The sequence below is a fragment of the Macaca fascicularis genome, chromosome 1, assembly GCF_037993035.2.
Source record: "Macaca fascicularis isolate 582-1 chromosome 1, T2T-MFA8v1.1".
NCBI classification, from domain to species: Eukaryota; Metazoa; Chordata; class Mammalia; order Primates; family Cercopithecidae; genus Macaca; species Macaca fascicularis.
The window spans coordinates 53,347,949-53,492,127 of record NC_088375.1 but is presented as its reverse complement, the minus strand read 5'-3'; the positions used below and the strand labels follow the sequence as shown (position 1 = coordinate 53,492,127).

Here is a 144,179-nt window from a genome sequence, read left to right as displayed (position 1 = left end):
AAAATCACAAGCATTCCTATACACCAATAATAGACAAGCAGAGAGCCAAATAATGAGTGAACTCCCATTCACAATTGCTACAAAAAGAATAAAATACCTAGGAATAAAACTTACAAGGGATATGAAGGACCTCTCCAAGGAGAACTACAAACCACTGCTCAAGGAAATAAGAGAGAACACAAACAAATGGAAAAATATTCCATGCTCATGGATAGGAAGAATCAATATTGTGAAAATGGCCATATTATCCAAAGTAATTTATAGACTCAATGCTATTCCCATCAAACTACCACTGACTTTCTTCACAGAATTAGAAAAAACTACTTTATTTTTTTAATTTTTTTTTTTAATTATACTTTAAGTTCTAGGGTACATGTGCACAACGTGCAGGTTTGTTACATATATATACACGTGCCATATTGGTATGCTGCACCCATCAACTCATCATTTACATTAGGTATATATCCTAATGCTATCCATCCCCCCTTCCCCCTCCCCACAATAGGATGCGGTGTGTGATGCTCCCCTTCCTGTGTCCAAGTGATCTCATTGTTTAATTCCCACCCATGAGTGAGAACATGCGGTATTTGGTTTTCTGTTCCTGTGATAGTTTGCTGAGAATGATGTTTTCCAGCTGCATCCATGTCCCTACAAAGGACACGACCTCATCCTTTTTTATGGCTGCATAGTATTCCACGGTATATATGTGCCACCTTTTCTTAATCCAGTCTGTCACTGATGGACATTTGGATTGATTCCAAGCCTTTGCTATTGTGAATAGAGATGCAATAAACATACATGTGCATGTGTCTTTATAGCAGCTTGACTTATAATCCTTTGGGTATATCCCCAGTAATGGGATGGCTGGGTCAAATGGTATTTCTAGTTCTAGATCCTTGAGGAATCGCCACACTGTTTTCCACAACGGTTGAACTAGTTTACAGTCCCACCTACAGTATAAAACTGTTCCCATTTTCTCCACATCCTCTCCAGCACCTGTTGTTTCCTGATTTTTTAATAATTGCCATTCTAACTGGTGTGTGGTGGTATCTCATTGTGGTTTTGATTTCCTTTTCTCTGAAGGCGAGTGATGATGAGCATTTTTTCATGTGTCTGTTGGCTGTATGAATGTCTTCTTTTGAGAAGTGTCTGTTCATATCCTTTGCCCACTTTTTGATGGGGTTGTTTGCTTTTTTCTTGTAAATTTGTCTGAGTTCTTTGTAGGTTCTGGATATTAGCTTATTGAGCAAGAATCAGACAGCAACACTTGCTCTTCAGCTATAATCTATCTTCTGCAGCCTCCACTGCTGATAACCAGGCAAACAGAGTCTGGAGTGCACCTCAAGCAAACTCCAACAGACCTGCAGTTGAAGGTCCTGACCGCTAGAAGGAAAACTAACAAACAGAAAGGACACCCACACCAAAACCCCATCAGTACGTCACCATCATCAAAGACCAGAGGCAGATAAAACCACAAAGATGGGGAAAAAGCAGTGCAGAAAAGCTGGAAATTCAAAAAATCAGAGCGCATCTCCCCCTCCAAAGGAACACAGCTCATTGCCAGTGACAGAACAAACCTGGATGGAGAATGACTTTGACGAGTTGAGAGAAGGCTTCAGTCAATCATACTTCTCAGAGCTAAAGGAGGAACTATGTAACCAGCGCAAAGAAACTAAAAACCTTGAAAAAAGAATGGATGAATGGATAACTAGAATAATCAATGCAGAGAAGACCTTAAAAGAACTGATAGAGATGAAAACCATAACACGAGAAATACGTGACAAATGCACAAGCTTCAGTAACCGATTCAATCAACTGGAAGAAAGAGTATCAAAGATTGAAGATCAAATAAATGACATGAAGTGAGAAGAGAAGTGTGGAGAAAAAAGAGTAAAAAGAAATGAACAAAGACTCCAAGAAGTATGGGATTATGTGAAAAGACCAAATCTATATCTGATTGGGGTGCCTGAAAGTGACAGGGAAAATGGAATCAAGTTGGAAAACACTCTGCGGGATATCATCCAGGAGAATTTCTCCAACCTAGTAAGGCAGGCCAATAGACTGCTGTGCTAGCAAGGAGGGAGGCTCCGTGGGCGTGGGACCCTCCAGACCAGGTGTGGGACCAGGTGTGGGATATAATCTCTTGGTGTGCTGTTTGCTAAGACCCTTGATAAAGTGCAGTATTAGGGTGGGAGTTACCCGATTTTCCAGGTGTTGCCTGTCTCAGTTTCCCTTGGCTAGAGAGTTTAATAGCAGGAAGGGATTAACCAGATAGTAGAACATAGTGTAAGGCATTGGGAATCAAATCAATGTGGTGTTCTCATTACTAAATAGACAAATTTATCAAATTTAATAAAAATAAAATCTAGGAATAGACTTCAGTATGTAAGAATTTTATGTATGTGAAAGTTGCTATCATCAACTTGGGCAAAGAGTAAGTTATATGAAACAGTATTACAAAACTTACCTATCTAGATAATAACATAAATGAGCCCCAGGAATTTGAGACCAGGCTGGGAGACACAGTGAGATCCTGTCTGTACAAAAAATAAAATATTAGCTGGTGTACTATAACTGGCTCACACAAACTGGTGAAAGACAATTTTTTTTTTTTTTTTTTTTTTTTTTGAGACGGAGTCTCGCTCTGTCGCCCAGGCTGGAGTGCAGTGGCGCGATCTCGGCTCACTGCAAGCGCCGCCTCCCGGATTCCGGCCAATCTCCTGCCTCAGCCTCCTGAGTAGCTGGGACTACAGGCGCCCGCCGCCACGCCGGGATAGTTTTTTGTATTTTTAGTAGAGACGGGGTTTCACCGTGTTAGCCAGCATGGTCTCCATCTCCTGATCTCGTGATCCGCCCACTTCGGCCTCCCAAAGTGCTGGGACTACAGGCTTGAGTCACCGCGCCCGGCCTGAAAGACAATTTTTAAATGATCAGTAATTTACCAAGGAACTTGTAAAACAAATGAATAAAAATTAAATTTTGTAAAATTATGATTAAATAATTTTTAAAGGAAAGGTAACATGCTAAATATAAACTCTGCATTTTATATTATTTCACTACATTTTATATTATCTATGCTCTTTAAGGTTATTTGTATTTGTTGAAAGAATGTTGTGGAAACAGTAATATCCTGGTATTCTACCGAAAATCTTGTTCAACTTTGCTTTCAGTGACATCACATGGGTAGTTTGAAATCAGTTATTGGGAGCACTTACAACATGGAAACTGGCATATGATATAAACCAGGCTCTTAATTATCATTCATTCAATTGTTCTTCTCATCAAATATTTCATTTTATTTCTTCTTTCTTTGTAGTTGATGACATAAGATAAATGAGAGGTAATGCACTTGTATATAATTTGTATTTTAAAACATCAGTGATTTTAAGGCTGTATCTTTCAAAACCAAATTACTATGGGCAAATGAATCTATTCAAAATATGAAATTTCCTTTGCATTTTATACATCTACCTAGATTTCTACTATGTGTAGAATTTTGAAATTGTAAATTACTTAGCATTATCATAGTGGAATAATCACTAAATCCCATAACAATTATGACCCACATTACTTGGTAGATCAGTGGAGGTGATCTCACAAAGGGTATGACATGGTTATTGGTAATATATAATTTATCTGTGTGGTTATGTCAAGTAGTTTCAAAGTATTTTGACAGTCATATTTAGACCAGAGAATTTACAAGATACTTGAGTCTGTGATTAAGAACAATTATTCAATAATACAGTAGGGTTTCAACTTGACTCATTGTTTTCCCTACCTACAGAGCAGAGATCCATTTTATTATCTAGCATTAGAATAGCAACTATTTAGGTGCCGATAACACTTACAGGGACCACTCAGATCAAACCTGAGACAGTATGAATTCACTGGCAAATGTGAGAAGGAAGGTAATCAGCAGGTGCTTGTCATAGTATATTAGAACCTTCTCAAGTTGTTGATGCCCAGACCTTCTTCTGGAAACAGACAATGTAATAGTGGTTTTATTTTTAAACATTATTATTTATTTGTTTCTGTTTTGTTGTTAGAAGATATTTATCAGAATCAACTGGGATATTTTGTTGTTGAAAGGTGATATTTGTCAGAATCACCTGGGATATTTGTCCAAAAGGATGTTTCCTGAAAACCTACCCCAAATGTAATGAATTATAGCTCTGAAGAAAGGATGCAGAAATCTGAATTTTAAATAAGCATCTCTGATGATATCTATGTATACTGAATATTAAAGACAATTGTTCTAATAATTTGATTTCTCTCATCTATCAAAATATAGAGATTAGTTATAGACCCAGTCACTGAAAATGTGAGAAATCCATGGCTACTGACTTTTTGATTATTTTAGAAAGGCTTCTGACAATCTTTGACCAAAGTAGGAAAGTTCTACATATTCCAGTGATCAGGTCCACATCTTATATCCAAATTCTGTTAAGTAGGTCCTTGGTCTGATCCCAGTGACCAAACTCCTAGCATATTCTTTTTGTTCTTTCTGGGGAGTAAAGGTAGCCACTAACCTTATGAATATAGTTTAATGTGACTCATTTTTGTAACTAATGCTTCATTGTTTATTTTTGATCAGCTGAAATCAAACTCTTACATAGTCATTATTTCATGATTCTTCACAATTTTATTTCAGAATTTGTTTAGACTACCTCATTGTAAATTCTTGCAGAATCTTCATTTTACTAAACACATATTGTCGATTGTGCAACCTGTTTCCACTTGCTCATATATTCTAGGGATAGTAAGTTCCACATCTCTAGTCTTCCACTGATTACAGTAGACTCTTCCTCATCCTGTGTGCATATTATGCCTTGTGAAGTTTTTTTTGTTTCTTTGTTTGTTTTTTTAAAGATTTAGACTCCCTATTCCAAACATACAAATCCTCTAGCACACAAAGACAGTACTTTGAACCATAAAGGACCCTGCCGAGATATTATTTTATACATTGGGTGATCCTTCTTTCAATACTTCTATGAAATTTATTGCTTCTGCATTTCAACATTCACCTATGATACACCTTCTTCCTGGATTAATGCGATCTTGGCCTCCTGCATGTGTCCTATTTCCATCTGTGCTTTTCTGCCTTTGCACAGGTTGATCTGCATGACTGGAATGTTTCTGTCTGCAGAACACTCGTCCTCTTTAAAAAGAAAATAAGAAGACACTTGAGAAGCTGCAAAATCAATTATGACTGTATAGAACATCTGAGACCAAAAGAATATGTCTACATACTTTCTTCAATTGGAATTTATTCTGATGTTAGTTATTTATGTAACTTTCTTCTACCAAACTCCAAGAAACTGGAAATAGGGATTGTTTTTCACTCATGTTTATTTTATTGATTGATTGATTTTTTGAGACAGAGTCTTGCTCTGTCGTCAGAGTTGGAGTGCAGTGGCACAATCTCGGCTTACTGCAACCTCTGCTTCCTAGGTTCAAGCAATTCTCCTGCCTCAGCCTCCTGAGTAACTGGGATTACAGGTGTGCTCCACCACTCCCAGATAATTTTTGTATTTTTTGTAGGGACAGGTTTTCACCATGTTGGCTAGGCTGATGTTGAACTCCTGACCTCAGGTAATCAGCTCGCCTCAGTCTCCCAAAGTGCTAGGATTACAGGCATGAGCCACCAGGCCTGGTCTGACTACATTCTGGAATAAATTCACTTTAATATGTAATGTTCAGTAAAACAGTTATCATCCATTAGTTTTAAGAACAACTGTATAAAAGCAATGAAATATGTTAACATTTTCTTTGGATCTTTAATTTTCATTCATCCTGAAATCCTAGGTTGTGTTAATGATCTGATAATTTTTCTTTTTTTTTTTTCTTTTTTATTTATTTATTTATTTATTATTATTATACTTTAAGTTGTAGGGTACATGTGCATAACGTGCAGGTTTGTTACATATGTATACTTGTGCCATATTGGTGTGCTGCACCCATCAACTCGTCATTTACATCAGGTATAACTCCCAATGCAATCCCTCCCCCCTCCCCCCTCCCCATGATAGGCCCCTGTGTGTGATGTTCCCCTTCCTGAGTCCAAGTGATCTCATTGTTCAGTTCCCACCTATGAGTGAGAACATGCGGTGTTTGGTTTTAATGATCTGATAATTTTTCTTTGCAGAATTAATATACTATACAAACATACTTAATTTGATTTGGATAGAAATTTCTACCATGAGCATGCCACTTTGTTATTTCTCTAATCTTTGCTGATACACAATTATTTGGATATCACATTTTCTATTGCAAACTTCTCTCCAAGTTTCTTTCTGATTTGTTATTTAGATTTCTTAGATTTCGTTGTAACAAAAACTTTTATATTTTCAGTCTTTTTTTTCTACCCTTGTTTCCTGATTTATCATTCTAGGATTCTATGATCTATAACTTTCCCGGAAAGAATCATCTTTAACCATTAAATTCTAAATATGTAAGTTAAAACGCACCTTTTCGAAATAGAATAGGGTGATAAATTTCTCACCTCTTCCAAAAATAGTATTCAAAACCTGCCAGCATAATGTTAATTTCTAATTTGAATAATTACATCATCCTTAAAAAAGAAAGTAAAACACAACTCTCTTTAATTGGATCTGTTTATTGTTAAAATGCATTTCGAAAGAACAGAAGGAGAAAATGTGTCACAGATTACGAAATTAAAACCTTCTGCAATCAAATGTTAAAGTTAGTTTTGAACAACTCTGGAAAATACCATCTAGGAAATATAAATTTTAAACAAAATGTTATTAAAAATTCCATGTGTTGCATGTCCTCAACATCCAAATGGCTACGACCTTCGTGCTAATGGACATTCTCTTTCCCTGATAAGTTCACCTGAGCTGCGCCTTTATCACTTGACAGTCACTGAAGTTCCACATCCTCAGCTTCCTATGTTGATTCTTTCTTTCCTACAGGTCTTTTGGGTTGGTGCTATGCTCCTTCAGGTCAGAGCATGGTCCTTCCTGAGTCTCTCCTTCTTTTACAGGGTACAGCTTCACAATATCAGATCATACTACAAACTGTGTCCTCATTATTTAAAGTGATTCATTCTTTTCGTAGTTCAGCCCCTTTCCATGAAGAAACTGGAAATTCCTTTTGATTTCTCTTATGAATAGATCAGGGAAGATGCTAACTAAGTGGACCACAAAACCGATTTTCCTCTTTACAGATGGAATCCAGTTTATCTGGAAAATTTTCAATCGCTTTTTCTTTATATTTATTAATGTGAGATTTTATTGATTCAGGAAGTTGCCTGACAGGTCTAGTGGCAGTTTTTATGACCCAAACTTGTTGCTGAAGCTCAATCCCTGGTATTTCTGCCAACCTGCCTTTGTCCATGATATAGCTTCTCCTAGAGACACTTTGAGGACGTAGGTAAATAGAAAATCTCACAGGGGTCAGTGGCTCACACATGTACTCCCAGCAATTTGGAAGACAGAGGTGGGTGGATCACTTGAGGTTAGGAGTTTGAGAACAGCCTGGCCAACATAGTGAAACCTCATCTCTACTAAAAATACCCAAAAAATTAGCTGGGCGTGGTTGGTAATGGGCAACTGTGATCTCAGCTACTTGGGAGGCTGAGGCAGGAGAATTGCTTGGACCCTGGAGGTGCGCGTTGCAATGAGCCGAGATGGCGCCACTGCACTCCAGCCCAGGTGACAGAGTGAGACACTATCTCAGAAAACAAACAAACAAACAAACAAAATATATATATATATATATATATATATATATATATATGTATATATATAGCAGCAGCACGTCTCCAAAGTATTGCTCATTCTGTTACACTATTAATAAAATTTGAGACTTTTTTTTTTTCAAAGACAGGGTCTGCTCTCTCACCAAGGCTGGAATACAGTGGTGTGATCACAGATCACTGCAACCTCCAACTCCTGGGCTCAAGTGATCCTCCCTCGTCAGCCTCTTGAGTAGCTGGGACTGATGGCACATACTACTATGCCTGGCTAATTTTGTTATTTTATTATATTATTTGTAGATGGTGGGCCTTGCTATGTTGCCCAGGCTGGTCTTGAACACCTGGCCTCAAATGATCTTCCTGCCTTGGCTTCCCCAGGCACTGGGATTACAAGGTATAAACCACTACACCTAGCCAAGTTCGAGACTTCAGCTACCACAGAACAGAAATTGAAATAATAAAAACATAAGATTTGATAATATGTCAGCTTGAACTGAAAGCTGCAATTCGCTTTAGTATGACTTAGGCTCTCTGCATCCCTACCTTATGGCAATGGATTTTTAAATGTTTTCCTTCAATTATTCATTCAAGAAAAAAATAATACTGAATACTTCTTGTGGCTAGTTATTGTTCTATGCACTGGGAATACATTAGTGAACAAAAGAGATAAAAATCGTCTCCCTCAAGAAGGTAACACAGTAGAAGAGGCAAAAAGTTGATATGAAATAAACATAGCAGTTAAGTAAATTACATAACATTTTAGAGATTGAAAAGAGATTTAGAAAATAAAGCAGAACAAGCAGGGTACAATTAGTCTGTTATACTGCGTGGGAAAGGAGGTTGCAATGTTGAAAAGAATATAATTGGCTCTCAGTCCCTCCATATGAGTGGGATTTCATATCCAGGTATTTCATCAATCATGGATTAAAAATATGCAGAAAAAACAAAAATATAGTAATAAAATAATACAAATTTTAAAATTCACAGTATAAAAGCTACATAATATTTATATTGCATTAAGTATTATAAGTAATCTAGAGACTATTTTAAATATACAGGATACTTTGTGTAGATTAAATGTAAATACAATGGCCTTTTCTATCAGAGACTTGAGCATCCACAGAGTTTGGTATCCTCAAGGGTCCTGGACCCAATCTCCTAGGGGATAGTGAGGCACAACTGTAGCTGAAATATAAATGGTAAAAAGGAATAATTTGATCTAAGACTTGAAGAAGGCAAAATAGTTCATCATTATGATGTCTGAGGTAAAAGTACTCCAATCAGAAGAAACAGCCAGTGCCCAGGTCTGAAATACTCTTGCCCATTAAGGGATCTGGTATAGTTGGAATAGAGGGAGCAGGGAGGAGAACAGTATGATTTAACAGGAAAACAGATACAAGGATTAGAGAGCTCTTTTGCAGAAGTTATAGCATGGTGCTGATAACACCAACTATATTAAAGTTATATAAAATTATGAAAGAGAATCCTGCATTATAGAAAGAGAAAGTCACCCGGAATGTATTAGTTTCCTGTGGCTGCTATAACAAATTACCTACCACAAAATCAGTGGCTTAAAACAACAGGAATTTATTCTTTCACATTTCTGGAGGCCACAAGTCTGAAGTCAGTATCACTGGGTCAAAATCAAAGTATTGGCCTCCTACAAATCCTGCAGGCATCCCTTGGCTTGTGGTTACATTACTCCAATACTTAAGGCCAGCATCTTTTACTCTCTCTTGCTCTGTCTTCACATGGTCTTCTCTTTTGTCTGTGTCACACCTCCCTCTGCCTCCCTCTTTTAAGAACAATTGTGATCATATTTAGGATGCACCCAGATAAATCAGGTTAATCTCTTCATTTCAAACTCCATAATTTAATCACAAAATGATATATTTTCCATATAAGCTAGCATTTACACTTTCCAGGGATTACGACCTGATATTTTTAGGAGCCATTACTCAGCCTACCACAGGAAATTAGTGAATGTGGGTATCATTTCAATTTTAAAAGGAATAAAATTAATTATAAATATCCCATATAAAATAAACCTATTGGCACTACATTTTTGCAGCTTACCTGAATCCTAGATGCATTAAAATAGACTATATCAGTCTATAAACTTTCTAGCAATTTCATGTTTGTCTACATAGCATCATTGCCTTATAGAGGGGATTGAACAATGCTCCAGTAAAAGTCTGCTTATCATCATTTCTAATCAGTTTCTTACCAGTTCCTCTCCTTCACATCACAAAAGTGCATGTGAAGTGCAAGTTTATATTGGGAAAATTTTCACTACTGCATGTAGGTGTGAATTTTGCCTACCTTGTTCTTGCATTTGCCTACAATTGTATTACCTTCTGCATCCAAGCATGTGCACTGAAGGACTTAAGGTTTTCCTATACTAGTTGGCCTTGGGTTTAGAGCATACATCTCATATACCATATATTTTTCCTGATGGTCCCTAGGTCTGGAGGCAGGTAGTGTTTTACTTTTTATTTCTAAGCAAGATTATTCCAACTCCAGTAAAATACAGCATTATGCAGATGAGAAATCATGATTTGATGCACTTCAGGATATGAGTGAACAAAGGAATATATTCAGAATTTACTTCTATTCTATTTTGGTAGCATTTCACATGTTTCCTTCTTACTAAGAGGAGTTCAAGCAGTGCTGAAGAAAAGGTCTTATTCTGGAGGAGAGTCCAGGACATAGAGTTGTCACCAGATATGGCAAATATCTTGTACTTTGACCAACCTTTAGTCCTAGTGCCATGAAGTGGTAGTTGTAGACACATAAGGAAAATAAGGTAAAGGATAATAGATTCAGCATGCCCCACCTGGACCCCTGAGGCATGGCAATAGGCCTGAAAGGAGTCTTCTGGAGACTACACCCCTCTGGTCCCATGTCCCTGGCTCTGGAGCCATTTTATGCCTCTACACCCTACAAGTCTGCATTGTGAGCACAGGCCTGCACTTCTGTGTCCTGATTTCAAGAAATTTGCAATGTAGCTAGTGAGCCATATGAGGAAATTTTGTCCCTGCACTTTAAAATTATTGAATCCTACTTAAATGCAGTGTATAATGCTATTCTCAAATTACTGTTTTGATTGCCCACAATGATCTTTAATGCTGCTTTCTCTGTAAAATCACTTGTAGATTAAAAGGTGATGGAAGCTAACTCTAATTCTACTTACTGTATCCATTTTAAAGTATACAGTTTCACCTTTATTAGTAAGTTGCATCAATGCTTGCATTTCTTTAATAATTTGACCAGGCTTTTTCCTATCTTTTTCATTTTTCCTCTTGTTTAGTGTCATTATCCTTACATTTCTGCAGCTCTGAGTCATGTGTGCGTATTGTGTTTGGAAAGGATGCAAGCATTATTTTTTCTTTTTTTTTTTGACCTCACGTACTTCTTAGCACAAAGAACCACTTAGAAAATTGCTTCCTGATGACAGTGGTTTTGTAAAGTGGCAACATTTGATTTAAGTACATGTAAATTCCACTCCAGTTAGCGGAACTAGAAATTTAACTGTGATTATTTGAAATAAATAAAGATTCTTGGAAATTTTAGAATATCAAATAAATGACTATTGCACTATCACACTGAAAAATAATGTTTATGGCAACTTTCATAATAGAATTTTGTGACAGTAGATGGCACTATTTGTTTTATTAATAGTCACTGACCACTCCCTTTACTTTTCTGAAAGATAACATAGTTTATATTTAACTATTTTAACAAAATTCCAAAATTGCTTATATCTAGCTTACCAGATGAATCACTTTGATTATGTGTGATAGGGACATAGGGACATTTTTGCTTTTATTTTATATAAAAATTTTGGATGAAAGTATACTTTTTTTTTTCTTTCTAATGTCACTTTTAACTTAAGCAAGTATTCAAGGTGAGGCATACCAAGGAAAGGTTATTATAAACATATTTCTTTTATTAAAGGGGCTAATTTTTTAACCCCTATAAAAGATTGTAAGATGGGAATTTGAGACAGGTTGTCTAACCTGGTCTGATTTGACAGAATTCATTTCTACCTCCAAATCCAGACATTGACATAACTTTCTGTTGATTAAAAACAAAACACAAGCAACAATTTGGGCAAGCAAAATGATGGTGCATTTCATAAAAATATAACCACTTGAAGGAATTAGAATAAATGCTTTTATAAAGAGTAGAATAGAACAAGAAATAAGAGAACCAAGAATATCCCAAGTAAATATGATATGATACATGAATATAATATTTTATATATATGTATAGTAACTCATGTCAATTATACTGCATGATGGCCAGTTTACTTGGTTAGGCTCTGGTGCTCACTTGCTTGGTCGAACACTAATCTAGATGTCACTGTGGAGATATTGTGCATAGTGATTAACATTTACAATCAGTTGACTTTAAGTAAAGAAGAGTCCCATCAATAATGGGAAGCGGCCTCATTCAATCACGTGAAGACATTATAAGTGGAAATTGAGGATTCCCAAAGAAGGAGTTCTGCCTGAAGACTGTAACATGGAAATCCTGCCTCAGTTTCCAGCTGCTAGCGGTCTTGCAAACCCCCACAATTGCACGAGCTAATTTCTTACAATCAATCTCTCTCTCTCTCTCTTTTGTTAGCTATTACTATTGTTAAGAGGACACTGTGTCTATGAAATGAGAGTTGGTAGTAATGAAAAGGGAACGATCACATGCTGGTAAAGAAAGCAATTGCTAAATTAGAAGAATAATGAGAAGGAAAACCACTGAGTTTTTACTAAAACAGAAAATCAAATAAGGGGAGAATAACAGGCATAAAACTTTCTCTTAGAATTTGTTAGAAGTGAAAAAATGAGGTTATAAAGTTATCAGAAAAGATGAAATATGAAGAACAGATGCAAGGCTTCCAATGCATGTTTGGTAAGGATTATAATAGTTGACAATAGAATGATAAAGGGATTAGCAATAATAAAAATGAACAATGAATTGACAGGATTCATTGACTATTTGGAAAAATAATGTTGAGAAAACAAAATCCAAATGTAGCCTTATCTTCACTGAATTAGAAAATTTAGTTTACCTGAAGTGGAACAAACACCAGACAATTTTAGAAGTCTCAACAACACTAAGCATCAAACAACAATGAACACAAATGCAGAATGTTAGAGGGGAAAGATCAGTGAGCCAAGAATTCTACACCTGGACAAAGTATCCTTTATGTTCAAGAGCAAAATAAAGACAGTCTCACTTATGCACTCTCAAGTATCCTTACTTCCTTCTTCTTTTATCACACCAGCTCACTACCTATTCTTTCTGGCTCTGTTGAACTATTTTCAGTTCTCCAAATGAGCCACTCTCTTTCTCATCTGTTCCTTGAATCTGTGTGGATGGCTTCCTCTGTCTGGAATATTCTTTCTTCCTCCACTTTTACCAGCTCAGTCTTGCTCTTTTCATAGATCTCACTTTAAAAAGAATAAAATGCTCTGGTTCCTCTGCACGGAAAAGCTTGTTATTAGCTTCTAAAACCAAATTAGCTATTCCTTGTATGTACTCTAATGACATTTTTTTGTTTTACTTTTTCCATCTTTTTATGTACTGGGATATAATTTTTATACAATAAAAAGCACCCATTTTGTTGCACATTTCAATGAGCTTTGACAAATCAGTATATCCAAATAATCATGACAAAAATCAAAACACAGAACATTTAGATCATCCCACAAAATCCCCTTGTGCCTGTACCCAGCAAATATTTTCTCACATTCCAGGCAATTACCATGAATTAGATAGTTGTCTTTCTGGAATTTCAAATAAATTAATTCATACTATATTATGAATATATTCTTATATGCCCCCTTTCTTTTGATCAACTTAATGGCTTTGCAATTCAACCATGTTTTCTTATAAGTAGTTTATTCCTTTTTATTGCCGAGTAGTATTCCATTGTATGCATGTTCCACTGTTTGTTTATTGATTTACCTGTTTATGGATGTTTAAGTTTTTAATTTTTGTCTATTACCAATAGGAAATACAAACATCAGTGTACAAATCTCTATGGAAACATGTGTTTTCATCTCTCTAGGGTAGATACTTAGGAGTGGAATTGTTGGATTGTATGGTAGGTATATATTCTTTTCTTTTCTGTATTTCCAGGATATTTAAGTTATTTCGATGTGTTCTGTTTCAGATGTGTCTTGCAAATACCATAAAGTTATATGATTTTAAAAAAGTATCAAACGTGAGCATTTGTTTTATAAGAAGACAATTTAATCTAGTCATACTAATCAAGACTACTACATATTTGGACTTAGTTCTAATCATTTTTATGTTTTTTGTTTACCATTATTTTTTCTTCTCTTCCTCTTTTTGATTTCCATTTCTTTATATTGTTTAAATTTACATACAGTGAAATATATATATATGATATGGTTTGGCTTTGTGTATCCACCCAAATCTCATCTTGAATTGTACTCCAATAATTCCCACATGTTGTGGGAGGGACCCGGTGTAAGAATCACAGGGGTGGTTTCCCACGTAGTGTTCTCATGGTAGTGAATAAGTCTCAGGAAATCTGATGGGTTTATCGGGGTTTCTGCAGTAGATTTCAGATTTCTGCAGCAGGTTTGAATTTCTCCCCAGAAATGGGTCTTTCTTTTCTACCCGGTGATCAGGATGCAAATTTCCAAACTTATACGCTCTGCTTTCCTTTTAAACATAAGTTTCAATTTCAAATTATCTCCTTGTGAATGCATATAACTCTATGCTTTCAGAAGAAACCAGGTCACCTGTTGAATGTTTTGCTGCTTAGAAATTTCCTTTGCCAGATACCCTAAATAGTCTCTTTCAAGTTCAAAGTTTCACAGATCCCTAAAGCAGGGGGAGAATGCCACCAGTCTCTTTGTTAAAGCATAGCAAGAGTGCTTTTGCTGAGGTTCCCAATAAGTCCTCATCTTCATCTGAAACCACTTCAGTCTGGACTTCATTGTGCACATCACTATCAGCATTTTGGTTAAAACCATTTAACAAGTCTCTAGGAAGTTCCAAACTTTCTCTCATCTTCCTGTCTTCTTGTGAGCCTCCAAACTGTTCCAACCTCTGCCAGATACTCAGTTCCAAAGTCACTTCCATGTTTTCAGGTTATCTTTATAACAGTACCAATTCTCTGTATTAGTTCATCTGCACATTGCTATAAATATACTAACTGAGACTGGGTAATTTCTAAACGAAAGAGGTTTAATTGACTCACAGTTTCTCATGGCTGAGGAGGCCTTAGGAAACTTATGATCGATGGTGGCAGAAGGAGAAGCACAAAGCAGCAGGAGAGTTGGGGAGTGCAGGGGAAACTGCCACTTTTAAACCATCAGATCTCATGAGAACTTTCTCCCTATCATGAGAACAGCATGGGAGAAACTGCCCTGATGATCCAGTAACCTCCCATCAGGTCCCTCCCTCAACACTTGAGGATTACAATTCAAGATGAGATTTGGGTAGTGAAAGGCTAATTGGTAACTCAAAAGAATGCAACCGTTTGTCACTTATCTGCCTATGACCTGGAAGCCCCCTCCCACTTCTAGTTGTCCTGCCTTTCTGGACTGAACCGATGTACCAATGTACATCTTACATATATTGATTGATATCTCATGTCTTCTTGAAATGTATAAAACCAAGCTGTGTCCTGAACACCTTGGGCACATGTCAGGACCTCCTGAGGCTGTTTCACAGGTGTGTCCTTAATGTTGGCAAAATAAACTTTCTAAATTGAAAAAAAAAAAAAAAGATTTTGGTTGGGACACAGAGCAAACCATATCAGGATTCATTCAGTCATCAGGTGAGCTCAGAAAGTAAATTTAAAATAGTTTACTGAAAAGAATTTTTAAAAGCAATATCGTCTCATGATCACCAGTTAGCTTCCCAGAAGATTCTAGGCCTTGCCAGCATTATGAGGCTTTATGAATCACTTGTTCAGGTTCGGGAGGCCAAGGGCAAAGCTGGACATGGGGAGTTGTAGTGTAAATTGTGTAGCCTAATGAAGAGAAAACAAGCAAACAAGCCAACAAATAAAAAAGCTATGAACTTAAGTATAGAAAAAAAAGGGGTAAAACTTTTTTTTCACCCTTTCATAAAACCTCTGAGTTTCAGGAGTTAAGAGCAAAAATAACCTTGTCTAGTGTTAAAACAGTCCTTATAACAATTGTTAACTTGGTTATTCCTGTGCATGAGGTGTTATGAACTATTTGATTTGTCATCATGGTCAACCCATGAAATAAGGGCTGACAGTACTCTCATTTTACATGTGAGAAAACTGAAGACAGGCAGCAACTAAGCAAGTTAGCTCAAGAACACATAACCAGTATGAGTGGGTGCTATTATTCCAGGCACTTTCAGCCCTGAGATCACAATATTAATAACTATGCAATATTGTTTTTCAAAAAAAGAAAATATGTCATGTAGAATCAATATTAACACACAAGAAAATATATGTAAAATTAAAGATTGTCCCTAAAAATAGAAAATGACTAATTAAAAGGTAGGAAAACTATATAGAATGACTAGAAAAGGAAATTGAAGGGCTGTTAGTTTTATATTTAAAAATTCTCCAAACAGATGTAGTTTGAGCAGAAGTTACTTTAAAATATTCAGTTTGAAATATTCAAGGTACAATTAATTTACATGCAATTGAAGCTCTTTCAAGACATAAAAGACAACTGAGAACTTCTAATTGCTTTTCATAAAGTCAGCAAAACATATCTTAAAATGTCAGTGATAGAATATAAAAAGAGAAAAATAACAAATAACATTTCATATGGAGAAAGATAATGGCATAAGCTTTTAGACATAATATTAAAAATTCAGAACAAAATCTAGTTCATGGTCTTCCTTTATTTCTTAAAGATTTATCTCTTACTTACCTCTTTCCAACATTACTCCTCACATAATTGGGAGGATTTCAATATCTGGGCTAAATTGTCTATTGAAAAATGAGCACCACGGTCTCCCTTCTATTATCTTCCTCCAAGGACTGGAAGTCTGATTATTGCATTTCTGCCAGTGAAATGCAAGACTGAAAGGGCAAAAGAAGTAGGAACCATAATTGCTCCACTGGCAACAATAACTAGATCCCTGGATTTAAAAAATTGGCTGAGACTTCTGTATGTTCTCTTATGAATCACTTCGTTAGGACTGCAGAAGCTGAGATTGTTTTAAAAGTCACCTGTGAATTCTACACTTAAAAATTTATTTCATGGTAGTAGCCCTCCTAGAAATGTTGTATGTCTCCAAATATCTGAATTAAATCTCTTCCAGTCTGAAATATCTTGAACAATTGACATTTCTCTGTTAAACTCTCGTGAGTAATACTTTTAAGTAAAAAGTGATCCATGCAAAATAGATGATAAATGCAATCTGAGAAGAATATCTGACATGTTTGGATTTGAAAGTCATAATGATCTCATCATCAGTCAGGAGTGATACGGACAATCTATTATATATTATGGAAAAAGAGTTTATTAAATTACTGGCTGTATTGTCCTGAGGTAAAGTGTCTACTGAAGGTAAGGAATTGGGGAGCAATAGTTTCTATGCTGTAATATGGTAGAAATGACTATACAGAACTGTTTGGTTTGCTGACACTTCTCATTACACGAGAGAATTTACAGAAATAAACTATGCTCCTGCTTTTCTATTCTTAGCTCGAGACGGGGTTAGAAAACTAGAGGGATTCCATAATTGCTGAGACACATTTTGACAGCATTTTTTTAGTCAAAAAATTTAGGTAATCCAGATCCAAATTTTGATTTTAAGAATTTAAAATTATAATATATATTACATTTACAACCTCTTTATAATTTGCGTATAAAAGGTAAGGTGTTTATTGGCAAATATTGGAACTTTGAGAATGGGAATGGGAATAATTGTATGGATTGCAGTAAGTTTATATACCTTGAACATATCGAGCTGGCTTTTTGTTCTTCTTGTACTAATTAGCAAGTTTGACCGAGGAAATTTTCTTTGGCATTTGCAGCAGTACGCAATTTGTATTTTATCTCAGGGCTTCAGTAACCCTAATCTGGGCTGCTGCTTGCTTTCTTGCCTCCTGTTACTATGAATGGACTGTTTGCATTTCTACCAAAGGCAAAACCTTTTACTTGTGCTCCAGGTGTGATCTCTCCCACCTGCTCTTAAACATTGCTCCAGAAATTAACTATGTCTGTTCTGTGTCATTTTTTTCTCTACTAGGAATGTTTCCTAAAGATCATGCTCAACAGCATCAAACATGATGCAATTTCTCCCATCTTAAAAATGCTCCTGACTTTACCCGATATCCATCTTACAGATACTGCCACATTACAACAAAACTCCTTGACAGTCATCTGTACTTTCTGCCTCCCAGTACTCTCCTCCATTCCCTCTTAAATCCTTTCTAATTAGACTCTCAGCTCCTCTATGTTTAAAAAAAAAAGGTCTCACACAACTTCTATGTTTCTAAACCCAGTGTTATTTCTCAGTCCTAATTTTACTTGTCCTATCAGCTGCATATGCTGCAAACTGATGCATCTCTGCTCCTTGAAACACTGACTGTACTTGCTTCCTTGAAAACATTCAGCTCCCTTTACTAGTCTCTCCTACTAGGTCTCTTCTCCTTGTTTCACTTCATCTATTAAACTTTAAACATTCATACCTCTTACTACCTACACTCACACCAAGGATGATGTCTTCACATTTAAATACTGTTTATATGGCAATCACTTTCATATTTCTATCTCTTAGTTAGATCTCTTCAAGTTAAGTATCCAGCAGCCTACAACACATCTCCACTTAAATTAGAATCTTCTCAAACTTAATCTGTCCAAAACCAAATGCCAGATTTTCCCTCCCTGCTGACACAGGAATAATATCGGGTGGTTGCAGGAAAATAGGAAATTCTAGGCAGCGATTTCATAAGACTAAGCAAAAGGAAAATGCTGAAAGAGCTGCAGAAATGAGGGATGGATGAGACCCTGAAAAACGGGTGTGAACCAAGCTGTCTAAGACTGACTGGACCCAACACGGTGCTGAATTTGGCCTAGGTTTCTCCCGGAACCTCATTATCCACTCTTACTACGTATGAGGTGCTATGAACTATCTGATTTGTCATCACAGTCAACCCATGAGATAAATGTGGATAGTACTCTTAGTTTACATGTGATAGAACTGAGGGCACACAGCAACTAAGTAAGCTGCTAAATCACACACATGACCACCACTGCCATGACAGTTCTGAGAACACCCATATTTGGTGTAAAATTGGGTGGCACCAGGGTTTCAAAAAATCTTTGCCGTTTTTCCAGGAATTTTCATGAATGCTCCACCCTGAGGTTAAAGAAATCCATAAAGATAGAAACCCCAAACCCCGTTGCATGATTCTATCTTGAGTAAACCCCCACTCCACTTTCTTGAGTGTGTACTTTCTGCTTTGCAATAAATCTCTGAACTTGCACTATTTCCTGACTCCTTCTTGAATTCCTTTTTAAGATGGTGTCAAGAACTTGGACGCCAACTCCTGCTAGCATTTTGGGACCTCCCCCAGCCCATGAGTATCACTACCACACATGCTCTTTCCTTGTTATTTTTTTCTCATTATGGTAAGTGTAATCTATACTCTATCTATATGGCATGCAAAAACTTTTGGAATTTTATTTGATTCCTTATTTTTTACATATGTATGTATGTATTTTTTTTCTCTTGCCACACCATATGATCTCCTGTGTTTTATTTACCAAATGTATTTCTATTTTGGCCACTTCTCAGCCTCCGGAGCTCTACCATCTCAACCAAGTTTCTGCTATCTCATACTTGGATTATTGTAATGGCTTCCTAAGTTTTCCTGCTTCTGCCTTTGCATCCCTATGTTCCCTCCCATGGTAATCTTCTAAAGTTAGAATTCAAATAAACTCCTCTGCCAACCAGAACTTTATCAATGGTTTTGGGACATACAGTTTCCTAATGGATTGTAGGGGATATACCCTCTTTCCCCCATTTTAATGATTCTTTTGACTCAACATTGAGTCCTCTCTTCTAACTCGTTGATCCCTTTGCTTTTCTCAGAACAAACCAGGTAAGTGGTCTTTCCTTTGTGTTGTCTCTGTCTGAAACACTTCTCCCAACTTGTTGCATGGCTCACTTTAACACATCTTTTAGGGTGTCATGCAAACGTTTCCTTCTCAGCCACATCCTCTCCGTCAAGTCTGTTTGAAACAATGCACTGCATACAACTGTTAACACCTGGAATTCTTTTCTTTTTTATTTTTCTCTGCATTATTTATTACCAAATGACCTATTAATCATTTAACTTTATTATTATTCTCGTCCTCCTAAAACAGAGCAACATGAAGGTAGACATTTTCATATATTTTTTCACTATTATATTCTTATTACATAGAATATTTTCTTAATTCATAAATCCTCAATAAATATTTATTTCATAAATGAATAAATAAATGAGTTTGTGAAATAAATATATCAAAAGGAAAAATGATTTGATAATGTCAATTAATTACAGAGCTATTTTATGATATTCACAATATACTTTGACTTAAATAAAAACATTTCTAAGTAAACTAGAAAAAAGATTATCTATATCTTGACTGATATTACCTATTTCAAACTGATAAACAATACAAAAAGGTATAAACAGATAAAGGTGTTGCTAAAGCAAACTAAATATGGCCTGTGAAGGACTCTGTACATTTATATTTGAGTCCTTGTGGATGAACTGTAACCTAGCTTAATAGACAAAATTGAAAACCTGACTTAATAGTATTTACCTGTAACAATGGCTGAGTGTTGGCCAATCCCAGCGGCCATACTTCAACCACTCATAGACTGCTGAATGTTCAAACTGCATTCAAATAAGGCAACCTACGAGCTGTAACTAATCCCACTGTTTCTGTACCTCACTTCTGTTTACTGTACATCACTTTATCTTTTTTGTCTGTAAATTGGTTTCTACCATGAGGCACCCCTGGAGTCTGTGAATCTGCTGTAACTCTGTGGGCTGCTCAACTCACAAATTGTTTATTGCTCAATTAAACAATTTTATATTTAATTCAGCCAAAGTTTTTCTTTTAGCAGTGTTTCTATATAAATTAACAGTTTATCACTTCTATTAACATTGCTCTAAAGATTCTCTCCATTTCAAAATAAGAAAAATACATGAAAGTAAATACAAATAATCAAATAAAAAATGTCAGCATATGAAAGGAGATGATGTTATTAACTTTATAATAATTTACTTAGAAAAACTGAGATGGCAAAATGAATATTTAATCAATAACAGAAAACAAAATACAGAAATGGAATTTAAACATGAGATTTTTGCTTTTAAAGACCAAACTTGTAACCACCACAAGATATTCCCTTGTCCTTAAAAAATTTTTCAGGAAACCTTAGTATTAAATAATAGAACCTTAATTAAATATAATAGTTACCTTTATTAGTAAATAATATGATAGTATTAAAATCATTCAGTCAAATAAAAGCGTGTATAAAAACATAAAAAGTGGACATGGGTTAGAAAACAATGTTCTATATGATCAATTTGTTCTCATAAAAGAAAATAGTTGCTTAAGATGAAGGAAATATATACAGTATTGACAACACTCTCTTCTGGTTAGTGATGCTACTGTTAAATATTGTATTTTTTTCCTTAACCATTTTGAATTTTATAATTTCATAAAGTGAACAGTCAATATTTTAAATTTCAGAAGTAGTATAAAGCAGTACATTATATTAACCAACATTTAACTAAATTTGCTTTATTTTTTCCCTGAGCTGCCAATATACTTAGAGAAATATCAATGACCTTATTCTGTAATCTGTTCATCTCTAGTGACTGCTAGAGTTTTGTTTCTGTTTGAGTAATAAATATAAGATTTTACAATATGCTTCCACATGTAAGTTATTTTAAGTTCTCCTAAATATGATTAAGGGAAGATGAAATATAGACCATAATAATAGAGGAATATAACACTCTGTAACCTGCAATCATAGCAACAGATTTATGTATTGCCAATTGTGTGTTAAGTACATACAGATTGGCTGCTCTGTGTGTTATTTATTAAAAGGGCTATTGCTAACCATCCTTCATACTTTCTAGACTTGTTCCCTTATCACCTAGACACTGTGTATATAGGGAATGCAAACTAATTTTAATGTTCACTGAAGCAAAATATTACCAAGAAGGTGATGCTTCTAAAACATATAGCATATAAATTGTTTGCAGCCATTCAGGACTTTATGATGATCAGGCATTCTGGATGTTCCACACTACTGCTTCTCCATATTAGTATAGATAACTGAGAGATGAGCATGACGTCAGTAGGAAAAAAAAAACCCAAAAGCTTATTTTTACACCTGTCTGATCAGAGTAACAGCTATATTGACTTAGAGGTATTCAGAGGGAAAAACAAGTCAACTTTTTGGAATGCATTATTCCACTATTGACAGGATTCTCAAGGTATTGCTTCGCAAGCCAGAAACCTCTATGACTGGTGCCACCTTCTGCCTGAGTTTTGCTCATGCTTGTTGGGCTCGTTCTGCCCACTCAGCCTAACAGACTTCACTCAGCTCACTCTACCGGCCCAGATCCCATACCTGCAAAGCGCAAGGCAGGCATGGGGCAGCAGGGGTGTGTTGACCAGCGAGTATGGGGTCCAGCCACTGTGCACAGCCAGACATGCTGGACGCTGCAGCGGGCAGGGCAGGCAGCTCCAGGCACAGGTGGTGGCTCCATGCGAGGCTGCTACTGAAAAAGATGTACTGTACACGGCTTCTGCTGTGGGCATCCACGTCTGGATGAGGAGAACACAGTGTGTCCAGAATCTTGGAGTAGTGAGGAACTTCACAACCACAATGAGGGTGTTACAGCCCTGGTTCAGGAAGCCCCTACCTCTTGGCTTCCCAAAGGGCCGCAGCTAATCTCTTCTTCACACCACTCGAAACATGGCAAATAGCGGGGTGTGTTTCAGCCCTGTTTGTGTCACAGCTCTTTTAGTCCTGCCATTTGGCGAACCTTGGGTCCTTGTCCCATACCAGGAAGATTGGGGTACAAGGACAACTGGAGGGTGAATGAGGCAGAGAGGAGCTTCACTGAGCGTCAGAACAGTTCTCAGAGGACCCGAAGTGGGTAGCTCCTTTCTGTAGGTAGGTTGTCCCGACCAGTGTACAACTCTCAGTGGAATGGGGACCCACAGTAGGTAGCTCCTCTCCACAGGCAGGTCATTCCAGCCACTGCCTGAATCTGGCTGAGTCTGGGATTTATATGGGCTTCAGAGGAGAGGAAGTGTGTGCTGATTGGCCCATGGGTGGCCATGACAGCTCTATAAATGCATCGTAAGTTCTCATTTTGGTCTGCAGAACTGACAGCCCAGTCCCCAGGCTTCAAGCAGTCTCACCAGTGACTCAGCCCTTTCTTCCCCAGGAGTCTGCCTCCTGCCGCCACCAACCTCCTGTCCATGGTCCACACGGCGACCAAGCTATTTGTGCCAAGGGGCTCTTGCAGGCTCACAATAAGCTGCCCTCAGCTCCCCCTCAGCCTCGCTCCCATGCTCTTTGGTGCCCAACCAGAGGGGCCCAAGGCAGCTGGGGGCTGGAGTGTCAGTGCTGCCCTGAGAGCATGCACACCCAGCTGGGTTGCAACAGCGCCCAGGCTGGGCCTCACCTTTGCTCCGCAATTGGAGTGGGCACTGGGAGCAGGGAGATTCCAGGCAGTGATAGCAAAGCACTTCTGTGCCTGCCAGGGCAGGGAGGCTTCCAAGGTCCCCAAGAGCGCAGGAATGCCAGGGTCCACAGCCGCGGCTGGGTAGCTGTAGCTGTGCCCACGAGGGCAGGGCTCCCACCCCTCCAACTGAGAAGAGGACTGGGAACCCAACTGTTCCCAGCTCCTGCCAGCTCCATGGAGCTCTTGGCCCCAGTCTTGCTGCTTCCACCGCAGCCGGTGTCATAGCAGTGCCAGCTCCAGATGGGCTCCCACTGCCATCACCACCACACATCTTCTATTGTCTTTGACCATGACTATGCCCTAAATTATATGAGTGTTTCTAAAGTGTCCAAGAATTCCCCTCTAATTTCTTAGGGATTTAGCTGATGTGTGTACCGAGGTACCCAGAATAGATGTCTCAGTCCCTGGCACAAAGGATATATCATAAATACTTGTTTTTAAAAAAAAAAAAAAAATCACATATTCATCTGACTGCATTATTTTCTATTCTTGCCTACATAAAAGTTAGTAAGTGAGGTAACTATTGACTATCTTGGCAATCATATTTCTAAGTCAATACTCCACAATCAACTGGGAACAGGATGGACAAAGCATAACTTCTAACTTATTGTTTTATTTAAATAACTAATTTGTTTTACGATTAAATTTACCAGTTTAAAAAAATAGAACATATTTCTCTCTAAATTGGAATGCCATACTATTTTATACTACACTGTCTTCCAGTTGTGCAATTTTATATATTTATATATTTAAGTTATTCAGAATTTATTTTGATGTATGATATGAATTAAAGATGAATATTGTTTTAGTTCCAAGTTTCTTATAAGTTGTCTCATTGACATTGACTGAACCAGAATTAGTGAGACTTCTTGCATGAATTTTAATTCTCAAAGATGTATCGTATATTTCAAAGTCTGTATTTATACAATATTCTGTGATGATCTCCTTCTATTGTATTTTATTTTGTTTTCTCCTATCAGTAACATTTGTACTGTCTTTGCTTTTTTCCATATGCCCAATTATCTTTTTATTGCATGTCAGATTTTGTCAGCTTCAAATTTGGACTTCAGCCACTGGGTTTACTTCTCTTGCTAGAGTGAAGACTTTCAGACTTGAACCACAAGCAACGTTTTTGCCAGCCTCTGCCACTTTCTCTAAACCCTCACCATTTAGCAGGTTCTGCATTCCAATTTCCTTTCCTTCGATCAGTGAGATGATTACACAGCAGCGAAGCTCAAACTCTCCAACATTCAATTGACTGCTCCAGAATTGGCTAAGTTGCAGAGGAAAAGCTGTTCTTGCTTCTGGGCTCTCTTCCTTGAGATGCCTTTCTTCTTTGGATTGTGTCCTAGAAAAATTTCTAACTCTACTGTCCTCAATTATAGTTTTTTAAAAAAATCTTTTACCTGGTTTTTCTTGTCTTCAGCAGAAAGGTAATTCTGAATTACTTAATTCTTCATTAATGGATACTGGAATAAATAACCATTTTTAATAAATGTTTTAACACCACTTGCCTAGAATTATTCACTCATTTTATTTTCTTCATTAACATTTTAGACATTTTATTATTTTTAATGTTAAATAAGTTTAATATAACTTATTTATATTAAAATGAAGCTGTACCATCTGATTTTTGACAAAGCTGACAAAGCAAGCAATGGAAAAGGACTCCCTGTCGAACACATGGTGCTGGGATAATTGGCTAGCCATATGCGAACGATCGAAACTGGACCTCTTTTTTATACCATATACATAAATTAATTCAAGACAGATTAGACTTAACTGTAAAACCCAAAATTATAAAAACCCTGAAAGACAACTTAGGCAATGCCCATACTGGACAGAGGAACCGCCAAAGATTTCATGACAAAGATGTAAAAAGCAATAGCAACAAAAGCAAAAATAGACAAATGGGATCTAACTAAACTTAAAAGCTTTTGCACAGCAAAAAAAATAAATAAATAAATTGAAAAAATAAAAACTATCAACAGAGTAAACAGACAACCTACAGAATGGGAGAAAATTTTTGCAAACTATACATCTCATAAAGTTCTAATATCCAGCATCTACAAAGAACTTAAACAAATGTACAAGAAAAAAACATTAAAACGTTGGCAAATGACACAAACAGACACTTTTCAAAAGAAGACATACATGCAGCCAACAAACATATGATAAAAAGGTCAGTATCACAAATCATTAGAGAAATGCAAACCAAAACCAAAATGAGATGCCATCTCACACAAGTCAGAATGGCTATTATTAAAAAGTAATAAATAAATAAATAAATAATCAATGCTGGTGAGGTTGTGGTGAAAAGGCAAGCTTACAAAGTGTTGGTGGGAGGGTAAATCAATCATTGTGTAAAGCAATGTGGTGATTCCTCAAAGACCTAAAGACAGAAATATCATTTGAACCAGAAAACCCATTACTGGGTATATATCCAAAGGAATATACCCAAAGGAATATAAATCATTCTACTATAAAGACACATGCACACATATGTTCATTGCAAAACTATTTACAATAGCAAAGGCATAGAATCAATCTAAGTGCCCATTAATGGCAGATTGGGTAAAGAATACTTGATGCATATATCCCACGGAATACTAAAAAAGAATGAGCCATAAAAAAGAATAAGATCATCTTCTTTGCAGGAACATGGATGGAGCTTGAGGCCACTATCTGTAGCAAACAAACACAGAAACCAAATACCACATGTATTCAGTTACAAGTGGGAGTTAAATGGTAAGAACACATAGACGTGTAGAAGGGAACAACACACACTGGGGCTTATTGGAGGGTGCAGGGTGTTAGGAGGGAGAAGATTAGAAAAAATGACTATTAGGTAATAGAAAAAATAACTATTGGGTACTAGGCTTAGTACCTGGGTGATAAAATAATCTGTACAACAAACCCCTGTGACAAGAGTTTATCTATATAATAAAACTGCATATGTACTCCTGAAACTAAAGTAAAAGTTAAAAAATGAAGTTGTTTAATGTTTCATAATTTGCATTAAATATACAAATTATTTTGACAAAAAAGGGATATGTATATCTTAATATATATGTTTTCATTTCTTAGAGAGCAATTTAATATCTCTAAGAAAAGTTATTGCAGTATTTTTCATACAATAAACCAATTTATTTGTTCACAAGTTTCTTTAGATCTTTCCTAGTTATTTTATATATTTGCAGCAAATGTGAATGGAGATATATTTTATTATGTGGCATTCTATAAGATACTTTAAGAAGAAATAACCAAATGTGTTTAATGTCAACTATATTTCTACATTATTGGGTTTGATATTGATCTATAAATATGCTATATGTAACCAGTGTGCTAAATAATTGTGATATTTAGAAAATTGATTTATCTACTATAAAGACACATACGCGTGTATGTTTATTGCAGCACTATTTACAATAGCAAAGACTTAGAACCAACCCAAATGCCCATCAATGATAGACTGGATAAAGAAAATGTGGCACATACGCTACCATGGAATACTATGCAGCCATAAAAATTAATGAGTTCATGTCCTTTGCAAGGACACGGATGAAGCTGGAGCCATCATTCTCAGCAAATCAACACAGGAACAGAAAACCAAACACCACATGTTCTCACTCGTAAGTATGAGTTGAACAATGAGAACGCATGGACACAGGGAAGGGAACATCACACACTGGAGCCTGTTGGGGAGTTGGGGAAAAGGGAGGGAGAGCATTAGGACAAATATCTAATGCATGCGGGGCTTAAAACCTAGATGACGGTTGATGGGTGCAGCAAACCACCATGGCACATATGTACCTACGCAACAAACCCACACGTTCTGCACATGTGTCCCAGAACTTAAAGTAAAATTAAAAATAATAAATAATAAAATAAGAATAATTTTAAAAAGAAAACTGATTTGAATATATCAAGACATGGTTTTTAAGTAATTTGGGGGACATTCTTTTCTCTTTTCTTTTTTTTCTCCAGATTTATTTTTAGGTAAAATTTCCCAGGAATAATTTCTCTGTTAGTTTATAAATAAGTTCACCATTTGCATAAAATCACGACAGGGACCTGTAAGCATTGTTCCAGTGGAGTTTCAGTATTTTTATTGACTACTTATTCCTAAAGACCTCTGGTTCTTCTCTTTCTCAAATGGAACTCTCTGTCTTCTTCACTGCTGAATGTTGGTTTGATAAGGATAGAGATAACATTTCAAAATTTGTTTGTAGCTCTCCGAATCAAGAGGATCTATATCTAACCTTTGGTGTCACATTAAAATTCCTAGGTATTGAGGCTGATCCCATGATTAAATGAGACTTGGGGAGTTGAGCATGTTTGCGCATTAAAAGGATTTGAATAAATGCGTGTATGAAAGTGGGCAACGTTGGATTATATTACAGGTTTACATATTTTACTTTACACTGGCCTCTCATCATGGACATGCAGATTTGCCCCATTGTGTCACCTGGAGCTTGGCCATAGTACTTGATTTGGTCAGGTGATGTCAACAAGTATGACATAGACACAGGCCTAACATGGCATTGTATATTGGAACACTCTCTCTTACTCTGCTATTACCACATTACATGCCAGCACCAGGCAAATATTTGTCAGACAAGAGACAAAGGGAGCCAAACTACGTTACGCCAGCTGAAGCCATCCTAGGTGAGCTGACAATCACCTGAACCTTAAAACTGAGAGTAAACCCAGCCCAAGATCAGCAAACTTTCCTATCTTAGTTCCAGTTAACTCAAGATGCATGAGCAAAAGATTTATTATTCTATGTTAGTAATGTTTGTTGCCTGCTTATTATGCAACATTATTTTGGCAATAGCTAACTGAAACACTAACTTGTGCAAATGTTATTGACCTGCCATTAAGCAAAATGAGAAATTATTCTGATGGAAATTTGAAACATTTATTCTGTTGAAATCAATATATGTTTATATTTTACTTACTGACAGGTCAATAACATTTGTACGAGTTACTACAACTATGATGGATCCTCCTGATTCAAACATACAAATATGTTTATATTTATTTCTAAATTTTTGTTCCACTGTATGTAATCGTATTAGTCTGCTCTCATGCTGCTAATAAAGACATACCCAAGACTGGGTAATTATAATTTATAAATGAGAGGTTTAATGTTCTCACAGTTTCACATGGCTGGGGAAGCCTCACAATCATGGTGGAAGGTGAATGAAGAGCAAAGTCATGTCTTATATGGCATCAGGCAAAGAGAGCATGTGCAGGGGAACTTCACTTTATAAAACCATCAGATTTCATGAGACTTACATCCAGGAGAACAGTCTGGGAAAGACCCACCCCCATGATTCAATTACCTCCCAGTGGGGCCCTCCCCAAAAAGTGGGAATTATGGGAGCTATCATTCACAAAGAGATTTGGGTGGAGTCACATCCAAACCATATCAATAATGTAAAAGCAAATCCAGGCCGGGAGTGGTGGCTAACTACTGTAATCCCAGCACTTTGGGAAGCCAAGGTGGGTGGATCACTTGAGGTCAGGGGTTCGAGACCAGTCTGCCCAACATGGTGAAACCCCATCCCTACTAAAAATGCAAAAATTAGCTGGGTGTGGTGGAAGGCGCCTGGTACCTGTAATCCCAGCTACTCGGGAGACTAAGGCAGGAGAATCACTTGAACCTGGGAGGTGAAGGCTACAGTGAGTTGAGATCACACCACTGCACTCCAGCCTGGGCGAGTGCATCGAATATGCCCTAGAACAGTCATGGCAATTATTGACAGTTTGTGTTCATTCTGATTGTTTCATGCCTGTAATTTAGAATGGCTGAGGTACATATTCGACTAAATATTTAAAATGCCATCACCTTCCAACATTAGATTTTTATTGGTATTATAGTTGAGCATTTAATTCACAATTGTGTGATGAAGAGAGTTTTATTTATATTTCCAACCATACATCGTTCCTTTATATCATCTACTATAAGAATATATATATATATATATAAAACGTTTAAACATTCTAACTATTCCACTTCATAAAATAAGTTTAAGTAAGTTAATAAAGTCAAGTGGATCACTAATAAGATAGCATTCAGAAAGCGTGTCATTATTTAGTTCTTTGGTAGGCCTGGCAATTTATTTGTTTCCGGTGAAACATGAGAATAGCTATTTTAAAAATGATTAATATGAGTTATGTAAAGAGATTGTTTTCAACAGAGTTTTATACAATTAAAAATGGATATGTAATGCTTTTCATTGTAAAGGATTAGATAATGTACATTTATACAAATTTTAATAGAATACCACAGTATACTAAATGACATTATGGAAAATGTCATTTATGGTCTATTGTATTTGTTTAAAGATAATATGTCTAGTGCTTTAATGTTTGTTTGCTTTTTTGTTTTAACAGTGCTAAAGTATTTTGACTTTAACCTATGGGTATATAGTTACGGCATGACAGAATAATTTCGCATGAAAACTGTTTTAAAATATATGTTATGAATTTCATGTAAGTATTATTTTATATAAGGGTAGACATTGAAAGGTTGTAGTAAAGATTCCATGGCCCATTAGTATGTATTTGAAAATATATATATATATATAAAAGAGCATTATGTTGTTTACTGCATTTTTTCAGATAAAATTTTGAGCATAGAAATTCAATTTTTTAAACTGGATTTCCCATTTAACTTATTAAATCTGCCAGTTCTTCTGCCATTATATACATCTTTTCTTACAATTTCTTTAGCATATTTATATATAACTATGTAGCATATTTATATGCTATACAGTTATTTTATAGTCTTTTGTCTACAAAACCCGTCATATACATCAAATATAGATCTCCTTCTATTTACTGTCTTTTTTCCTCAAACGTGTTATATTTTCCTTTTTCTTCACCTGATTCATAATTTATTATAATCCAGACATTCCATATGAAAATATAATGGACAGGAATATATAACTTATTTTGCTTTTTTTTTTTTTTTTTTTTTTTTTTCCAGAGAGTGTAGATCCTTTACTATGAGCCTTGAAATGATCATTCAGATTCCTTTAAGAATCTAAGTGTCCTAAGATAGGGCTGCAGCATTAATTAAATTCAGTTCTCCTTTGTTGAGGTGCAAAGGTCTTTGATCTTCTCAATATTTTATCTAAGAAGAGGTTGAAATGCAGTTTCAGGGCCAGGCACGGTGGCTCATGCCTGTAATCCCAGCACTTTGGGAGTCCAAGGCGGGTGGATCACGAGGTCAGGAGATCAAGACCACCCTGGCTAACACAGTGAAACCCCGTCTCTACTAAGAAAGACAAAAAAATTAGCCGGGTGAGTTGGCGGGCGCCTGTAGTCCCAGTTACTCGGGAGGCTGAGGCAGGGGAATGACCTGAACCGAGGAGGTGGAGCTTGCAGTGAGCTGAGATCGCGCCACTGCACTCCAGCCTGGGTGACAGAGCGAGACCCCGTCTCAAAAAAAAAAAAAAAAAAAAAAAAGAAAAAAGAAATGCAGTTTCAGATAGATTGGGCATATTTCAGATTCACTTGTTTTAGGTTTCTGAAATCCAAGCATTACAGCATGTGGCTGAATGAATTCTCTCTCTTCCTCCCTAGAAATTACCATTTATTTAAATTTAAATTTAAACAAATATTTAAATTTAAAAATATATTTTCTTATTACTATGTGAGCAAAAGCCTACCATGTCCTAAATTTTGACTGGAGGTGACTATTCTTACTGTTCGATGTGAATATATTTTTTAATTCCAACATCTCTCTTCCATGTATATTAAAGGTTTCTTAAAAATTGTATTGTAAATTTTTAACTTTCAAGAGCAATATTTATTTTACCTGTTTTATATAGTCCTTAATGTCATTCCATAGTCTAATGGGCACTGGTAAATATTAGTTCATTCTTGCATTTTTTAAAGAAACATATTATACCAAGTACCTTAAAATGAATAGGATTAAGTGTTTCCTCTTTTTGTATGAAACAAAATACGGCGCAAACGGGCATAAAGTTTCTGAAATCATCAAATGTATAGGAATAAAAGAGTATTTTAACTGCTACCATAAGCAGGTTCATTAAATAAAAATATTAGTCAAAATTTAAGATGCATTTGAAAATGTGGGAGTTTTAGAGTTAATTTCACAACAATAATACCAACTTGTTATTAATTGAACTTTCATATTTTGCTATAGGATATTTGCTTCTATGATACTCTCTACCTGTTGTTTGTGTATCCATCTATATCTATGTATCTATCACCTAGCTATCTCTATAAGTCATCGTGTAGATTTCTTAATGTAGTGTGTTTCCTTTGAAATATTTAGTCATTTGAACTACATCTTTTTTTTTTTTTTTTTTTTTTTTTTTTTTTTTTTTTTTTTTTTTTTTGAGACGGAGACTGGCTCTGTCGCCCGGGCTGGAGTGCAGTGGCCGGATCTCAGCTCACTGCAAGCTCCGCCTCCCGGGTTTACGCTGCCTCAGCCTCCGGAGTAGCTGGGACTACAGGCGCCCGCCTAATTTTTTGTATTTTTTTAGTAGAGACGGGGTTTCACCGTGTTAGCCAGGATGGTCTCGATCTCCTGACCTCGTGATCCGCCCGTCTCGGCCTCCCAAAGTGCTGGGATTACAGGCTTGAGCCACCGCGCCCAGCCTGAACTACATCTTAATAGTTGCTTCCCTTAGTAGAATATAGAACAGAATAAAATGCTTTGCACTGAAATTATCGTTCTCTGTGGACAGAACATTTTTCATGTACTTCTAATAAGACAACAGTATGAGATGCATATAATGACTTTGTAATGGAAATAATCTGTATCTCATAACAACTAAGCAAGCAGAACCATCAATATCATCCCCAAAATAGAGATAAACATTTCTTTCTTTCAAATATACTACATGAATTAACATGTTTCAGTTGCCTAGCATTGAATCTAATATACAAACTTCCTTGGATACAAGTACCTTTATATCTTGGCCTGAGAATGCTGAATCAGGCAAAATGAGTTTTTTGATGCAGAAAAGATTTATACTTATGTAATTGCATTTTATTCCACCCGCTAATTTCTACTTTCTAATCCTAGAAGACTACTCAGTTGAACATCCATTTTAGTTTCCCTTATATTCAATTTTAGGATGCATTTGTTTAGTCTTAGCTTATTTAACACTTTTTTTTTGAGTAAGATGGTTTTAATTGCCTATTTGAATTTTAAATAAGATCACTGTTCCAAGAGTAATAAAGAATATGGCTTGAGTAGGTAAGACTATTTTTTCTTGCCAATTTCTGTAGGTTGGTGGCAGCAAAATGCATATTTTGATCAGAAGATGCATATAAAGGGGTCCCTAATCGATAAGGAATTTACTTGTCCAAACTTGTCAGTGTCGGTTACTTCTGTTATGGAATACATTAGCTAAAGTAGAATAGATATCAAAATTGTTTTATGTCCTCCTAAGGGTGCTAGCCGTGGTCAAATGAGCCAGTTGTGCTCCAGTCCTTATCCTTAGGGAATTTTACTTACAGCCACCTTCATAGGATTCATTTCCCATTGTCATTGGGTACAATTTGGTTTTGTCACATTAATCATTGTATCAGTTCACAGGGAAAGTGGTATCTCTCAGCACTTTGATGCATGGCCTGAACACCTACACGCTTGTTCATTTTATGAACTCAGGAAGTTCGCTATAGAGAGAAAATATATGCTTTATGACTATAGCCTTCATCTGACCTGGCACCTGGAGGCTGTTGCTCCTGCTGCCTTTCTTACTTCTCCTTCCCCTCCACTCCTTCATCTGCTTCCTTTTCCCTCTCCCTTCCCTTTCCATACCTCTTTCTTTTCTGCCTCCCTTTTTTTTTTGGTAGAAAGAACTACATCATTCACTTTAATTCTTCTTCTAAATTTCCAAAATGTTTCTGTAACTAGATGCCCCATTCAGTGATGTTTCTCACCATACATGACTATTCCAAACAAGAATATTCTTTACCACAAAGATTGATCTATTCTAGGGTATTCTTTATTGTTCAGTCATATAGAGCCAATTTGCCTGATCATACAGTAAGGCTGTTGGCTAACAGAACAAGAATGTGAATATCCAAATACCTCCCCGAGTCTGCGAGCTTCAATTCTACTCCTAAATAGACAGCTCTCATCTCTTGACTTGCCTTCTCCCACCAAGCATTAACTATATGGAGTTCATGTTCTTGCTAGTTTTCAAATAGCACTGCAGCCAAATGTATTCCGTAGAATATTAGACAGCAGTAAAAAGTTGTGAGTTAAAGCAATATACAAAAATATGATTAGATTTCAGAATCCTAATGTTAAGTAAAAACAAATGTGGTCAATACTCCTTACAGTATGATAACATTTTCATAATGTTAAAAATGGAAAGCAATTAATACATTTATGAGAGATTCATATATATAGGTAGTAAAACTACTTCTTAAAGGCATGGGGTTAATATTCAAAAAATGTCTTATCCATTTATACAGCCAACAGACACATGAAAAAATGCTCATCATAACTCGCCATCAGAGAAATGCAAATCAAACCCACAATGAGATACCATCTCACAGCAGTTAGAATGGCAATCATTAAAAAGTCAGAAAACAATAGGTGCTGGAGAAGATGTGGAGAAACAGGAACACTTTTACACTGTTGGTGGGACTGTAAACTAGTTCAACCATTGTGGAAAACAGTGTGGCGATTCCTCAAGGATCTAGAACTAGAAATACCATTTGACCTAGCCATCCCATTACTGGATACATACCCAAAGGATTATAAATCATGCTGCTATAAAGACACATGCACACATATGTTTATTGTGGCACTATTCACAATAGCAAAGACTTGGAATCAACCCAAATGTCCATCAGTGACAGACTGGATTAAGAAAATGTGGCACATATACACCATGAAATACTATGCAGCCAAAAAAAAGGATAAGTTTGTGTCCTTTGTAGGGACGTGGATGCAGCTGGAAACTATCATTCTCAGCAAACTATCGCAAGAACAGAAAACGAAACACTGCATGTTCTCACTCATAGGTTGGAATTGAACAATGAGATCACTTGGACACAGGAAGGGGAACATCACACATCAGGGCCTATTGTGGGGAAGGGTGAGGGGGGAGGGATAGCATTAGGGGATATACCTAATGTAAATGATGAGTTAATGGGTGCAGCACAGCAACATGGTATATGTATACATATGTAACAAACCTGCCCGTTGTGCACATGTAACCTAGAACTTAAAGTATAATTAAAATAATAATAATAATAATAAAAGTTAAAAGAAAAAATGTCTTATCTAGTGGAAGAAAAGGTAGTAAATTTTTTTAATGCACAATTTTAAATGCAATGTTACAAGTAATACTGTAGTTCACAAGATGAGTAGTGGTTCATAGTTGTTCATTGTACTATTTTTCTGGATAATTTATATATATAGTATTTAATCTATATACATTAACTTTTAAGAAGGCTATTTTATGGCAACTATGAGGTGTTTTGTCTGGTTAGAATCCTTAGGTTTTACAATAATCTAACACATAACTAGGAAAATATAAATGTTTGGAAAAACTTTTTGTTCTGCTAGATCTTTTGGACCTGGATCTTATTTTACCTTGGAAACTAATGATTTTAACAGGAACCAAAAGTAATAGAATGACTGAGATTACTCCCAGCATAACCAATTAATAACATGAGACTGCATTCAAATACGATTCCAATTATTGCATTAAAATCTGTACTAGGAGTGCAAATAAGTAATAGTTATATTTTATCAAGAAAATAAAAGTAAATATTTCTGTACCTGTGCAAATGATGTCTTTTGGTAAAGAGATGAGCTATTATTGGTGGGGGCAGATAATGTATAGAACTTGATTCATAGTCTGGGGGAATTGTGCTGGGCCAGGATCATACATGCAGATAGGAAAATTTTAAAATCTATATTATTAGTCTTTGCTGCTTCAGAAACATTAATTATTAAATTTATTAAACTTAGAAAGCTATTGATCATTACTTAATCAACCTGATATTGGTGGTGAAATAATTGCAGAGTAAAATCTCTGAGTGTTGCATCTGAGGTAGGAGGTGAAACTCGACTCCAAAGGTGGATCTTGGACAGCAGACCAGACTGAGGACTAGTAGAAGCTAGGGACAGGCAGAAGCAGCTTTCCAGAAGATGTGCCATGTCAGTTTACTATTGCCATGGCAACCTTTGGGAGTTACCGCTCCATCCTTTACAATAGAAAGTCACAACGGACAATTTACCATCCTTTTCCTATACATTTCTGCATAAACCACCCCTTAATCTGCATGACACTAAAGGTTAGTATAACTATGACTGAAAACTTGCCCCTGAGTCTCTGCTCTTAGAACACAGCCTATGAGGCACCCCTGGTCTACAGGAGCAGTCACAGAGCTGTAACCCTGCCTAAGCTGTAGCACCACTGGAGCTGTAACATTGCCATTTCAGTAAAATCCTCCTTGGCTAAGCCCACTTTGGTTCTTGCCAGCCCTTTTTCACATCCAATGTTAATAACACTCTAATCTGGGAAGAAACATGGTAAGAGAGAATCTTTTTACTTCAAGCCTAGGCTGGTTGGTGCTTCCCATAACAACAGCAAAGAAAATGGCTTATATAATCACGTCCATCATCACCAGATCATCACACAAAAGGCAAACAGAGTATACCAAAAGAAACAGATTTAACAGAACTTATAACTTAGTGCACAGTGTAATATTAAATGCATATTTTCCTCTCTTCCTCCCAACCTATGTATCTAAATATGTTATACTTATAGTGGACATTCAATACATCTTTGGAAATAAAATAAAATTGTTTCTGGATCCTATCTTATATAAAAATGCCAGAATTAAATAGAATAGTTCTCAGTTCTTCATGACGCAGCTTAATTTGATGGAAAAAATATAACGTAGTCACACACCTAGATTTAAATCCCCATTCTGAAGTATAGTAGTCCTGTTATCTACTTTCTCCGGATAGCTATAACTTTATTTGTAAACTAAATTCATTTACAGTGAAGGGTTGGCTAGAGGGAAAATGCCTGGCAAACAATAACTCAACAAATGATGGCTAGCACAAACATTTGTAAAAATCAGGAAATAAAGACTCTATCACATAGTAGATGCTGAGTTTTGCTTTTTTTTCTTCATTTAACCTGTATTATATATAGGCCATCCAGACTCAAAAAAACCTTTAATATGATCCACTGTGTTAGTGCATTACATTTGGGTCATCAAATGTAATTTTGTTTCTGTTTTTTAGTTTCCCACCATTATGCTGTCTATGATGTTAGAATACTTTTGGTTTGCTTTAGTGTTCATGTTATAATAAAATAAAAAGCAAATTCATTAATGGCTGCTACACTGGAAGTGCTCAGTTAATGTTAGCTAATATTATTATTACATTTATGTGTATGTGATTCATTTCTAAGACTTGCTATTAAGATAGACAATCAATTATTGAAGTTGAAATTACAGAATATGAAAAATATATTAACTGAGATATTCAACAGTCTCTGTTAACTAATATAATCAAAGGACTATTAAAACATTTTCCCAAGGTTACATTTCAACAAGTTATTGATGTATTTTAAGATGAAACTTACCAGATAAATGAGACTTTGAAACATGAAACAGCATGTCATTAGAAAAATAGTTAATGACTTACCATCAGAAGTTTTGCATCATAATTTATTCTAATAACTAAATAACAAGTTCTGTTTTGAGTTTATCTAACAATATATTTAAAAGAATTTTTAAAACAATATATTCAAATATTTTAAATATTGAAATAAAATATTTAAAATATTTAAATATATTTAAATATATTTAATTTAAATATATTTAATATAAATAAATATATTAAAAATATTTAAATATATTTAAAGCAATATATTTAAAAGAAAATTATATTTTAAGGTCTCAGAATGAATATAAACATATGGGATAGTGTTATAAGTTATATTACATGTATATTTTATACCATACAGAGTATTAATGGCATTTTTATAAAACATAAAAAGAAAAAATCACATGAGGCTATACTTTAAATGGTATACAGGTAGAATTTAGAAATACAATGAAGTAGTTTAAAATGCATGCAGCTATTGGAGCTGCATAACTACTGTTTGAATCTTGATTCTACTCCTTAAAGCTCTGTGTATTTGTGCAAATTCTTCCCATTTGGATATGGTGAAATAATAGCTCTGGAGAATATGTTTTAACATAATGCTTATATATAAATTCATATATCTATATCACCATTTATCTGTGGCTAATATAACTGGCTTGATAGTTTGACAGAACAATTCTCTCTCTCTGTCTCTCTAAATATATATATGTATGTATATATATTTATATTTATATATGTAATACTTATATAAATTTATCTATATATCATGAACCAAATTATATATTTTTATAATAACTGATATTTCTAGCTTTTTGACAATATCTTGACACATTACACATTGAAATACAGTTCTCTGTGGATATAATGAGTAATAGCTCAGGGAAACATGTATCATGTTATACACATGAGATATATATATATTTTTTTCATGCTCTTATACTTAAAATTAATTAGAAAATAAGCATACACATTCGTTTCTTTCTTTTGGGTACTCCCGTAAAATTGTTGTCAGTATTTCAGAAAAAAATCAGCTCCTTCCTCTTATTTATGAAAGAGTTTATCAGAGCATAAAAATATGTGTTGTTTATATTGCTATAGAATATATGATGATATCTTTCATACACCATTGAGAAGTGGTTTCAACCACTTGCATTCTGAGTTTATTCATGAAACACACAAAGTTCCTGCACTATATTTTATCCTTCTTTCTTCTCCATAGGGGCAAAAAGACTATAAATTTACCATCTGCTCTAAGACTTTCATGCCATAAAGACTGCAGTTAAAACTATGTTAATAGCTCAGTTCAGACAAGAATGATTCCTTAATTTTCATTTCTTATTGGGTAAGTTAATTAAATCCATTAAAACCATTTTATCCCTCCATAAGGCTACTCAGGTTCTTGCTTGCTACCATTTCAAAATTCCAGTCTAAGTTCTGCATATTTGTTATCTACATAATTTCATTCTTACACAAAGTCTATTTTTATGGTGTCTTGGCTCGCATATTTAGCAGTTAAAATAAGTTTTAAATAGTATATTTTATACAGATTGTTACTAAGGTTAAAATTTTATTGAATACAAATACATCTATTGAGTAAAATAAATCACCTAGGCGTTCATTTCTGTCCAGTATCATGCTGAAAGCATGCACACAAAGGAGTATAATATACAGGAACCCAAAGATGAAAACTCAATTATGAAGCTGCTCATTCTATGTCAGGCTAAAATGAATAAAATTCATAAAATACAATGCAATAAGGATATTATGGGGCACAGTTTTAAATACCTACAATTTAAAAATTATCAGGACTTTTTGTCTTCTGTTTCTAGCCTAGTGTTGGGTACCACGTACGATGTTCATGGATTTGGGTTTGTTTTATCTGTTTTTCAAAAAAGCATTTTGAGAAAATAGAAGAGAGACAAAATACATTTGGTAGCATTTGTGAAGACATGTTGGAGGATTCTCTAGTGATTAAAAAACTTGTCAAGGTGAGAAATAGAGGAATGAAAATAGATCAAAAGAAACAGCTCGGTATTCATCTAGTGATTCCCTACATTCATGAGTGACTCAAAATTTGGTAAGCAATTCTGTAGAATTCTCTAACATTTTAAACTAAAAGTTCATTCATTTATTCAGCTGACAAGTATTTATTGATTGACAATTATATGCCTGGGGATGCAATGATATTTAAGACATGCTGAGCTTATATTCTACTGAGAAAGAATAAATTCAGGCATAGTGTGTGATGTAGGCTAGAATAAGGGAAGGAGAAGGTGGTCTGGGATCACATAAAAGGTTAAAGCATTTAACTCCTAACATTTAGGAAAACATCTTAGTCTCAGTAAAACAGATGTTTAAATTAAAGCATATTATAATTGTTACAGAAGTATGTTGCTTAACAAAAACTTAGTTTTATAGGCAAAGAAGCTGCAGATAACTTCTTCTCTAAAAACATTATATTAATTTCCTTTGAAAATTTTGCTATTGCTAACTAAAAGACTTGATTTAATTAAAATATGCATTAACTATTACTTATTTTTAACTTTAATTTCGTGAAAATCCACTCCAGAGTACTTCGAAAACTTTAGCTGTGCTTGACACATTTCTTTCAAGAATGGAAAATTATGATTCTTAGATACTGTTTCTTGGAGTCTATGATTGACTACTAATTAAATAACTCTTTTTGAAATGTATTTGATGTATTTTCTGCCAATTGTCTATCTAAAATATTCTATTAAAAACGCTAAAACTCTCAACTTTTTAAAACCACTGCACTCTCTTTTCTGCCTAGATATAGAAGCATTCAATGTTTTTATATTGATCCTCACTTAGATTAATGCAACTTTGCCTTTAGTTTTTAAGAACTGCCAATGAATACATATTATAATGTTCTACCCTATCTGAGTTATTCCTTTACCACTTTCTTATGAAAACATCTATTGTCTGCTTTATAATTTATTTCTTTTCATAAACATTTGCACATGCAAAATTAATAAAAGCAGAATTGTATAATGCATTCATATTAAAGAACTTTAAAAAGGCACATGTTATAAAATTCAAGATGTTTAACTCAATGAAATCTGACTTTAAATTAGCATTACTCTGGAAAATACTGATTATTTTTTAATTCTGAGATGAAAGTCAAGAACCCTTGGGAAATAGAAACCACTGAAGTTTTTATTACCACCACACACATCAAAACAAAATTCTATGTTCCACAAATATTTTTGAGCATCTACATTGAGCACCAGGAACTCTTACAAATGATAATGAAGATAAGGAATGAGTGAAACCGATAAGTTAGCATAACCAGAATTCTGGAAGTCATCTGGGGACTCTGGCTTTCTTCACTAATCCATGTACTCATTCATACTTTTATTTTTTCCATGACATTTTGAAGACAATATCTTTTCCTGTTTGACTACTACAGTACCAGGTACTGTGAATTCAACAGTGAACAAAATAAGCTTAGATTTGTTTTCTTATAACATAGTGCAATAGAGAGAATTTTCACAAAAGATAGAAAAATTAACATATAAATACAATTACATTAATATAATGCAAGAAAATTAAATGCAATATGTAATTGGAAGGTATAAAATGGCTTTTTCTGAAGAACTGACATTTAATATAAAATTAAAGGCTGTTTAGAAAGTAGTAATATTAACTGTAGGGAAGGGATATTCTAGGCAGAGCACTTACTGCTTAAAGTTTCTAAAACATAAAGGAGTGAGGCACGTTCAAGGAACTGAGAAAATATCTATTAATGTGGCATGCAAGGAGCAAGGGGAGCTGATGTTATATGAAGAAATAAATAGGAACAGACTATGCAGGGCATTGCAAGCTATGTTGACAGTTTTCTATTTAAATAAATCTTAAAAACCATTTTAAATGCTTACGGCATTAAAAAGTTAGTAAAAAATGACTTCTAGACAGTAGAATTGCTGTGTGAATGGTTATTTTTAAAAAGTATCTTTTGAAGAATAGACAATGACTAAGTCATTTTATAACAAAATCTAAATCTGACCTTTCTTATTCTCAGCGTAATTTCTTTACAAATTTGCTAAATTTAACAGATATTTAAGGTGAAATTGTATATTCATGACTTTTGTTTTTATACTCTAAGGATAATATATAAACATAATGTTTGAAAAGGATTATTTTCTTGAAAAACTCTTTGTTAAATAATCAATAATCTTAAAATACAATTTTCTATGTTAAATGTGTTAGATATTTTAGTTAAAGATTAAATAATATTACCTTTGACTCTTTATGCTACCTAAAATTGACTTCCTAAGCTTTGTAAAGTACAGCGTTAGGGCCTGCAACATGAAATAGCAGAATCACATTTTCTGCCAGTTTTAGTGAGTCATCTTTAGTGTTATTTGTTCCTTCTGTAGTTATACTCCTTTGTATCATGGAGAGAAAATAAAATACACTGATAAAATGTGGGTTTAACTAATCATACTTTTAAACATTGCACACTGTAGGATTTATGGACAATGGTCTCACTTTCATAGTTAGATGGTTATAAGTAAATATGTAAGCTTAGGCTCAGAAATAGCACACATTTTGGCCACATTCTACTGGCCCAGAAAAATGCTAAATTTAATTTAGATTAAATATCAGCAAATAGAGTCTACCTCTTAAAGGGAAGGCTGCAAAATTACATTGTAAAGGGCTTAGACCATGGGGAAAGAAAGAATGGAAGCTATTTTCATCAATCTGTCTACTACTGTTTATCTCAGGAGATGCTGCTTACCAATCATCAAAAGTGGTTAACAATCCCACCAGTAGTTTATACAAGTTTTAGTTGATCCACATCCTTACCAGCAGTTGTATTTTCATTTATTCTCCCCCATTCTAGTGTGTTTGTGTGGTGATAGCAATTTGTGGTAATCTGGATATTCTGAAGGTACTTGCCACAGAAATGTTAAGTATATCTTGTATAAACTACAATAAATATAATTGTTACTCTCTGACAATACCAAGCGTTTTTAGTGAATGAACCCTTGCCCATTGTTGATGGGTACTTGACTGCTTTTGTAAAACTATTTTAGGAAATAATTGGGTCATATCTAGTTAATCTGAAGTCATATATAAACATGGATCCTTCTATTGCACCCCTAGGAAGAGATGCTACAAAAATAAACGTTTATGTGCACTGGAATATATGCAGAAGAATATTCTCTATACTATTATTCACAGTGAACCCGTACTGAAAACAATTCAAATGCTGATCAGCAGTAGAAGGGAGAAATAAACTAGTTCTATTAATAGAATGGAACCCTACAATATGATAAAAAATGAATGAACTACATCTGCTCACACATTAGGATGAATCTTAAAGTATGTTAGGAAAAATCTAAATGCAAAATAATACTATAGTTTTTATTCCATTTTCATAAAGTTCAAAAGAGGTGAAACAAATTGTATTTTTAAGGACGCATGCTTTGGTAGTAAAATTAGAAAACATATCCAGGAAATGATTATTACAAAATTCAGAATACAGGTTATATGTGGCCTTGAGGGAGAGGTCTGTGACAGAATAGGAAACATACACAAACTAAAGACACAAACACCTGGAGGAAACTTAAAGAGTGTTCGCTAGGCACAGTGGCTCACACATGTAATCCTAGGAGTTTGGGAGGCCAAGGCGGGCAGATCACCTGAGGTCAGGAGATCGAGACCAGCCTCGCCAACACGGCAAAACCCTGTCTCTAGTAAAAATACAAAAAATACAAAATTAGCCGGGTGTGGTGGTGCATGCCTGTAATACCAGCTACTCGGGAGGCTGAGGCAGGGGAATTGCTTGAACCCAGGAGTCAGACTCCTCTCAAAAAAAAAAGTTGGCAATATTCTGTTTCTCAATTTGGATAGTGTTATGCAGATTTGGATTAATAGTAACTGATTAAATTTCACATCTATGTCGTATGCACATTTATGTATATACTCTATTTTTAAATTTGAAAATGAAAAAATACATATAGAAGGGAGAAGATAAAATGATACAAACAAATTCAGTTATATCAGTAATCTCAAATTAATGGTACTAAAATCTCTACATAAAAAATCCAACTGTGTACATTTTCTCCAAGAGATATCCAATATATACAGACATCAATGGTTTAAATTTATAATGTTGGGGAAAGATGAAGTTTGAAAATTGTAACAAAAATTTGGAATAGATATATTATATAAAATACACTTTTCAAAAACAGAAAGGTATCAGTGATAAAGATTGTGACTACACATTTTATAAAATAGTTAACTCTACAGAAAAATATAATAACCCCAAGAAGGTGTGAACATAAAAAGCAAAGCCACAAATAAAAGATACCAAAACTAACTCAACCGTTAAAAAAAAAACAGAAAATTACTACAATATAGTAAAGTATTTCTAGAAACTTCTCTCAAGTAATAATTCGTGCAAAAAATATGAATTAAAAATAGGCCTAATTAATTATCCCTGTTGAAAATAAAAGGAGACCCCTCATATACCCACTATTTGTCTTAGAGCATTTACTTTAAAACATAGCAATTGTAAAACTTTTCTTAGTGTAATATAAATATATATAATAATATTATATATTATTATTATTATTATTATTATTATTATTATTATTGAGATGGAGTCTCACTCTGTAGCCCAGGCTGGAGTGCAGTGGTGCAATCTCAGCTCACTGCAAGCTCTGCCTCCCGGATTCACGCCATTCTCCTGCCTCAGCCTCCCAAGTAGCTGGGACTACAGGAGCCTGCCACCTCGCCCGGCTAGTTTTTTGTATTTTTTTTAGTAGAGACAGGGTTTCACCGTGTTAGCCAGGATGGTCTCCATCTCCTGACCTCGTGATCCGCCCGTCTCGGCCTCCCAAAGTGTTGGGATTACAGGCGTGAGCCACTGCGCCCTGCCATGCAGTTCTATTTTTACTTTTTTGAGGAATCTCTATACTGTTTTTTATAATGGCCAAGCACATTTAAATTCCCACTAACAGTGTCCAAAAGTCTCAATTTTTCCAAATCCTCACCAGCACTTGTTATTTTTATGTTTTTGATACTAGCCATTTTAACAGATTCCTGAGCTGGTAACTCACATCTTCATAAATTCATATCTTCCACTTTGCATGTTTTTTTCTGTTCCGATTTTAGTAAATTTTGTAAAGTAATTTTTATAAACTTGTATTAACAAATTTTTACTTATGAACGTTTATTAATTTTTTCCCCATAACCCTTTAAAAACTGTGATTTATAATATTACCAAAAATCATTTTAATTTTCTAATTAAGTTCAAGCCAGAAAACATAGTTCATGGTTTAGAGTTTTTAAAATTTTTACTGTGTTAGTTTTTTGAATTTAAACATTGTCTTCAGAATATTTTCACATACTTTTAAAAGTAAACAAATTTTGATTTGATTTGTTAATTACAATGCAGCAGTCATTGTAAATATATGTATATAAGTAAAGATATATATCTTTATTTTTCTTACATAACTTATAATCTTTATCTTAATATAAAACATTAAGATATATACATATATCTTTATTTTTCTCTGGAAGATGTTACTGACTGATCTTTTACAATTTGCTTTTGATAAGATGGAAATCCAGGTAAAGCTGAAGATTTTTATTTATTATTTCATTTCTCTGTAAGAAAGTCATTTCATGGGTTAGGTGGTATTTTTGTTTTTTGTTAATATCTCACTATCATGGACAATGCAGACTTTAATGCTGCTGTGAGTTATTCTAAAACAAAATTGTTACTTAAACACCATTAATTTGCATCTGAAATAGTAGTGAGGTATTAATAAGCAATTTGTCTCTAGATCTCTCTGCTAAAATTATAAGAGGACAACAAATGTACCGTGCACTCTATAGAATAATTCAACAATTTAAAAAGTATAAAAATACAAATTTTTTGAATAAATTGAACAAAATTAAGATAATCACCAATAGGAAAATTTTTAATGCTTTTCCAATAGAAAAATATATGAGTTCAACCTAAAAATTTGATATTGAAATGAAAATTTCAAATGTTTTTAGTTTTAGTAGTTTCACTTTTCAATAGCAATAACAATTTCTTTACTATTAAGCGCTTGGAGTGTTTTTTGTAGTCATCAGCGTGCTTTGTGTCTGCTTCACAGTGTTTTGTGAATATAACTGTACCTTCTCTTGCAGATCATAAAAACTGTGGGCAAGGGACTTATCTATTTCTTTTACTTTTCTCAAATCAACAGCACACAGCACATAGAGTTTATTTGAAGAGCTTTGCGTTTAGGTAGGTTAACTTATTTTAGGGACCAACTTGGAATCTATCACTCTGAATAATTAATCTACCTATTTGTTATTTCAGTTATGTACATTCATTAGAATTTGGACATAAAATAAAAATGTAAGCTAATAAATATTTCTCATGTGTTCATATGTTGTTAAAACATTGAATGCTTTGTTACATATTCTTTGTGTCAGAATCATAAAATATGACAAGAAAATTATAAGAAATATTTATGCTTTCAACATTAAATTAAAACAATAGATGTTTTAGAATTTTCTTTTCAAATGTTTTAGTTTTTTAATGTAAATGTCATTTTGCCAAACAGAGCAGTTATCACTGTATTACAATCTATTGCTTTGGTAGAGGGAGAAAAACATTTAACATTAAACAACTATCAAGTAACTGCATCAGATGCTATACTATACTAGCTGATAATTGAGAATATAGTATGTGAAATGAAGTGGCATCTAAAAACCTGGAAAAGTGACAAAACTTGCCTCAGATAGTTGGTAATTTTATCAGTGTTTACTAAAATAAACATCCCTTTGCATTTTATGTTTTTTTCCCCAAAAGTAAGCATTTTATTTGTTTTCTGATTGCAAATTAAAATATAAAAAATAGAATAGTGCTATATATATACATACAACTTTGTGTACACTGTGCATGTTGTACTACAATTTTAACTTTTTTTTTTCCTTGAAGTATGTTAGCCAAGAATGTGTCTATTTTACTGAAGATGAATTGGCTTTACCTCATTTTTTCTTGAGCCTTTTATAGAATTGGAAGGATTTAAAACTGTGAATTTATCTAGTCACCAAAGTTAAATTTGGTCATTTTTTAAAAACTCAATCCTTATGCTAATAAAGAGCTAAATAAATTACCTTAAAGTTTGAACAAATGAACTGAATTATTGATCAATATTAGGAAAGTGGGAAAAAATCAGTGTCCTAGGATATTTACTTTATTTATAAATAAATTGGTTTTTAAAAAAGTGACCCCTTATAGGTCTTATTTATAGCAAATGAAAGCAAATCAGTCTCCCCAACTACTAAGGCCAGAGACTTGTTTGCCTGTTAAATATCAAAATGGAGCTAATATTTGTTACTAGCAAAAATATTGGTATCCTTATAAGTGTCCTATTTGTAAGAGTTGCTATGTGCTCAACAATTTTGTAAAACAAGCATGTTTATTCCTAAGTCGGGGTGAGAAAAGTGTATCTTAGAATATTTATATAACTTTAAAAATGTGTAGTCTTATAAGGTAGCAGATCTTGGATACATTCCAATGCTTCTTGACTCCCAAGCTGGCTTTATTATCCTCAACATGTGTACAGTCTCTCTGATGGATGCCAACCACTCTCATCACTAGTCTGCTGCAATTGTTCCCAATAGATTAATAGAGTACATTTTGTAAACCTGTAAATCTACAAACTCTTGCAGTCTCCTTGCCTGTCAGGTTTTTAAAAACTTTCTCAGCTCTAAGCTATCGGGATATGCCTTTGGGAAAATCAGAATGATTCAGTGGGGAAATACTGAAAACTAAAGGCTATTTAATGCTCTACCTTTCTATACCTCTCTTGGCATGCACATACACACATACACAGAAAAACACAAACACATACACATGTGTGTATATGTGATTTTGTACAGTACTAATTTTCACAGCTAACATTGTGAAAATCAATATGCTACAATTTAACTCTGAAATACATATAATGTTAACCATATACAAAATGTAGCATGAGTCCTACTGACCACTATTATTTTAGTACATATATTGTGCTAAGCACTGTGCTAAATATTACACATACCTTATTCTCACTTAATTCTCATACAAATACTTTGAGAGACATACTATTCATTATAAAGATAATACCACAGTGATAATTTCCTAGGGCTTCCATAACAGAATACCACAGTTTGGGTGGCTCAAATAACAGAAATGTACTTTCTCACATTTCTTGAGGCTATCAGTGAGAAGTCAAGATATTGACAGCTTTGGTTTCTTCTGAGACCTCTCTCCTTTGTTTGCAGATGGCCACATTTCTGCTGTTTGTTCACATGGTACTCTCTCTCTCTGTGCATGAATCTGGTGTCTCTTTGTTTGAGTCTCAACCTCTGCTTATACCAGACACTGGTTATATAGATTAGCTCCCACCCTAACAGCCCTGTGTTAACTTGATTATCCCTTTAACGGGCCTGTCTCCAAATACAATCTTTCTGAGGTACTGAGGTTTACGGCTTCAATGTATGAGTTTTGAGAAGACACAATTTATTCCGCAATAAGCAATAATAGAAAAACATTGGGTAACTTGGTTGGAGTTTCACAATTCTGAAGTGTGAGAGCCAGGATTTGGGCTTAGGTGTGTCTTAATTCCAAAGTTCATGATCTTAATCACTTTAACCCTATTTTGTAGAAAGGAGAAACAAGGCATAAAATTTACATTATGTGCCTAAAATGTTAAACAGTCAGTAAGTAATAGTTAACCAAATTTCTATTGCCAATTTATATTGAACTTCATGTTCTTAAATTGTGTTATATACCCTCTATAGATTAAAGGCAGGGTAACTTCATCTGCGGTATATTCCATAAATATGACTGACTGACAAACATAGCTTACACTTTGACCTATTAGGCGATTACAGAAAACAACATGAATTACTAACGTTTAAAACACATTCTTAAATAATGCCAACTAAGGTGACTGCAAAGGAGAGCAAGATATTCAGCCCCTCATCCCTCTCCAGAAAGCAAATAAATTAACTAGTGCTTAAAAGGGTCTGATGCTTAGGAAGCAATGACTAGATGTTTGTTGAGTGATAAACAATGCATAGTATGAAAAAGAACGCAAGACAGAGAAACTGAATTAATATTGGAATTTAGAGGAGGGAAGAACATCTTTTAAATAGAGTGCACATTATTCTAGAATGCAAAAGGACTTGGGGGATTCAAATAACAGCCTTCCTGAGAAAGTAGCGGGCATATTGAGGTAAAAAGAAGTGGTCATACTCATAGAAAACTATTAGGACTCTCTATAAATTAAGAGTGCAAAAAATAGAACTAAGGGTGGAGTTAGGGGCAGATGGGTTACATCTTGCTAGTGCAGACCCAGAGCTCACATAACTAGTAATGCAAAAACGGTACAAGAGCAACTGCCATTGCAAAATTCAGGCACCCCCTAGGAACCTGGGTCACCGCTAACACTGAGTATCTCAATGCTAATGAGGCATTCAGCAATTAACAAATGTCATGGTATAGACTTTGAGTACTAATAAGAAGAAAAAATGTAGAGATATATGAAGATAATTCTTGAGATGTCAGTTTGACCACAGTGACTACATTGTTTAGGTATTAATATCCCACAGCACACATTTTCTCCTGAGATTCCACAGTCTGATACATTCCTGAATGAATAACTTGCATCAGCTAATTCTAGAATTTACTATAGTTTTGAGATAAACATTACAATAGTGGTCCAAAAAACAGGACTTTTTTCCCCATAAGATGTTTTGCTTTTATATATACAAGTGATTGAAAACATCCTGAGAAGTATCCATCGAAAGATAATAACTTTAAACAAGATTCTAAACAACTCGAAAAAGAAGAAAACACTTTGAATAGAGCAATCATTGGAAACATGATTTTGTTTGTATCTACATTATGACATCAAGAAAAGATAAATTCTGTAAAATACAAGATTAAATTAGATTATGAAGTAAAAATTTGAGATGAAATACCTACTGTAGAGGATATAATCACAAAAATGGAAAATAACAGATGTTATCAAGGACTTGGAGAAATAGGAACACTTGGACATGCTAGTGGAAATATAAAACAGTTCTGCTGATGTGAAAAACAGTTCAGCAGCTCCTGAGAAAGTTAACATCAAATAACTATATGACTTAGCAATTCACTCCTATACAACTCAAATAATTGAGAACAGGTACCAAAACAAATAATAGTATAGGACCATTTGGGCAGCATTATTCAAAATAGCCAAAAGTTGAACCAACCCAAATTTCCTTCCATAGTTCAGTGGATGAATAGCTAACCAATATGTGAAATATACATGCAATGGAATATTATACAATCACAAAAATAGTGAAATACTGATACATGCTGTGGCATGGATAAATCTGGGAAACATTATTCTAACTGAAAAAATCAAGACAAGAAAGATCACATATTGTACGATTCCATTTGAACAAAACACCAAGGAAAGGTAAATCCATAGAGACAGAAAATAAATTGGTGGCTGTCCAGGACTCAGGAAAGAAGTAAATTGGGGAGAAACTGCTTAATGGATGTATTAGTCCATTTTTGCACTGTTATAAAAAATACTACCTCAGACCGGGTAATTTATAGAGAAAAAAAGTTTAATTGATTCACAGTTCCACATGGCTGGGGAGGCCTCAGGAAACTTACAATCATGGTGGAAGGTGAAGGGGAAGCAAGCACCATCTTCACAAGGCAGTAGGAGAGAGAAAAAGGATGCAGGAGGAATTTCCAAACATTTATACAACCATTAGATCTTGTGAGAACTCATTCACTATCATGAGAACAGCATGGGGGAAAGTGCCCCCATGATTCAATCACTTCCTTCCCTCAACACGTGGGGACCACAGTGTCCCCCCTTAACACATTGGACATGTGGGTATTACAATTCAAGATGAGATGTGGGTGAAGACACAGAGGAAAACTGTACCAAGGAATATAGGGTTTTATTTTTGGGTGATGAAAAATTTTTGGACATAGACATGGTAGTTGTACAACATCGTGAATGAACCAAAGTTACTAATTTCTCACTTTAGAATGGTTAATTGGATGTTATATAAATTTCAGCTCTATAAAAACAAAAAAGTTGGGGTGAATATGAATTAAGATGAGTGAAGGCAAGAATAATTAATGGTTTGGAAAATAAGAAAGGAAAGCAGGTAGATTGCCAAGGAAAATGAGTAACTGAGAATATTGCAGAGAAAAAAAAAAAAAAAAGAGCAAAGCCATGTATGTTAATCATGTCCAAAGATATCAGAAAAATTAAGACAGAAAAAGATATTCAGTGCTATGATAGAAGTCTACTTTCCTGATCTTATGAAAAATCTAAATGTGCATATGAAAATACCTCCTCAAGTATCAAACAATAAGGTGAAAGTCCTTCAAAAAATTTAGACATAAAAATAAATCCTGCTCACATTGATATATAGATGTTTTGCAAATATACATGTGTAGAAAAAACATCTACATACCAATTTTCCTTCATACATTGCATCAAACATAATGTAAAATCATCACATATGATGTTGAGAGCATTAAAATGTATTTGTTACCAAGACAAACAAATGGCATACAATGCACGATTCGATTTATATATGATTGTCATAGACATTGTGTCAGCATTCTAAAAGTGAAACAAAACTCTACAAAACTGAACAAAGGGACTGAACACTTTATTTCCACCAAATGAAATATTTAAAAGTTCATAAACATATAAAAATGCAAATGCAGCATGATTAGGGAAAACAAATTAAACATTTACAGTATAGATTATCTAATAGGTTTTTTCTGAATTTTTAAGTGTCCTCAACCTATGACTCAGCACTGAACATTAAGTTGTGATTGCTGTGAATCCGATTCACCACAAGCTTTCTGGTTGCCAATTAAGCAGTAGCTATATAAAATTAATATGTACATACATTAAGGCAAACTTTTAATATTTAAGGTTTTATTTTGTAGAATCCTTCCTACAAATGCATAGAACTATGTGCACAGGACCAGGCGCGGTGGCTCACACCTCTTATCCCAGCACTTTGGGAGGCTGAGGTGGGTGGATCACGAGGTCAGGAGATTGAGACCATCCTGGCCAACGTGGTGAAACCCTTTCTCTACTGAAAATACAAAAATTAGCTGGGCATGGTGGCACATGCCTATAATCCCAGCTACTTGGGAGGCTGACGCAGGAGAATCGCTTGAACCCGGCAGTTGGAGGCTGCAGTGAGCCGAGATTGCGCCACTGCACTCAGGCCTGGCAACAGAACAAGACTCCATCTCAAAAAAAAAAAAAGAAAGAAAGAAAAAGAAATATATGCACAGATATGTTTATTAAAACATTATTTATAATGGATAAATGATAACCCTGACAAAAGGAGAGTAACTTTCAACATCTAAGGTATCTGGACAGACTTTGACACATTCAGTAACAGAATACTATTCAACAATTAAAAATTTGTAAACAATGTATGTGCAGTGAATACATAAATTTCAATATAATATATGTGTAACAAATCAAATTTTATAGCAAATTGTTCATTATGACTTATTTTGTAATAATATACATTAGGCATATATTACCCATTTTATTTTCAAAAAATGGTACAATAAAATGTATGTTATTCTGCAATTTACACTTTGTTAGGTAAACATAGCAAAGCATCTGAAACACTATTCCCATATTTTATCAGAGGTCAATTTTAGAAAGTAGTACTGAGGATAGAGATATTTATGTTTTATTATTATATTATATATGCCTATAGCTTCATTTTGAAAGCATTAATATTTTAATTAAAAGTATGTAATAAGTTATGTGTTTAAATATAAATTATTAGTACATAATTTCATAAGGTAGTTTTAGTGTCCAAAAGAGTTTTTGAGAAAGAATACACAAGTTGTAAAGCCGTTTAATAATGGAAAATGTGCGGAAATACTACATTATATTTTATGAACACAATGTTATTGAGTTCAAAAGAGAAAATATGAAGATGCAAGAATGGTGATTTCCAAACTTTCCTAGGTGTAATCAACTTTTTCATGTTGATAATTAAATGTTTTGAATGAAAACAGTACAAACATGTCAAAATATAATTATTATCGAAAGTTACTGTATCTAGAAAACTTTAGGGATCATTTTTCATTATTATTCTGGAAAAAAAAGCTTATTTCCAATTTAGATTAAGCTTTCCAAAGTTTTGTTTCTATTTAAAAATATTAAATTTTATTTATCACAACCTGATCATCACCTCATAAAAAGACCTGAGAGAGACAGAGAGGGAGAGACAGAGAGAGAGATAGAGAGATCAAGTGAGCATTTATAGACTTACAAAAGTGTTATAAAAATTCTAAAGAATATTCTAGATCGTTGTATCATACTACTTGTTAAAATAGTAAGATGATATTGCCAACTATGGTTTATTATGGAAAATAAACATAATTCAATATGAGGTTACACTATGCATGTATTACATTTCAAAGGTTCTCAAGTAAACATTTTTTCTTAATATATTAGTATCATTAAATTCAACAAGCAAGTAATAACATCACAAAATGACTGCTCGCTTAAGAGTAATAGTGATGTTAATCTTGATGTTGACGGGAGATCAGAAATCTTCTTTCCACCTAAGGAACGTCTGAAGAAGAAATATATTTTTTCGTTGTTCAAAACCCATCTTTAACATTTTCTGTTAAAATTCTGTATTTATTGATTTGGAAGAAAACACTAGCAACAGGAGTGAAGTGGTCTTTTAAGAAATCCTGCAATATCATCCCTCTTGATGCCATAGAAAATGTAATTATTTGGAAAAAGATGACAATGACAGATGATTTTAAAATGTTTTAGAAAGGTAAGCCAACTGTGAAGACATTTTAGAAACATTTAACCAATTAATTAACCTGTATTGTCTTCCTAACATACGCATAAGGGTAATGTAAATTAAAATAATCTATGATTATATGTCTTAAAGTGTCTTTTCAAATTTTCAAGTAAATTTTCTACGTGTTAAGAAAGAATTATTACATACCCAAAGAAGTATATGCATGATCTTCCAGTAAATATAAACTGAAAATTCTAAGCATAACCGTTTAATGGTACTGGTACGTAAGAGAGGTTATTACAAATATAATGTTTTTAATACAAAGACACATGTTGATAAATTGTATCAAAATTCAAAGAAAAAATAGTGATTCTGTGGAGAGATGCCTCAAATCTAATGCAATAAATTTATATACCATCCATGAACATATATTTATAGATAACTAATTAATGTTATTTTCGTGGTGAACTTACCGTAAATACGGAAAAAAAAACTGAAATTGAGAAGTTATACAGAGGGAAGGAGCTCAGAAATCAGTGCAGTAAGATAAAGAAATGAGAGTACATTTTAAAGTTTGGAAATGGGTTCCTTCAACAGGGGAAAGAAAATGCTCAACTGTTAACATCCCTCTTGATTCTAAGAATAGACAGAAACAATACTGCTCTGAATTATACTCCAGATGACTAAGCCAAGTGCTGATTCTACCCAGAAATACTATCTCTGTGCTTTGAAACAACATCCTCAACATTGTATACAAAGAAGAGAGAGGAGGTATGACAACCACAAAAGACAGAAAATGTGATAGGAAAGACTGGAGATCCTAGTGCTGATATCCTAATGGGCTGTCAGGGGCTGAAGCTGGTCTAGGGGCCTTCAGGCAACACCAAGGTGTGGCCTCAGCCAGATGCCATCAGTTGCTCCAGGACCTTATTCCACTCTGAGGCAATGGCTAGACCTCTGGGAAGGGAAACTGGATTGGAACAAAGCCAACATTTCCCAACACCTGAGAGTGACAGGGGGATTGACAGTGTCCTTGCTTGCAAACCTGTCCTCTGTGTCTTCAGTGTGACAGCCATGCTACTTGATCTTAACTGGCTGACAGAGCCCGGTGTTTTTCTTTCATTTTAGCTATTGTGGAGTTTAGGGACAAAAAAAAAAAAAAAAAAAGAAAAAAGGAAAAAGAGAAGCAGCAAGTCTGCTTTTACTCATACTTCTACAGATCCCGGATGAGCCACTTAAAATGATGCAGGATTTGGGGGCTGTTGCTTCCCGAGCCCCAGTAGCCGGTGGTACCTCTGCTTGTGTTTTGTTCATGCCTGCTGGGCTGGTTCCACCCACTCGACCTGGCAAGCTGCACTCGGCTCACGCTACCGTCCTGGATCCCACAGCTGCCAAAGGCAAGCCAGGCACAGAGCCAGGTACAGAGTGGCAAGGGGTGTGTGAGCAAGTGACTGTGGGGTCTGGCCACTGCACACAGCCAGGCACGTCAGCTGCTGCAGCAGGGCATGCACCTCCAGGAGCTGGCACAGGCACCAGCTCCTTGCGAGGCTGCGGCTGGACCAGATGTACCACAGGCGGCTTCCGCTGCAAGTACCAGGGTCTGGATGAGGGGAACACAGTGGAACCCAAAAACCTGAGACGCCAGCAACCACAGAGGCCCAAGAGGTAGGGGGCGTGCTTCAGCTCTCTCCTTCCTACTTTCCATGGCCACCAAAAGCTCATTGCTCACTGCTAGGAGGAGCTCTGCAAACCTGATTCTGAGAGCTGTTTGATTCATGAATCATTTTTTCCTCAAATAAACTGTTAAATTTATTGTGTCTAAAGTTGTTCTTTTAACAAATTTAAAATATGTTAAGAGGATAGACCCCATGATAAGTGTTCTTTTAACACATACACACAAAAAGAATACAAGAAAACAAGAAAATTTCAGATACATATAGAAATGTCTAGCACCTTTATTGTGGTGATAGTATTATAAGTGTATACAAAGGTTAAAATATATCAAAATATGTACACTAAATATGTACAATTTTCATATCACAATTATACCTTCATAATGATTTTAACATGTAAAAAAATAATTAAAAAATATATTTTATCTCAATTAGCATAGTCACAAAACTCTATGAAGTTAGTATGTCCTCATATGTATTTATCTCTATTTTAACTGTTACAAACTGAGAACCCAACAGGTTAAGTGAAGTGTTAATTATCACACTGATAGCTAGTGACAGAGCTAATATATTTTGTTAGGTATAGCTCTCTCTTTTTTCTACGTAAACCTTACTTTTGAGTCTGAAAGTTTCTTAGATAGATTATTTTAGCATTTTATTTGTTGTTTTTAGGTATAGAATTTTGGGGATAGATTTATCTTTAATCATTAATCTTACCTTCTTCTCCAGCAACACATAGTGTGCATTGTTGCCTGCGGTTAAATGTTTTTATGAAAGTTCAAGGAAATCCAAAGAAATTATGTATGATCATAGCAGTGCTTAATTTCCTAGATCCAAGATTTGGATATTTGTGTTATTTCCTTTTTTCTTCCTCTGTTAGCAGCAATGTGATTATACATCCATGAGGAAAATTCATTGCACATACACATAATTAATTGTGGAGTATGCACAGAGATGAAATTGTTGGTTAAATGCATGCAAATTTTAAAGAGATTGCATATGTAGTGGCCTCAAAATAAAATGTAATGATTTACATATCCAGCAAGTACGCATGAAGGAATTGCTTTGTTGCATGCTTGTAAAAAATAAAATAAGGAAAGGAATAGCTAATATTTAATGATGAAAAAAGTAGAGAAAACACTGAACATAAATGATCTAAGTACTCAACTTCATAAGTTAGAAGAAATCAAAATTTAAAAATTGGTATACACTGAAAAGAAATAAAATTTTAAAAGATATGACCTGAAATCAAAATATTAAAAATGTGTTTCAGTTTCTTATTTAATTTCTACATTTATTTTTCAGCAAGTTTCTGTGCTCCAAAGTTTAAGTTTGTAGTACAACACAAATGGTGTCATAAATGGCAACATAAACAAATCTCTCCATTCTTAATTATAATGTTATATAAAAGAGCAAACCAAAGACAACATAGATAGTAGTAGTTTGAGGTTCTATTACTTTTATTTTGCGTATCGTGAATCTGAGATCAATTTTAGCAAAATATTATCTTACAAAATAAAATTTGTGATGTTAATATATACTCTTGAACAAAATAAATGCCTCATAACTAATTTAGTTTACTTATTATGTATACTATTTCAAACACAAACAAAACAACAAAATATTACCTTAGCACATATATTGCACTAGAAAATGTCAAAATTCTGGCATTAATATTTGTCTTAAAAATAACAACACTTGTTAAGTTTTGATTTAGTCTCTCTATTAAACTAATCCATATTTTTTTTTGTGTGTATACACAGGTGTGTGATAATTTAATGAAGAAATTTTCTAATGTTACAGCTAAAAAAGTGTCTCTAAATTTAGACTTCTTAAAGCTAATTTCCAACTCTTCCTGCCTGCAATGAAGAGCAAGAAGTGATTAAACTGTTCAATTGCACACTCAACTGACAAACAACAATCTACATGATACCTTCAAGAAAGCGATTAATCTCCACATGACACAAAGGTACTAAAATTAGCCTACTTGTGAGTAATTGTTTAACATCTTGTAAATACAAATGCGGTACTAATTTTGCTTGACCTTTCTGAGTGTGAACTATGAATAAGGACATTCCAACCTTTTATTAGGGAAAAACAGCCTTCATCTTGGATCATGAGGGACATAATGTTAGAAATAGTGTAAAAATTATCCATGCTTATTTTTAAGACAGAAGCAAACATATATAAGAGAGAAAAATGCAAAGAATAAAGTATTACATTAAATCACACCATCAAGGATGTTAGTGAGCATTCGGTAAATATGCTTTCAGACACATTGGCATAAAAGTTACAGGGAAGTTTGAATAGATTTAAACACAGAACACATTTAGGTTTTGTTTCAGAATTAGAAAAAATCACTTTTTGGAAGTCCTGTGAGCAGATGACCACTCATTACAATTTCTAATAATATAAAAGTGGTATTACTATTTATTGCATTCATTATTTTGAATTTATATATATTCACAAATAAACTTGTACTTGATTTATAAAGTCTAACAACTTTAGTGATACAGCAAGTTATGGATTTGAATGTACTAATATCAAACATTTACTTTTACATATAGGAAGGTATTTTATGTGTAATTTGGAGTATAAGTTTTTTATATTCTTTCTGTATTAAAATTATATTATTCAATATACACACAAAAGTGTATTATTTACTCAATTGCTGAGATAATAATTATTATAAAAATTGTTTAATTCCTATAAAAACAACATAGTAAGCTTTCAGAGTAGATTGAAATGTATTTAGAAAGTATTTTAGCTCGAGAACCTTTTGAAAAATGCTACAGTCTTTATGCCAAATATTTATAAAATGTTGATTGATAAAATAATAATAGCATTTAGATATTATAATTCTAATCTTGTATAATTATTTGATATTTTAATATTTATAATGTTATAAAGCTTTAATAATTTTAAATTAAAGCAATTTTTTAAAAATTTAAAATTTTGATGGTATGAAAATATTACCCATAAATACCTATAATACTTATAAATACCCACATTCTGTGAGGGCAAAATAAAATACCACATTCTGTGAGGGCAAAATAAAATAGAAGTTACTTTTATTATCTCAAATTTTAACTGGTTGAAAAAACAAGGAAAACACAAATGAGGCCATATCAGATTAATCAAAATTGGTGCAGATATAATGAAGTAAATAGGGTACCATAAAAAAAGTGAGATATTAAAAAAATTCCTCATTCACTAAACTTCATTTAAAAAGGTATTCAGTAATGTACATAGAAGTAATGAAGTAATCTGGCAGCCATCAGTGTAGAGAAATCATAGTTCCAACCCTGCCATTTGTAACTTTAAAGTTAATTGCAATTTTTATAATAAAATTACAATTTTAGATAAAATTTTAGATATTTATTTGTACTCCAATAATTTTCTTACATGATGATGATATTCACCTGAACCTCAGAAGTGGTAAAATCTTAATTTTAAAATGAATATCATTTAAACAAAATAGTATTTTGTCTGACTTCTAAGCCATGTGTTTGTATATATATATATGACAGATAAAGATATAAAAGAAATATAGAAGGTTAATAGAAGGATGTGTGTTATAAGAATCCTACTGTATATACCATTTTAAATAAACATTTTAAGAAAAATTTTACATTGTTAGAAAAGTTGCGCATAACATACCCAAAAGACAGTTTTTCCTATTAACATCCTACATTTGTATCTACATTTGTTACAATTAATAAAGTGATATTGATATGCTATATTCTGAATGTCCTTTATCTATTCCAGATACCATCAAGGATACAACATACATGAAGTTGTCACATCTCTTTAAGCTCATCTTAGCAGTGACTGTTCCCCAGAACTTTCTTTGGCTTTGATGACCTTTTCAGTTTTTGAGAAGTATTGGTCAGGTATATTTTAGGCAGCTATTCTATCAGAATTTGTCTTGTTTTTCTCATGACTAGACTAAGGTGATGGATTTGGCAGGGGGAGATCAAACTGCTGAAATTATTCCAGTTTTGGTCTTTGGGAGCTCGTTCAGATGGTTCCTATGCCACTTTGACATAGTTCCATCAATGTATTTTTTTCTTTCCTTTAGCACTTCTTTAATTTTGGGTACTGTAAGATACCCTAAGCTCATCTTGTATATTTTCTACCTCAGTCCTAGAATCTGCCATTTTGCCAAGGAACCCTTGTTCATCTTATTAATAATGTTAATGATGTTAGAAATCAAAATTTGGGTACTAAATGTGCTTTTGCTACTGGGATGTTGCTTCTTTTAGTTTCTCTTAGCCAATGAAGCAAAGGAATATACAATATAAGTGTATGCTAACCTGAGTATATATACAGACCTACAAACACTTCTGTATTTAACCATCTGCCTCTATTTTAGTTAAACATGAGTTCTTAATAATATCTCCAACTCTAACCCATTATAGCATGGATCAATATAGCCTCCTCCTGTTGCTGACCTGTAAATTTCCACTCCAGCAGTCAGAAATCAGGTCCCCATTTGCCATTCATTTCTTAAATGTTCAATTCCAGTACACACGTACAGTATCATCAAAATTGTTAAACTGTCCTCATAAAAGAAACTTTATTTATTAGAGTGCTTATGTGCAGTTTTTTTCCTTTAGTTGTGTAGACTCTATTTTCAGTTATTTCCCTCAGCCCCTTTCCCTCACCACCTTTGTGAGAATATTTCATTTGTATTACAGTTAAATCCTCATGTTTGTCATAATCTGCATTCTTTCCTAGGATACCCTTACTTCCTGCATAACTTTTTAAAATTTGCATATATTATGGTTTTTTCTTTTTGTTGTAAAGTTCTACAGGATTTGATAAATGCATAACGTCATGCATACACCATTAAAGTATCATAAATAATAGTTTCACTATCCTAAAATTCCCTTGTATTTAATTTATTTGTTCTTCTCTTCTTCAACCATTGAACTTTTTACTATCTCTATATAGTTTTCCTTTTTCAGAATTTCCTATAATTGTAATTATACAATATATAGCCATTTGACTGGCTTTTTTCACTTAGTAATATGCATTTAAAGTTTCTCCACTACTTTGTATGCCTGAATAGCTAATTTATTTTTTACATATCAGCAGATATAGCAAATATGCAAATATGTTAAAGGTGACTAATAATAATATAGCCCATGATACTCTATTAAACAATTTATTTCTCTTCTTGTTAAACTCAGAGTTTGGGGATTATTTCTCTATTATTTCTCAAGTCAGAATTAGGTTTTTAGAGCTCTATATTGTCCTGGAATTAAGCGAAGGTCACCTGCTTTTAATTCTGTCTTAGTCAAGATTACCCAGGATGCTTGGAGTAACAACCTCAAAATCTCAATGGTTTCATTTCTTGCTTCTGCTACTTGTCCTTCAAGGGCCAATGAATAATTCTGCCTTTTATTGTTATTATCTTTTCTGTGCTGTTCATGATAACAGAAAATTATCTCAAAAAGAAAAGACATGTGATATGTTACTGGTAGCTGTAAACGAAGGGAAAAAGTGCTTTGGAGAGCCTATTATTGGAAATCAAATGCTCATTCTAGACATGGAATATCCCATTTCCCATTTCTGCTCACAACTCATCAACCAGAAGTAGTCCCAAAGTCCCATCTGGGCACAAGTAGTAAGACATTTTAATCTTACTCTAGGCCTACAGGAAGAACTGAAACACTTGGAACAATATTGATCTTAACAGGTACCTCTCTCTTTCTCCCTGACCTCAGCTACGTTGTAACTCATCTGGTTTGGTTTCTTGACACCCACTGTTTTTATTGACCATCTGAGAATTCCTACAGATACTCTTATCTAGACGTAGCTGTCATACATCATGACTCTACTTGTCCTAGAGACAAGCTGGTTGAGCCTTTGGCAAAGGTACCATGTTTAACACACTTTTTGAAGATTTAGTTGTTACTGGGTTATATTATGGAAAGGACAGTAATGCCATTTATGCCCCCAAGACACTTCAAATCTATTTATGAATTTTTTTAGCCTCCCTGACTTTTTTTTAGTTCAACACAAAGTGTAGGGAAGAGATGGTCACTTCTTAGAGATCTTAGAGTCTATGAGATCTAGTCATAGATTCTCTGATTCTCGGCCAACCATCTAGTCTTTACTGTTAATCCATTTGGGAAGGGACATTTTTCTCTTTTGACCACCACACACCAATATCTATTCTCAAATTCATCTTAAAATCCTTCAAGACAAGGTAGAAATCCAAAAGATTTTGTTTTTGAGACATATACTCAGCATTTTAGAACTCTTAATGAACAAAAAACCTTCTCTCAAGAATCAAAATTTAAAAGGTAAAATAAGTTTGCTTTAAAATGATGCTCCTATGATAATGAGCATATGAAACACTCAGATGTTGGCACTTAAATGTCATTCTCAGCTGGGAGAAGTAGCTCATACCTGCAATTCCAACACTTTGGGAGGCTGAGGCAAGAGGATCCCATGAAGTCAGGGGTTCGAAACCAGTCTGTGCAACATAGAAAGACCCTATCTCTACCAAAAGTAAAAATAAATAATTAGCTGTGCATGATGGTGTGCATCTGTACTCTCAGCTATTCAGGAGTCTGAGGCAGAGGCAGGTGGATCGCTTGGACCCAGGAGTTTGAGGCTGCAGTGAGCTATGCTTGTGCAACTGCACTCCAGAGCCTGAGCAACAAAGCTCAATCCTGTCTTTTTTTTTTTTTTTTTTTTTTTTTTTTATTCTCCAACAAATAAAAACAAACTCTCTTAGAATGAATATCTCATTTTAAGGCTAAGGCAGGGAAAATGCCAAGTGAGTTGTGAGCTCAAATAGTACCACAAGGTAACAAAGTACTCAAAAATTAAAGTAGAAGGGGCATGCCAAAGGGACACTGGATTCAATCTGAGAGAGCTCCAAAAGGTCAAGCTGGAGAAAACTGAACAATGAGATAGATAATGTAGTATTGTGCAATAACTCAATCTATAATATATATATGTGAACTCAAACCTATATAAATTATTGCACAAACAAATAAATAAGGAAAAAAGAAAAAAAACCTTCCTTGCAGAATGCCAAATAATATACGTAGGTACTGCCCCCTCCAAAAGTGCTTAATTACCAGCCAGTCACTATCCTTTCAGGATGGCTTAGACTTAGTGACCTGTTTCCGAAGAAGTGAGCATGCAAAGAAAAAACAGTAACTTTAGCTTTCAGAGACCTGGCAAACACTACCTTAATCAGGTGGTAAATTATCAATGGTCTCATGTGCATATCATATTTCATCTGATATATGGGAAGAGCACATCACCTCTGGTGTATTCCTTTCAAAAACCCATAACCCCAATCTAATCATGAGAAAAATGTCAGAAAAACCCATTTTGAAGGACATTTTACAAGTGACCTGTAAAATGGGTTATTATGTTATTAATCCTCAAGATTATCAAGGTAAGGTATGAAAAAAATAAAAAAATAAAATATTGAGAAACTGTTACACATGAGAGGAGACTGAGTACATGTAACAAATTTCTGAAACAGAGGAGAACTCTAACCAGAAAAAAAAAGAAATTTAAATAATGTTTAGAGTTTAGTTAATAATAAAGAGTCAATGGCAGTTTCCTCATTTTGATAAATCCACCATGTTAATGTAAGATATTAACAATAGGGAACTAATAATTATATGGGAATGTTTTCTACTATCATTATGATTTTCTGAAATTTTAAATTATTAAACTTAAAATTACTTAATGTTATTCAAAATAACTTTACAATCGTTAAAATTTGTTTGATCATATACTATTGCATTTGCCATGACTTAAAATTCACCAATTGATTAAATTATTTGTTTTATGCTAAATCCACATTTCTCTTGAGACAATGAGTACAACTTACTTGATAGGAAAATGGCAGTGGAGAAATAACAGTAAGAAGTGGGGTAACATGGCTTTAAACTTCATTATTAAAGTATGACATTTATTTTAAGCATGACTACATGATTAATATTAAACTTTCTTATTACTGGCTAACAACCTAAGAGATTTGGTATCAGAAAGGAGACATGCAGTATGGCTTACTTTTTTATTGAAAAATATATGAAAATTATCATTCCTCTTGGAAAGAATTGTATTCTAATCTAGACTAGCCACAAGGTTGGTGAGAACGAATCTTTCCTTAAGTGTCTATTCATTTGTGAATGCTGTGGTGAAATTGAGTCTAAAGGCAAAGATGAAAATTACATGCTGAAATTGTGCGATCCCACATAGGAGCTACAACCACGTGCCGATTATTATCTGTCACTTTTGTCTCGGTAAGTGTATTTTCTTTTCTTTTTTTTTAATATTTTTATTTTATTTTATTTTATTTTATTTATTTTTTATTATTATTATACTTTAAGTTCTAGGGTACATATGCATAATGTGCAGGTTTGTTACATATGTATACTTGTGCCATGTTGCTGTGCTGCACCCATCAACTCGTCAGCACCCATCAACTCATCATTTACATCAGGTATAACTCCCAATGCAATCCCTCCCCCCTCCCCCTCCCCATGATAGGCCCCGGTGTGTGATGTCCCCCTTCCTGAGCCCAAGTGATCTCATTGTTTAGTTCCCACCTATGAGTGAGAACATGCGGTGTTTGGTTTTCTGTTCTTGTGATAGTTTGCTAAGAATGATGGTTTCCAGCTGCATCCATGTCCCTACAAAGGACACAAACTCATCGTTTTTTATGGCTGCATAGTATTCCATGGTGTATATGTGCCACATTTTCTTAATCCAGTCTGTCACTGATGGACATTTGGGTTGATTCCAAGTCTTTGCTATTGTGAATAGTGCTGCAATAAACATACGTGTGCATGTGTCTTTATAGCAGCATAATTTATAATCCTTTGGGTATATCCCCAGTAATGGGATGGCTGGGTCATATGGTACATCTAGTTCTAGATCCTTGAGGAATCGCCATACTGTTTTCCATAATGGTTGAACTAGTTTACAATCCCACCAACAGTGTAAAAGTGTTCCTATTTCTCCACATCCTCTCCAGCACCTGTTGTTTCCTGACTTTTTAATGATCGCCATTCTAACTGGTGTGAGATGGTATCTCATTGTGGTTTTGATTTGCATTTCTCTGATGGCCAGTGATGATGAGCATTTTTTCATGTGTCTGTTGGCTCTATGAATGTCTTCTTTTGAGAAATGTCTGTTCATATTCTTTGCCCACTTTTTGATGGGGTTGTTTGTTTTTTTCTTGTAAATTTGTTTGAGTTCTTTGTAGGTTCTGGATATTAGCCCTTTGTCAGATGAGTAGATTGCAAAAATTTTCTCCCATTCTGTTGGTTGCCTGTTCACTCTGATGGTAGTTTCTTTTGCTGTGCAGAAGTTCTTTAGTTTAATGAGATCCCATTTGTCAATTTTGGCTTTTGCTGCCGTTGCTTTTGGTGTTTTAGACATGAAGTCTTTGCCCATGCCTATGTCCTGAATGGTACTACCTAGGTTTTCCTCTAGGGTTTTTCTGGTATTAGGTCTAACATTTAATGCCATCCCCATCAAGCTACCAACGAGTTTCTTCACAGAATTGGAAAAAACTGCTTTAAAGTTCATATGGAACCAAAAAAGAGCCCGCATTGCCAAGACAATCCTAAGTCAAAAGAACAAAGCTGGAGGCATCACGCTACCTGACTTCAAACTATACTACAAGGCTACAGTAACCAAAACAGCATGGTACTGGTACCAAAACAGAGATATAGACCAATGGAACAGAACAGAGTCCTCAGAAATAATACCACACATCTACAGCCATCTGATTTTAACAAACCTGAGAGAAACAAGAAATGGGGAAAGGATTCCCTATTTAATAAATGGTGCTGGGAAAATTGGCTAGCCATAAGTAGAAAGCTGAAACTGGATCCTTTCCTTACTCCTTATATGAAAATTAATTCAAGATGGATTAGAGACTTAAATGTTAGACCTAATATTGGTAAGTGTATTTTCTAACATTTATGATTCATTGATTTGTTTAAAAACGATTGTTCCATTGAAACAGTATAAAATTCACGTTGCTGTTTTTAGATAATACATGTTAACCACATATTCTCTCTCTCTATGTATTTTTTTTTTTTTTTTGGCATTGAAATAGGCAATCATATCTGATTATAAAATGGATGATATGAAAAATGAGATCTCTTAAATGATTTGACCGAATATGTATTGTATCACATAATAGTGATGATTTAACTTTAATATTTATGTCATAGCACAAGAAATGATTTCATAAGAGAGCAGATACCTTCTCTGCCTTATTTTTGTTTGTTTCTCTCTGGGTTTTTTATTTTTATTTTTTGATATGTTTATGGAGATTCACTCCATGCTGACATGTATTTTTCTGTTTTCAGCGAAATTTTGAGATCCTGGGGCATGATATTCATCTTGCTAAGTGTTTGTCTAGAAATTATTCATAGGCTAACCCTAATTTAGATATTTTGAAAATTTAGATCCTGACCTTAATGGCTTAAAGGCATAATTCTGCTTTTATATCTGTTTGAAAAAGCACCGCAGGCCAAAGTGAATGTAAAAATATTCAGAGACTTATTTTTTCAAGCCATAAAGCATTCACTGATCTCAAAAAGTAGTAGAATTTGGAAATGTCATACCAAATAAGTTTTTATTCATATATTCTTTCTAAACTGCACGCTCCTTCAGAGTTTGCCATTATTGTCCAAAATATTTAATTTGTAATGACAAAGAAAATAGATTGTAAGTAATATGATTATATAATGTCAGCATTGAGTTGATATCAACATTTCTTTTTTCTGTAATTTAATTATAAGCCTCATTAATTTAAATGCACACACATATGTAGTGTACTACAGGCCAATCACTGTACTAAGTGATGTAAGCATAAACAGATATTAGAGTTGTGCTTTACCCTCAAGAAATTCAGAAGTAGGACATGTGGAGATGTTAATAAATAAATACAAGATTTTATAAGATATGTGAACAACAATATGAGAGATAATTTTTTTTTGCTAGAAAGATATAATCTCTGCTACATATTTTGTCATATAACAAGAATTTCTGTCATCCAGAAGTTATCTTTATGTGTCAAAGTTTTAAAATGGGCAAAAATGTGGGTAATTTTTTCAACTACTGATGGGTTCATTAAGAATAACCCTGGGACCACTGGTACCCATCACCTGCATAATAATGTCTCCAACAGTCAAGCAACTTGCTAATATCTGTTGAAAAATGTTTTTAACATAAGTGGACTTTTTTATTCTTTCATCAAATAGGGCAATCTATGCCTTTTGAACCACTCTTTACAAAATCTTCATCCTGCCTTTGCTACTAACAACTTCATCAAACCACTGGAAGAGGAACTACCTGAGTGAAAAAGGTCACATCATTCTTCTTCAGCATTTGTATTAGTCTGTTCCTATGCTGCAAATAAAGACATACCCGAGACTGGGTAGTTTATAAAGAAAAAGAGGTTTAATGGACTCACAGTTCCACATGACTGGGGAGACCTCATAATCATGAGAAGGCAAACGAGGAGCAAAGGCATGTCTTACATGGCAGCAGGTAAGAGAGCGTGTGCAAGGGAACTCCCATTTCTAAAACCATCAGATCTCATGAGATTTATTCACTAACACGAGAACAGGGTGGGGGAACCACCCCCATGATTCAATTAACTCCACCATATCAGCATTAAACTGGACATGAGAATATTGTTGAAGGGTAATAGATTTGTAAAATAGTTTAAAATACCTTAAGCAATAAATATTCACCATAAAAAACTTATTTATGTGTTTTTTATCCCAATTTGATTTTTCTAACACTCTTATTTTTAAAAATGACTCTCTTATGAAGTCCCTGTTTTTCTATTAAAATGCATGTAGAAAGATTAGCGGATTTTATAACTACTTACAAGAAAAATGTCAGGTAATGCAAAATAATAGCATGTGATTAAATAAATAGAAAATAGATCTGAGGACCACTACCTGAAACTAGCATCACATTTTAAAGATAAGGCTACATGCAAAATTGTTTCTTTTATAAAAATAAATACTATTGTACCTTTCTTGTTTATCTGATCTCAGTTGAATCTTTCCCCCAGTACTCCATCTTTTAACAATTAGGGGTCCTTACATGAGATGAAAAGTCCCAGAAATTTGTTTTACCTTTCTCCCTACTTATAAGGAATAATATTAATATGATATGAACATATTATACTTGGCTGATTACCTTCAAACTAAGACATTTGGTTAAATGTGCAGAAGTAGAAACTGCTATGGATCAATATCAAAATTCTCACATTATATTTGGCCTGTTTTTCCCATGTTTATAAAATATGTTTGTAAAATAAATGTTTATTAGTTCATAGAGGGGCATATTCTGCATTTAAAAAACATCTTATTTTCTGTGCTAAATACATCCAATTGATTACCACTATACTAATGGGATTTATTTTTCAACCTTGACATGAAAATTCACATGTTCCTTATGCCCAGGGCCTGAAGTCATATAGGGAGAAAACACTCACAAATTTTAATAAGTTCTCTATTTTTTAAAATAGTTATGCACATTTGTATTAATATAATTTCATATGGGATAACAGCAATATAAGAGGAGGGTAATTTTTACATGGTGATGCCTTTGATCAACTTAGTAACATAAACTGAGTAAAAGTTATAGGATAAAACTTCATTTTAATGTATTTTATATACTGTGTTATATATTTTATGTATGTATATTCTATAGTAACATTCATATATTTTTCTTATTTTTTCATATTTTCATTTTTTACCTTTAGAAATACTGAAATTGTTTGCAAAATCTGTTGGAACATATTTCCTGGCAAAAGAGAAAGTATGAACATAAGATGAAGCGAATGTGATCTTGGGGACAAAAAAAGCAAGTTCAAACTCCAACTCTAAGAATTTATTGAGTTAGCAGCAGCTATTTATTGCATTTTCTGTTTACTACTTTGCTTCTAAATTTTACATACATATTTACGTCTGTATTGAAACCAACTTATAGGAATAATATACATTTTACAACTGGATTATTCATCAGATTTAAGGATTATTTTTTGTCTACTGGAACCAATTATTATTTATATTTACAGGCAGTTGCATTCTATTTTTTATCTATTTTCCTTTATATTGTCAAAATCATGTATTTTTCTCATGTGTTTCACATATAATTCATAAACAAACAAAAGAGAGGAGTGTTCAACTTATTTTATAATTAACTTTTCTTTCCTTTTCTTCTTACGCCAGATAGTCATCTGCTATGATAGAGGACTGCAGAAATTGAAGAACAGATTTTGTAAAACATTGTCAAACTTAGGTGCTAAGCCAAATGTTATAATAAACCACATCAAGAGTGAAAAATGTCGACAACTAACTGGCAAGGGTGTTAATATCTTCAGTTTTAATATCTATCTGCAGTATTGTTCATATCTTCATTTTCTGCTAGGGATGTGTTGTAGTTCAATTTGAAATTGTGAGAATGTTAACTAGGCAGAGCACTTTAATAAAAGTTTAGCTAGTTCTACTTTGGGAGGCCGAGGCAGGCAGATCACGAGGTCAGGAGATTGAGACTCTCTTGGCTAACATGGTGAAACCCTGTCTCTACTAAAAAATACAAAAAAAAAAATTAACCAGGCCTGGTGGCAGGCACCTGTAGTCCCAGCTACTCGGGAGGCTGAGGCAGGAGAATGGCATGAACCCGGGAGAGGGAGCTTGCAGTGAGCCGAGATCGCGCCACTGCGCTCCAACCTGGGCGATGGGGAGAGACTCTATATGTGGCTCTGTAGTATTTTTCCCACAACAATAAGTGTCAATTTGCGGTCACTATATTGGTCAAACTAAGTCCTATAATAAACACTGACAAATCATTATCTATGGAATAGTTCAACACTTTCTCACTCCATGAATATTTCCTTTTATTGAGACATACTAAAATTATTTCCTTCATTACTATTTTCTTTGTTGAACTTAAAAGAAGAATATTTTGAACTTTATCTTCATTTCCTATCAGTTCACTTGAACCTTGGCTTTGTTCTCAAATATGTAGGAACAGGCTTAAATCCTCAAAAGCTTGGCTAATAAGAATTATTTTTACCATTTATTCAATTTTATTCAGTTGACATTTTAATATAAGCAGTGAAAACAACCAACTTAATTTTTTATAATACAGGTCTCAAAGATACTACAAATGATTCATTCAGTTTAAGTCGTCCTGTTTGAAACTGCTGTAGAACTCATATTTTCTGTTTCTTAAAGTTGACATTGATATAAATCATACAAAATTTAAAAATGTGTCTCTTAATGTTAACAGTTAACTGGTGTAGTGACCATAGCTAATCATATTCATCTTTGGTGAATCATATTGAAATTTAATGAGAAAATAACTTTAGGAACCAAAATTCATGATTGAGAAGCACTTTATGAGCCAGTTGTTTGAAGGCATGTAGAGATAATAAAGAAAATCTGAGAAGATGAAGATTGTAACATAGTTTTCTAAATCCTAACATTAAAAATACAGGAGAGCAATTATATATGTAAAACTCAAAACCCATGAACACTGTTTACAATAAAGTTTAAAGACAAGGTATCCCTATGAACCTCAAAAAGTGCAAAAGGCCGACAGCCACAGACGTTCATGTAAATATTATAGGTGCAAAGAAAAAAGTAGTGAGACTCAATATAGTATTTGACAATCATGATAATAGGAGAACCCTTAAATAGCCAACAGCTATTTATTGGAAAACATGGTGTCCAGTTTGAAAATAACAGTCGAAAATTGGAAGTAGTTTTGCCAAATCCAATAGCAGATGAATACAAGGAGTTCATAGTGGTTACCCATGACTGGAGCAGTAATGTCGCAGTAAACACTGAAAACTGATAAGCTAAGCCTGTTTTCTAGGACAGGACAGCACACTGAAGAGAAATGGTTTGAAATGGATTCAAAGTAAGCCAATTAGAGGCAACAACAAAACAGAACAAAAGAAAGAAAAGCTAAAGATAAAAGTGGGAAAAAAAAGATAGATTACAGATACAAGTGGAGAAAGGGAACTGTATCAGAAAATTTCAGGGAGCAAAACCACCATATTTTCTAGCAGTATAACAAAAGTGACCAAACACAGAGCTCTGTGTCATTAGAAAATTTATCCTGAAGCATACCTACTTTAGAAAATTTAGAAAAATTAAATGTACATAACAAATTGAGTTTTAATTTCACATAAAAACTATTGTAAGGAATAAGCAAGAATAACAAGAAAAACATACTTTTATAAAATAAAAGCATGCTAAAATGTCAGGCTTTCAGGACATCTTAAAACCATAGTTTTATTTTTCTATTTGAAAATGGTCTATTAATAAATAACATTAAGAAATAATAATGAGACTAGTATTTTCCTGATATTTAAAGAAGATAGAAGAAATCAGGTAAAAAAAAAAAAAAAAAAAAGCTACAGACAGATGTCTTTTATGAATGAATATACGCACAAAAATACCCTTGCCAAATACTAGCACTAAATCAAGCAACATATACAAATGTGTGGACACCACATACAAATGGATCTATTTCAGAAATGTAATATTGGTTTAATATGTAAAAAATTAACATAGTATACCATATCAGTAGAACGAAGGTCAAAAACCACTTGATCATCTCAGTAGATGCAAAAAGTAACAGTATTTGACAAATTCCTATTCATTTTCATGATTAGAAACACACACACCACACATACACATAAATACTAGGAGGGAATTCCTCAATCTGAAAAAGTGGATTTACAAAACAATCAACAGCTCACATCGTACTTAGTGATTAATGAATGACTCAATGATTTTCCAAAAAGAAGGCGGCATGAATATTTATTCTTGCAGACTTCTATTCAACATTGTACTGGAGGTGCCAGCCAGGACGTTTATGTAAAAATATGAGGAAAACAAGTAATCCAGACTGACAAGGAATAAAGAAAATTATCTCAATTCATAAATGTTATGATGTTGCATATGGAATAACTTAAGAAATCAACTAAAAATCAAAGAGAACTTAATAAATTCAGTTCAGCAGAAATTCAGGTTGCAGGATAAAATAATCAACTATATTTTTACACATCAGGAATGAACAATTCAAAATGATATTAAGAAAATAATTCCCAGTCAGGCACAGTGGCACGCGCCTGTAATCCCCACACTTTAGGAGGCCAAAGCAGGAAGATGGTATGAAGCCAGGAATTTGGGACCAGCCTGGGCAACAGCAGGAGTGTCTCAACAACAAATGAAGAAACAAACAGGCAAACAAACTAAAAACTTAGTTAGTCATGTTAGTCCTAGCTACTCAGGAGGCTAAAGTGGAGAACCACTTGAGCCCAGGAGTTCGAGGTTACAGTGAGTTGTGATCATGCCACTGTACTTCAGTCTGGGCCACAGAGCAAGACTGCAGGAAAAAAATTCAATTTAATAGCATCTGAAAGAATAAAATATTTAGCAATAAATTTAACCAAAGTGCAAAAATGGAATCTTATACACTTACAACTGCCAAACATTGTAAAATAAGTGAAAGAAAATTTAGATAAATAGAAAGACACTCTATGTACAAGGCAAAGAAACTAAATATTGTTAAAATGACAATACTTCTTATTATTGTCATTTTAACAATTAATGCATTAATGCAGTCTCCAGCAAAATCCCAGCTGGCTTCTGGAAATTGGCAGGCTGGTACTAATATTTAAGTGGAAGTTCTGGGGAACCAGAATAGTCAAAACAATCTTGGGAATGAAAAGGAACAAAACTGGATAACTTCTACTTATTCATGTCAAAATTTACTACAAAACTTAACACAATGTGGTACAGGCATAAGGAGACACATACAACTCAGTGGAATAGAACTGAGCGTGAAAATAAAAGTACAAAACAGGGAAAGAAAGATTATCTTTGCAAATCATATATTTGATGAGGGATGGATTTGTATCTAGAATATATAAAGAGCTTTTACAACTCATTATTAAACACAACTCAATTTTTTAAAAATTAACAAAGAATCTGAATAGATGGGTTTTTTTTCCATAGAAGATATAGAAATGATTAACAAGCACAAGATAAGATCTCCAACATCATTAGAGATTATAACATTGCAAATCAAAACCACAATGATATGCTACGTTACATCTACTAGAATGACTATAATGAAAAAGACATATAATAGCATATTTTGCCAAAGATATGGAAAAATTAGAACTCACATATTGCTAGTGAGAATGTAAAATGTTACAGCCACTTTGGGAAACAGCCTGGCAGTTCCTCAAAATGTTAAACATAAATTTAACATGTGATCCACCAAACATATGTCCACACAAAAACTTGTACATGAATGTTTTTAGAAACTTTTAATAACCCAAAAGTGTAAACCATCTTATTGCTCATCAACTGATGAATAAATAATATGTGGTATAAACAGAAAGCGAAATATTATTCAGCAGAAAAAGAAGGAATTACTGACTAGTACATTCCACAAAATTTGAATGGTTCTTGAAAATATTAAGCTAATGAAAAAAGCCAGGAACAAAAGATCACATATTATATAATTCCATTTTCAGAAAATGTATGGAATAGATAAATTTACAGAGATAGAAAGTGGATTAGTAGGTATATATTTTTTAATGTAACTTGCTGTGGAATGTGGGAAATTGAAGACCCAATGCTAGAAGACATAAGGTTTCTTTTGGGGTGATAAAAATGTTCTCCAAAAGATTGTGGTGACGGTTGCACTACTCTGAGACTATACTAAACACTATTGAATTGTACAATTCAAATGGGTGAATTGTGACACGTGAATTCAATCTCAAAAAATCTATTACCAAATAAAGTATGCAATGTTTCAGACTAAATGTATTTAATCATGTGCACAAGTTTTCTTTACATTGCAAAATACAAAATCCTGCTAAAAGAAACAAAATATAAACTAAATAAATGGGGAAATACATTTTGAGAACTGTAAAATTCATTGTTGACTGGGCAGAGTGGTTCATGCCTATAATCCCAGCACTTTGGGAGGCCGAGGCAAGATTGCTTGAGCCCAGAAGGTTGAAGTGGCTGGACCTGTAGTCCCAGCCATTTGAGAGGCTGAGGCAGGAGGATTGCTTGAGCCCAGGAGTTTGATGATGCAGTGAGCTTTGATTGTACCACTGCATTGTAGTCTGGGAGACAGAGAGAGACCCTGTCCCTAAAATTTTATTAATTTAAAAATGTATTATGTCAAGTTTACTGAAATTGAAGAATAGGTTCAACAACACTTTGTGCAAAATATCAGCAAGAATTGTATATATTATGCAAAGCTAATGTTAAACTTTATATGGAAATACAAATGGTGAGTAATAGTCAAAAGAATTTTGAAAAACAGAAACAAAGTTGGATGATTTTTAACGACCTTAATGTTGTAGATTTACATTAAGACAATATAAATCTACAACAATTGAGACAGTGTGTTATTGGCATAATGATAGAATGTGAAAATAGTGGATTAATAGAATAGAAATAGATCTACATATCTGTGATTAATTGATATTTCACCACATTGCTAAGATAAATCACTCAGGTAAATATGCCCTTTTCATGCAAATAGTAATAAAACAGCTGAATTTCCATTTGGGAATAAATAAACTGATCCTTACTTCACACTACATATAAAAAATTCACTTAGATCTACATTTAAAAGCTAAAATTATAGAAATTCTAAAAGGAATGTTAGGAGAAAATTATTGTGACTTTGGTGTAGAATAAGGTATTCCACTAGTGACACAGACTCATAAAACAACAATCAAAGAATTGGTAATTTTTTCTTTAAAAATTAACATCTGTTTTTCAAGAATACCAATAAGAAAATAAAAATATAAGCCTCAGCTTTCAAAAATACATTTACGATATTATCTATCTTTCTATCTCATCTATCTAAATTGAAGCGATATTATAAAACTCAGCAATAAGACTATTAATAAAACTTATTATTGAGCAAAAATTCAATTAAAAATGCCCAAAAGTTTTAATAGACCTTTCACAAAAGAGAGTATATGGATTGCTAAGAAGCATATAAAAATATGTTCCACATTTAATGTGTGAAAAACTACAGGTACTGTGTGGCCAGCTGTCTGCTTTTGTAAATAAACTATTATTGGATTACAGCCACATCCACTCTCTTATGTATTGCCTCTGGCTGTAACCACTCTCTTATATATGAGGCCGCTGGCCTCAATGGTAGGGTTGAGTAGGTTGGAGATACAACGCTTGGACAGCAAGCCTATTTTTTTTTTCCTATTTAACCCATTAAGAAAAAAGTTCTCCAACTTCACTATTCAATAATATACATCATAAAAGTGCAATTTAAAGCAAAACTAAAATGAAATACCACTAGCCACTAGAATGACTGAAAAAAAGCAAATATAAATATCCATATCTAATACTGATGAGCATAACAATTTGAACTCTCACTCATTGCTTGCAGGAATGAAAAATGGCACAGCTACTTTGGAAAATAATTTGGCAGTTTCTTGTAAAGTTGATTAGGTACATACCAAATGGGATGGTAATTGCACTCCTAAGTATCTAGCCAAGAGAAATTTTGTTAAAAAAAAAAAGTATTTCCATACAAGACTTGAACATGAATCATCATAGCAGCTTTATGTAAGACATACTAAATTGTCTATTGACTCATGAATGGATAAATAAATGAGTCTTGGTATAGCCAAAAATGAAATAATACTCAGCAATAGAAAAGAAAAAATTAGTAACAGCATGGGGGAAATTCAAAAGCATTATGCGAAGTGCAAGAAGTCAAGCCTGTAAGGTTATTTTCCTTATAATTTCATTTATGTGAAATTCTATGTGAAATTATATGTGAAAAGTCAATGTCAGTGCCAGAAAAAATATCACTGGTTGACAATGGTTATTGTGTGAGACGGGCATTGACTGCAAAAGGGCACAAGGGAACACTTGGGTGATGTAAATATTTGATAGCTTAATTATAGTGGTGGTTACACAGGTATATATACTTGTCAAAACTTACAGAACTGAACATTAAAATGGGTACATTTCACTATATGTATCATAACTAAAAAGATTAATATAAAAATAGATCTAATAAATTATTTGGCATCTTGAAGTCAAGTATTAGGGTATTTCAATTTACTGTTCTATTAGTGGTAAAAGTTTAGGTTCCAGATTTTTCTCCAATATTTATATTATTTTAAAATGAAAGATAACCATGAATACTGCTAAATGTTTTCTGCATATTCTGCGACTTGTAAACTTTTGCGGTTACTTCCCATTGAATGTACTATTATCTACAGGTCTAAATAATAAAAGGAAAAGACAAGAGGATGAGCTATAAAATACGTTAGCTGAGTTTAAATCAAAACGATGCAGGATTTTTCTCAGCCTCTTTGTTGAACTTGCAGCAGAAGGCCCTCATCTACTCAGCCAGCTGGGCCTGGTCTGGCTCGTGCTTTGGCCTGCTTCTCCCGTGGTCATCGTGACTGCGCACTCAGTTCCTGGCAGGAGGGAGCATATGAGCAGGCAAGAGTGGCATCCGGCCGGCCACTCTGAGGGCCAACCCAGAAGCAGGCTCCATGCGGTGCCTGTGGCCAGACTAGGAGCTTTGCCCCGAGGGGAATGTGGCTGCACCCAGAGGTGTGCTCATGACCTCGAAGCCCCAGAAGGTGTGTTACAGAGTGTTAATTAGCTCTTTCAGTACCACAGTCCACAGCCTGAGAGATGGCAGTGGATTAGCAGCTCAGTCAGTCCCTGCCCTATTCTGGTCTACAGCTCTGGGACCAGCTCAGCCCCACCACTGCTTCCATCACATGGGGCATCTGCTGTCTACCAATGAGGGTTGAGTGCAAAGGGCCAATGTGACAGCCTTTCTGGGTACCTGTGTTCAGTGGGTCCCTAGTTCTTGTCCTGCCTCCAAGAAGAAAGAGGTCATGTTGATAATTGAAGAGTGATGAGGGCAGAGAATTTTATTGAGTAACAAAACAGCTCTCAGTGGAGAGGGGTTGGGAAGGTTGGATCATCTCTCCTGAAGTCAGGTCATCATCCCAGTGTGGCTGAGTCTGGGGCTTTTATAGGCACAGGATGAGGGAGTGTGTGCTGTTTCTTTTGTGAGTATGCAACAAAGGTTAAAACAAAGCCACCAGTCAAAGGTAGGCAGTGTAAAAATAATTAGTGAATGGTAGGTATATGTAAAATAGGTGAAGGGTCCCCATGATCAGTCAAAGGAAAGTGCACCTAACAGGAAGACAGTTTCTTAATCTGTTCCATGGATTTGACTTATAGCTTGGCCTTCAGGCTTCAAACTGTGGCTTGAAGGTGGGGCTTCACTGTGTACCTGCCCCTATTTGCCCAGGCATTTGTCTGCTCTTGCTGCCATCAAAAACATTCTTTTTTGATACCTAAACCTACAGTCTGTGGTGAAATGAATTTTAGTTAAATAAATGAAAATAAATGAAAATTATTTAAATAAATGAAAATTATTTAAAAGAGCCAGTATAATCATTGAACTTACGACGTGTGTGTGTGTGTGTGGTTCATATGTAATGTGTGTGTGTATAAAAGAGTGAGAAAGAGAGATAGAGTCTCCTTGTGTTGCTCAGGCTGGAGTGCAGTGGCATAAACATGGTTCACTGCAGCCTCAACCTCCTGTGCTCAATAAATCTTCCAGCCTCAGCTTCCTGAGTAGGTGAGACTACAGGTGCGCTCCACCAAACGCAGCTGATTTTTGTATTTTATGCATAGATGGGGTTTTGCCATGTTGCCCAGGCTGGTCTTGAACACTTCGGCTCAAGTGATCCTCTCACCTTGGCCTCTTGAAGTCTTGGGATTGCAGGAGTGAGCTACCATACCCAGTCTAAGCTACATTTGTAATAAAAAAGCACAGTTTTATAAATTGGAACTCTAAATGTCAGGTACATAGTTATCATAAATGTTTATTGAAATACATGGTATTTTCTTATTGTGTAAAATTTTAAATAACAATGAACTTTAGTTGAAAAGTTTATCCTCATGTAGTGATATGGTACATAGTTGTCTTAAAGACAGTTTAGAGTCCACTGGATTATTCAACAACTAGAGTGTAAGTATTCTGGTTGTGGTCAACAGAATCAGTATACCATATTTTACTTTTCTTCCCATGGCATTTCTTAAAGGGACCATTGTTCTTTTAACTTAATGGTATTTATCTATAAACTTAATGTTCAGGTGTTTAGGACTTTTATTTTTTTCTCTAATATTCAAATTTGATTGTTCTGCTTTAGAGGTATTATGTGGAGGTTTTAGGTTAATGGAAATAATGACAGCTATTTTGGTGGAGGAAGTTTATTCAAATTTTCATGTAGAACTAGTCACTAAAAACAAGATTTTTTGGTGATCCTTAGTGTCTAAAATCAATTTATTATCATTTGTTTTATCAGAGATATAAACATCCATTTTTCAACACTATAAATTGACTGTTAATTAGCACTCAACTTCTAGCATTTTTTTCTTATTCAAAAAGAAGCACCTGTATTGGACAAATTCTAGTGCTACTGACCAAGGAGACAATTAACCTTCCTTAATATCAGCATACTAAACATAGCTATCATTGGGTGAAGTATCATAACTGTGATGAGATTAGCATAATAAAAGAAATAGGAACTTTACACAAAGAAAACTAACTCTGATTCCTTCTCAATGCACACCCATCTGTTTTTTATAACCATTATTCTACCAAAACACTATTTCTATGGCCTCGATGAACATGTTGCTAAACCCTGCAGACATTTTTTCTGTTCTTTTTTAATATGACTTGTAGTAGCATCTCTTCAGGCTTTTCTTGCTGAAATACTCCTTTCCCTTGTCTACAAAAATGATGTATTTCTAGTTTCTCTCATATATCTCTGGCTGGCTGCTTGGTTTCAGTATCTTTGTAGAATTTTTTCCCCCCCAAATGCCTCCATTATCACTAGTCTTTTTAACTCATTCCTGTCATGGTCTATCCTGCTCTGTAGGCTGGCAATCTCACCCATCCATCAAATTCTATTTTCAGTCCACCTGCAATCTCTACATTTTAAAATGCAATAGTCATTACTCATGCTTCTTTGTTAGCAGCACTGGGCACAAATGATGATTCTTTCTTTCTTAAAACAGTTTCCTTACTTACCTGCAAGGGCAACACATGCTCTTGTTGGTTTCTCCTTCTTAGTTAGTTGTTCCATCTCTGCCACTTCCTGTTTCAATGCTATTCTCCAAAGAATTTACCCTTCATTCTTTTGGTGATTTCATCCAGTCTCACTTTATTTCATCATATACCATCAAACTCTAGTTGAATAACAGATTTCTATGTATCTCTATCTCATTTATTTTAAAGATGGATCAATAGAGTTCTATGCTTATCTCCAGTAATGGTGGAAAGTCTAGTACTGACTCCTTGCCCAAATAGGGTGAGAGGGCTGACTAATAACTGAAAATATGTTGTTTAACATCTGAAATTCCCCTAGAGGCATGCAGATCTTGCTTGCTTGTTCATAAATTTTATCTGATGTCACTCACTGGTAAAAATGTGTCATTTGGCTATATGACCAATAAGACATAAAAAGCCCCATTGGAATCTGCTTGAGCTACCTGAAACTGAAATTTCTTGCACACATCTAGGTGGTTTATAAACTAAAGATAAAACGTGTCCTGTGTGATTATGACCCTAGAAAGAAGTACCTCAAAGTCAATAGGGCTCCAATTGTTCCATGTTCTTTATTTTTCCAATTATACCATAATGTTGCTTATGTAAAACACCTTCAAGGAATATGCTCTTTGGAATCTTGTAAGTTCTTCCAATCTTCTGATTCCATGATTTTATTGCACACCCTATCCAAAATTACCTTGTTGCCTATTCTCCACAATTTCTTTTTTTTTTTTTCCATAAAATCTCCTATTTAAATTAATAAAGTCAACATTCTTTGATTTCCTCCAGGGCTTGCTATCTGTCACGTGATGCTATATCAGAGTCAGGTTAGTGTTGGTACCTTATTGCTACCAAAAGCCTATTTAGCCAGTCTTATGATCTCTATTTCAGTGTTAATGCTAGCCAGTTGTGTCTAAACTCCAAAGGGTAGAGAGTATAAGGAGGCATATCCAACACCTCCCTTTCTGTCATGACCTGAACTAGTTTTTCAGGTTTCTTTGAAATCTTCGCGACTAAGAGGGGTTCTGTTCAGTAATTGGGGGGCTTAGAATTTTAGTTGTGGTTCACCCCTAGATCTCTGCTTTATCTTTTTCTATGTGTATATGTACATTTTAAGTTTCATGTTATTTGAAGTTTACTTACATTAATGCGTCTTTGTAAGTGTTTTCCCCTTGGCCTGGAATGTGCTCATTATTCACCCCCCCCGCCCCAACCTTTTTTTTTTTTAAGATGGAGTTTCACTCTTGATGCCCAGTCTGGAGTGCAGTGGTGCAATCTAGCCTCACTGCAACCTCTGCCTCCCAGGTTCAAGTGATTCTCCTGTGTCAGCCTCCCGAGTAGCTGGGATTACAGGCGTGTGCCACCACAACTGGTTAATTTTGTATTTTTAGTAGAGATGGGATTTAACCATTTTGGTCAGGCTTGTCTTGAACTCCTGATCTCAAGTGATCCACCTGCCTTGGCCTCCCAAAGTGCCGGGATTACAGGCGTGAGCCACGGTGCCCGGCCTCTCACTATCCCTCTTGCTATTCACTTTTTATTCTGTGAAGGATAGTAGCAAATAATACTTAGCATTGAATGAACTTGGCCAAGGGGTGTAACTGCACAGAAATTGTTTTCTTTCTATTAAGAGTTAATATTTTAAGACTCAGCATCAATTCTTTGGACAACCATCTCTAATCCATCCAAGTTGGTTGTACCTCCCCTTAATGTGACTCCATAACACTTTGAATGCACCTATAAGACTATAGAGAAAATATTTCAATATTTCTGCACCATTAAAATTTTGTGAGCAAATTTTAGTGGAATTTGGGGCTTGGGTTTAAAAGACAAGACTTAGGAAATTAATTTGTAACTGGAGAAAGAGTGAGAAATACAGAGAGATTTGCCTGTCCTGAGCTATGTGTTTACATATCAAAGATACACAAGATCCTGGGGCCATGGAGGCCTCCCTAGGTTGTTTTAGCTGGAAACAGTGATCTTATCTTTCCCCTAGCAGGATTTATTTTCATTCCTAACAGTTAGAGGAGGTAACTAGAATTATTTCCAATACTTTCCAAGAAGATGCTCTAAGAAGTAGAAGGGAGACAGTTGCCTCTTTTTCTTAAATCAATAAAGAAATAAGTATTTTTGAAATTTCTTACCTCCCATAGGCCTCCTTAAGCATAGAATGATATCTAGTTTTCATTGTCTTGTCCGGGAGTAGAAATTGGAACGATTTACTGTTGAGGAAAGAGAGAGACCGTCTCATATTGTTTTTATATTGTTTTATACTCAGTACCTATTTTAAGAAAAAAACAGTGAAGTACAACTGAAGACAGGCAGCCCGGCGCCAGTCCCGGAACCAGGCCCGGGTCTGCCTGGCCTAAACCCAGTAGTTAAAAATCAACTCATGACTTAGAAACCAATGTTCCTGACATTGTATAGAAGAACACTGTGAAACTCCCGGCCCTGTCCCGTTTCTCTCTGACCACTGGTGCATGCAGCCCCTGTCACGTATCCCCTGCATGCTCAAATCAATCACAACCCTTTCATGTGAAATCGTTAGTGATGTGAGCCCTTAAAAGGGACAGAAATTGTGCACTCGGGGAGCTCGGATTTTAAGGCAGTAGCTTGTCGATGCTCCCAGCTGAATAAAGCCATTCCCTCTACAACTTGGTGTCTTAGAGGTTTTGTCTGCAGCTCCCCCTGCTGCATTTCTTGGTTCCCTGACCGGGAAGCAAAGTAACTGACAGAGGGCGAGGGCGGAGGCAGCCCCTTAAGCAGCTTAGGCCTGCCCGGTGGAGCATCCCTGCTGGGGACTCAGGCCAGCCTGAGTGACGCAATCCAAAGAGCGCTCCCGGGTAGGCAATTGTCCTCGTGGAATGCCTCACCAGAGCAGCGTGTAGCAGGCAGGCCCCCAACAGATGGCACTTGGCGTCGGGGCATCTGAAACTTGGTAAGACTAGTCTTTGGAACTTGCCCAATCCATTTGAGTGGAAGCATGGCCTGATCACCCACAGTGTGCCTGTATCGGCACTTTTGTTCCGGTTTTGTCTTGACTTAAATTGCAAGATACTTTGGTTTTGGTTTTGACTTGGCTTAAATTTCTTGGTACTTGGATTTTGAATTTCGTGGTATTCTGATTTTGGTTTGGTATAAACGATAAAAGTGTGTGTGTACCCTCTTTACCCATTCTTTGTTTTGTGGTGAGTGTGTGTGGTGTGAGCGTAGTATTTTGTCTCGGGAAAACATGGGCCAGGCGCAAAGTAAGCCCACTCCATTGGGAACTATGTTAAAAAATTTCAAGAAAGGAAAAAAGAGGGGAGGCAGATTTTATATAAAAGGAATGTTATATGGTAAATTATTGTCCTGAAATAAATTAACTGGTTGTTGTTTTTTTTTTAAAGTTTGTAATAAGTCAAAAAGTTGAGATATGTTAAAAAAAATTTGTGAAAGTTGTAAAAGAAAAAAGTTATAAAAAGATTTTATGCAAAAAATGTTGTATAATTTAAAAATAATAAGGCCTCCTGAGTACTACTGAAGAAACAGTTTATGTGCAAGGTATATAAGAAAAGTAAAATATACCTTTGGTAAAAATATTATAAGGAGGCATAAGAACGTGGATTTTTACCTACATTAAAAGGTTAAAAAATTATTGTTTTGAAAGTTTAAGAAAGTTTTGAAACATTAATTGTAAAAAAAATTCTGTGTGTAAACATATTAGCTAAAGTTAAAAAGGTATCATCCAGTTTTTCTGTGAACTGGACATTAAAGTAAAAATGAAACAGGTTTTTCTTAAAGCATCAATCTACTCTTTAACAAAAATTATAAAAGATTAAAAAGAGTCTATACAATCTTACCTCATGGTCAAACATAAAAAATTAAGTAAATATGTCTACAAGGTTTTATTAAAATTAAGATTAACATCAATAACACACTAATATAAAGGTAAAATTTAACTTATCTGGTATAAAAATCGTACAAAAAGCATTATTAAATATAAAATGGTGTTTAGCCTTTTTTTGGTCTAAAAACTAATAAAAATAGGTGCTAAACGAAACATTAATTTTATTAGAAGATCATAGAAGTTAAAGACTTAAAACAAACTTTGGTAATTAAGACAGCATATCAAGATGTAAATGCCTGGTTGAAATCTATCAAATATTCCATCTGCAAGTTAAACAAAAATAATTGTTATGCTTGTGCACATGACAGGCCAGAGGCCCTGATTGTCCGCCTTCCACTAAAGTGGTCCTTCAGTCGACCACGTGTGGGTTGCATGGTAGCTCTTTTCCAGGATTCTACAGCCTGGAGTAATAAGTCATGCCAAGCTCTCTCTGCTATATCCCAAAGTCCCTGTGGGTCAGCCCCAGAGGGCCATCCAGCTTCTGTCTCCCAACACTAACTTCACTTTGTCTCTCTCATGGCAGGGAGGAAACTTAGCATTCCTTGGAGACCTGAAGAAGGGAGCAGTGAGCTTAAGAATTTTCAAGAGCTTATCAATCAGTCAGCCCTTGTTCATCCCCGAGCGATGTGTGGTGGTATTGTGGTGCACCTTTACTGGGCAGTCTGCCAAATAACTAGAGTGGCACTTGTGCTTTAGTCCATTTGGCTATCCCTTTCACCCTGGCATTTCATCAATCAGAAAAAGTAAAAATAATAATAATAATAATAATAAGACATCGTAAAGCAAGAGAAGCCCCTTATAGGTCTTTCAACTCTCACATCTATTTAGATGCAATTGGAGCCCCACAAGGAATACCAGATCAATTTAAAGCTTGAAATCAAATAGTTATAGGATTTAAGTTAATATTTTGGTAGATGACAGTCAATAAAAATGCAGATTAAGTAAACTACATCTATTACAACCAACAGCAATGAACTTCTCATGAGTTAAAAAGAAAAACTCATGTCGGTGCCAGCCCTGAGGCTACCTGACCTGACAAAACTCTACACTCTGTGTGTCAAAAATAAATAAATACTAAATAAATAAATAAATAAATAAATTAATTAATTAAATGGCAGTTTGAGTTTTAACCCAGATTGTAGGGCCCTGGCCAAGGCCAGTGGCTTATCTCTCAAAACAACTAGACAAGGTTTCCACAGGCTGGCCCCCATGTCCAAGGGCCCTGGCAGCAACGGCCCTGTTAGCACAAGAAGCAGATAAGCTAACTCTTAGGCAAAACCTAAACATAAAGTCCCCCCATGCTGTGGTGATTTTAATAAATACCAAAGGACACCATTAGCTAATAAATGCTAGACTAGCTAGATACCAAAGATTGCTCTGTGAAAATCCCTGCATAGCCATTGAAGTTTACAACACCCTAAAACCCGCCACCTTGCTCCTGGTATCAGAGAGCCCAGTTAAACATAACTCTGTAAAAGTACTGGACTCCGTTTATTCTAGTGGGCACAACCTCCAAGACCATCCTTAAATATCAGTAGACTGGGAGCTGTACATGGATGGGAGCAGCTTCGCCAACCCCTGCAAAGTGACTCTGAAGAAGACGACAAGCCATGCTCCAGTCACACCTGGAAGCTGACTGGTCCACGCACGGCCGAAGCATGAGAAAACTCATCGCGGGACTCATTTTCCTTAAAATTTGGCCTTGTACAGTAAGGACTTCAACTGACCTTCCTCAGACTGAGGGTTGTTCCCAGTATATACATCAAGTCACTGAGGAAAGACAAAAGATTGCTACAGTTCTATTATTTTATGGTTATTATAAGTGTACCAGGACTCTAAAAGAAACTTGTTTGTATAATGACACCCAGTACAAAGTATGTAATCCAGGAAGTGACCAAACTAATGTGTGCTATGATGCCTCTGAACCTCCCATGATCACAGTTTTGAGAATAAAAAAGTGTCCTTTTCTATGTGACACAAGTAAAGTAATAACCAGAAAAGAAAAAAAAGAGAGGTCCCCAAAAATGTCCTTAAAATTTGACATCTGTGCTGCTATGAATAATAAGCAGCATGGGATGGGATGCAGTTCTCTAGATTAGGGAAAAAGGTTACACAGCAAAATAAGTATATCTGCCATAAATTAAGCTAATGTGCAAATGTGTGTAATTACTGGTCTTGTGTCATCTAGACTACTTTAAAAAAGGGTGAAAAAGATCCTGTTTAGCTCCACAAAAGAAAAAGTCAGCCCCTCCTGCATGAGTGGGAGCTACAACCCTTTAGAATTGGTAATTACAAATCCCTTAAATCCAAGGTTAAAAAAAAAAAAAGAAAGAAAGAAAACACATATCTCTGGGCATCAATAGAAAAAAGACCAGATCTTAGTGTAAGCATCCTAATAAAAGGTGAGGTTCAAAGACACTCTCCAGAACCAGTATTTCAGACTTTCTATGATGAACTAAATGTGGGAGTACCTGAGATTCCAGGGAAAAACTAAAAATTTGTTTTTGCAATTAGCTGAGCATGTAGCTCAGTCTCTAAATGTCACGTCATGTTATGTTTGTAAAAAAAACTGTAATAAGAGATCAATGGCCATAAGAATCCCAAGAATTAGTGCCTGCAGACCCAGTTCCTGATGAATTCCCAGCCCAAAAGAATCATCCTGATCATCTCTAGGTTCTAAAAGTCTCAATTATTGGACAATATTGCATAGCTAATAAAAAAAAAATCACTCATTCTGTAAGATGACTTAGTTGTCTGGGGCAAAAACTGTATAATGGTACTGAAAAAACAAACAAACAAAAAAAAACAAAAAAAAAGTTACATGGTGGAGTTCCGATTACACAGAAAGAGATCCATTTAGTAAATTTCCAAGGTTGCAGACTGTCTGGTCCCACCCAGAATTCCACCAGGACTAAACGGCCCACACCAGGTTAAACTGGATCTGTAGACATACAGCCTATGCTAAGCTGCTTGACCAGTAGACAGGTGGTTGTATTATTGGCACTATTAAACCATCTTTCTTCTTATTGCCCATAAAAACAGGTAAACTTCCGGGCTTCCCTGTCTATGCTTCCCACAGAAAACGAAGCATAGCCATAGGTAATTTAAAAAATGATAAATGACCTCCTAAAAAATTATACAATACTATAGGCCTGCCACTTAGACACAAGATGGCTCATGGGAATACTGGACCCCCATTTACATGCTCAACTGAATCATACGGTTGCAAACTGTTTTAAAAAATTATCACTAATAAAACTGGTCAAACCCTGACTATTCTGTCCCAGCAAGAAACTCAGATAAGAAATGCTATCTATCAAAATAGATTCGCTCTCAACTACTTACTAGCAGCTGAAAAAGAGGTCTATAAAAATTTAACCTTACTAATTACTGTCTACACATAGATAATCAAAGGCAAGTAGTTAAAGACTTAGTCACATATGCCCACACAAGTGTAGCACAAATTCGACCCTGAAACCATGTTTAACAATTAGTTCCAAGCACTAGGAGGTTTTAAAACTCTTATAATAAAATTTATAATTGTAACAATAACTTGCTTACTGCTCCCTTGTTTGCTACCTGTACTTCTTCAAATGATAAAAAAGCTTCCTCGCTACTTTAGTTCACCAAAATGCTTCAGCACAAGTGTACTATATGAATCACTATCAATCTATTGCACAAAAAGACATAAGTTGCAAAAATAAGAATGAGAACTCCCACTAATAAAAAGTGAGAGTCTCAAAAGGGGGGAATGAGGAAAGAAAGAGACCCTCTCATATTGTTTTATACTCAGTACCTGTTTTAAGAAAAAAACAATGAAGTAAAACCAAAGACAGGCAACCCGGGTCTCCCTGGCCTAAACCCAGTAGTTAAAAATCAACTCGTGACTTAGAAACCAATGTTCCTGATACTGTATAGAAGAACATTGTGAAACTCCTGGGCCTGTTCTGTTTCTCTCTGACCACTGGTGCATGCAGCCCCTGTCACGTACCCCTGGCTTGCTCAAATCAATCACGACCCTTTCATGTGAAATCTTTAGTATTGTGAGTCCTTAAAAGGGACAGAAATTGTGCACTTGGGGAGCTCAGATTTTAAGGCAGTAGCTTGTCGATGCTCCCAGCTGAATAAAGCCCTTCTTTCTACAACTTGGTGTCTGAGAGATTTTGTCTGCGGCTCGTCCTGCTACACTATAAATGTTAGTAGTGGAATTTATCTGAGTCACACAGCACCAAAGTATATTGCTGGCGGCAAATTTGTAGGCGTCAGCAGCAACCTCAATTCTTGCCTCCTTAGAAAAAAGGACTCTTTAGAACAAAGAACTAAGGGGCATAAGACAGAAGCAGAGATCAAGGTATGTTTTAGAGCATGAGAGAAATTTATTAAAGAGTTTTAGGACAGGATTGAAAGGAAGTAAAGTACATTCAAGCAGGTGACTTGAAAGATCAAGTGTGTCATGCGCCTCTGTGTGAAGAGACCACCAAACAGGTTTTGTGTAAGCAATAAAGCTTTTTAATCACCTGGGTGCAGGTGGGCTGAGTCCAAAAAGAGAGTCAGCAAAGGGAGATAAGGGTGGGGCCATTTTATAGAATTTGGTTAGCTAAAGGAAAATTACAGTCAAATGGGGGTTGTTCTCTGGCAGGCAGGAGTGGGAGTCCCAAGGTGCTCAATGGGGGAGCTTAATCTCTTCTGCTCCAGAAACATAGAGTCTACATTTGGAATAATATTGATAGATCAATAGATAGATATTAAAAAAACTATACTTCACATAATTATTATTGTTATTATTATTTGAGACAAGGTCTCACTCTGCTGCCCAGGCTGGAGTGCAGTGGTGTGATCTTAACCCACTGCAACCTCCAGCTCCTTGGCTCACGCCTTCTTCCCACCTCAACCTTCTGAGTAGCTAGGTATACAGGCACACACCACCATACCCAGCTAATTTTGTATGTATTTGTAGAGACAGGGTTCCACCATGTTTCCCAGGCTGGTCTCCACCTCCTGAGCTGAAGCAATTCAGCCACCTCAGCCTCCCAAAATGCTGAGATTACAGGTGTGTAATGCCCAGCTGCTTCACACAATTATATCACACAGAATATATGAAACATTCTTCATATATGCCTTTCTTCTAATCTTGATTACGAGTTTCTAAAAGGAATGTACTCTGTAACATTCACCTTTTTCTTGCTTAATGTCTAGCGTTTGGTAAAACTAAACAGAATAAATACTGAAAGATTGGTATTTAAACAAAAATAAGATAATATGGCAAAATTTACAACATAAATGAAATCTAGGCAAGAATTTAAGACAAATGAAGAATAAAAGAAAACATAAAATGTAGTCTAACATCTTTGTTGTATCAGAAGAGCTTTGAATTTTCAAAACAGTACTTTTGACAGTAAAATAGTAATTGTTCTTGTGTGTCTATACATATGTAACATATGTTATTAAGAGTTTGGAAAAAGTATGTGAAGCATGTTAAAACATGTTTTTTAAATAAAGTTAGTTCCTACTCCTATAATAGTTAACTATCAAAAGCTCTACAACAGGTTTCAAAGTTGAAAGAGAGGAGACAACCTATGGAACAAAATCTGTGCTTTGTAGTTATAAAAATGCTAGAGGAAAAAAATCCGTCTTTTATTATTCATAGTCAGGGAACAGAGGTTGTAAACTATGTCTAGGCAGGGACCAAGTCTGTTGTTTTCATTGTTGTGTCCTAGGCACCAAGTATAATGTCTCAGTAATTATTTTTAGATTAATAATAAAAAATTCTACTTTTTATGTCTAGAAAATATTTCTTTTTATATAATGTCCTTTCATATAATGGCAAGTGTGATATAAAATAAAAATCACAGAAGAAATAACAACCTGTCATTTAATGTGCCACTTTGGTTCTAATATACACATATTGCATGTATTATAGTAATACCAAGACAATAATAATCAAAGACAGTATTTTATTTAAATTAGATATTTTAGAACTAGAAATACAATTCACTACTATTATAGGTGTATATAAGGCAGCATCAGCTATGTTTAAGCAATATTCTAAATTGTAAAATGTCACATAAACTTGAATTTGTAAAGTAATTTTTGCTCCTGCAGAAACTGATGAAACATATTTTGAGACCTCGTATGAGAAACGAATGCCTTCTGTTTCCAATTAATTGATTCTATTATAAAATATTCCCCACTTCTAGAACTTTCAAAAGCAGCAAGTTCAAAGAACTTAGAATATGCATTTTATAATAAAATATATAAGTATCTTTATAGTCTTAAACAGACATCTTTTATAGATCTTAACCAAACTTTGATGAAATTCCTCAAATACCATTGTACTTAAGTAATTGGTTAGAATAGTATAGAAAGTAGTATTAGTAAAGCTAACACAAAGGAAATATAAGAACATACTCAGCATCAGGACAGAAACCATAGTATACAAATACCAACACCTTTTATTTAATTAGAAAATTTTTTGAGACAGGATACTTGGTCTGTCACCCAGGCTGGAGTACAATAGTGCGATCTTGGCTGTCTGTTACCTCCATCTCCTAGGCCCAAATGATCCTCCTGTCTCAGCCTCCCAAGTAACTGGGACTACAGGCATGTGCCACCACACCTGGCTAATTTTTGTATTTGTTGCAGAGACAGGATTTTGTCATGCAGTCTAGGCTGGGTCTTGAACTCCTGGACTCAAGCGGTCTACCTGCCTCTGCCTCCCAAAATACTGGGATTACAGGTGTTAGCCTCCAGGCCCAGTCCATATTTCTTTTAAAAAGATTCCACATTTCAACTATCTCTCTTTAAAAGCTGTAAATGGTCTTGAAGAGTTTTTGTAGATGTTTCTGAGTTTTTTTTTCTCTCATCATTAGGTGCATAAAATAGCTTCTAAAACTTCCAAAAATGACTTCCAAAAACTTCCATCATATTTTATGGCTCATTTTACTTTTGTTTGTAAACTACCCTCATTCATCAATTTCCAATGGAAGGTAGCACCACATATACATCATAAACACAACAAAATTATTTTACACTCAGGTACTTTTTTCATGCAAATTGTAAGAGAAGGTAATTAAACATTAGATAAATTTTGTTGTTTTGGATTTTCCAATGGTTTGAGCAAATTAAGTAAAGTAATTGAAGACAGGTGAAATCCAGACTGATGAATGCAGGCATAAAACCATACAAAAATTCACTCTCCAGAATGCTTACGTGATATTCCCTGTGTCAAAATACTATTCTTCCCTATACATATACACAACTGTTATTTTTCAGTTAAAAATACATTTCTTAATGTTATAAAAATACTGTTTTACAGTTCTTTTTAGATATCCTGGTATCCTTTTAAGAGGGCAGTAGTGAGTAATATTAAAAAAAAAAAAAACTCGACTTGCAGTTAGGATAATTCTGTTGTATTGCTAACTAGATAGTAACATGCTGTGGGCAAAGGCAACTGTCTTAAATTCTTCACTCATTCTTTAATAATCCACAATATTATGGTATTGAACTAAATGTTAGTAAGTGATTTTCAGACATGAGTCTCTCTTCTTTCTCTTGTTTCCTTAATTAAACAATCTGACTGTGCTTTTTGAATTTTGGGCAACCAGTGTGTGATAAAATGACATTAATAGAAGAGGCTGTTATCAAATTTTAGTAATTTACCAGAATGGAAACAAACTGGGAGAAATTTGAGAGGAGATAATTATATGATGAAAACTTCAGATTCCACATTTAATAAAAATAAAAGAAAAAGAAAATGAATATATATAACTTTATAATAAAATTATGTTAAGTAATATAAAAATTCAAATTTCCTTTACTTACTTCTTTACTAATTTCAGCTTATTGGATTTGGGGGGTTTTATTTGAGATTCACATACGAATAACTTTTGTTGACATTTTGTTTCTTGGGCCTCTAAGTTATGGATACCTAATGAGCTATCCTAGTAGGTGTGTTTTCACCTGAACCCATACTTTTGTCCTAGTAGAATTTAGTGAGAAAAAACTACCTCTTGTGTAACATATATGATTTCCAAAGTTATTATAAACTTATACTTAATCTTATTTTTGTAAGAACAGTTTTATGCAAATTGAGAAATAATTAGGAATGGTTATTGATCAGCTATCTTAAAATTAAAGATGTTATGGACATTAAGAAGTATAATTTAATCTGCATTTCTCAGATTAAGAATTTTTTAAAAATGAAATTGTGCCTTTTTATTCTTTCCACATAAGATAAGGATTTACTTCATTTTGGTTTTACACACAGACCAGTGCAAGCAAAAACAATATATTATTTCTATCAAATGATCCCCCCAAGTCTACCACAATGAGATTTCTAGGAAAGAGGCATAAGCATAGATAATTTTAGGAATAATAGCTATTTTGGTTGAGGAACAAGACAAGTAAAATCACTTTATGATTACATAATTTGAGCTCTATGCCCTACTTAGGAAAGGAGAGATTGGAGAAAAGAGGAATTAAAGAATTCAAAAAATAATATTGTATGAGTTGTCACTGGATAAAAAGGTAGAATTGGAGGTGGATTTGGTAATTGAGAGGAAGGTGAACCTTGGAGAAAGGTTTGAGGTTAAATAAGGGTTCATGTGAGAAGAAATTCTAGATGAAAAACATGCTGGATGGGATTAATGACAGATGAGACTTTACAGAAGAAAAGTTTAGGAAACTTGAAACAATAGCAACAGAAACTACTTGAAAAGAAATAAAGATTAAAAACAAAAAACAGCTACATCAAGATCTGTAGGCTACCCACCAACATCTTTTTATATAGTATCTGGAATTGCCAAATGAGAGAAAAGTGGAGAGAAAAATAATTTGGAGACATAATCTTCAAAGATTTTCCAAAATGATAACCATAAACCCAAACCTCAATGAACCCAAATAATAAGAAAAATGAAGTCAACTATAAAAGGCATACCATAAGCAAATTACATAAAACCCATAAAAGGGAAAAAATACTTAAAGAAATCAGAGAAAAATACAGCTATGGACAGAGGATCAAATATAAAGAAAATAGATCTCATGTCAAAACAATACGAGCTATAGGACAGTAAAGCAATGTCTTCAAAGTACTGAAATGAAAATAACTGCCAAATGAGAATTATTTAACTAGTGAAAATATCTTCAAAATACAAAGACAAAATAAAACATTTAGAATACATAAAAAAGTATTGGAAAAAAATCATCAGAAAATTAAAGAACTGCTTCAGGTAGCAGTAAAATGAAACCATATAGTAACTTAGACCTTCACAGAAAAAGAGCAATAAAAATCATAAATCTATGTGTAAATATAAATAATATTTTTGTTGTTATTTAAATTTGTGTTAAAGATTGTGACTGTTTAAGTAAAAATAATAGCAATGTACTGTGAGGCTTATAACATGTCTAATATAAAAGGCAAACATATAAAAACAATATCATATAAGGCAGGAAAGGAGAAATGAAATTATATTGTTGCAAGGAATACATACTATATATGAAGTGGTATAGCACATTAACAAAGACTGTGATAATTGAATAAGTTAAAAATGTACACTACACACTATAACACAGCCACTAAAATAATAAAAGAAGGATTTACAGCTAATAAATCAAAAAACAGCATAAAGTAGGATCATGAAAACATTTAGTCCATAAGAAGGAAGAAAATTGGAGAAAGAAAAGCAAATGATAGATGGAACAAGTACAAAACAATTAACAAGGTAATTGTCACATTAATGATTACATTAATTGTAAGTAGTCTAAACACCCCAATAAAAAGTCAGACTGTGGCAGGCATAGTGGCTCACGCCTGTAATCCCAGCACTGTAGGAGGCCAAGGCAGGAGGATCACCTGAGGTCAGGAGTTGGAGACCAGTCTGACCAACACGGTGAAACCCTGTCTCTACTAAAGATACAAAAGTTAGCTACTCATGAGGGTAGGCATCTGAAATTCCAGCTACTTCAGAGGCTGAGGCAGAAAAATCACTTGAACTCAGGAGGCGGAGGTTGCATTGAGCCAAGATTGCACCACTGTACCACGCCAGCCTGGATGACAGAGTAAGACTCTGTTTCAAGAAAAAAAGTCAGACTGTCAGACTGCATAAAAAACACGCCCTATTTGTGGGCTGCTTATGAGAAGCCTATTTAAAGATAAAGATAAAATAGGTTAAAAATAAAAAGACAGAAAAAGATATATCGGGCTAAATCTAAAGATCAGAGAATTCTGCCATTCGTGAAAGGCAAAAACGATAACATTTCTCCTGTCTTTCCAGAAAATTTGCTGAAAGCCACAGGCAAAAAATAAATAAATGAAAAATAACAAGTCACATGCTTGGTAAAGAATATGTCTATAAAATATGTTTAAAAATGTAATAGCTTACTAATAATGCAGACTAATTCATTGATCTATGTACAAATTTTTTCAGCTTAGGTAAAGGACTTTCCTTCTAGTCCTAGTTTAGTAATCATTTTTATCATGAATGAATGTTGAATTTTGACAAATGTATTTTCTCTAGCAAGAGAATTATATCATTTTTCTACCTTAATCTGTCAATACAGTGATTATACTAATTTTCAAGGGTTAAACCAGTCTTACGTATGCCAGATAAAACTTACTTGGTCATGATATGGTTTTATTTTAGTATATTGCTGGATTTCATTTGCTAATATTTTGTTGGAGATTTTCTTTATTTATATGTTTATTGGTAATAACAGCCTCGAGTTTTCTTATTTTTATCTTGCTTTTGTGTCAGAGTACTGCAGACTTCATAAAATGAATGAAAAGTTTTCCCTGGTCTTTTATTTTGTGAAAAATTTGCATACAATTGGTATTACTTCTTCCACACATGATAAGAAGAAATGTCTATTGAAGATACCTTGATTGCAAATTTTTGTAGTTGTTGGAATTTTTAAAATTATGAATTCAACTTATTAACAGATATAGGATTACATAAACCTAATACAGTGTTATCATTTTAATGTTTGTAGCATGCGTTATGATATCCCTCTTTCACTTATTGGTAATTTGTGTTTTTCACCTTTGTTTTGCTCTAAGTGGCTTGATTTAGCAATTATAGTATATCGTTCTTTTCAACCAACCTCTATTGGTGTTATTGATTTCCATTATTTTTAAAAAAGTAACTATGTTCATTTCTACATGCACTTTTAATACTTCTTTATTTTTGTGTTAGGTTTAATTTTCTCCTGTTTCTTAATCTCTATCCTTTAAACGGAAGCTTTTTCATTGTTATGGAATATTTTTATTTAATAAATTTTTCTTTACTGGTCCGTTTGCATCACACAGCCTTTATATGTTGTCCTTTCATTTACAATTTGTTTAAAATATTTTCTAATATCCACTGTGTGTGTGTGTTTTTTTTTTTTTTTTTTGACTTGTAGGTTAATTAGAATGGTGACATTTCCTTTACAAGTATTTGAGTATTTTATAAATATCTTTCTGTTCTCTCATCTATTTACAGTTTAACTATACTGTGACCAGAAAACATACGTTATATTATTTCTACTATTTCATTTTTCTTTCTTTTTCTTTTTTTTTTTTTTGAGACAGAGTCTTGCTCTGTTGCCCAGGCTGGAGTGTGGTAGTGCAATCTCGGCTCACTGCAACATCTGCTTTCTGGGTTCATGCCATTCTCTTGCCTCAGCCTCCCGAGTAGCTGGGATTACAGGCATGTGCCACCACGCTTGGCTATTTTTTGTATTTTTAGTAGAGACAGGGTTTCGCCACATTAGTCTGGCTGGTCTCGAACTCCTGACCTCAGGTGATCCGCCCTCCTCGGCCTCCCAAAGTGCTGGTATTAACAGGCGTGAGCAACCGCATCCAGCCAGCCACGGTGCGTGGCCTATATTATTTGAATTACTTAACCATGATCCAGGATTTGACTTACCTTAATTAATGTTCCATGCCCACTTGAAAATAGTACATATTCTTTCATTGTTGGGTATAGTGCTGCATAAATACAAATTATAGCAAATTGGTTGATAGTTTTGGTTGAATATTTTAAATCCCTGCTGATTTTATTGATTCTCCTGGTTACTAAGAAAGGAATGTTAAAGTCTACAACTATAATTTTCTAAGTTGCTACATTTAAAGTAGATGTCTTACAGACAATGCACAGTTGGTTGTGCTTTTCAACGTTTTAACGTCAATCTCTGTATTTAACTGTAATATTTAGATTATATATTCTTCTTGTAATTATCCATATACTTGGATTAATATATACCAACTTTTTAGTTCTATGAGCTTTTCTTCATTTTATTGGCTCAGTCTCATTCTTAGGCATACCTTTTGTCTAGAGTTGGTTTTCTCAGTGATCTTTGTCTTTCTGCCCAAGATAGACAATTCCCTAGAATCTATAATAAGCCTTGTGTCACAAGAATTTTCCAGCTCCTTTACAAGATCCTTTCTCAGTGGCCAAGGATCTTTGTCACTCTGGGTTTAAGAAGGTTTCTTGTGGTTACTATTCCCCTTGAAGTATATTCATTTTGCTGCTCTTTCTACTGTAACAAAGGCTTCCATTCCACAGAGGAATGGACGGAGTAGAGTTGTATGTTCCTATTCTGTAGCAGCAGCTACTTCCTTCCAAGGCCGCAACACTCCAGGAAGCTTCTTTGGTGTCCTTCCCTGCTCTCAATATCTCTCATGAACCCCTGTTGAGGCCAATGAAGAAGAAATTCTTAGTGAGGTCAAATTCCCCTCACAACTTTCAGGGTTTCTAATTTATCACTCTAGTAATTTGTCACTTGACCTTTAGAAAGTTCTTAAAAGTGTGGCTAAAATCACCAGACCTTCTTTCAAGTGGGACTTCTTTTCATCTTACAGTCTGCTCCAGGGAAGCTCTTGTTTGTCTCTCCTTTAATTAAGTCTTTGTCTTTCCTTAGATTTCAAACTAATTGGTTGCCCTGTGACCTTAGGTCTCTAATAAGCTCAAGCTCAAGTAAATACATGATCTTTGTAGCGTAATAAGAAAGCCGTTAGACAAATTTGACAGTTTGCTGGAACCAAGAATGATTCATGAATTGAAAAGCATTCAGAGCCAGAGGAGTTTAGGAGAGCTCCACCCAGCAGCATGAGCAGCAAGCTGTTTTAGGCCAAGAAAAGAAACATGCGGGAAAGAGAGTTTCTGGGTTGCCAGATGAGTTGGTCTCCCCTGTGTGAGACACCCATGGGGAGCCATGGGCGGCCTCTGAGGAGAAAAGTCTCCTAATTGCCTTCATGTCTTTATGACCCCAGAGCAAAACTGCTCAGCGGCGTGCCACAGGTTGCTCAGGAGTGTTATACTCCCTTGAAGCAGTGGAGTATAATCAAACATGTTGGCTTTTCCTGAAACCCACTCCTCCCACCCATTTCAATCCCGATAAGTTAAAGATCTTAAGTAGTTTAAACACATGCCTTTGCTCGAGGAAATTCACAGAAACCGCCACTGCTATACATCTTCCTGAATGATTCAGGAGTTCTCCTTCACTGATTAACCCTTTTCCTCATCCCTTCCTCCCCCTCCCATCTGCCCCAAGAATAAAGAGCTTGTAAACCAATAAATTAGGTGGAGGCCCAGAGCTCGGGGCCCTGAGCAAGCTTCCGAGGCTCTGGTCCCCTGGACCCACCTTTTAAACTCTTACTCTGTCTCTTTCTAATTCCTTTGTCTCCGCTGGGCGCGGGGTACCTGCCGGGTGGTGTAGCGCTGGTTTCCCCAACATCTGGTGCCCAACGCGGGTCTCCCCTTAATCTGTACAAATAATCCAGTGAAGGAACACCAGAGCATGGAAAGTGGAGGACAACTGACAAAGGACGCGCCAGTACATTTTCACTTCAAGCTCTACGGGTAAGTAGGGCGCTCAGGGTAACCTCGCGAAAATATGGGTCAGGCTGAGAGGAAGTTTGCTAATTACTTAAGACTGGTTCGGCAGTTATTGTGCCACGGAGGGGTAATTGTGAGTACCCCAAATCTCACATCTTTGTTCCATCTCCTAGAAAAGCATTCTCCTTGGTTCTCAGAATATGGAACCATGAATGTAAAAGATTGGGACAAGGTCGGATCAGACTTAAAAGGAGCACAACAAGACGGCCATGATATTCCCTTCTCTGCTTGGTCTGTGTGGTGGGCAATTAAAACAGCACTGGAGCCCTTCCACACTGAGGAGGAGAAGGAGGAGTTTCAGGATGACATAGAAAAGTTTAATAATCAGGAGTCTAATTATCAGCAAAGTGAACCATCACAATCTAGTTTTAAAAAGGGGGAGAAATGGGAATGCATATATGCTAACCTCCAAAAACTTATAAAAGAAACAGTGCCACCTACTGCGCCTTTAGGGGAAGGTCCGGAATGACCACCCCGCCTCAGCTTATGAATGTTTGGAACTGGAGCCTGAGAGAGGCTAGCTGTTCCCATTATTGCATGCCCCTCCATTAACTGTGGTGAAGGGAAGTTTCAGGCTTGCCCAACAGCCAGTTATGGTAAGGGAATGATCCAGGCTTCTCCGCCTGTTAATTATGGTAGAGGAATGCTGCCAGCCGACCCAAATACAAATTATGGTGCAAGGAGAATCCAGGCATCCATTCGCCAGACACCAGACATGGGGGATTTGGATGCTTGGCAGTTTCCGGTAATTACTTCTCCAGCTGAGGAGCCCGGAGAACATGCTCAAGCACGCTGAGAGCTATTTCCTTTTAAAATATTAAAAGACTTAAAGCAAGCAACTGGACAATATGGGCCAAATTCTCTTTATGTTCATTCCTTGTTACAATCTGTGGCTTATAACCAGCGTTTAATACAGTCATTAGCCCTACCCACCCTGTCCCCCTCTGAATTTCTCCAATTTAAAACCTGGTAGATGGATGAAGCAACAAATCAGGCATGCAGAAATGCTCAAGCCCAACCTCCCATTAATATCACATCTGATCAATTGCTTGGAATTGGGCAGGCATGGGGTACTCTAAATCAACAGATGGTAATGGGTGATGAGGCTGTTGATCAGCTCAGAACTATATGCCTAAGAACCTGGGAAAAAATTCACGACCCTGGTACTACTTATCCTTCTTTTAACTCAGTTTGACAGGGTCCAAGGGAGACTTATCTAGATTTTATCGCCCGTTTGCAAGACGTGGCTCAAAAAGCTATTTCGGATTCTCATGCCAGAAAAGTGATGGTTCAGCTGCTTGCTTATGAAAATGCTAATACAGAATGTCAGGCAGCAATTAGTCCTATTAAGGGAAAGGCAGATCTAAATGAGGAAAAACTTTAAGTGAATACATTAAAGCCTGTGATGGCATTGGGGGACACTTATATAAGTCCAGCCTCCTTGCTCAGGCAATGGCTGAACTAAGGGTAACAGAAAACACAGGAGTGTTCCCTGGATCTTGCTATAATTGTGGACAAATAAGACATACAAAAAGAGAGTGTACAAACAGCCAAAAAAGGCAAAACGAAGGAGGAAAAAGCAGGGAAGCAGGTACCTGTCCCAGATGTAAAAAAGGAAAACACTGGGCTAATCAATGTCATTCAAAGTTTGGTAACAGTGGACAGCCCTTGTTGGGAATTGGACAGAGGGGCAGAGGGGCCAGTCCCAATTCAAAACGGGGCATTTTCATTTCAGGACGGGACGTCCCCAACTCCAAATGGAGTGTTCTTGACACAGTCTATCCCTGTACAAATGTACAGCAGCTAAAAGTGGGGCAGTAGATTTATTCTGAACCTAAGCCGTATCCCTCCTCCCTGGGGAGCCTCCTAGGAAGGTCCCAAAGGGGATTTTATGGTCAATTGCCAAATGGCACGGTGGGACTTATACTGGGAAGGTCCAGCTTAAACTTAAAGGGAATTCAACTACATACTGGAGTAGTGGACTCTGATTGCCAGAGAGAAATTCAAATTCTTATCTCCTCCGCTGTTCTCTGGAGTGCTAATCCAGGTGACAGAATAGCTCAACTGTTGCTTTTGCCATATGTTAAGTTAGGGGAAAGCTCAGAAAAAAGAACAGGAGGATTTGGAAGCACAAATTCAGCAGACAAGGCTGCCTATTGGGTAAACCAAGTCTGACAATAGACCTATTTGTATGGTCACTATTCAAGGAAAACAATTTGAGGGTCTGTTCAACACAGGAGCAGATGCGTCGATCGTAGCTCTTTATCAATGGCCAAAAAACAGGCCCAAACAAAAAGCCCCAGTGGGTCTTGTTGGGGCTGAGGGTTTGCTTGTATCTCACCAGAAGAGAATCAACTTCCTGTCTGGGTGCCCACAAGACATCTTAAGCTGTGCCATGAGCTAGAATCCAAGGAAGAGGGAAAGAACTTGGAACGTCCCTGCACCCCCAGTTCATCAGATTGCTCAAATGAACATCTCTGTTGAGCAGATGGAAACCAGTAAAACTTGCCAAGCAACTCCACTGACTTGGGGGCAGATGAAGAGACTAACTCACATTGCAGAAGAGAACCTGAGGTCTCAGAACAAGCCACTGACCACCAGTAATTTAATGGTAGCTATGATGGCGGTAATATCCCTGGTGGTGAGTCTCCCTGTAGCAGAGGCAGATCAAAATTACACTTACTGGGCCTACATTCCATTCCCACCACTGATTAGGCCTGTTACATGGTTAGACACCCCAGTGGAGGTTTATGTTAATGATAGTGTCTGGATGCCTGGACCAACAGATATCCGAGGTCCTATTCATCCAGAGGAGGAAGGAATGTTAATGAATGTTTCCAGAATATCCAGAATTGTGGAAATTAATGATGACTCAAACCCCAATTCACATTTGGAAAGGAGGATATAAAACAGAGACCCACAGTAAAAAAACTTTGATTTGTTGTAGCCATGACCTCTAATTGGCCGGTCCCATTGCAGAGTTGTGTTAAACCTCCTTTTATGTTAGCAGTGGGAAAAACTAATATCCTATCTGACTCTCAAACCATATCATGCCTCAACTGTCATCTTTTTACCTGCATTAATTCTACCTTTAATACAGATAATAGCATTTTACTGGTTAAGGCCCAAGAAGGAGTTTGGATACCTGTTTCCTGCAATAGACCTTGGGACGCGTCTCCCTCCATACATATTATCACTGAAGTACTAAAAGGGAATACTTAATAGATCAAAAAGATTCATATTTACTTTAATAGCTGTGATCATGGGCCTTATAGTTGTCACATCTACTGCTGCTGCTGCTGGTGTTGCTTTGCACTTGTCTATTCAAACTGCGAGCTTTGTGGATAGTTGGCAGAAAAATTCTTCTAAGCTTTGGAATTCCCAAAGCCAAAGAGATCAAAAATTGGCAAATCAAATTAATGATCTCTATCAAACAGTAATTTGGATGGGAGATCGGATTATGAGCTTGGAGCGTAGAATTCAAATACAATGTGATTGGAATACTTCTGCTTTTTGTATTACTCCTAGCTCTTATAATGCCACTGAACACCAATGGGAGATGATTAGATGTCACCTACAAGGAAAAGAAGATAATTTAACACTAGATATTGCTAAACTGAAAAAACAACTTTTTGAGGTATCTCAGGCTCATCTCAGCCTGTTGCCTGGAGCTGATATTCTTACTGGAGTCGCTGATGGCCTTTCTAACATTAATTCTTGAAAGTGGATTAAAACCATAGGTGGATTAACCATTGCAAATTTTATTTTGGTTTACGTCTGTTTATGCTGTTTGTTTTTAGTCTAAAGATGCGGACGGTGCCTTGGGAGAGAAACCAGACACCATGAACAAACTGTGATAGCAATGGCGGTTATTAATAATAAAAAAATAGTAATAGAGACAAAAAAGGGGGACATGTGGGAAGGAGAGTTTCTGGGTTGCCAGATGAGTTGGTCTCCTCTGTGTGAGACATCCAAGGGGAGCCATGGGAGGCCTCTGAGTAGAAAAGTCTCCTTATTGCCTTCATGTCTTTATGCCCCCAGAACATAACTGCTCAGCAGCGAGCCACAGGTTGCTGGGGGAGATAACACTCCCTTGAAGCAGTGGAGTATAATCAAACATCTTGACTCCTCCTGAAACCCGCTTCCACCTTTTTCAGTCCCCATAAGTTAAAGATCTTAAGTAGTTTAGACACATACCTTTGCTCGAGGAAATTCACAGAAACCGCCACTGCTATACATCTTATTGAATGACTCAAGAGCTCTCCTTCACTGATTAATCCTTTTCCTCATCCCTTCCTACCCCTCCCATCTGCCCTAAGAGCAAAGAGCTCATAAACCAGTAAATTGGGTGGAGGCCGAGAGCTCAGGGTCCTGAGCAAGCCTCCGAAGCTCCAGTTCCCTGGACCCTCATTTTAAACTCTTATTCTGTCTCTTTCTAATTCCTTTGTCTCCGCTGGACTCGGGGTACCCGCCGGGTGATGTGGGGCTGGTTTCCCCAACAAAACAAAAAAGAGAAATTGTCTGATTGGCTACAATTATGTATCTGTCTTATCTGGGTATGGCGTGATGAGGCATGTGCTTTATTGGGGCATAGTCTGATCCTTGACTACCTACAATTGCCTGAAGTTCAGCTGTTTGGATGAAAGCCAGCTGTTTGTTACAAAACTATACTAATGAGCTTGGTTTTTCCTCCCTTCCTCCCTTCCTCCCTTCCTCCCTTCCTTCCTTCCCTCCCTCCCTCCCTCCCTCCCTCCCTCCCTCCCTCCCTCCTTCCTTCCTTCCTTCCTTCCTTCCTTCCTTCCTTCCTTCCTTCCTTCCTTCCTTCCTTCTTTCCTCCCTCCCTCCTCCTCTCTTTTTACCTGTGCTTTTCCCCTTACTTTTTTTTTTTTTTTGGACAAGGTCTCAATCTGTTACCCAGGTTGCAGTGCCCTGGTGCAATTACAGCTCCCTGCATCCCTGAACTCCCAGGCTCCCACCTCAGCCTCCCCAGTAGCTGGGACTACACGCATGCACCACTATACCCGGCTAATTTTTGTATGTTTGTAGAGATGTGGTTTCATTGTTTTGCCCAGGCCGATGTCAAACTCCTGGACTCACGGGATCCACCTGACTCCACCTCCAAAAATGTTGGGATTACACACAGGAGCCACTGCTCCAGGCCTTGGTTTGTTTTCTTAATAAGTTGTGTTGCGGTTTGTTACATAGGAACTAAAAGTATGAAGATAGCCTCATGTCAATGACTCTCTGCTTTTTTTTTCTTTTTTTTTTTTTGAGACGCAGTCTCATTTCTGTCAGATATATTGAACCTTTACAGACTGTACTGCAGTTGATTTTGAACACATCTTTTATAAGTTTTTTAAACTGAAAGGGAGACAGAAGTTTCTATTAAATACGTCTCTTCTTGAGGCTTTGAAATAGAAGTTATCTTGAATTTAAAGGTAAAAACAAATTTCAGAGGCTCTATTCTCTGAAGGAATAGGAATAATTACAAACTGTTTTTTTAATGATAAGAAATATAAATTGGTCATATAAAACTAATTTAAAAAAGAAAACTTTATTAAGGTAATTACCACAAAGGTTTTGATACTGTAAAACAAATATACATGAAAAATATGAAAACATCCTAAACAACAAAACTTTTGGAGTTCTGAATCAGGAGAAGTTGATATATTGATTGATCTCTTAAAACTGTTTCTATGTTCTTTTTACGTGAAAATTACCTGTACTTAGTAATGTAAATTAGTAATCTATGCTAACCTGTTAATTGTTAAAGACTGAGACCTTATCTTAACTTGGGAATTCATTTTGTTTTAAAACTTTTCCCCAAATAGTTAATTAATATTTTAACAAACAACATTTTTGCCATGTTCTTAATTTTTTGAATATAAACTTTAAAATAAGCTTTGTTTACCTCTTCTCTAAATAAATCATGGCTAATTGTAAGATCAATAATCAGAAAAACACTTCTATCAAGCCGGTTTGTATAGCATTCTAGCTATAGAACATTATCTAAAGCATTCTAGTTTCAGAACAGTCTTAATCACTATGCTATAGTGCCTCTTTGAAAGTTCTTTACATCATATAGATTAGTGGCACTCAATTTTTTTTTTAATTTGTTTTTGTTTTGATTTGCTGTTGTTTTTAGCCATGATGCCTTTCCTTAAATCAAAACCTAAGCAATCTAAATAAGAGTATACAGATAAAAACTAGTGTACTTCCTTTGTTGAAAGCAGAGGAAAGGCCCTGGCACTTGGGAATACATTTCTCTCCTCTTCTCTGAGGTTGCACAGCTCATAAAGGGGCATGCCTCTCTGGGTCACATTTTTAAAATATCAATCCAGGTAAAAACTATTTTTTGAAAAAATATTGAAGATATCTGGATAGGTAAGCAAGTGTTTCTTTATTTAGATGTATACATTTAAAAACCATTGCAGTATATTGCAAAGTATGTACTTCAGTATCTGTTTCCAAACTCTGAGAAGTTCATGAGGCATTATCTATTTCCAGTAGTTAATTCTCATTACTAGTGGTTACAATGATGATGGAAAAACCAAATATGCCATTTTAATGACAGACATCTGAACGCCATGCTTGCCAGCCTGTCCAGGAGAGTGAGGCTTTCAATCACATCTAAGATGCTCCTCTGGTTAAATAGTGCAGTTTATATTCCAGGACCAGTAAGAAAATAAACATATTTGATATTTAAGGGAAGCAGGAACACAAAATAAAACTCAGTAAAACAATGACATATACAGGAAGTGCTACCATGTCTTCTAACACTGCTGGAACTGTGCCTATTCTATTCCCACCTTGAGGAATCAACACTGAAAGACAAACAAAATTCTGCTGCTCAGAAATGTTCCAAAATGAACACAAACCACATCCCCCCCACCCCACCAGCGCCAACTACACCTTTACTATAGATTTAAGAATAAATAGAATATATGCCACCATAATATTCCTGATCTACATTGAAAAATGATAGCAATATAGCTTCCTTAAGCACGTCTCAGGTTTGTAGGAAATGTATTTAGTTGTGTGTTAGATCACATTATTATTGTTTTCTGGATCAGTATTACATGAGCCTACACCATGAGGTCAGCCTCGGCCTTGTGACTTTGGTCAGGAAAATGTGAGCAGAATTAAGTTGTGTCACTTCTGAGTAGAAGTGTCTAGAGTCTGTCTATATATGTTCTTTTTTTTCTCTTCACAGTTTCCAGCAATGTCCAAAGATATTGGTTGAGTCCTGAGTAAGGAAAAAAAAATGTAGGATAATTGTGAAAAACATGAAAACGAGTGGGAAGTAAGCACCTTATATTTTATGTCAATAAGATTTGAGAATTGTTTTTACTAAAGCATAAGCTAGCTCATTCACACTGGTATAGGAATAAGTTATTATGCTGTTTTATGAACAAAGAAATTTCGGTTTTAAACAGTGGGCAAATAAGATTCTGTCATTGACCACTAGAGGATACTGCTTCTCTTTAATCCAGAAGTTTTCAGTCTTTGTTGGCAAAGCTCCAGAGTTCTGTAGGGATGAAATGGAATGGAGGTGGAATGAGAAAGCTTCTGAAGTGGAAAAGTGTACCTCCAATCCATTTTGACCATTTCAGTTCTGCTTTAATCAGTCACTCTCTCCCCCGATCCACTAATATTTTATGTAAGATGTTAATCAACCTAATTCGACTTGTCTCAATTTCTTATGATGTGTCCTGTTCGTAAAAAGACTGTGTGATCAGAAAAGGAATAGTAAGGGGAGTATCTTTAGAAAAGTCAAAGTTTGAGAGCAAGGATGTTGTATGGCGTCTTCAGCCCTGGTCCTTAGGGCAGCCCTGCCCAGCAGATGCAGACTCCTCTGGTCACAAGTGCTAATTATTATCATCACCCAACTGTAGCTTCTTTGTGCTGTTCAAGAGAATTTTTCTCCAGAGAATATTTGTCTCAAATAAGGAAAATGGGTGTTACACTTTCCTTTAGAGTTACGTTTTTATTTATACGTCAATGATTTGTCATTTGGTCATGTCAGTCTCCTATGAATTTGGCTAATGTGAGCCATTTCTACTGAGGACACATTCCCCTAGGCACATGCAAATGTTACAAAAGGGATTCTGGAATTGTATAACCTTATCTCAACCTGTGACCCTGTGAAGCCCTGTCTGGACTGAGAGCTAGATTCCTTACATAAGAGGCATCATTTCTATTTGCTCATCTGTACCTTTAACATAAGGCAGTGCTGTTTATTCTTTAGTTGTTTGTTACCATTTTTTCTACTTTTAGCACAGTAGAAAGCATTGAGAAATGCTGAGCTGAGAAACCAGCTCAGCTTCCACCAGAATATAAATTTCATTTGGAGTTTATCAGACTTTAAGAGTATATATATTATACTCTTAAATCTTTCCTAGGATTCATATATTGAAAAATTAATGTTTATACACACACACACACACACGCACATACACACATATATATATGTCTGAGACAGATTTATGGTATTTTTATGCCCTGAACAACTACTGGCACCTGTGACTGTTTCTAACCTTTCAAGAAACATATTAGCATCAGGAGCTTCAGAAATTTCAACCTTCCTAAGATTTTTTATTTAAAAGTATTACTTGAAATACTAAAAAGTGTTGTTATTATTTCCTGAAGCACTATACTAAAATAAATCATAATTTTAACAATGATTCAGAACTAGCAAAAAAACTCATAATATCTCTGGGCTGAAAATCACAGCTAAGTCTCATATTGTCCTTCTCAAAAATTAAAATAACACATTTGAAAAACTTTGTATACAGCAACCTGCACAAATGACAATTGAAGTTCATAAAACAGAATAAAAAATAAATAAATGTCCTGATTTTTTCAGTGATATTTTATTTTCATTCATTTAAGTTGATTTTGAGACTAAGACATTTCTTACTGCAGTGTCTAGGAAGAATAGAAAATTTGATAAATTTATATTGAAACTGATTTGGGGTTTTGGGGTCTTCATTCTCAAATTAGATGTTCTCTTTTTTTCAGTAGCTCTAAAGTTGGAGAGACCTTTGAGACGGTACTGTTTTAAATTTTCCTCTAGCTGGGCATATTTTGTTAAAGATATTAATGTTCTTAACTGATCGATGAGTAGCGTTGGATTTTATCTAAAAATCCAAAAATATATACAATAGTAATACCACTTTTCCAAGCATTTCTTGGACATCTGACTTTTTATCCTCTTCTTTTTTATTTTTTTCTAATTTTCTGTTACCTGATGAAAAGATTTTTTTATTGGTTCATATAGTCAATTAGGATACTTTGGTCCAATTCTCCAAATTTTTTTACAATTTCAGTTGTTATTAACAATTTGATTGTAATCTTTTATCATTAGATTCATTTCATTTTTATAATGTGTTATGATTGTAATAGTGGAAGGAATCTTAGCATAACTGACTCCATTTTTCCTCTGACTCCCCGCCTCCTGTGGTCATATCATTTACGTTAAAAGTGTCTGCTTAGCTTTGCTTGTAGACTAGCTAACGATAGGAGAAATTTAGGTTGTAGTTCAACTTTAAGAAGAAAAATGGTAACAGTTCCTTTATCAAAACTAACTCACAAGGAGTTAAGGAAGTACACATACAAGTAATGGTATTTTCGTAAAGATTTATGGGAACATTGTGACCTGAGCTACTTCATCTGAACAGAAGTCAGCTGTTTTCACAACCTACTGGGACCATTTCACAAAGAATTTTCACAACCTAGTGGGACCGTTGCTGATGCCCAGATGTGTCTGAGGTTGTCAGTCACCTCTTGACCTCAATCCTCTTTCTTCTCCCTTCCATTAAAATAAAAAATGAGCCTAAAGTTCATGCTAACTGAAGATGGTTCTTTGAAACAGAAGTTCATCTTCTTGGTTTGCTGGACCTCTGAATAAAGTCACTTTCCTTGCCTCATTGCCTTGTTTCTATATGTATTGGCAGCCATGCAGCAAGTGGTACAAGCTTGAACTTATTTACACTATCAAACAAGGTGAAATATATGCCCCCAAATTAGAATACACACACACACACACCCAACCTTTGAAATTTCCTGTCTAAGAGGCAGTCCTCTAAGGAAAATAAAAGTCATTAGCTAATACTCCTAAATCTTTCTTTACAACCAGGATATATTCTATTTCTCCATTGTCTTGAATTCATGCATACATCTGTCTTAAGTCATTTGGCTATTCATACTTTGATTTGTGGATTCAGATATTCTCCTTTTTCTGCTATTGAGTCTTCAATTGACTTTAATTCTATTACTTACACCTCAGCAAGAAAAATAGATTCTTCTTTTCTGGTTGAAGGATAGGATTAACCTTTCATACAAAATATGATACTTTTCAGTGGGATTCTCCAAGACATGAATTAGAAACAGAACTAGCTCTTCACACAACTGCCTGATGAGAATTGCAGTCTGTAATGTGATATACTGTGTTCCTTTACCTTCAAAAGAGAACATGAATGATTGCATTTGCAAGTCAATGAAGAGAATGACATGTGAAATTCTTTGTTATTAATGTTCTGCTAGATAGTCATTTACCTTAAAGGAGCAAATTTTAGGAAAATTGAAACAGTAAAAATGCAACTCAGAAGAATGGTTATTTCATCCAGGAATTGCTCTGGAATATATTAGAAGACTACAGGGATATGTTAAAAATGGTCTGCTTCACCTGATACAGAGAAAATCCAAATAGTCCAAGCCATGTATAATGAAGTATTTCTCCTTGGACATAAAATAACCTTTTGGTTTTACCACACTGTCTTTTGTAGCTTTAATGTTTAGTCATAGTTATCCACATCTAACAAGCATAAATAAGCATGAACTTGTCATAGAACTTCCTCTAGTTCTTTCATAAGCAGGGGTGCAGTAGTGAATTCCAAATTATCTTATTCAAAAGATTATAGAGGCAGGTAACATCCTGTATTTGGGTGGCAGACAGAGAAAGAAGATATATGTTTCCATCTCAAACATTTCAAAAACATTATATAAGATGTCTGCAAAAATATATATTTGTATCCCTAGACGTCGGTTCTTAATATAAATTTTAGCAAATTAAAATTCTGTATGATTTTATAAACTTTCAAGCCTATAGATTTTTTTATAGCTTCTCAGTGGAACTTGGAATCTGGCAAAAAGATTTATGTTGAATGCAAATGTTTTCAATATATTTTAATAATAATATAAACTATCCTTTTTAAAGATTTTTTTCCTATTCATATACAGTTATCACTCCTAAAATTCGTATTCTTTCAAACATGAAATGGATTAAAAAGTGACATTAGCAACTGTCATTTCCACAATGGTAAAATGTATAAGTCATTTCTGCTGGCAAAGCTGTTTACTTGGACTGACATTTGGCATAGGGCAATCTGGGCATGTATACAATGTAGAAGATCTTGATGAATTAGGATTGAGGAAGGACTTTTTTTAAGAGATGTGGTCTTGCTCTGTTGCCCAGGCTGGAGCGTAGTGATTATAACTCACTGTAACCTTGAACACCTCTATTCAAACAATCCTCCTGTCTTGGCCACCTGAGTAACTAGGATTACAAGCATGAGCCAAAACACCCAGTAGTAAGGATTTCTTAAAGTTCCAAAAGCAAAACATAATGTGCAAAATATTAATGAAATATATTATAATAAAATCAAGGACATTTTATTTAATGAAGTAAATCACAAAGTAAATAGGAAGGGAACACATGTAAAAGAATATTCACAATGTCTAAAAATGAAACAATATCTAGAATATATAAAGACTTCTGCAAATCAGTAAAAAGAGGGGAGAGTTAAGAGTGAAGCAGGTAAATGGTATAAATGGGTAATTTATAAAAGGGAACACTTAAATAATAAAAAGAATATGTTTGTTTGAAATAATTAATGGTTAGACATGAGAATTTTAAAAAGAATGATATAGCCATATCCACTACTCTGGCAAAAGTTTGTCAAAAAATTTGCTGGCAGATATTGGTGATATGGCACTCTCATGCATTGCTGGCTGGAGGAAGCCCAGAAAACAGTCATTCTATAAATCAATCTAGAAATGTTCAAGCAAATTAAATATAGACATAATGTATAATATAGAGGTAGTGATATATTTCAAATAAATCCCAACAGTATTCCAAGTGGGTTATTTGTAAGTATAGAGTAAAACTGAACATGAATTATGGTGCCCGGATTTGGAGGTAATACAGCTTTCTGTCATTAGAGAGTGGTTTAACAAATATGATGGGTGCATACCATGAACTATCATGAAATAATTAAAAGTGATAGATTAGATGCATACATAGTAATAGCTTTCAAAATCAGATTCCTCCATGAAAAATAAAATAGGTGACATAGAAAAACTAACATGGGATTAAATACATACCAATAAAATAGAAAGACACAGTTTGAAATAACACAGGTATGTAAAATATATACAAAATTAACACAAAATAATGGTCTATTGGCATGCAAGGCACATTCAGTGTCATAGATGGGAATAAAAGAGAATAGATAAGACTGAATAGCAAAGGAGCCATAAACGTTCCAACAGTGATACATTAACATAAATTAAGTAAACAAGCAACTGATAACAAAATAAATAACTGAATAAGTATCAAAATCTGTAAAATAAAAATTTGAGACTGTATGTCCATGCCCATACTTGCCGCCTTTTTATGTACCTAACAATGTAATTTTATACATATAATCCTCCAATGTTGTTTTGTTCTAGGTATTTTAATATTTTTATTGCCATTGTGAATAGGATTTATCTCCATTATGTGCTCTAACCTGTCAAACACTCCATATAGAAAAATAACTTATTCCTTATTTTAGGATTTTTAAATCAAAACCAACATTTATTAATCCTAAAACAGTTGATGTAATTTTCCTGGGTTTTGTGGGTAAAAAAATATTTCTTCTGTAGAAAATTGTTCTCATTTTCAATATTTATAGACTTATTTTCTTTTCTAACTGAATTGTTTTGAAATAACGGCGCTATTATGCATGAGCCAACAGCATCTTGTTGGCTGTTCTGATTTTTAGTATTTATATGGTTTTGTTTTTCTTCGTAGCTGAATTGTTGGATTATAACAGCTATTTTTAACAAAAGTGGTGAATTCTTTTATCAATGTCTTGTCATTCCATTGTCACTTTTATAGATGATTTTGATTTTAGATATGTGACTTCTTCATTGTCACATTGGAAAGTTTCCTTTTAATCATAACTTACTATGACCTTTCTTTGCTATTTGCATGATTTCCATAATAATATTCTGATGTGATTAAAATAAAAACTTCTAACATACATACACATTACTCATTTTTAATAGAAAAAGTTCCAACAATTATTGTAAAAGTGGACTACTATACACTATGCTCCTAAACATGTGTAGGATTTGCAGGCTTCTATACGTTGAGCAGAGGGGACAGGGTGTTTATTAGTTTCTCATGCTTTGTAACAAATTACATAAAACATATTAAAACAGCACACATTTATTATCCCACACTTTCTGTAGGTCAGAAGTTCAAGTAGGGCATGGCTGGATTCTCTGCTCAGAGACTCATGATGGGACTGAAATCAAGGTGTGTTGGTGGGGAAAATGAAACTTGGAATCTTCTTCCAAGGTCTTGTTGAAAGAATTAATTTATATGCAGTTAGAGAATTGAGGTTTCCATTTTTTTTGAACTGTTGTTCAGGGACCATTTTCAGTAACCAGAGGCTGCCACACCTCTTGGCTATGTGGATTTATGGGCATGAGATCTCCGTAGTTAATCTGACTCCATACTCTGAAGGACTCTATGCTTGGTTTAATGCTCTGTTCTTATCATCTTGAAATTATTTGATCATTAAACTTGTGTTTTCTATTTGAAGCCTGAAGAAATAATGGGGCATGTGCTGAGAGCTTGGAACATCAACTCATGTACATTTCCTCTCCCTGTCATCACTCTCTTCCCAGCAGGGCCTAGATACTCATGAAATGGATAAAGTGGAGGTTGTACACACATGCACTGAAGTGTTTCAGTAGTGGATGGCAATAACTATACTAATCTGAGCAGACAGCACTCAGCTTTGTCAGGTAGGCATCCAGCTAAAGACTGTCCTTGCAAAAGAGAACCTCCAACTTCTGTCCCACCCTCAATCCAGTTAAAAGCAAAGGTTAAAAGACCCTTGGGGGGTGCCTCTACTATGGATTGGAACCGTGTGCCTGTAGCAAAGGGAGATGACAGGCTTGGCTTTCCTAGACTCCATCTCCAGCTAGGTTGCATCAAATCCGTCCAGAGGCTGGCAGGAGGCGGAATCCTTCAGCTGTCAGGCCTGGTGCTTGCCACTCATCAAGGGTGGCACTCTCAGGAGCCTTTGCGAGTTTGTGCTTGTCCCATGAGTATCCCTGCTGCCTTACAGTGCATACCCTTGGGTGGACTCCTGGTCTGGAAGGGCCCTTCCTTTCTTGTTCAAACCTTCCTGAATCTAGCTTACATCTTTTTTTCTTCAGGCCTGCTAGAGGCACTGTCAGGGACAAGCTGAAAATATAAATTGTGCAATTTTTGTGATTCTGAAAATTTAGATGCTCTAATACTTGCATTTAAAACTGATATCACATAATCTAAACATAAATGGTATAAATGGTACCATGCATGCAAATAATTTATAATTTAAATTGTTTCTTTCTTAGAAAAATAAATAAAACGCATCATGGCAATTTGAAAGGGAAAATACAGGAAGAAAATAATATATATTTTGATACCTTTAACAGGACTCTTTTTCCTGTTTTTAAAATAAGCCCTCATTTTGAACATAGGCACCCATAATTCATAGAAATACACAAATTATGAAGTGGGTCCTGCATCCGCATTCTGATGATACTTACTTTGTAAGCAATCTGCTTTTGGTTTTTTGAGTTTTAGAGTTAAGTGCTGTGTAGGATTACGTTTTTAGTCCAAAATAGATAGGTATATGATCTGGTGTTCAATTGGCTGTATGTAGCAGGCCATTGATATAGTTTGGAAATTTTTTCCTCTCCAAATCTCATGTTGAAATGTGACCTCCAATGTTGCAGGTGGGCCACGCGGGAGGTGTTTGCCTTATAGGGGCAGATCCCTCATGAATAGCTTGGTGCTGTCATCACATTAATGAGTGAGTTCTCGCTCTATGAGACAGCATAAGATCTGGTTGTTTAAAAGGCCTGATACTTCCTTCCTCTTTCTCTTGCTGCCATATGCTGGCTGCCCTTTTGCCTTCTGTCATAACTGTAAGCTTCCTGAGTCCCTCACCCAAAGCAGATGCTGACACTATGTTTCTTGTACAGCCTGTAAAACCACTTTTCTCTATAAATTGCCCCGCTTTGAGTATTCTTTGGAAGCAATGCAAAATGGACTAACAGAAATAAATTTAGAAGTGCTTAAAAATGGAGGTTTCATTTTTTTATATTTTGCACAGTTTTTCAGACTGGCAGGTCTAGGAGGTATTCAAGAATTACATTATATTAAAACTCAGACTTTCTTTTTGTTTCTTTTTATCACTTAATCACTGTCACCAGAATCCAGTCATTCTCAAACAATGCACAAACCTGAAACGAAGGGAGAATTGTCTTCACACATTTTATCAGCACACTTCTCAAGGGCCATATGCTGGGATTGTATCTATGCTCAAACATAACTAAGGCTGAGAAAGTACCTTGCATTTTCAACTCCTGTTATCACTAGAGGTAAGCTCTGATAGCAACAACAACGAAAGTGTTGGGAAGACATGGGTAAGAGGTGTAGGGTAGACAAAAGGCACCATGTAGTGATATATGTAACTGACTCAGTGGCAGCTCAGGAGATCTGAAGAGCAAGGGATTTGGGAGATGGACCCAAGACTTATCATATGAAGTGTCTTTTGGTTTCACTCTCTTGTGTTTCATCTTTTATCTCTTAACATGCCTTTTTAATTTGTATTTTTCTCTCAGAAAAACCTTTGCATGACAGTTAAGAAAGCCACAAACAACCATTTTTGCTCTATAAATCCAGTGAAAATTGTTTTTCTATGGACTTCCAAATAACAATTCCATTGAAGCCCTTTAATTGTCTCTGATGGGGTGACATTTGCATGAGCTGTGGCATTCATTATTGCCAGGTAGTTGGATATTATGACCTACTAGGCCTGAGTTACACTCGTATCACTAGGTGAATGGAGGATGGTGGTTTGGGGTGGAGAAATAAAGCACTGGAATTTCAAGCTTTAACATAGGTATTGACATGAGTGAGAATGTTTTATTAAAAAGATTTTTTTTTCTAATACAATATTTATTCTATTTTGTGAGTTTGAACAGTTAATTAGATAGTTTAGCATTAGATTTCTAGATTCATCACATTCTCTTGCTCTCAATCAGAATTTTATTTGTTTTATTTTTCTTCAGTTTTGTTTTTTCTGTTGCAGTTTCTGTACATATCACCTTATTTCTCAGAGTTCTTTAAAAAAATATTGGAGGGAACACAATACAGGTGCATAACTACTATATTCAGCTATCTTTTGAAATATCTTACAATCCTTATTCTTTTCATGTTATCATGAGTGTTTTATGTTTCAGACTGCTTTTACTAGCCCTGTAATGGTGTTTTTGATTTTGTATTTACTTTTATGAAAATGAAGAAAGTGCCAATCCTCACAGATTTGTTGTACTATGCTCATCTCTGCATGATAGCTTTAAAAATCTACTCCAAGTTAAAGCTATTATGAGAAGCCAAGGAAAGTAGTACCCACATGGGGAGAGTGGAAGAGGAACCATGGTGGGCAGACCTTAGCTGGTGTTAGAACTCCAGCAAGATGAAGCAAGCCTATTAGTAGGCGGGCTAATGAATGCAGAGTCAGGTGGGAGACCACGTTTGGAGATAGCTTGGCAGGAGGGTTGGAATGAAAGTAGGTATGCTTGAAGTGGGGAGGGAGGCAGAGAGATAGACACAGAGGAGAGGAGATTGCTTATATACTATGGGAATGACTTTAAAAAGTAACTATATTTAAAATAATGGGAGTCAAGTTTTTCACTTTCAGAAAATGGAATTAAAATGATAGAAATGGAGAAACCTGCTATGAACACTCTGATGATGTTTTTAATGTAAATATAAATGTATAGATATTTATATAGATACTATTATCACTAAAAGCATCTCTTTAAAAGTCATCTAACCAGTGACTCCTTTCCTGATCATGCTGTCTAAAATAACAGAAACTTCTCTTTATTCTTCTTGTACCATTTCACTTTTCTTTATGACTTTCATTATTGGAGAAAGAGGTTTCGAGGAACAGAGAGCATCAGTTTCAACATTCTTGAGTAGGGAGCATGCTTGGCATGTTTGGGTGAAGCCAAGAGGCCAGTGTTCTAGAACGAAGTGACAGAGAGAAGGGAGTGGGGAGAGTAGATGAAGTCATGGAGGACCTTATGGGTCATGGGAAGGATTTTTTATTTTTAGTCTACATGAAAGAGTAAGTCATAGAAGAGCTTTGGCCAGAATTGTGATGTGACCTGACCTACAGTTTAAGGGATCACTTCTGTTGCTTCAGAAAAGAACCTGGTCGTGACAGAAAAGGAAGCAAGAAAGCCAGTCTAAGGGTAAAGATGATGGTGACTTGGACAAGGGTGGTAGTGGTGAAATTACTGAGAGTTTAGCCAACGTTTTTTGATTGACTAGTTGTGGATTCTATGAGAAAGACAATAATGGGGCATAATATCAATATTTTGGCCGAAACTACTGTGAGAGTTTCGGTACCACCCACAGAGTTGGAGCGTTTTAATAAAATAAGAGGTTTAGAGGCAGAGATCTTAGGTTCTAAGTATACTTGTTTTAAAGTACTTATTAGACATTCAAGTGCAGATGACAAATAGGGATTCTGGAATTTTTGGAAAAAGTAGAGCTCCAAAATTGAGAGCCATTTTTAAAGAATGTATTTAAAGGTTTTGTAAGTTCACTTACAGGTTAATGTCAAATATATAAGGGAAGTGGTTCTCAGACTGAGCCCTGAGGTACATCCACAGTTAGAAGGTTAGACAATGAAAAGAGATGAACAAAGGACGTTGAGAAGAAGGGAACATGAGGAAGCAGGACAAAATTAGAGACAATAGTATTTTGCTACATAGAGAAAAGTGTTTCAAGAAAGAGAGGCTAATGAATTAAATCAAGTAGCATCGAAAATGCCAGTAAAATAAGGATTCCAAATGGAATTTGGGACTCAGATAATAATGCTTTTGACATTTACTCAAACAATTTTAGAAAAACGTCTAATCGATTCAATAGAATAAACAGTTTCAAGAGAGAGTAAAAGGGAAGAGAATGAAATCGTAGTATAGATGTCTATTTAAAGGAAACTTATTTCAAAGAGTAGTAACAAAAGGGAGCTTCAACTAGTGGAGAAAGATTCAAGTAGAATCATTCCTTGAGCAAAAGTAGGAGTGGATTCTAGAACAAAGTATGGTTAGTTATTTCATAGTAACAGGAAGGAGGTCATAGGATATAGCCACAGATAGCAGTACATGGGCAAATTCTGTCCATGAGAGTATGTGGAAGTTTCCCACTGACTCCTTTTTTTTTTTTTCTTTAAATAAAATAGGAAATGTCATCAGGTGAGGTTAAGTGGTCTGGGGAATTAGAGTTTTAATCAAAGAGTAGAAATGATTTATCTTGAATAGTAGAAGAATCCTTTGATAGTGAAATGCAGTAAGATAAGAATCACTGAGACGCATTTGCGGGTAAGGTTATAAAAATACAATGAGACCATTTGATGTGTCTGTAAGTTTAAATGCCTGTGTAGAACCTGTGAAGAGGTTTGAAAACTTTTGGTTTTGCTGTTATTTTTGTTGCTAGCCAGGTATATCAGCTTCCTAGGGCTGCCATAATAAATGACCATGAACTAGGTGGCTTATAACCACAGCAATACATTTTCTCACAGTTGTGGAAGCTACAAAACTGAAATCAAGGTGTTGGCAACAATATACTCTCTATTAAGGCTCTGAGGGATGATCTTTCCTTACCTTTTCCTAATTTCTAGCGGTTTCTAGTCATCCTTCACGCTCCTTGGATTATCAGTTCATCACTTCAATCTCAGTTTCCATTGTTACATGGCAGTCTCCTTTTGTATTTCTGTGACTTCCCTTTGCCTTTTTATAAGGATACCAGTCACTGGATTAGAACTGACCATAATACAGCATTATTTCCTCTTAGCTAAACAAATGACATTTGCAAATACCCTATTTTCCAGAAAGGTCATATACTTAAAGTCTGGGTGGCCATGGATTTTTAGAGACAACATTTATCCTAATTCACAGGTGAGAATGATCATGGAAAAAAAAATGGCAAAAGAGCTGAGTGTTTACTCAAGGGAGTGGTTAACAATAGCCAGTGGAATCTAAGCTGTAACTAACAAAGTGAAGATAAGAAGCTGGTGATAGTGAAAAGTTAGTGGGGTCATTCAACCAAAAGTTTTCAAAAGTGTAATAAAAATAATTATTGGAGCAAGCACAGAAGCTCATGTCTATAATCCAAGCATGTTGGGAGGCTGAAGCGGAAGGATGACTTGAGCCCAGATGTTCAAATCCAGCCTGGACAACATAGTGGAAGCTCACATCTACAAAAATTAAAAAAAAAAAAAAAATAGCCAGACATGTTGGCATGCACTTATAATACCAGCTACTTGAAGGGCTGAAGTGGAGGATTCCTTGAGAATGGAAGTTAGAAGATGTAGTGAGCAGTGATTGTGCCACAGCACTCCGCCTGGGTGACAGAGTGAGAGGCTATCTCAAAAATAAACAAACAGACAAATAAATAAATTACTGGAATCATGATACTAGAAGGACTGCAAAGACTTGCATGTGATCAGAGAATGGAGAGTTTGAAACTGATATCCTGGGGGTAAAAATATCGGTAATAACAGTCTAGAATCTGAAACAGAGGGCAAAATCCATGGAAGGAAGAAAATATTAATTATTATAAATGAGGATATATATATATATATATATATGAATCACCAATAATTATGTGTGTGTGTGTGTGTGTGTGTGTGTGTGTGTGTATTTTTTCCTTTGGCAAGGAGTCTCCTGTTTGGTCAAAAGCATGTCTTTGGAGAAGATGGAAACTGTCCGTAGTTAGCAGTCAGTACTGATAGCAGCTGGGATGTGTGTATACATATCAGGTAGTGAGGATCTGAGGTAAAAACTAACAGCATTCCTTAAAGGTATAAAATGGTATATCCTAAATGTATTTGCTGCACAAAACCCGTGAATTTTTCGGAGATGGTCGTTCAATGATCTGCAAGAGAACTAAGGAGTGGGGAGGTCATCAAGCAGCCAACAGATCATACAGTTCAAAAAGTATGAGGAATGAATAGCCACAGCTTAAATAGAAACAGAAATGAAAAGGATAATATTCTTAGGGAAGAGCTGGGTTCTGTTAAATGAAGAAGACTAAAGTATGAGTGGAGGATAAGAAAATAAGGGAATTTGTTTATGATAGATGGCATATTCCAGAAAGTACAGCAGCAGAGTCTGTAATGTGTAGGAAAAGAGAGGGTAAGCATAGAAAACTCTTCAGCCCGCGTGAAATTAGGAAATATTTGGCGAAGCAGAGTCCAGGTGAAGAGGAATGACCCAAGACTCTTGGTATTCTAGTGATGACTGAAATAAATAGATCCATAAAGGAATTAAAACTGATTTCCTGTTAGAGGAAGAAACAAAGTTCAGTTCTAATGATAACGTATTTCATAAGTATCGGGAGAACCCACTCCCGATAGTTACGTGGGTTCATTTCTATTTCCTCCGCTGGTTTGAGAAATAAAGGGAAAGAGCACAAGAGAAATTTAAAGCTGAGTGTCCGGGGGAGACATCATGTGGTTGGCAGGATCCGTGATGCCCCCCTGAGCCATAAAACCAGCAAGTTTTTATTAGTGATTTTCAAAAGGGGAGGGAGTGCCCGAATAGGGTGTGGGTCACAGAGATCACATACTTCACAAGGTAATAAAATATCCCAAAGCAAGTGGAGGCAGGACAAGATCACAGGACCATAGGATGGGACGAAATTAAAATTGCTAATGAAGTTTCCGGCAGGCATTGTCATTGATAACATCTTATCAGGAAACAGGGTTTGAGAGCAGACAACCTGTCTGATCAAAATTTATTAGGCGGGAATTTTCCTCGTTCTAATAAGCCTGGGAGCCCTACAGGAGACTGGAGTTTATTTCATCCTTTCAGCTTTGACCACAAAAGATGGCACACCTTGAGGGGGCCTTCTAAAAACCTACCCTCAGGGCGCATTCTCTTTCTCAGGGATGTTCCTTGCTGAGAAAAATAATTCAGCGATATTTCTCCTATTTGCTTTTGAAAGAGGAGAAATATGGCTCTGTTCCCTCTAGCTCAGCGGCAGCCAGTTCAAAGTTACCTCCCTTGTTCCCTGAACATCACTGTCATCCTGTTCTTTTTTCAAGATGCTCAGATTTCATATTGTTCAAACACACATGCTCTACAAAAAATTTGTGCAGTTGACACAATCATCACAGGGTCCTGAGGCGACATTCATCCTCTTCAGTTTAGGAAGAAGATGATGGGATTAAAAGATTAAAGTAAAGACAGGCATAGGAAATCACAAGGGTATTGATTGGGGAAGTGATAAGTATCCATGAAATCTTCACAATTTATGTTCAGAGATTGCAGTAAATACAGGCATAAGAAATTATAAAAGTATTAATTTGCGGAACTAATAAATGTCCATGAAATCTTCACAATTTATGTTCTTCTGTGGTGGCTTCAGTCGGTCCCTCCATTTGGGGTCCCTGACTTCCCACAACAATAAGACTGGGTATTTGAGTATTTTGTATTGCAAAAAGTAGTTGTGTGTGTGTGTGTGTGCACGCTCATATGTGTGTGTGCATGTGTGTAGACATCTGAGGGCTTTGTTTTAATTGCCATCACAGCTGGAAGGTTTGGGTAAAGCCAGTCTTATTTGGAGCTACAGAAATAATCTAGACTCTTTACAAGGTTGTCAAGTTTCTAGTGTTTTGTTCTGATGCTTTGTTGTGTTGATTGATTCGGTAGGGTTCCAGTGAGAGGGTATTTAGTACTTGGCCCTAGATTGCCTTGTTAACTGGAAGTTAGATGTTAAGGTTGCAATAACTTGGACACTTTGAGATAGATCTGCTAAACATGAGTGTACAGAAAAAAAACACACATCAATATTTTATTTATGTGGTTTTTTTAAGATGATATATTCAGTCTTGTGGACATTAGATAATGACCTACTCTTGCCAGCTCAGCTACATTTATTTTATATCTTGCTGATTTTTAAAAGTGGAGCAGTATCATACTATCTGCATTTAGCCACACTCAAGGTTAAGATCAGAATTCTCCATAAGACTGTCCTCACTGAAGACACAACTGCAACTTCCAGAGCCACCATCAGTTCAGATCAGCTGATTACAAACTTGAAAGCCCTCATATACTTCCTCAGATTTGATAATTTGCCCAAATGACTGATAGAACTCAGGAAAGCACTATACTTAATTATTATTGTTTTAATACAGCAAAATAATACAATCAGAACTAGCGGAAGGAATTGATGCACAGGGAGAGGTCTGAGAGGGTTCCAAACTGGAAGTTTCTGGTGAGGTCGTCAGGGATGTATTACCTCCTGGGCAGAGAAATGTGACAATACTCAGAAAGTACTGGCCACCAGGGAGGCTCATTACACAGGCATGATTGAATCATTCTCTGTATGGCTGAACTTAATCTGTATCCCCCCTCCCATCTCTGGAAGTGGAATTGATATTATCAGGCCCAAGACACTAACCTAATTACTACATAGCCGTAAAAAATTAAATAAAATTATGTCCTTTGCAGTAACATGGATGCAGTCAGAGGCCATTATCCCAAGAAAATTAATGCATGAAGAGAAAACCAAATACCCCATAGTGTCACTTACAAGTGGGAGCTAAATATTGGGTACTGCTGGACATAAATATGGCAATAATACATACTGGGGACTAGTAGAAGGGGTAGGGAGGTGAGTAAGGGTTAGAAAACTAACTCTTGAGTTCTAGGCTCGCTATCTTGATGACAGGATCATTCATGTCCCAAACCTCAGCATCATGCAACATACTCATGTAACAAACCTGCCCCTGTACCTCCAAAATCTAAAATAAAAGCAGAAATTATTTTTAAAAATTATTATAGCAATTTTCAAGTTGTTATTGTTTGATTTTATGCTATATTTGTATATAATGTATTTGTATATATGTATATACATTATATTTCTATGTAACTATGTAAGTTATAATTGCATTATGTATAAGTTGTGGCCTTATTTCAAGTTATTGTGGTAGGAATTTTGGCAGATTTTTTTCTGGCTATAGATGATTAGGCAAGCGATCATGACTTAAGAAGTCTATTGATAGAAGTTCTCATCACATGAAAGAAAAGAGAAAGTAAGATAAGTTATCAAACACTGGTGCTAAATTGGGTATACATATTTCACAGAATTCAAATTTAGTTATATATATGTGTGTGTGTATATATATGTATATATGTGTATGTGTTTATGTGTGTGTATATATACACATGTATAATATATACATACATATACTATATACACACACACATTGCTGATTATGTTTGATGTTGGGGTAGGAATTTGTGAATGTTGTAAGAAAATAAGAATTGTATTGCGTCTCCTCTCTGATTAGTATGTCCCTAGAAAAGAGAAAGATTATTTTAAAAGATTAGATTGCATCAGCTCTGCCCAGTAATTTATTAACTCAGAGAAAATAAGTGGTTAAAATATTATTTTATTCAATGGACCAGTTTATTGAATTTACAGTTAATCCATTTAAGTCAACATCCCTCTGATATATGTAAACATCAAGTATAAACTATTTAAAGCAATTTAATATTGCTCTCATCAAGTTACAGACTTGTAAGCATCAAGAAAATATATTTTCTAGTTTTAAACTACAGCAAAATATGTACATGGACATGAGAGGGCATATGTAAAATGAAATATCTCAAGGTTTCTCTTTTTCAAATCAATGCTTAAATTCCCTGGATTATGCTCACTCAAAATTCTGTCTCTACTTATTTTCCTTATATTGAATAATCTTATGTTAAAAGATTTGTACCATCTTATTTCTGAAAGATTTACTGTCAAGATAATATGTGCCAACACTAGGCTGCGTACTGGGTATAAGAGATGAATAAGTATGTAGTGAAGAAATAGCTTTACTCAATGAGAGATGGAGCCTTTGCTCCAGCACCTGTAAGGTAACCTGTAAACCTGAGTGTTAGGAATTTCCTCAATGATGGATGTGCCTCTGGTGTTGTTGATGGGCCCCTTTGACCACACTTGATAGTTTATGCTAAGAGGTGACCCACGGTTGATCCCGAAACAACGTATGCTAATAAGATGGCTCAGGATGGAAGCTGGCTATGCCAGTAATTGCTTTTGAGGACTTAGTCATAAATTCTTTCCCAAGACCAATATCCAGAATGATGTTTCTTAGGTTTTCTTCTAGAATTCTTATATTTAAGGTCTTACTTTTAAGTCTTTAATCCATCTTAAGGTAATTTTTATATATGGTGAAAGGTAAAGGTGCAGTTTTGTTCTGCATACGGCTAGCCAGCTTTCCAAGCACCATTTATTGAATAGGGAGTCCTTTCCCCATTGGTTGTTTTTGTCAACTTTGTCAAAGATCAAATGATTGTGGGTATGCAGCTTTATGTCTGGGTTCTCTATTCTCTTCCATTGGTCTATCTGTTTCTGTGTCCGTACTATCCTGCTTTGGTTTTAGCCTATAATACAGTTTAAGTTCAGGTAATGTGATACCTCTGGCTTTGTTCTTCTTGCTTAGGATTGTTTTGGCTCTTGGGGCTCTTTTTTTGGTCCCATGTGAATTTTAGAATAGCTTTCTTTTGTCTAATTCTGTGGAAAACAACATCGGTAGTTTGATAAGAATAGCAGTGGATCTGTAGATTGCTTTGGGCATTATGGATTCTTCCAATCTATGAGCATGGAATGTTTTCCCACTTGTTTGTCTCATCTATGACTTCTTTCAGCCAAGGTTTGTAGTACTCCTTGTAGAGATCTTTCATATCCTTGGTTAAATGCATTCCTAGGAGATGTGTGTGTGAGTGTGTGTGTGTGTGTGTGTGCGCGTGCGTGTGTCTATTGCAAGTGGGATTCCATTCTCTGTTTAACTCTCAGCTTGAACGTCATTGGCATATAGAGATGCTACTGATTTTTGCAGACAAATTAGTTAAAATTATAATGATTATAAACAGAATAAAATCCTTTCTCTTTTAGTATAAAACATATCCTTTCTCACTGTAACAATGTCAAAAATATATAAAGTCAAATCTTCTTGTAATCTCAAAGTCATGAATATGTAATAATCTTAAGTAAACATTTTATTAATGTTAAATTAGTTCAGAAAAGTGTACCTTTAGTAAAAGTAAAACCCAATGACTAGTCACAAACTGAACATGCCTGTTTAACCAGCTCCCAAATACAAAGCGAATACTAACCTCCCCGAAGCCCTCTAGTAGCCTTATCCAGTCACTAATTTTTCCCTACCCAGCAAAGGTACCCAGCATCCTGACTCCTAATGAAAAGCTTATTTTGTAGCATAATTCTTAAAAGCATCTCTATTCAGTAAAAAAAAAAAAAAAAAAAAAAATCTATTATTAGTTCTCCTCATTAATAGCACACTATTTGGGTTTTGAATCATAATAATGTTTATAGACCGGTGACCCAAGGTTCAAAATTTAGCATACAAACATGATTTAATTTTTAGCTGTCACATCTGCATAGCACACCTTAACTTTACTCTGTGGTTTGCTCTTGGGCCCATCCACCCTCTAGTCTATATGTATCCATTTTTCCATATTCAGCATGATGTGAATATTTTCAGTAAATAATCAGGAAGCAAATAGAGAGAAGGAAGTCGTGAGTTTTTCAGTGGATTTAAGGATATGCAATACTATACACTAAGGTGAACAGAAACAAAACAGATAATTTTGGGGGGAAAATATGACACACTATGGAGATGAAGAAAGTTTCCATCCCTAAAGATCAGTGGTACGCTCTGAAGAACACAATTAAACTTGGTGCTGTCAATATTCATTCATAATACATTATTGAAAGTGAAAGAAAGTGAATATTTGTGTTATTTAGCCAGACTAATACCTGATAAATGAATCTTGTTAATAATATCAACAAATAATTATCACTCAACCGCATGTACAATAACAGTGACTGAAATTCATTACCTTTTAAGCTATTTAATTTCATTTTAGGACAATATTAATTAAATGACTGTTGTTCTTCTTGCTGTACACAAATTTTCTTTTTTTTCACCTATATCTGATATTTTGGTTTTGGTTTTGGTTTGGGTGCTCCATGCAAAATAGATGAAATTTCTTTCCCATATGGCCACACTAAAGTAATGAAATTAATGGAAGATGTCATTAACTTCAAATTTTATTTTATTCAGAATAACTGTTCATAGTTACATTAATTGTTCTTCACTTGATCTTGTTTTAATTTTCTTTACCATGTTTACCCCAATTAATCAATATAGTATCATCTTTTTTCATTCTTTTTATGTTTTTACTTTTAATTCAATTATAATTATATGTGTATATACTTTGATATACATATACATTGTGTAATGATTAAATTTAGCTTATATCTATCACCTCACAAGCTTATTATTTTTTGTGGTGAGAACATTTGAAATTTACTCTTGTAGCAATTTTAAAAACATGAGGCTTTATTATTAACTATAGTTATCATCCTGTGCAATAGATCTCAAAAACTTATTTCTCTTGTGTAACTAAAACCTTGTATGACCTCTTAATCTAAATCACAATAGCCAATGGAATCATTCATGACTACACTTAATTATTAATGCCTTTCGAGTTTCACAAAATGCAAATGTTTTCAATGCCTCTACTATGCCACTAAGAAATTGCCAATCATATGACCTCATGACATAAGCAAACTTATTAAGTTTATTAGTGTAGGTAAGACATAAATCTGATTTTTAAAATATCTGCATAGTCAGTCTTTTCTGTCTGAAACTGTTTTGGAATAAATATATGCTGAAACAGTTAAAGAATGAAATTCTTGTTTTTTCTAATGCGAGAAAAAACTAGATTTATTCATAATACTTGTTATTTTAATTTTAAAGGGTAGAGCCCAGATTTTACGTTTGATTGCATACATTTAAATGCATTGTGTCGTTTATAGTCATAAATATTGTTAGTTTCATTAAAGAGTTTTATTTTATTAAATAATTATTTAGTGGATTTCTGCTATGTATTGGACTCTGTTCCAGGTGCTTAGGATATAGCAGTAAACAAAACAAACATTTTGGCCCTTCTTTAACTTAGAAACCAATGCTTATAGCAACTACAGACTTTTCTCAGTAAATAAATGCAAGGGGAAGAATTAGGAAAATTCTAATATAATGAGGCTTTAGCCAGACAATGATAAATAATGGTGGAAAAATATTTTATTTGTTTCTTTGACAAGCACAAAGAATCATAGACTTTAAGGACATTTTCCTTTGATTATAATAATCAGGAATCGTATATTTTTCTTTCTCTGTCATGAAAGTAAAATGCTAAATTGTGCAAACTCTTAACCATCTATATCATTTTTTTTCTTCGTAAAATGATGAAACTGTAAACACTGAGGTGAATATATGTGGCTTTGACTAAAGGCGGGAATCGCTATGAATGTCTTTCAAAGAACAATTATTAAAGTAGTGCCATTGTAGATCCCATTGATAACTCTATAACGATTCAATTATGCTATATTAATCTGAATATGGAAATGTCCTTCAAATAGTATTAATTAAACACATAATTTTACTGAAGTTGCAAGACTGGAAACATTGTTTTCTATTTGCTAATTTCATTTTCCGGAAGTTTGATGCTTTCCTAGCTAAAAGGAAAAATAATTAAAGGGAAAAAATAGAATGTATTTTGTACCAAAGATTTAGTGAAGTGAATTTAAAATTAAAGGAGTCTTAATAAAATCTTTACTAAACTATATGATTTATAATAATTACTTTGAAGTTTTCTTTTAAAAATTATTTGCTCTGTACCCATAAATGTTTATTTCTCGTTAAGGTCTTTTGCCTAGATTGCTCTCTTGCCGGGATGCTGCTCCCCATTCTTTAAATGAGGACTCCTTTTAAATGTCATTTCCTCAGTATGACCCCCAAGACCCTCAAGGTCATATAATCTAACATAGCTGCCACTACCACTATTTTCTTTCACTGCATCTTGCAATTTCTTTTGTATCATTTATTGTATTATATCCTCATTTGTATATTTATTTGTTTAATGTTTTGTTTATCACTCTAAACTTGTTAGCAGAGTATATTTAACACCTCAGTCAGGTGTGGCATATAATAAATTCTCAATATTCTTGTCAAAAAACAATTGTCAAAGTTGAGGAATAAATTGAAGATATTATTAAATTATCTGAAAATTAGTCTTGTTACAATCCTAAATTGATCAGTTTTGTTACAAATGGCTTTAATATAGTCTAGCATTATTAATCTATAAAATAGTCAAATATGTAGATATTTGTGTACAAATATAGTTCATGCTTTTTGTAGAGTAAGATTCTCCTGATTGTTTAAGCAGGGACTGTTTGAGTAGCACGATCTCCTTTCTGTTAATTAATTCATCATTTCACTAAGTGTCTTGAGGAAGATGACTCCATCCTTTGTTCAAATGCAAAGTCTAGTTGGTGCTAAGCCAAATAAATTTTCATTCCTTTTGCCAGTGATTGGTTTAGGGGTTAGCATGTGATGCATTTCTGGTGAATGAGAGTTACAGGGAAGTCTGGTGGTATTTCTGTGTACATTTTCTTTTTCTTAAGGTGAGACACAGGAAAAATAGTTCACTACTGCCTCAGGTAATTATTGTGTATGGCATGCTCATGATGACAAAATAAAAGGAGGGAAAGAATCTGGGTCCTTGATGTCATCATTGTGCGAATGAATTAACCAACAGTAAAAACACCTAAGCTCTTAATTTCTGTTTAGTGAAAGCGGGTCTGAAAGGAGTTTTCTTGTATCTTCAGCCAAAAGCTTTGAAGTACATTTTCAAAACAATAACACATAATTTTTTAAATATTGAACAATATTTTGAAATATTGTTACTTTAAAATAATATGTGAAATTTAGGACTGATAATAGTGAATTCTGTTTCAATAAAATATTTAATGTGCATAATTATTAATTTCACCTTGATGGTCAATAAGGAGATTGTGCATTAGTACAGAATAAAAGAGATAAGTTTAGTTAAATTGGATAAGAAACATGCAATTATCTACTGTTTTGCCATTAAAATCTTCATCATAAATTACTTTATGCCAAACAATATAATAGCTATATCCCAGCTGGAGTTTAAATTCATCATCTGACACTGTGGGAGTCAAAATGTTATGGTATCAAGTTTATGAACTTCTTTACTTTCAAAGTGACTTAGCTAAAATATACAGCTTTAATGATTAATGTTGATAACAATTAACATGCACATTTGTCGGCCACGGGATGCTTGCTTAATTTTCATGGCATATGACATTAAAATAAATGATCGTTTTCATGTGATCTTCTCAAGCTTTATGACTGAATTTGTGATACTCTCAGTGATTTTAATGACTATATTATTAAATAAACCATTAATAAAAATCATAAGTTACTTCTATAAAGTTGTTTACATATGAGAAAATGTTCTAAGATACTATAATAACTTAATCTTTCTAACATTTTATGAGATAAAAATTTTACTGTCTTTTTAGAGATGAGCAAATCGATGCATAGAGGGACTATGAGTTGCCCTGTGTCCTTCAGATCCTAGGTTATGAAGACAGCCTGAATGTACTTTTAACCACTGTGTTGGCTCTTTTTATTAGATAGAAAACATACAGAGAATAAACATTCAAGTAATTTTTATTCTATTAAATATATATGTGGTTTATTATTTGAAATAATATTTTACTTCTATTAAATAAAATACCATTTTATACCACTAGTACACAAATAAATTTAATTCACTGTTTCTGAGAGATGTCATAAAGTTTTAACTTAAGATGAATTTCTGAATATAGTAATTAATTTATTATAATACATGGGGAAGATTTCATGTAAGAAACAGTCATATTTACTGAACTAATTGTTGCTTTTCAAGCTAGGACTATCATCTGACCCATCTGCAAAAATGAGTTTTGAATTAAATTGTCAATGTAATTCATTGGGTTCCTTTGCAGGTGCAACAGCCCTGTATTTAAAATCTATTTAATCAATAAGCTTCTGAAGAAATTACTTATACACATGATAGACCACAATAAATAATATTCCCAAAGGTGCAAATTAAAAATTCCTTCTTTTCCAAAGGTAAGTTTTATTCAAGCTTCAAAGATTGAATATTGCAAAGAAGCTTAGGGGAGGACTGTAACGTCATTAACTATGTATGCACAGGAAAAATAATTAAGAAGTCATATAACATTGATTGATTGCTAAATATTAGCATTAAATAATTATGTCCTGTCAACACATTGTAATATTTTGGTGGTTGAAGATATCTATGATTTTTCCCATTTATATATCTTCCCATCTATCTTAGATCTGTGCACATCATGCATTTAATTATCTGAGCAAAATTCCTTACAAGTCTAATACTTTTCTCACTTTTTTTTTGTTAATTTTATACATAGCTATGCACTTCAGATAATCTTTTATTTTAAAAAGCCACTTAAGTATACAGAAATAAAGGTATTTTATAAATTTTGGAAGCCCAAAGGAATTAGGCTTACTCTAAATGGTACCACTTATACATTGATAATTGTTTTATACATAGATATTTACTCTTTACTGAGGAACCCTTTATTTAAGACTTACTATACACTCAGATGAAACACATATATGGAAAAAGGAAGATGAACTCTCTACCCCCAAGGAATTAACATTTTGTTTTAAGAGCTTGTATAAGATGGTCATATAATATGGTCATAGGTATGATATAATTGAAATCTAACAACATAAATACATGACATTTGTTTTTAGTTTGCAAATAAAGAAACTAAATTTTAAGAAGTTTCAATTGTTGAACTTTCTTGTTGAAAATTATATACTATCTTTGCAGTCATGAGGCTCTTCCCCAGATCTTTCTACACTTACATTTTCTCCTAACCTTACTTTCTCCATTTTTTCATTTTCTACACTGCAGTAAAAGTGATAGTCCTACAACTAAAAAATAAAAATAATAATTTTAAAAAAGACCATGCTGATCTCCTGTTTAAAACACGTAAATTCTGCCAATTGCTTTCATGGTAATATCCAATTAAGAATATGGTTTTATCCAATTACGAATATGGTTTTCTTAAATATGATCCAAAAACTGGTTTGAGAGGTAGGGGTGCTCCTGGGTTTTTTTTTTTTTTTTTCATATCACAGATTTTGGAGGACATTATTATTGGTTCAGAATTGGAAGCACTGAAGCACTGTTCTGAGTATAACAATAGGTGTCTAGGAGTCCATTCCCTTTCTTGAAGGAACTTAAGAATGTCTTTGGTGATAGAAAGCCTTTTTTTTTTTTTTTTTTAAACATGGAGAGAAGTGAAAACAAAGTGAAAGTAGACTTTGCTAAGTCCTTGGCATGGCTGAGTAGCTTAAACATTCAGCAGCTATTAATGACCTGCTTTGAACCTGAAACTAATGGGTAAGACAATCCAGGTAGCTTCTCAGATTTAGGTGCTTTAGGTGCTCTGATGAACAAGATGCCTATGTGTGAGCTGACTTGTCTCTCAAAAATTGGTGATGAAATATAGAGGATGGGACAGTGGCATCTCACAAAAGTCTCTCCATTTCTTTCCACTAAGGTCCTCTGCATCCTGTCCCCTCTCTCGGGCCTACAGCCTCCTTCTTTCACTCAGTCTATTCCTTGCTTTCCAGTCTCGGCATGGGTGGTAAGTGAAAGGTTTCTTATTGCTAATATTGTTTACTTGTTTCTTGGTTTTTCAAATCTCAATCATCTAGTCAAATAACTATATTCTATTCTTAAGTTATGAGTGTCAATGATCTATTCCCTTCCTCTCCCTCCCCTCTTTTTCTTCCTCTGTGTTTTACTTACACATATATTCCACTAAAATAAATAAATATAAGGTGCTGAATGCCTAACTGAAAAAAAAGTAGAAATTAGTAACAGAGATATACTGTCAAAACTGGGATTGAAATGGCATGAGTTTGACATATTGATCCTTGGCATATTGATCCTTAAACTTCCATTAGAAAATAACTGAAGACATCACAACAGGAAAAATATACAACGATAATGGGAAAATAAGTCTACCATTGATTTTCTGGAATTTGGAACTTGAGTCTGTTATTGATGTGTTATAATTGTAAGATCATAAATTGACATTATTGGCTAATACACACTTCAGTCTTACAAATTTATGAATATGACCATGCATAAGTTCACAGAAGGTTTACGCTAATCATGTCTTATAGCTTTGAAGTACAAGAACCTTATCAAAGAACACTAAAGGTAATTGCCCCTCTCTCCAAATTAGCTTTTTAAAAGAGAAAGCATTGAAAATTTCAAAACTCCAGGCTGGGCGCGGTGGCTCACACCTGTAATCCCAGAATTTTGGGAGGCTGAGGACGGCAGACCACCTGAGGTTTGGAGTTAGAGAACAGCCTGGCCAACATAGTGAAATCCCATCTCTACTAAAAATACAAAAATTAGCCGGAAGTGGTGGGGTCAGGGAGGGCGCCTGTAATTCCAGCTGCTGGGGAGGCTGAGGCAGGAGAATTGCTTGAACCCAGGAGGCAGAGGTTGCAGTGAGCGGAGATCACACTACTGCACTCCAGCCTGGGCCACAGAGTGAGACTCCGTCTCAAAAAATAAAAATAAATAAATAAAGTTTTAAAAATCCGGTTTCTTTCTAAGATAAATTTTAAAAGGGACAGAAACACAAATACTAGGAAATTAAAAGAGAGGAATAAAACTAACCTTAACTCCAAATTAAGATCAAAACAAAACTAATAAGCAAAATCAAATCTTAAAAAGATCATACTGAATACTTAGGAGTATATTTACCTTTCTATAATTATCATTGAAAAGTGAAAATAAATCAAATAATGTTTGATTAAAAATACCTAAATTTGGCCGAGAACGGTGGCTCACGCCTATAATCTCAGCACTTTGGGAAGCCGAGGTGGGCAGATCACGACGTCAAGAGATAAAGACCATCCTGGCCAACATGGTAAAACCCTGTCTCTACTAGAAATACAAAAATTTAGCCGGGAGTGGTGGTGCGTGCCTGTAGTACCAGCTACTCGGGAGGCTGAAGCAGGAGAATCGCTTGAACCTGGAAGGCAGAGGTTGCAGTGGGCCGAGATCGCGCCATTGCACTCTAACCTGGAGACAGAGTGAGACTCCGTTGAAAAACAAACAAACAAACAAAACAAACAAAAAACCTAAATTTAAAAATAACCATGACGTAATTCCAAGAAATATTTAAATATCTACCACTTTCAATATGCTGTTCGAGGTATCAAAAGTTATTTTTAAATATTGAAAAAGAATGTACACTATCAATATTAGCTTGTCACTTAACATTTTCTCTTTATATCCCAAATTCATTGCATGAGGCTAGAACAATGGATTAGTGCTCTTTACAGCTGTTAGTTTCATTTACTATTATTGCGGTAAGCCTCCTCTCCACAAAGCAACCTGACCATGTTTTCATTCTTTAGTATAGCTAAACACATTCTGTCGCATCACACTTAAGTCTTTCACACTGAATACTAAATTATCTATTAACAATAATAATAGTCCAGTAAGAGGTTGAATTAGTTAGAATTTCAAAGCATAGACTCTAGGACAAATGGTCTGGCTTTATATCCTGGCTATTCTGTTTACTATGGGCACATGAACTTTCTATCTATAAAGTATGAATGCTAATAATACAACTTACCTCACATGATTGCTGTGAAGAGTACATGAATTAAAAGTGCTTGAAGAATAAAACACTTAAAAGAGGTGATGAAACACAGGAAAACATTTTTAAAATTCTAGTTATGCTATAATATTACTATAATTTGCATGATGTGAGGACAAGGGCTTATTTTTTTTCTACATTAATATATTTTCAGTCCATAGAATAGATGATAACACACAGTAGGTGCTCTAAACATTCTGCTGAATAAGTGAACATTTACCAAACACTTTTAACTGTCAGGTGCTGGGATAAATATTTCATATGCATTACTTCTTTCATTTTTCTAATAAACCTTTTCATTAAATAGACTTATATGTTCCTTTTCCTGAAACGGGGATTAAAACATAAGTTAAATTAATGGCTGAGTATCACCTCATTAGGAAGTTTATTAATTTCCTGTTTCTGCTATAAAAATTACCAAACTTAACAGCTTAAGCAACCCATAATTTTCATCTTACAGTTCTGGATTTCAGAAGTCTGAAATATGTTTTATCAGGCTAAATCCACAGTATTAAATGTTTAAGTTTATCTCTGGAGGCTTTTGAGGGGGAAACTGGTCTTTTTTATTATTTTTTTTGATGTTGTTTTTATTGTTTGTTTGTTTTCCTTTTGCCTTTTCCAGCTTTTAGAGGCCTTCTGATTTCTTCAGCTTATGGCTTACTTCCTCCTATACAAAACAAACACATACACAATGAAAACACACAAAAAGTGTAAACCCTGAGAAGCACAAAATGTTTTAGTGAAAATAAAAGAACTGTAGAAGACTCAAATAAATAAAATGGAAACACAAAAGGGGACATTATAACTGATACCATTAAAATGAGAAAGGATTATTAGAGAGACTATTACAAACAACTATATGGCAACAAAATCGAAAACCTAGTGGAAATGGATAAATTTATAGATGCATACAACCTACTTAGATTGAACCGAGAAGATTGAACCTGAACAATTGCAAAAAACAAGATTGAATCTGTAATAAAAAAGACTCCAATCAAAGAAAAGTCTAAGGTCTGATGGCTCGTCTGCGGAATTCTATCAGAGAAGTAATATCAATTTTCCTCAAAACTCTTTCAGAAAATTGAAGAAAATTCTTCTAAATTCACTTCATAAGACCAATAGTATCCTGATACTAAAACTAGACCAGAACATAAAAACAAAAGAAAACTATAGGCCAAGATACTTGATAAACATAGAAGCAAAACTCCTAAACAAAATACTAGCAAACAGAATCCAGCATTACATTAACATGATTATTCACCATGATCAAGTGGAATTTGTCCCAGAGATACAAGGACGATTCAGCATACTCATATCAACAGACTTTATATATCACATCAACAGAATGAAGAAAATACTCATATGATTTTTCCATCTATGCATAAAAAGCATTTGATAAAACTCAACATCTCATCATGATAAAAACTCTCAAAAAAACTAAGAAAGAACATATCTCAACACAATAAAGACCATATGACAAGACCGCTGCTAACATCATACTAAATGGAGCAAAGCTAAAAGCTTTTTATCTAAGAACTTGAATAAGACAAGGATGTCCACTCTTATCACTTTTATTCAACTAGTCCTGGTCGGTTCAATTAGGTAAGTGAAAAAATAGAGGGCATCCAAATTGAAAAGAAGGAAGTCAAAATGTCAATGGTCAAATTGTTTCTGTTTGCAGACAAAATGATCTTATATATAGAAAATCCTAAAATCTCTACCAAAAAACCTCTTAGAACTGATAAATGAATTCAATAAAGTGGTAGGATACAAAATCAACATGCAAAAATCAGTAGTGTATTTATACACTATGACAAAATAGCAGAATAAGAAATCAACAAAGCAATCCCATTTACAGAAGCTATATTTAAAACAAACCTAGGAATACATTTAACAAGGACGTGAAAAGCCTCTACAAGGAAAATTATAAAACACTGATGATAGAAATTAAGAGGACACACAAGAAAATGGAAAGATATCCCACGTTGATGGATGGGAAGAATTAATATTGTGAAAATAACCATACTACCAAAGAGATCTAAAGATTCAATGCAATACTTATGAAAATGCCAATTCATAGAAATATTTAAAAACTATAAAATTCATATGGAGACCAAATACTTTAAATAGGAAAGCAATATTCAGCAAAAAGAATAAAGCTGGAGGCATCATACTTCCTGGCTTCAAATCATACTAGAAAGCTATCATAACTAAAAATGCATGGAACCGGCATAAAACCAAACACATAGACCAATGCAACAGAGTAGAAAACTCAGAAATAAATCCACAAATTTACAGCCACTAATTTTTCATAAAGGCACTAAGAACACACATTTGAGAAAGCATTCTCTTCAATAAATGGTGCTGAAAAACATGTTATTAAACATTGTATGAAGTCTTCACAAAAAACTCTAAGTGTAACTACAATATGGTTAGACAATTCCACTATTCAGTATGTATTCACAATAAAGAAAATCAGTACATTGAAGAAATAATTGCACTCTCATATTTATTGCAGCTCTATTCACAATAACCAAGACATGAAATCAACCTAAGGGCCCATCAACTGTTGAAAGGATAAGGAAAATGTTTATATATATACAGTGGAGTACTATTTAGCTACATAAAATAAAGAAAATCTGTTATTTACACAGAATGGATGAGTTTGGGGGATAAGTAAAATAAGGCAGGAACAGAAAGTCAACTACCATGTGTTCTCATATGTGGGAGCCCCCCAAAAAAAAGGTATCATAGAAGTAAAGGGTAGAATATTGGTTACTAGAGACTGGAAAGTGTGCAGAGGATAGCCATAGGTTGGTTAATGAATATAAATTTACAGTTAGATAGAAGGAAGACATTCCAGTGTTCTATAGCACTGTAGGTTGACTACAATTAACAACCATTTATTGTATATTTTCAAAATCACTAGAAGAGCAAATTTTGAATGTTCCCTACCCAAAATAATGGGAAATGTCTTAGATGATAGATATACTAATTACCCTGATTTGATCAGCACATTGTATACATGCCTTGAAACATTTCACTGTATCCCATGAACATGTACAATTATTATGTGTCAATTAAAAATAAATGCAAAAAACACAACTATCCTAAAAACATATCATGAGTGAACAGATAGGTAATACTAGGAAAATAAAAAAAAATTAAAAAAAATGCATATAGAATCAAAACCTAAAACTTAATTTCTTATGAAAAAATATATTCTACATCATATATCTGTTTTTTTGAATCCTATAATAGAAAAAGACAAGGAACAGCAAGTGAGAGAGTATCTCCTTATGGTTTTGAATTAGATTTCCCAATGACTTAAGTTTTTCACCTTTTTATGTGCTTTTTGGCATATCTTATTTGGAGAAATTTCCATTAAAGCATTTTGCCCACTTTGAAATTAGTTCCTTTGTTTTTAAGTTGTGTTATAAGAGTTCTTTATATATTCTGATTATAAGACCTGTATTAGGTATATGCTCTGCATATATGTTCTCCCATTCTGTAGTTTGTTTTACTTTTTGATAATGTCCCTTCATGCACCAAAGTTTTTACTTTTGATGAAATCCAGTTTGTCCATTTTTTTGTTCATGTTTTTGCTGCCACACCTAAGAATCCATTGCCAAATCCAAGATCATAAAGATTGACTTCTATTTCTTTTCCTTAGAGTTTAATTTTTTAACTCATATTTGGAGTTGTTCTTCCACTTTGAGTTAATTTTGTATATGATGTGAGGTAGGAGTCTAATTTCCTTCTTTGCATGTGGATGACCAATTATTCCAGCACAGTATATTGAAGAAATTCTTGCCCCCCTCAATGATCTTGGCACTCTTATTGCAAATGAATTGACTATGAATGTATGGGTTTATTTCTGGACTCTTAATTCTGTTTGATAGATCTATTCGTCTATGCTTATGTCAGTCCCTCAGAGTCTTGGTAACTAACTGTAGCTTTGTGGTAAGTTTAGAAATCTAGAACATTGTCCTTTTTAAGATTGTTTTGATTATTTTGAATCCCTTGCAACTCCATATGAACTTGAAGATTGGCTTCTCCATTTCTGCCAAAAGGAAAGGCCGTCAAAATGAGGATTCAATTAATTTTATAAATATTGTATTCATTCAATCTGTAGATCATTTTGGGTAGCACTGCCAATTTAACAATATTACTGCCATGAGCACGGGATGTATTCCATTTATTTAGGAGCTCTTATATTTCTTTCAGCTATATTTTTTGCTTTTCAGTAAATAAGCCTCTACCTTTCTTTGCTAAATGTATTCCTAGATATTTTTTGGTTCCTTTTACTGTTATTGAGAATAAAATTGTTCACTTAATTTCATTTTCTAATTGTTTGTTGGTAGTATATAGATAAACAACTAATTTGTTTCGGTTAATTTTCTATCCTACGACTTTGATGAATTAGCTTATAGCACTAGCAGTTTTGGTGTGCATGTGTGTGTGTGTGTGTGTTTGTGTGTGTGTGTGTGTGTGTATACCTTGGAATCATCTATATATGGAATCGTGTCATCTGTAAATAGACACTTTTACTACTTTCTTTTCAATTTGGATAGTTTTCTTAACTGGAAAATTTCTCTGGCTAGAATTTCTAGTACAATGGTAAATATTAATACCATTAGCAAAAGCAAGTATCCTTATCTTGTTCCTAATCTCAGCGGCAAAGCTTTCAGACTTTTACCACTGAACATAATGTTAGTGGTGTTTTTTACAGAAAGGGACATTTGGATACAGACACAGGCATGAACAGAGGAGAGACCATGTGAAGAGTCACAGGGAGAATGCCATGTGAAGACAGAGGAATGGAATTATCCATTCACATGCAGTAAAATGCCAAAGATTGCCAGCAAATCACCAGAAGTTTGGAACCGTATGGTAAGAACTTTTCTGCAGGTTTCAGAGGGAGCATAAATATCTACCTCCAGAGACATAATAAGGTTGATTCTGACAGTTTTCTCACATTTCTTGGTGTTTCTGGGGCAGAATGGGCCCACAATTTCTGGTAGTTTTACTTCTGGTGTCACCCCTTGCCTGATTTTGTAAGCAAAGTTTTACTGAAACACAGACACAGTCATTTGTTTACATTTTGTCTATGGCTGCTTTCGAAGTACAGTTTCAGAGCTGAATAGCTGCTAGCTAGATTGTAATTTACTGCAAACTTAAAATATTTAATAACTTTTCCTTTATAAAAAGTCTGCAGACTCCTTTTTAGAATTTGTGATGAACATGATATGTTGCAAAATAAAGTGTCTTATGTCTTTTGTTCTAACATATAAGCCATTTATTTCTTTTTATTGTTTTATTCCACTGGCTTGAAGATGATCAGTAAAATGTTGCATAAAAATATTGAAAGTGAATATTCTTGCCTTCTTTCTAGTCTTAGGAAAAATGCATTGTATTCTCACTCTAATGGATGATGCTAGTTGTATACAAGAATATATGTCCCTTTTCAGCACCCCCCCCCCAACTCCTTGACAAACATCTATACTTTTCAACAAATTTTAAATATATTCAGTCATTTTTTTTTTTTTTTTTTTTTTTTTTTTGAGATGGAGTCTTGTTCTGTCGCCCAGACTGGAGTGCAGTGGCTGGATCTCAGCTCACTGCAGGCTCCGCCTCCCGGGTTCACGCCATTCTCCTGCCTCAGCCTCCGGAGTAGCTGGGACTACAGGCGCCCGCCACCTCGCCCGGCTAGTTTTTTGTATTTTTTTTTTTTTTTTAGTACAGACGGGGTTTCACCGTATTAGCCAGGATGGTCTCGATCTCCTGACCTTGAAATCTGCCCGTCTCGGCCTCCCAAAGTGCTGTAATTACAGGCTTGAGCCACCGCGCCCGGCCCCAGTCATTATTTTTTCAAGTATTTTACTATTATTTTTCTCATATTCTGGAGTCTCTCTCTATATATATACAGGCTAAATATATATATATATATATATATATATATATATATATTCTAAACCAGTTAATATTTTCCTGATGCTCATTGAAATTTTATTTAATTTTTAACATTTCTTTCTCCAGGTTTAATTTTAGTTTTATTGTTATGGCTTCAATTTGCTTTGTATTTTTTTCTGAAGTGCCTAATCTGTTATTAATCAAAAATAATGAATATTTCATTTCAGACTTTGTATTTTTATGTCTAGTAGTTTTGTTTTGGTTTTATAGCTTTTGTTTCTCTTCAAATATTCATGATTCATTATAAATATTAGGCATATTTATAGTAATCATTTTAAAATCATTTTTGTTAGCTTCATTTTTCTCTTAAATGTGGTTTACCTTTTCCTACTTCCTTGCATGTTCAGTACTTCTGGTTAATTGCTTGACATTGTGAATATAATGTTTTTGTGTATGCGATTTTCTAACCTTAAATAAGAAAAAGAATAAACAATTCAGTGAAGTGGAAAGCATATCAAACTGTGCAAATATGCAATATACAGTAATGCTACAAATACCAATAAAGAATGACCAACTTAGCAATCATTCAAGAAAATTCAATTTAAAACAATAAACTTATTCCTCAACCAGGAAGTAAGACTTCTGTACCTTACTAAGAAATTAGTAAGAGTTTAAGGTTTTCAGTAACATAATCTTATGAAATTATGATCCAGGCAGTTAATGAAAAAGTTAAACAAAATGTCAAATGCATAAACATGCCACTATCCACAAATGTTCAAGGCGAGTTCTTAAGTGAAAAACGGTAGTTTCAGAAAAGTACATAATATGTAATGAATTGATACAAACACTACACACACACACCACACAATTACATATTTCTACAAGTAAAAGTCATATCAATATATTCAAAATAGCCTGAAAGAACTCATATGAAACTGATAATGGTGATTATTTATGGGATTCAGGAAAGGCTAGGACAAGTGTAGATAAGTGTTATTGAAAGCTGGAACATTAGATTTAATTGATGGGCATATTTTGCCTTTTTTTCCTATGGAATTTCGGCTATTTTTAAAACATGAAAATTCCCTTTGGAGATTTAAAATAAAGTAGTCTAAATGGATAAACACAAATTAAAGGGTTACTCTGTGTAAGGGAGAGTGATGGTGGGTGAGATATTGAAAATGGATAAGAATCATCGATGCTTTGGCCTATATACTTCAATATCGTTTGCCTACAAGATAAACTACTTTTATATTTTTTCCAGTAATGCAAATATAATTATGCTTTGCAGAGACCAGCACATTTTAAAAATGATAAACTTCAGAAAGTAAATATTTTAGGTTTTGAAGGCAATATTATCTCTATCATAACTACTTGTCTTTGTCATTGTGAGAAAACATATATTGCTGCCTTGTTTTGTTTTGTTTTGTTTTGGAGACAGGGTCTTACTCTGTCACCCAGGCTGGAGTGCAGTGGTGCGATCTTGGCTCACCGCAGCCTTCTCCTCCCAGGTTCAAGCTATTCTCCTGCCTCATCTTCCAAATACCTGGGATTACAGGTAGCCACCATGCCTGGCTAATTTTTGTATCTTTAGTAGAGATGGGGTTTTGCCATGTTGGCCAGGCTACTCTCAAACTCCTGGCCTCCAGTGATCCTTCCGCCTCGGTCTTCCAAACTGCTTGGATTACAGGCATGAGCCACCGCACCCACCAGAAAGCAGATATTGACAATATATAAACGAATCAGTTTGGCTGCTTTCCAGTAAAACTTTGTCAAAGTAGACGGTGGACTAGATTTGACTTTTGGACTATTAATTGGTCTGCTAGTGGTATGAATACGTCTATTACTGTGTAGAGAAAAAAATAGCAGCTTAATATGTGATTATCTGTGCTACTGTAATGACATATCAGATACATTTTGTGTAAAATGTATAGTGACACGTCAGATTAATTTAAGAATATGATTAAAAGTCTATTTGAATGATGCAATTAAAAATGTAGTCAACTTTTCCAATTCAAAAGATATTAGTAATATTTACATAAAATTCACTTGCTATTGATTCAGTCAAATAAAATGCCACTCAAATTACACAAAATACCTGTAAAAATATAAAACATGAAACTTAAGAATTAAGAGGAAAATTAAGAGGAAAATAAAGTAAGTATAATTTTAAGACACATTTAAAAATGTGTTTCTAGAGAGTTATACACCATCTTATTTTTTGCAAGCAGTTCTAAGGTGAGCATAAAGTTATCATTCGATATAGTTGAGCTAGCACGTCACACAAAATACCCAAATCACTAATATATTGTAATATTTTGCTGAACTAAAGTCATGCGTTTGAAATAGAACATGAACCAACATCTTAATAGCTAAAAGTTCTCTTGAATTACTTAATTTTAAAACACTGATTTATGATGCTGTAAAGAAACTAATGGAGCATGTTTTCTAATTCTGTCTTTTAATTTACAAAAACAAGTCAGGCTTATGATGTCTAGTAGCTTTACAAAAGAAGGAAACAATGAAACTTACATTGATAATTTATTCAGAATGAGAAAATGATCAAAATGATTACTACAATTTAATGAACACCGATTATATGTTGTTAACTTTACACATAGTATCTAATTTAATCTGCAGATAAACCTCTATGGCAACTAAAGTTACCACCACTTTACAGACATATAGAAAGGAAATGCTTAAGTTGTTGCCATGATTGTAGTGATGATAAATGGTGGAGATAAAATTCTTTTAGCATGGTGGGTACTATCTTCTAAGAAGTTACTTTTTCCGCTGCACTTTGTGAGCGCTCCTCCAAGAAGGACCCTGTATTGTCCAGCTAATTTGCAGCTGAATTCAAAATCAATATAATCTGTTCTTAAAATCTTCGTATCTGTGGTAAACTGAGGAACTGTCATCTTTTGGTAATTATTTTTGTAAAGCAGAATTGAACATTAAAAAAAACAAAAGCCTTTAGCTGTATGGCCTAAGGCAAATTTACTTAACATCTATCAACTTCATTTGTCTTATACGTAAGAAGGTAAAAATAACACAAGAACAAGAGCAACAATAGTGACAACAACCAGAACTCTCAGAGCAGTTTTGGAAATTAAATATGAAGGAAGTGGAAAAATATTTTAAGTTTAAACTCAGTATGTAAAGGGAAAATCACATATAACCAAAATTAGATTGAAATTTCTTAAATCATCCATCGTATTGATTTTGTTCTTTCCTGCCACACAGTGATAAAGAGAATATGATGAGTCACTATGATAGTTAACCTGTAGACAATGACTTTCTTATTAAAAAACTTTATTTCCCCCCAAACATTCTGATATGTGCATATTGCTGGGAGATAATTCTCCATAATTTTCAAATTTCTACACATTTTGAATCCAATTCTGTTTTGGATCATCTTTTCAAGGATGTTAAATAAAAACAGCCTAGAAATACAGAAACAGTATATCCCTCCAAGCCAGAGTTCAGAATTGTTTCTTGAACAGAATAATTAAGGTAATACTTCTGCTGGGGGCATAATTGGGCAACTTTCTAGCATCACCCAGCTATGACTGAAGATTCCTAACCTTAGGCATCCTCAGATGTCAGACATACCTATTGAATGTGCACATGGATCTGGTCCAATCTTGCCATCTTCCCTGTGGTACTGGGATAGGGGAGACAAAAGGAACTGATGTGAACGCTACCATCCAATCTGTGAGTGAGGGACTCCTTTGTTTCTGACTTAGGAAATCTTGTGTTTTCCATAATGCTGTAGCAGGATAACTTGTTAGCTTTGAAGTATGGAACGAACATATCCTTTACAAATTTTTAAATGGATGAGATGTAAATTTTCTACAGAGCAGGTGAGTTTAAGGTTTTGTTTTATTGTGTATCATATAATTTTCAAAAATTTAAATTTCATCTGATCTCAAACAATTGTCTCTTTTTTAAAAAAAAAAATATACCTTTTTGGTTGTTTATCTTTATGGAGTTTGTAGTTTGTAAATTGAACCTGGGCAAGTAGCTTTTTGCCTAAAGAAAATAATATATATTTAGTAATTAATTTCTAAAGAGTATAATAAATAAGAAAAGGGAATTTTGATGTTCTTTCCAAAAGCAGTTTTTAAAATAGCAATCATTTAGAAACAATATTTGGGTGAAACCTTTCAGACAAAATTGTAAGTCCCTTCAAATTTAATTTCATCTTTTTCCTCAACATGTATACGATCATAGTTAGATATCTCATTGTAACATGACATATGATTGCTCAACAAATTTGATCGTGTATTTATCTTCAATTTTGAAATAAATTTTTAAATTTTCTGTTTCATATAAGCACCAGATAAGGCAGTTAAAACCACCTTGGAAAATATACGTGTGCACATGCACATGTGCACACTCACACACACATTTAAAAATAAAATTCACATTCCAGGAGGGTATATTCTCTCACTATGAGAAGTGCTCAAGGCCTGGGGCTGCTGACAGACATGGCAGTCTTTCCCCAAGACCCATACCCAGTGAGTTGATCCATAGGTAGAATTACATTTCAGTTTTAAATTCTTGCTGTCTTGTCTTCCCCCCCCCATGACTTCCTTCTCTTTTTTGTCTTCTATTTTCTATCTCTCTTGTAACTAAGCAACTTTTCTGTAATTAACTTATATTATATATGCAAATGATGAAAATGCATTGCTTTTAGTTTTAAAAAATTATTTGTTTTATTATGTTGTCCTTGAACTGAAAAGACAGGAAGTCATGATTCTGGGTATCACGAAGTCAGTGTACGTCACTGGTCAAAAATTATACTTATTTCCAAAAGACTAGTAATGACATAGTTGCTGAATATATTGATTTTAAACTACCGAATGGCTAAGCAGGTGCCTATGTGACTCCCCAGAGACGATGCCACCTGCAAGTACTTGGGAGTTGCTGCACTTAAAGTATTACTAAGTGCAGCTTTCTTGCACTTGAATTTATAATAATGCAATAAATTCACAAAACAGATTATCATACATTTAGTGTATTTGGTCCAAAATCTCAGAAAACTTGGGTCTGAAATACAGTTTTATCATTTATTCAGTGTAGAACATTGAAAAGGTTGACCTTCAGTTTCTCATCTCTAAAATGGAAATAATTACAACATTTATTTATAGAGTATTAAATGAGGTAGCATGTATTAAATAAATACAACGGTTGGCCTATATTGATTTGGATATTGCTAGGTACAGCTATTGCCAATGAACCCAGAGGCTTGCCAAAGGTCACAAATTTGAAACTGAATCACAGCAATTTGTACTGGAAATGACCAGCTGGTATTCCTATAAATTCTAAAATACATTCTGAATTTTTGCTCATTGGTTGATTATCAGTCAGTTTTGTTATTACATATATCTTATTGTATTAATATTATTTAAAAATTAATATTATTTAAAAATATGTTATTACATATATCTTATTGTATTAATATTATTTAAAAATTAACAGGTGTTAAAAGTAACAGTTGTTTCATGGATTACATTTTCAATAATATATCATTTATTTTTTAATGTGTACATTTTTTAAGTAAAATTCATCATCTTTCTTCTTGTGTTCTTTTAAAGTTTATCTTGCCTCAGATATTAATGTCAATGAGAGCTCCAATTATATTTTAGCCAAATTATTAATAGTCACTTGTTTAAAGACTACAGAAACTCATTTGATAATACTATCAATTATATATTAGGCTTATTTTTAAAGAATAGTCAAAAGAATAAGATAGCAATAGCATAAAAGCAAATGAGAGACGAGTAGCTGAAAATTAAAATTCATCTGTGTAGCTAATTATAATAGAGGCACATAAAAAACACTGGAAGCCTGGAGAATCTAAACAAATAAGCATGAATAAATAAGGCAACCTAGAGTAGGACGTTAAGGTACCATATTTAAATTGAAATTGCAGGAAAGCCATATTTTATCATGGCTTTGAGACTGCCCTCTTGCTTTATTCATAAATTTCCCCATTAGCTTTATTATTGAAAGATTTAAAAGCAAGTTTTCAGAGTGTGTCCCGTACCACTCCAAAATCTCAAAACAATTATCCTTATGCTGGGGCTCTATTATTCACCACATTTCTTTTACCAACTTTTTGCCTACCATTTCTGAAAACCATTTCCCTTTCCCATATGTCAAAGGTCTTAACTATCTATTTCACATCAGCAGAACAAGTTTTCTATGTCATTTTACACTATGTAGATTTACATGCATATCATAATAGAAAGGATGCATCAACATAAAGTGATTTAATACATCTGTATTATGTCAGGTTTTGTGCTTTTCTTCTTGTTCTTGTGACAAAATGAGATTATGTTATACCTCTAAACTCTGAATCATTATTCTGTGTTGTCATAATTCTTCCTTCCTTGAATGCAGTTATTAATGAAACTTTGTTAATATTCCAAAAGAGCAGCAACTTTTATAATATAGATGTAATCCCAGGCCCTTGTAATGGGCATAATTGTTGGATCCCAAGTTAGGGAACCTTGGATGCAGCATCATTATACATTTAATCCTGTAAATAGAACTACTTTAGTTTCTTGTAATTTTTCTTTCTCTTTCAGATTAATTTGATTTTTTGGATCAACTTTCACATGGAGATCAATTTATTCTTCGTAGATCTTGCAGAGCTACTTAATTTTCTTTTAATAAATGATAATAATAAGTAGCGATATATCAAAAGCCATCTACAACAATATAATGAATATAAAAAGTAAAAAATAAATTTAAAACATACTTCAAAACTGAAAGCAGAGACTAATATAAAGTGAAAAATCATCAACTTTACTTGATTCATGAAGTTTTATTTTTCATTAAAATAAATCTTGAAGATTTGGAATAGCTTTTCTTGCAAGAGTTAATGGCTGCTCTTTTCCTATGTTTGTATTTTTAAAATTAATTAGACTTGTCTGATAAATGCAAGTGGTGCAGTTTAATTTGAATTTCAGATAAATGACAAATATTGCATGGGGCACAATTATGCTAAAAACTTTTTCTTTGTTTATTTCAAATTCAAATTTTATTGAAGTTCCTATTTTTAATTTACTAATGTGTAAACCCTAGTAATTATAATAAATGGAAACTCACTGAAAGAAACAATGTTAATATAGTAAAGATATTCTTTGAAAAATCCATTAGCTTTACATACCAATTTATTATAAATGAGAATTGTAATGAATTTTAGAGATATGTAATTCAAGTCTGTTGGGTATATTAGTTTCCTCTAAATTATTATTGTCTAGACTACGATTTCATAAAAACTCATCATTTATAGTTCATGACTGGGAGTTTAATTTAAGTATGCTGCTTCTTTATTTCAAGAATATTTTTAAGGCCTTTTATACAAATATAAAAATGGAATAAGTTTGCAACAATCAGGTGAAGATACTGCAGTGGCAAGAGAACAGCCTCTCAGTAAATACTAGTTTATTTTACAGTATTGCTAGAGTATGATGATAATCACTGTATTTTTATCAATATTCTCATTTCTTAGTTTACCATCTCTAGTCATTTTAACTCTTTTGCATCCAGCATACGTTCATTCTACTTGTCATTCTAATCACCCTCTTTTTGATACGTTCTAATTTATTATTGCCTTGTATTCTCATCTGGTCATCTCAGAAATTTGTTAAATCACCCGACTCCACATTCTGAAAACTGTACATGTGTAAAGCCTGCCTAAAATGGTGTCTCAGCTTTTTGAACAGATACACTGTATGATTACATTGCTTCATGTTATTTTCAGAGTTAGCCAAAAGCCTTCACTCTTCTAGGTATGTATTTCTTGCAAATCTCTGTTTGTCTTCACATTTTACTGGTTGGTTTAGTTTTTTTGTTTATTTGTTTTTAATGCAGGATTTTATAATTATCTCTATAAGAACAGCTGATATTCTGCCAAAGTCATTCATTTTGTCAACAAACTTGCTTCTTTTGCCTCTTAGCTTTCCCTCTCAAGTTTCACAAATCACTGATTTAAAAAAAAAAAAATGCTGTAGAATATTACTATGGTAGGAAGAATAGTGATTCTCAAAGATATCCACATCCTAATCCCCAGAACCTGTGAATCTGTTACAGTCCATGGCAAAAGGGATTTTGTTGATGTGAATAAGTAAAAGAACTTAATGAGGGGATGATCCTGGATTACCCGGTATGGCCCAACCTAGTTATATACCACTTCATTGGTATGAAGGGACATGGGTGCTTTAAATTGAAGAATAATTCCTGACTACAGTCAGTGTGTGAGTACGGAACAATAATCAGAAAGGTGAACTGTTGCTGGATTTGCATATGGACCAAGGGGGCCACAAGCCAAGGAATGAGGACAGCCTCTAGGAGCAGGAAAAGGCAAGGACAGATTCTTTCCTAGGAGCTCCAGAACACACATTTTTATTTTAGCCTAGTCAGACCCATGTCACACTTTTAACCTACAGAACTGTAAGATGATGAATTTCTGTTGTTTTAAGCCACTAAGTTTGGGATAATTTGGAAGCAAATTCACCAATAGAATACTAATAAAATTACCTTTCCTATTTGATTTATAATCACTAGTGCTGAGCTCTCTTGCTACCAATTTTTAATTATACATTCATTGATCTAACTTATATCAGCTT

General features: G+C 34.8%; 1 long non-coding RNA gene across 2 annotated transcripts; it reads left to right on the top strand.

The window, feature by feature from the left end:
* The first annotated feature begins 80,410 nt into the window (after positions 1-80,410).
* LOC135969393 (uncharacterized) lies at positions 80,411-131,260 on the top strand. Of its 2 annotated transcripts, none has more exons than XR_012428598.1 (3): positions 80,411-80,760; positions 127,498-127,584; positions 130,247-131,260. It is a non-coding gene; the product is annotated as an uncharacterized lncRNA (long non-coding RNA). The 2 variants fall into 2 exon arrangements; XR_010584626.1 differs by lacking the exon at positions 80,411-80,760 and adding an exon at positions 102,560-102,888.
* The last annotated feature ends 12,919 nt before the right edge of the window (positions 131,261-144,179 follow it).